General features: G+C 38.4%; 1 protein-coding gene and 1 long non-coding RNA gene across 2 annotated transcripts in view; both read left to right on the plus strand.

The window, feature by feature from the left end:
- Window positions 1–6,553: 6,553 nt before the first annotated feature.
- Window positions 6,554–118,886, plus strand: IQCM (IQ motif containing M). Its single transcript, XM_063336177.1, is given in 14 exon segments — window positions 6,554–6,625; window positions 7,996–8,136; window positions 8,139–8,298; window positions 13,981–14,071; window positions 16,541–16,590; window positions 26,960–27,001; window positions 30,055–30,141; window positions 36,218–36,272; window positions 48,307–48,496; window positions 49,819–49,939; window positions 53,330–53,405; window positions 53,407–53,462; window positions 88,980–89,138; window positions 118,744–118,886. Coding segments are annotated over 14 exon segments (1,443 nt in total).
- Window positions 118,887–132,543: 13,657 nt separating this feature from the next.
- LOC134516398 (uncharacterized) overlaps window positions 132,544–144,179 on the plus strand; it is a 13,078-nt gene continuing 1,442 nt past the window's right edge. The window contains exons 1-2 of the long non-coding RNA XR_010071316.1: window positions 132,544–132,659; window positions 135,444–135,574. This is a non-coding gene — a long non-coding RNA (uncharacterized LOC134516398). The remainder of the gene's footprint in view (window positions 132,660–135,443; window positions 135,575–144,179) is intronic.

Consider the following 144,179-nt stretch of genomic DNA (forward strand, 5'->3'; position numbering starts at 1 on the left):
CTATTCCTTGCTATTTAATAACTGGTAGGAATTGGAGTAGTGAGCACAGTTAGAGTGAGTCTAATCTGGGTTAAAAAAGTAATTTGGAGGTAAAAATAGTGTGGTTAATTTATAAAGAATTGCAGATTTTCTTCTCAGAGACATCCCAGAAAAATAAGGCCCTCGTTACTGCATTTGCTCGCAGTAAAATCCTCCTTTGACTAAACTGCTACTTCAACATTGCCATTTTCAAGAATCAGGAACTCCAGGGTCATTTTGATGAAGAAGTCGTCTTTTCAATGATTAGAATTAAGAGGTTTCTCACAGAGTCTCCTGCTGCTCGACTAGTCATTGTTTCAATAACAAGAAGTTATCCTGCAGTGATGGTATCAAACTTTTCTGCTTCCTATGGTGCATTCAGAGGTCAGCTGCAATGAGAATACAGAAGTCTGTTTGACAGAATAAAAGGAAAACTGCAACCTTATAAATCATCACGAAAGAGGTAAAAATTGATGTCTTAAGAAAATAGGATTACTTTTTTTGTTCAGAGAGGAGGATAAGGGAAAAGGTCATATTTCAGGACATCTTTGGGAAAAGAGAAAGGTAAAGGCTCTGCAGAATTTACAGTCATGTGAAGTAATGTTGGTTTTGGCTGGAATTGCCACAATGTGAAGGTTGAAGATGAACTTTTTTCTGCATTCCCCTTCACATATTGAAAAATTATTTTCACCTTTGCTGTAATTGTAAGATGATTTTTGACAAAAATAAGCCATGAAGCTTTAAATTCAGGGACAGGGATGTTGATCAAAGCCTTATTTTCAAATATGGTAGTCCATATTTGGGAAGAAAATGGTCGTGTCATACATCTAAATAACTTGATAATTTTTTCTCTCAGCTCTTTTGCTTCCCTCCAATTGCCTCCTATTGGCTATTTATCATGGAACCTGCTGTGATGAAAGTATTACATTTTATTTTTTACGTAATTATAGATTTGATTTTTTTTCTCTGTATATTATTTCTTTCCCTGCAGAAATTATCTACATTGCTACTCTTATTTATTGCAATAAACAATAACATGTATTTGACAAAATAACATCAGCATAATCTCACATCAGTTTAGTGTTTCATACTGTTCTCTATAAGAGATAATCTTATAAAGATACAAAAAGGTTATTTGGAAACATCACACTGAATACTTCAGGCTTTTAATAAACATTATTTAAACCTCTAAAAATGAAGCTGCTGCTGAAAACCTAACAAATTAAAAAATTTTATAGGTGATTAGTCAATGTGTGTACAGTACTTTGAAAATGAAGTGCTATATGCTTGCTTAATTATGAGTGTCCTTGGAATTACTAGATGCAGTCTGAAGAAGTATGAAAACATATGGATGTTCATTTTAATTTCTGATGCCCCTGTTACCCTTCTGAGTCTTCTTTCCCCCCCATTCCTCTTAAAAATATATTTTCAAGAAAGCTAGAAAATGCTGGGTCACCTACCCCTCTCCAGCAGATGAGGATTCATTTAGTATACGGTCTGTCTGTATAGCTGCCATTTCTCTCTGGTGCAGTTTATTTTTTCTGTTGCAGTGGGATTTAGGAATCCTTCTATTCTTCATAGTTTCAATGAATTCAAAGCTGGAAAAATAATCTAGACTGGCTTCCTGCACAACATGACTGAGGAGTTCTTGCATGATGCCATAACTTTTGAAATATATCTTTTAAGTTAACATCCAATCTTGACTTAAAGATTTCAGATTATGGAAAATCTAACACAACTCGGTGAGTTTTATCTTGCAACAGGTACCTACAGTGTAAACAAGTCTGCTTCATTTTAATTCTACATATTGGGTTTTGCTACACCTCTCTGTCTGATTAAAAAGGCAGCTACTATTTGAAATCTTTCCATGTAGGCACATGTAGACCGTGATTTGTTGCACAAACCTTCTTCTGTTATTATAGAAGATTCTTTTTGCCCTCACTGTAAATAGGGAAATGAGAAGATGATAGTTGACACAAGGTTTACTGAACCTTTGTTTGTGGGAGTAACACTGTAAGTGTTCCTGGTTTGCTAGCAAGCAAGAAATTCGATTTTTATTGATTTCTTGAGAGATATTATCTGTATTTGGTGAGGTGGTTCTAAAGAGATCATCCTATCAGCTTTCTCAGGATTTTTCTTTATTTCCAACGCAATGGTTGTTTGAAAAACAAACAAAAACTCCGAACAGCCCCCCCAACATCTGAACCCCGTTTAATGTCTCCATATACTGTTTCATCATCTTTTCAGGTCTGAATTTGGCTAATCCAGATTCCTTTGTCCCATCTTTTGGAAGAAATGGTGAAAGAAAATACGTTCCTCATAGTGTTTTCAGCTGGTGACCAAAATTGTTCCTTTTCTGCCTGGTCTGAACATGAATGGTGATAAGGCAACATCTCTTCCTTAACTCTGGTATTGTCTGTTTTCTTGATTTCCTGGAAATTAACACTTGCCAGTCTCTCATTTTAAGAGCAATGATACCCTTTATATTGAGCAGTATTAACAGAAAGCAAGGGAGAACACCTTCTGAAGGTACATAATTAAAAGCTGCTAAATAGTTTGCCATCTATCTGTATGAATTCTGTATACATAATATATACGTGTTCCTCTAAACAGATGAGAATTTAAGCTTGTTGCCTTTCACACTTTCTGATGGTTTACTCTAGCTTTGCCCAACACGAGCAAATAATTTTCTAGTATTCTCTTAATTAAACTAAGTATATAGCCTATTGACCTTCTCTGGCCTTACGGCAGATTTTTCAGTTGTCAAAAAATGCTTTAATTGACTTTTGAATATTTTCCATTTTTTAATATATTTTTAAAAATGAAAATGCCAGATTGAGCATAGTGTTCCAGCATTGGTGACATCATGTTTTGAATATGGAAATAATGAAAAGCATCCATGTCTTTTCAATATTCCTTTACTTTTCCAAGGATCAGATCAGTTCATTTAGCAACAGCTTTGCACTGGGAGTTCACGTACAGTTTCTTCCCCACCTATAGTTTCAGAATCACTTTTTTCAGTGTCTCATCCTATAAATGTGACCTGCATTCCCTGTGCCTAGATTTATGACTTTGCATTTGTCCTTATTAAAATTTATCTTGTTCAAATGAAGCCACCCAACCAATCGAGACAGATCATTCTATAGAACATTTGCCTTATTACTTGCCACTCCACCAATTTTTGCATGCTCTTCAAGTTTTACCAGTAATCGCTTTGTATTTTCTTCCAGATCATTGAAAACGATACTTAGGACTTAAGACTTAGATACTGGCTATCCGATATTAGAAATACTGTCATTACACAGTCCGTTCCTCCTTTGTAGCTGAAGAGGAATGTAGAATATATTTATAGCAGCTCTAGATAATAGCTAATTAATAATTTTAAAAATAAGCTTCAATCATTTAAATACCATTTAAGTTATTGTATTTAAAACTGTCTACCCCTCACTCCAAGAAGTCTGCAAGAATGTGGAAGCTCAGAATGTGGAAATAAGCCAGGTGCTTTACAGTCATCTAAGTACAGTATATTAACCAATTTTCTTCTCTCAAGAAAAACTCTAAAGCTTGCAGCCAGAGCGCTCAAGGTACAATCCTCCATTTCCATAAAATCAATTAAACTTTTGGGGAAGATAAGACAGCCACATTTCACAATCCTTTTTTCTAATAGTAGGATATAGTCTCCAAAATGTTATTTAAATTTTAACACAGCAGTTCATTCTAAACTTGCAGAAGGTTACTGCATTATGATGTCCCTGCTGGACCACGAAGAATGAAATCTGAAGCTAGCAAATGGTGTCAGGTGTTTTGGTTATGGGGATGGTGGCACCTCTGTCTTCTTGTTGGTCTGTTCCAATTGAAGGAGCTCCAAAACAGAGTAAGCTGATCTAAGTTGGAGCTGCTGTAGTCCTTTTTCCCTCCCACTGCACAGAGCTGCGTGTTTTGTATCAATATCAGCGTTCACCTGGATTTGTGGTCAGCAGGCGTGATTTGTGGTCAGCAGGTCATCTGATTAAGCAGTTTATAGGTGCCGTGGGCCACATAACTATCTGTCTATACAGAATACCTCAAGCTGTAACAAGAAGGCAAGTCTCCCTTCAGTAATTTCCACTGCTCCCTCTCTTTAGAAATCTAAATTAACTGGCTCTGCAAACAGAAGTATTTACTTCATTTCTGTAACTACATCTCGAGCCACTTCTAGTCAGCTTTCTGTCTCAACACTTTCCTGAAAGTCCTCTCAGCGAGCCAAATCTTGGAACTGCTTGGAATGTCTTCCACTCTTTTCTCTCACTTATTTTGTTTATGGCACTGACATTTTCAGTTCAATCTTTCCTTTGAAAATAGTATCTTTTGCAGGGTTTGGTGAAACATTCCTCTAATTTTATGCCCATCTTTCTGCTTAATTCTATACCATCTCTTTCAGTTTCTTGTTTTTCATACTGTGAGTGTGCCAGGGGCTTTCTCTCTGTCCACCAGGGATTTCCCTCTGCACTGCGTCCACTACCATTTTTATACTGGTGACTTATTTCTGACCCATCTCCTGCAACTACCAATCTTGGTTCTTAGCTGTTAGTCCTCCGGTCTCCAGCTTTGCTATCCCCAGACTGTGTAACTCTCCAGATCATCTATATTGCCCATCATACCCTTTCAATCCTTTTACTGTCTCCTTCCTTCTTGCTAAATTACATTGTTTCTATTCCTCATGGCCAAGAAGGCCAATGGCATCCTGGGGTGCATCAAGAAGAGCGTGGCCAGCAGGTCAAGGGAGGTCATCCTCCCTCTCTACTCTGCCTTGGTGAGGCCGCACCTGGAGTACTGTGTCCAGTTCTGGGCTCCCCGTTCAAGAAGGACAGGGAACTGCTGGAGAGGATGCAGCAAAGGGCTACCAAGATGATGAGGGGACTGGAACACCTCTCTTATGAAGAAAGCCTGAGGGATTTGGGTCTCTTCAGTCTGGAAAAAAGACGTCTGAGGGGTGACCTTATCAACACTTACAAATACTTAAAGGGTGGGTGTCAGGAGGATGGGGCGAGGCTCTTTTCAGTGGTGCCCAGTGACAGGACAAGAGGTAATGGGCACAAACTTGAGCATAGGAAGTTCCACCTAAACATGAGAAGGAACTTCTTTACCTTGAGGGTGGCAGAGCACTGGAACAGGCTGCCCAGAGAGGTGGTGGAGTCTCCATCTCTGGAGACATTCAAAACAAACTTGCCTGGATGCGTTCCTGTGCAACCTGCTCTAAGGTGACTCTGCTCTGGCAGGGGGGTTGGACTAGGTGATCTCCAGAGGTCCCTTCCAACCCTATGATTCTATGATTATCTTCGAGTTTCTTCCACAGCTTTAGTTTTGTCCTATGTATCTTTACCTCTCCTACATCATCCGCGCTCACTGAGCCTCTCTAATGAAAACAAATTTGATGAGTGCTATATTTGTGCCTTTCCTGTGCCTGAGAAGATCATATCCTTCTTGAGACAAGCTATATAGGAAACTGCTCCCTTTTGCGCATCCCTTCTAAAGCTGGTGTCAAATTAAATGTCTCATGAAAATAATTAATTCATAATGTTCAGGGAAAAGGCAGTTGAGGATAGCTGTATTTTCTTCCTTTTCCCTCTCATTTAATGTTGCTTGTCGTTGATTGTAAGTGCTTTGAATTTGTGATTGCATCTGTACGCAAGTTTGGAAAGTGACTAGCCCAGGATGCAGGTAATAGTTTTTTAAAAAGATTCTCTTGACTTGTGAAGAACAAACCCCATCATCATTGTAAAATATTTAAAATATTACTACTTGCTGTCTTTAGCACATACAGCCAAATAACTTTTGGCTGCCTTCTCCAAACAGTGCATTGTTACGGTGATTTTTATTAAAATACTTGAAAATCACATGATTCTCTTGATTTAGAATCCAAACAGGCATCATTAAGCCAACAAGCTCTTAAAGTGTAAATATTACCCAGCACCTCTAAATTACCAAGGTTGGTGTTACAGAGGGTTGGTGGGGGAGGAAGTGACAAACTTCAAGGAGCCTACAGCAAATTCAGATTAAGGATAAACCTCTTGAGTAAGGTCTCAGATGATACAGCTTGTCATAGAACTGGTTAGAAGTTACCTCCCCTGCTTACGTTACCTTCTGTCACTCATGACTATTGAATAATTAACATACATTCAGATGGAGAGGGGCAGTCCAGGCATAGTTTGAGCACATTAGCCTACTGTATTTGTGACATGGAAAAATGTGGTCAACTTGCTTGTAGCAGCTTGGAGAAGCGTGTGCCACCATACACAGAAGCACAAAAATGGCTTTTGTTGGGTTGCAGCACAGGCCAGCAGCTGCCAAAGGAAAGGAACCAGGAGCTCGCTGTGGGACCACCAGCAGGTCCCATCCTTCCACCCCAGTGAGAGGAGGGGACAGCCCAGGGCTGCCATCACCAGGCAGGGACACAGGGATGGGTTGCACCCAGGGCTTGGCCAGGAAGCCATGCTGTGAGGGTGTCCTTCCTCAGGATTGCGCTTGGGGTACTTGTTTGTGAGGTGGTGTGGCCATGGCAGGAGCATATATGTTATCTGCTGGATTGACAGGGGCCAAGGAAGTTGTTGCAGGGCTATCTCAGAAAGTACAGTGGGGAGAACTTAACATGGATGGATGGGATGTTGGGCCCGTTTTGTCAAGGACACTTTATTTTTAGGGGAGTGAGAGAAAAGGGACCATTTTGCTGTCATTTGATTGGAAAGCAGGAACTTGCGTGCATAACCAAAGCTAGAAAATCAACACTGAATGCACTGATACACATTACCCTTTTCTTTTTGATTCTGTTTTACAAACCTCCCTCCCTTTGTTTTTTTTCTGCTCAGCTGCTACCCTTCTCAAGTCTGGTCTGCACTGTCTGTTCCAGCACATACTGGTTCTCTCTACAGCCCCTTCCTACTGTTCCAATAGGAACTGGCTTAGTTATAAAAGACCTCTTAGGATATTTTCACCTACTGATAAGAGTAGTTCAGGCCTTGTGAATCCTTGTGAATGCACCTCTCTTTTTGTGGTGTCACAACCTATGGCAAAAACAGGCTCAGAATTTAGATGGAAGGACTCTCTAAAATACTGTGTAATTACTACAGTAATTCACCTCTGCTGAGCTACCTATAGATATATGTGGAAAGAGATCGTCAATTAAAGTTTTCTTCATTACAGCTCTAGTGATTTTACCTACATGAGCATTATAAAATGCACCAATATAGGGATCCTTGTTAGAACAGGGACCTACACTGTATGTTCTCTAGATAAAACAGGGATCTCTGTTCTTCGTATCTGTGAGCTACCAACCATGCTGTGGGTGTGATAGAATACTAAATTGCAGTAACATATTTAAAATATAATTACAAGTATTTGAATACATTTATCCATGGCATAATGGGGCAGCTGTATTATTAGGCTGTCCTTAGGAAATTGAATTACTCTAATAAATGGAAATGACTGTTATTTAAATGGAAGACTATTTGCATAAAATAGGCCAATGCTAAGTGACCAGCTGTTAAATAGGTGTAAAATCTGATCTCAGAGTTCTGGGTCAAGGATGGATGGGTTCTTGCCAAAGATTTTCATGTTTGGGCACTTAGCCTACATATAAAAGTTTTGCAGTCAGAAGAAACTTGTGGTGTTTCTGATCTAAAAGATCTGAAAAACACATCTCAATTTATTCATTTTCCTCTTTCGTACTTTTTTATTTAAGAAAAAGCTAATGATTGTCATTCAACAAAATCAACGATTTATCTTAAATGAAAATAAAGAATAAAAAATCAGATAATGCAGCTTCATTTCATAAGGGAAATGAAGGGAAAAGCCACTGCTGGACTTGTGGCATTTCCGAGGTAACCAAATATTTATTTTACTGTTTTCTTATTTGAGACCAGGGGCTTGGAGGTAATTCAATGCAAAATAAATAATTAAAAACTATCATCAGCTTAACATATATATTCACTATATCAACAGAAATGCAATGGGTCCGTATCTTCCCAGCAAGTTTCTGTACCTTATTGCAGTTGGGGCTCAACTCAGACTCCTGTGAGTGTTCCTTCTCTTTTGGAAAATAATGCCAACTCTTATGACACCAAAGCTTTTGGAAAGGTAAACTAGAAAGGAATTTTTCGCAAGATTTTTGGTTAGAAAAAAGGTTGTACAGGTTACCTGAAAGACCACTTTCTGTAATGTTCAGCCCTACATTCCCTGAGAAGGCTGTCCAAAGTTATAAGACTTACATCTACCTATTGCCATAGTACGCTCTGGAGCAAGAAGGTGAGTTTTCCTTTCATGTGTAGTTTTTTAAACAGGAGGAAATTCAGCACTTCACTGTCTGCCCACTGCTGCCTTTTTTGTCATGAGGCCACGTTTGGTACTTTGCCATGTCCATTAATAGATTTATGCAGCTGATGAGCTACATTATAATTTTCTTGGTCTGTAAGCATAATGTAGCTTGGTTTATGAATAACAAACACTAGCAAAACTGCACAGTGAAAAAAATCTCGAACAGAGCACAATCTTGGAAAGGTTTATTTTGTTTGTTTGTTTCCTGTTTTTCACAAGTAACTTTTTCTGCCGAGAGCAGGTAATTTGTATATAAAATATTAATTTGTTAAAAGTTCCGGTTTCTATCCAAACAGTACCTTTTCAGCCAACATTTTTTTGTATTGAATATGACCCTTTTTTTTTTTTTCTCACAATGACTCTCTGAGTCACTCTGATGTGGAAGAAAACGAAGGAAGATGTTATGTGAATCATGTGACTGTTCTGTGGCATTCATGTGATGCCATGTGGTTGGTCCTGGTTTGGACTCGATTTATTTATTCCATGATGTGGAAGGGAACTTCACTTTTTGTGAAGTTAAAGAATTTTTTTCACTGAAGACCCTGAACTCTGTGTGTCAGAAGGCAACTTACTCTCTACACATCTCTCTGTTGATTTTGCTTTGAGGATTGGAATTTAATACTCTCTTAAACGTAAACGTCCTGGCTTTGTGTGTTCCCCTGCTATCTGCTACAAAAGAAAACTACTGTAATAATAGACATCACAGAAATATTTCCAGTGTTTTTAGACCTGGCCAGCTGATATTTTTAACAACTTTCGCTAGTTCTACCTGAGGTAAAAAAAAACTCATAAAGGGTTACATAGGGCTGCTGGATGCATACCTCTGAAAGGAAATATCTGTGACTCTGATTTTTCCTTTTCTGAAAAGCAAATTCTCCCAAGTAACAAGTGATGGGTCAAGAAGAAATGGCCTCAAATTGCGACAGGGGGTGGGGATGGGGTGCATTAGATCGGATATTAGGAAAATTTTTTTCACCCAAAGGGTTATCATGCATTGGAACAGACTGCCCAGGGAAGTGGTTGAGTTGCCACCCCTGGAGGTATCTAAAAGATGTGTAGATGTGGTGCTTGGGGACATGGTTTAGTGGTGGACTTGGCAGTGCTAGGTAAACAGTTGGACTTTATGATCTCAGAGGTCCTTTCCAACATAAACAAGTCTATGATTCTAAATGTTCAAGCCCTACAATATTGAGAAAACTGCATTTTCGGGGAAATGCCTTCAAGCTTTACTCCTCTGGCCTTGTTAAATATTTATTTAGAGATAAAGGAATGAAACCACTAAATATTGGAAGATACAAGCCAAATCCAGCTTCCTGTTGTCTTTAACCTGTAGACTTTTATTTGTATTCTGTACAGGTGGCCCAAGTCCCACAGCACTATGAAATTTGGCAAGTTCTGACAGGGGAAAAAAAAAGATCTTTGCAATTTAATAAGAATGTTGAGAAAGTCTATCTGGCAATTCTGAAACCCCAAAGATCCACTTTTACATTTAGATTTGATACATTTTTTTTTTCCCATCAAAAAAAAGCGTACCTATCTTTGGTGGATTGCACTTCATTTCAAATACAGCTTCTCCACAAGTATCCATCCATATATTTAGATAGGTAACTAAAACTAACTGTATTTATCTAAATTTAGATATCTAAATATCTAGAGTCAAACCACAGCAAATGGGAATAAGTAGAGGAGACTGATGCTGTGATATGTAGGTGTAAGTGACTACACTGCAAAAGGTGACACGGAGGTTGCACTGGTTCATTTCATTAGCTAAGTTTGGGCCCAGCAAGGAGATGTTGACTGATACCTGCTATCTTATTGAAGTATGCGCAGTTAAGTAGTTCTCTTCGGGCACAAGAGAAAATGAGAGTGTTTCTGGAGAGAAAGTGTCTAGGGCAAAGTTGTTTCTACAAAGAGAATCCATAAACAACATAGAAAAGTGAAGAAAAGGCTCTCTGAACAACAACAAAAAAGGGGAAAAAAATTCTGAAATTTCTATTATGATAAACTCACACTTTTCTTCCAGTTTTGATACCTCATTCCTTGAGTTAATAATGCAGCGATAGCTTAAATTATCGCTTTTTCTGTGTGTCTTTATCCTTGTACTGGTAAAAGTGCAAAATTGACAATACTAGCTCTTCTCTGCCTCAGTTAAAATGCCAGTTCTCTAGGAGATAATGAGCCAAGATGGCTCTCAGAGATTTTACTTACTCCCCTAAAGAAAGCTTTCTGAAACCTTGAATTATACGTGCCAAAGTGAGCAGAGTTATTGGGTTGCATCTGTTTTAACATTTTCTTAATTTGGGAGCCCTTTCTTCTGGAACAGAAGGGTAAGATAGCTACAGAAAGGACAGCATACTAAAGTGAACTCTGAAAAGGTTCAGGGACTTCTAAAAAAAATAAGACCTCCTGACTGTGTTCACTCACCTAACTGAATATTTCAGTAGATTCAATGCAATTATTAATCAGAGCAGGACTGGCATAAAATGTGTGAGTAGTCCCACTCCTTTGCTATGTTTATAAAACTGCCCAAATTCCATTAAATAGGCATTTCTCTCAAACAATCAGTTTCATAACTTCCTGTAACCTTCAGCACTAACCTTTTTTAGATACTTGTGAAATTTGATCTCCTGAGCCTTCCATGATATCATCAAAAATGTGTAATGCATTAACATCGTATTTGTTTAATCACATAAATTGATTTATGCATTTTAGCCTTTGGTAACGACAGTCTTTCAGAGTACTTGCCTTCCCATTAAGTTTTTCTAAAGACACTGCTGTTTTTTTTTTCTAAATGTGAGTGGCAAAGAAAAGTGTCCCGGGCATGTAATTTTAGTAGTGTCTTCTTCCCTTATGACTCATTACTGCTGAAATCAACACAACTTGGGATGTGCTCAGGAACTTCAGTACCTCTTTAATGTTTTCAAATAGTAACATCTGTGCATGTTTATGACTTCATGCTCTGCCTTAGCGTTAGTCTTGGCCAATGTTTCGGGCTGTTAAATGGTTGTACTTTTAAAGAGTAAGGTCCCTGCACATTGCAAGAAGTAGGAGAATTACCATTATCGAATATTTCATTGAGCAGAACAGCATCAATGCTGCAGGAACAGACCTACTTTTGTCAGAACCGCATAAGTTTGTTTAGAACTTGCCGTGTACATTCAAAGGTAACTGAGACACGTTCCCCCCCTGCCCCAAGTCATGACCAAACACGTCCTTTCTCTTTCGACCTTCATTTAGAGGCAATAATGCTTCTGGATTCGAACACCTCTGGATCTTCTTGCAGGCCCATTTATTTCAGCTTGCTATCTACCACGATGGATGGCTGAGAGGAGAAGAGGCACAGAGGGGGAGAAGAGACAGAGGAGAAGAAAAGGCTGGCTTAAAGATAGAGAGAGAGAAGATGAGAGAGCAGATCTCGGGGAACAGTTGTGACCTAAATCACCCCTCCTTTAGGAAATGCCTGAAAAGGAATCTAGCAGTGCAAGCCTGCAACCATTCTTGCGTGTACTTACGCAAATGTGTATTTGTATAGAGGTTATGTAAGAGAAAAATCTTAAAAGAACAATTACACAGACGCTTGATGGAACTTTTGTGACCACCTGACGATCTGTCTTGTGTATTAATATCAGAATGGCTGATCTTTGAACAAATAATACAATGTGCAAATTGTCGAAAATGAACCTGCAGTCTGACAGGAGTCCTGGTTTTGCTACTCCGGACAAAGGGCAATTGTACTAGATCGATTTCTGGAATGCCTTCAGGATAATTATCTGTGTCTGACTGTACTCCATCACTATCTTGCTCTACATCCTTATATAATGTATTCAAAGTTTTGTGGCATCTAGATATAGCAAATAAATGAGCTATCTTTCAAAGCTCAAAGTGCTAATAAAACTGAGAAGTATGAAATGAAAGTGCCAAAATGTGAGAGATGTTGCAAATTTGCATGCAAAGAGGAAAGACAATATCAGATGGAAAAACCATGGGATTAATGCTAATATTAAGTCTTCTCATATAAGATGTGTACCTGGCATTCGGAACAGTAGCGTACGGCATGCTGGGGGAGTTACAGTTGTCCTGTAAAGCTTTTCCGTGCACTTGATGATACATAAAGAACTCTTGAAAGGTTTATGCCAAAGAGAGAATTTTTCTGCTTGGTTTCTACATTTGAAGTTCGTATTCTCCAAGGGAGATTCTCTCTGTTGATTGAGGAGCTAATGACAAGTTAATAATCATAAGAACAAAGGGACTGAAAGTTGTACAACTCAGAGGAGAATGGGTTTAGGGTCATTCTGTTTAAAACAGAGTTTGGAAAAACGCTTAAATGTATTGAACATAAAACTGAGGAAATATCCAAAATAGAGAAGACCAAAAATACGCAGCCTGCCTAGCTCCTTCTGTGGAGTATGTGAATTTATTTATGGCACTGAAACAAAAAACTTTTACCTGTGTTAAATCAACCTGTATGCATTTTAAATGCAAAAGAGGGATGATCTGTGATTTCAAAGCGATATAGTATAAAGTACAATATAAATCAGGGGGAACTTTATATTCCTAAGCAGGCACAAATCAAGACATCAGCACTGCTACTCTGGGTTTGACACTCTATCTACTAGAGATACATGCTTTTGTGGTATTTTTTTTCCTGTCTGATACTTGAGTGTGGTAAAACTATATGGGCATATTGCCAGGTTAATGGGAATGAGCTGTTTCTGGGTGAAAGTTGCATGTGCTACATTGCATCTGCTGCAGCGAGGTGAGAGAGTTCACAGGATGAGTTAGAATTGACAGATTTCTGAATCACCCTATATTCTTTACTTTCAAATGACAGTTCACACTTGTATTCTGCTTTGTTCTACTGAAATTAAGTGACTTCATTTGTTTTCTTCCCAGTGTTTTCTTTCTTTCTGAAAAGTATGAGCATTTGCAAGAGAGAGACTTAAATAATGAGTGTGTTGAACTGGCCTGGTGGGGCCTGGGGGGATGAGCATCTTCAGTTCTACCTTGCCCATAGTGTACCGTTGTATGATTACATGGGTACTAAAAGAAACATAAAGCTTCCAAATTCATCTTTGTGTGTGAACACAGTACAAAATGTAAAACATTTTAAAAAAATTAGAATATGTGAATTTAGGGAAGTAAATGTAAAATAAATACAGAGGGGATATTTTTATTGTTTAAGGAAAGCTTCTATAGAAAGCACAGGGAAAGAAACAGTATTTATAATGTTTGAAGGCTATTGAATGTTTTTACTATCTTTGGTACTTTTGAAACAATTGCTGTATGTGAACATTCCTCATAAGATCTTTTCTAAAGCAATTTTTAATGCTTAAAAGTGGTTTAGTTTTCTCCGTGCCTGTGAATATAAAACAGAGCTATGTGGAGTGTGTGGTCCACTTGCATAAGGGTTTGGAGTCCAAAATTAATTGCAGAGTGACATTGGAGAAGTTGTCTGTTTGCAGTATGTGCATATGTTTGTAGTTTTCCTGAGAAATTTCTCATACTCTTCTAGAAAAACATGATGACTTGGTGTCTCTCTTGAGCTGGCTGTGTGTATACGTGTAGAAATAAATATATTTTAAATCTTTGTTATATCACTTGTCTTTTTCATAGAGAGAATAAGTATGATTGGGTTGTTGTCCAGGATTGACACTGTGAGTAGAGCTTTGGAGGATGAGAAAAAGGAGAACTTCTCATCTCTCAGGTAAGACCTGTGATAATTGACTTGACTATTAATTGTTTTTCCTCTCAAAGCCAAGTAAGAAGTTGACTCAGCCTTTTTACTGGTTATATGTTATATTTACTGTTAATTGCTTACTGAAAATCCTTTGAGAAATTATGAAGTTCTACAAAATCTAGGAATAAAACGTTCTGTTTGATGGCTTGTTTACATTTATTTTTGTGGAGTTCAGCATTGCCTCTTCAATGTATAGAGTATTCCCAAGATCTCACTGAAAAATGCAGGATGAGCTATCTTTCCAATGACATCCTTTTAAAGACTTTAGTTCTTACAGTAAGAAGAACTAAACCTTCCTCCCTATATGTGTAATCTCACTAGTCTAAACAACTTTTTAATTGATTTTAGTGGTCAAACTCATATTTACATCCTGTGATCCCTGGTCAGTCCCTATACCTAAACTAAAACAGTACTGAAATGTAAATTTTAAAAAAGAAACAAAACAAAACACAAAAACCTCAAAATGCACTTAACATAATTTTTAGAGTACCTACTTTGACTTTTAAAATCATCAGTTATGCAATAACCTACCATATCTACAAAAAGAACAAGATCTTTGGTTGCCTTGACCTACACAAGGTAGTGATCATTTATAGCAGCTGAAGATCTGACCCAGTTCTGCTACCAAAAATCAGCTTTTGCCTTTGTTCTGTTCCAATCAGTGAGGCATAAACATTCTGTGGCACATTTCTCCCTTGTAGTAGCACCATCTCTTGTACCTCTTGTAAATCTGCATAGACTTGGGCTGCACAGCTGTGAACTGTTTTGGTAAGCATTTACTCACGTCTGCAGCCCATGTGCTCTGATGAGACTATGTGTATGTATGCCCACCCACCAACATGAGTAATGGAGCACACTCTAACCCATTATGGATATTTATTTGCAATCTTGGCTGGTATTTTGTGAATTGAATCTTCCCAAAAGTTGCTTTATGCTTTCGATAATGTTAAAGATTTCTCAAACGTCCTTATTATCATTTCAAACAGCTTTCTAATAATGCCTCAAAACTGTTGACAATAACTGCCCTTTGTAATCTGAGTTCTAGCACTTTACGGAACATTCTTAGTGGAACATTTTCAATTTCAATTTGAGATTAAAAAATTGGTAGGAGAATATGGAGATCTAAGTGTGTAGTTTTAGAGATTTACCATTTTATCTGTTTGGCAGGGTAATTATATTTCCTTTGCATGAGCACGATGATATAGCTGCTCGCAGAAAATGATTTAGCTGCATGAGTGAACTTTGGCTGGTTCTTTCCACGTATCCTCCACATTTCTTTTGATAAAATTGGGAACCTTGTGACCATTGTTGCACAGCAGGTGTGGAAAAAAGTGCTCATGTTTTAAAAGCACTTTGTGTTACTGTTGACTGTGGCAATTCTTGACAGCCTTATTTCCAAGCCAGAGCTGAAACTGGGCTGTGCGTATCCCACGGAGGCTCCTGTGGCTCTTAGTTATTTCACAAAAGGTCTAGAAATGGCCATGGGAGCAAACTTGTTCCCTGGGATGAGTGTGTTTTAAGCGTCCAGCATTATGCAAAATTAACCATAGTTAAGCAGCTAGGCTAAAACACGTTAAACTTATTTATGTCAATACGATGTATTTATATATTTAATGGAGCCCAAAAGCACAGTCTCCATGACTGAATTAAAATTCATCAAATATGTGACTGGTACTCATGAACAGTGAGTAGTTTTCAGTAATTGATTTTTCAAATAGATTATACTTTTTTATTTCTGAAAATCATCCACCATGACAGCTACACCCCACATTGCTTTAATGGTAAATAAATGAAACAGCTGGAATTGACGGAATTACCCCACAGGGCAGCCCATGAACAGATGAGCATGACTATGAAGAAGCAAAAGCCAGACCAGCCTGCTCCTACCCATCCAAAAGAGAATGAAGCTTCTCAGAAGTCATTCTCCTTGTCTCACTGGCACCTATTAATCACATAGCAGCTACCACACGTCTCTAGGGAATGCCACTTGCCCAGTCTTCTCTACCAGTATGGAAAAATTTGTGTTTTGCAGTGCTACCATAGAAAATATTTGTTAGCTTTCATTCTTTGACTTCCATACCCACAATACCAACATGAGTGGCAGCTAATTACAGTCACAATGATAGAAAGTCATTCTGTGAAGAACTAGAATGAAGCCATCAATTTATTTCCTATTATCACAAAGCAGTTTTTAGATTGTAATGACTTTAAGCACATCTAATAAGAGCAGCTAATTTAGAAAGTAAAGACTCTAGCATTAAAAAGTCCCCAACTCAAAAGCTAGTGTTTATTCAAATGGTTAATTTTGATTTTTAAGTGTTTAAAAACGTATTTTGAAGTGATATTTTACACAGTATGAGACTCTAGCTTACAATGTAAGCTTGTAGAGATACAGAAAAGATAAAATTTCTCTTTGTTTTTATTTTTTTAATGCAGATCCTTGGATTTACCCTGTGCTTCTCCTGGCTTTCAGATCACACACAAAGGTAAAGAGGAGTAAATTCTGTTCTGATACAGAGAGTAGATATAATCTGATTAATATATACTGAGTATTAGAGAAGAAAAGTTACCTTGAGTTTTTGGAGGGGGACGTAGTTTTAAAATATTCCTCATATTGAGTATATTCTTTCTAACGTTCTGCAAAACTTCAAAGGGTTTACAATGTTGATGGTAGACAAATTCAGATTTTTGGTTTTAAACTTCCAGACTTTTTTGTAAATCCATGTATCTCAGGAAAAAGACTCCACATTTATCTCCTAATCCCCTCCTACTGAATAGGCTTTGCTAGCTTATTTGAAACCTTTATGCTCTGTCCTTCAAACCCAAAATGAAAGGTGTCTGTTTTCCTGTGAGCTATTACGCATATTTCTTTGCATACATGAGCACATACCAAGAACTTGGCTGACTGACAAACGGTACTGCTGTCAAGTCCTGTTGTGCCTCCTCCTGCCTTGAGCAGTTCTAGCATACACCAAACCCCTTCCGAACCTCACTTGGATACTTGGGCACCTAATCACTGCCAGTCCAAACAGCAATCAAGTGGCCTGGCCACAGTCTGTCCCCCAGGGATTTCGAGACTGGTTTGAAAGCTTGGCTGATGATTTTCCCATCAGCCAGGTTTCCCCATCAGGCACTTGGGCGTAGCTCTGGTCTGTGTTCTTGAGACCCAACACCTGTTTCTATCTGCTCCAGCTTTGCTTCTTGATCCTGACTCCTGGATATGTATCCCTCTGTCCTGCCTTCTGTCCCAGCTTGTTCCTGCTGCCAAACAGACACCCTGATTCTGCTTCAGCCTTCTTTGTTTGAAACCCCCATCCTGCAGGATGGATCTCGTAACCCTCAGCTGAGTCTTCCCTTTGCCAGCATTGACTGACTTGAGCTTGTGTTAGCTTTTCACTGGCCTAAGCTGGTGTAGCGTAAGGGCCAGCTGAGAGCCTGAACTCCCATTCCTCCGTGGAAACTCGCTAAAAATAATGTGACTGAAAAGAGGTCTGCAGTAAAAGCTCCTGATGCAAAATTGGAGACTTAATGCTTTTGAGACCTAAGGAACTTACTTACTTCCATCTCTTTCAGTCAAAGGGCTCGGAGAAATAGATGAAAAGATCTGACTCTTGTGAAAACAAGAAACCTGACCTGAGTTTTCCTTGAGAAACAGAAACAATAACAATAACAAAAATGTGTTTGCCATAAATGCTTCATAGGGCTTTCACAGACTTAACTGGGTTCTGAATCATGATAGTAACTAAGCATTTTCTTAATCCACTGCACTTAAAAGTCCCCAGGTAGGCTGTTGCTAGCAGCAAAATGATCTGTCTGCTCTGATCTTCCCTTTTTCTCTGCACTCTACAGTCTTGGTATAAGGAAATGTAAGACGATGAAAAGCCAATGGATTGTGAAACAATCAGGTATTCAAAATGAGTTAACATCCGTTCTGTCTTCCAATGCCTTCTGTTTAGGTCTTTTACACATTTCAAAATCTAAATTTTCATGCAGGCAGACAAAAAAGAACTGATTTAAGCTACTATCAATAGGATACTGCTGTCTCAATGGACGGGAATGTTTAGACTATATCCACAATATGGTTTTGCAAATATTGCTTAAAAAGGCAAAGAAAGGCTCTGAAAGCCTTTATTTGATTGTTCTTTAGGATTAAATTGGAGCATGACAACTTGCCTTAAACTGACTGAGTGGCAGCCTATAGTTGTCCACCCCCAGATCACATCAGGCAGGGAGCTAGCTCTCAATTACAGTTTGTGCTTTGGTCCTCCATTCATTACAAGGAGGAAGCAATCTGTTACAGTCTTACTTTTCCTTCCTAGTTGGTTCAGATCTGCTGGCCCACAAGGCTGGATATCTTGCTCTCACCACTCATGCTGTGCACATCGCTCCATGAACCCTCCGTGGAGTCACTGAGAGAGTTGTGATGCTATTCAATGTGAATAAATGTGAGACAATCTTGCAAAAAATTGTAACTGTCATTTTAAAGGACGTAGTTGTTTTTACTTTGTGATTGTCTCCTATTTGGGACTATTAGTCGGAACCATATACTTCTCTGAGCTGATATATGTGAGCAAGCCCTAGATGTGTGCAAATTTCCCTATGTGAATGCTGGCAAATTAGGTTGCAGTGCTGGGGTCATGAATGAAAAGAGGGAGGAACATAATTTGTCAGTGTACTTTAAAACAAAATAATGGATTTTTTTATAGGTACTGCCTGTACATTTGTACTATAAGCAGAAAAAGTTGAAGCTGAGCATCAGCTCAGCTATGAGGTGATGTTTGTTACATATCTTGATAAAAAAGCCTCGTAAGTGTATCCTCGCAATATCTGCAAAAATGTTGATTCGAATTAAAAGTTTTTTAAAAATCTGCTATTTAATGCTTTTAAAGCTTTTAAGTCCCTGTGTTTCTAAAAATATGATTATTTTTAAAAATATACAAAAAGAACACAATCTGCAGTTTCTCCTTTTTGAGGTAAAAGTGATTTTTTCCTTGGGCTTACTGGTTTTTATCATTAGGAGCTAGGAACTGAGAAATAGTGGTGAAAATGGCTAGGATTATGCAAGAAAAATATGTTTCCTAATAATTTATTGAATTACTAGTGCCAATATTCCTTAAACTGTATTCAAGCAACTGTCAAAATAGCTGAATACCTAAATCTTTGGTAAAAACCAGTAAATTATTTGATTAAAAATGTCAGAATTAATTCTGAAATGTTTTTAGCAAATTACATTAGTCCAGCTGTCTTGTAAAGTAAGAGGACCGGAGCTTTTCCCATATCTCCTGGGAACAAAACATGACTAATTCTGTAAATGGTTGTACAGATTTAGTTGCATTCCTTTGAGTCTAAACAGCATATTAAATTATGAATAGTGTCATTGCTTTTGTAGGAGAGGCTTGATACACTGTTAAAAAAGTTCAATAATTCATTCACTTAAAAATATGAGGCAAGAGCTTTAAGGCTATAGGCAAACATCAATTCTTGTAGGTTAACATCAGTGTTTGTGTGTATACCACTAAGCATACGCAAAAATACGTATGAACTCCTAAGATCTGCTAATCCACTTTGCTTACAGTTACAGCAAAGTGGACACAGCTACTTCATTGATAGTGCAGAATGGATATCATCTGCTTATTTGTTAATGAGAAACAATTAGCAACTTGTCTTTTTTAAAACATTAAGAATAATTATCACTAAGTTCTGTGAGCTTATTAACATAGCTCCTTACAGTATTTCCGTGACCTTCTTAAGGTTTGTACTACCACCTTGCATGATGGAGAGGCAACACATATTTTTGTCAGTGTGTCTTGCTGGCGGTCTTTGTCCAGGACCCTGCAGAGGCATTCCACAAGAGCAGAAGGGTTCAAGGGAGGAGACACTGAGGGAAGAGGAGTAGAAGTGCTTCTTTTGCTGTCTTCTACCCGCCTTTGTTGAATAAAGTTCATATGAGTAATAGGATGTGGAGGAACTAGATGATTTTAACTTAGTGTAAATGGTGGAGTAGCCCCGATGCTTTTCTTCTGGTAGTCCACTGTGACCTCCAAGAACCTAACGGGCTTTTCATTCTTCCTGCTCTCAGCAATTGTGAAATCTTTTGAACAGAACTTTGAGACAGTTTTTTTTCTCTTTATTTGCTGCTGTGAGTTATGCCTCATATAAAAGCAATAGAATGCAGAATATTTCCTCTTTCAATGAGCTAGATAGCTAAAGATGTGAGTTAAATCAAGGGTCTAGCATATCTCTATCAGCCAAAATCAATCCAGCCAAAGGAGCTGATGACAAATATGTGAGAAATCAAACATATTTGATGATAAGGAAATAATGCCAGAAACCTTGCATTGACTTGGTTCATCCTTATTCATGAACAGAGATGAGTCACGATCAGGCACTGGCTTGAACTTAGTTCAGCTTTTTCATTCTGTTGCCCACCTCTATTTCTGTCCTATGGAATACTGATTTTCTAGCATAATACAAGGAGGCAAGTTGGAATTCAGTTTTTGTCTACTAGGCTGTTTTGGTGGTGGGTTGGGTTTTTTTTGTTTGTTTTGTTTAAAGCTGCATATGCTCAGCAAAGAAAACTTCAGCTTCAATAGCTGAAGTTCCTGTAAGTAGCTGAAAACAGCATCATAATGGAAAAGCATTGACCAATTTTGATGGGAAGGGCTTGTAAGAACACTCATGTTACCCATTCATGCAAAAGCGTGGTTGAAAAAAGGCTCACTGAACGTGTTAGCAGCACTCTCAATGTTGCATGAGGCACTCCAAATAAGCCATCTGATTTATACTTCGCAAAAATAATGCTATGATTGAAACATTGCAAGACCACCCATCTTTTATCATTGTACTTACTCAATAAGGTAATACTGTTCTCTCCAGAATGGCTCATCCTGGCCAACAAAGCCTGATTCAGATTCTTCACCTTTCTTTTAATGTGCTGAAATAGTGTGCTTTTTCCATGTCACTCTTAGTGTATATATTTTCATATTTAGACTATGACAGATCTGGTCCTGGAAAGAAAAAAGAATCCCAGAAGCCCTATATCTATAAATATTTGCCAAATCTATGTTTTCTACAGATAGGTCCTATGTGAAAAAATATATTAATATTAGCACTTCTGAATGCCGTGATGAAAATTAACTGTTACAATGAAAGTCAGTTTTCCTTCCCTGACTTAAAAGATGATGGTAATAAGAAATCTGTTTTCTGAATGTTTTCAATAGAGGCCAGAAACCAAAAGGCCAAGTGTTGGATAGTACTGCTTTAACTATGATGCCTGAACAGTTTTGAAAAATCTGATCTTTCAGAGCTGAAGGACTGCCAAAACCTGGAGATCTTAGTACGTTGCTCGGGCTCACTACTAAATAGGGGTTGTAGAATCACACTCTCTCTTGAGTTCACTCAGCGTGCAAACATCTGCACCCCCTTTATACTCTCTAAAGGGACATTGGCTAGTTGCTGAGTTTCAGCAGAAACATAAGTTTAGCTCTAATTCCCTTTTGTGTCACCACTTTAGGTGATCTGTAGTCAGTCACACCTGGGTAGAATGGAAAAAAATCAAGGCTGGGGTTCAATTTGAGTCCTCAATATAAATGGGTTTTTAAGAAACAATCAAATTACTCCTGTCTGCCTCAGGCACGTTTAACTAATTTTTTCATATTGTGTAAGAGAAATGGCCAATTTTTCTGTCAAAAATATAAAAATAGTGTCAGATGGAGAGATGTTGTCCTTTTTAGATTTCAGTGTTACTGGTTTTCAATTACGTGCTCCTAAAATGGTGGGGCTATTGGTAATTAACATTATACCAAGTATAATTCCAAACCATCTAGCACAATTTGTGGGGCTTATGTTTTATGATGGCTCACTTCCATCTTACAACAGGAAACTCTGGAACAGATTATTTTTCTTGCTTGATTCGTCACAGCTCGTGGTCATGCATCTATCAGAAGAAAACATACTTGTTTAATAACATGAAGATACACAACTTATGGGGCTTCTTCATGGTAAAGCATGTAAAATGTTTCATTTCATAAAGGACAGTGTTAGCTGGAAATAAGTTTTTCAGGAAAGAGAGAAGAAAGAGCTATAGCACTACAAATGAACGGTGCATTTTCAAATACAGCTTGAATCATAAAATAAAAAAGGTGAGGAGATTTCACCTTCTAAGACAGGAAAACAATTTGACCTTTATGAAAGGTATTCACACGACGTATTGCTCAGCCCCTTTGATGCTTCACTGATAAAATCAAAAGCTGTTTAGTGCGAATTAGAGTTAGCTTGATTTTGAAGCAATTGAAAAAGCGAGAACAGTTTGCAGGAGTGATAAAACAGACTTTTGCTCTCCCAACCAAGGCCATAGTTGCTTGAACTAGTCTTTATTCTTTCCTCTGTTTCTTCTGACCCAGTATTATTTCTTCTTCGTCTTGTATTTTTGCATTACAGCGTACCAGAAAAGCCTCGCTGAATGGAACAGGGTTTGTTTGGGACTCCAGCTTTGTATGTACTTCTAAAGGGATTTGTAGGCAATCTTTATGAGTGCTGCTATATTTTTAGTAGTCCTCTCACTTGCCTATTAAATACAGGGCTGAACAATAGTAATTACTGCACAAATACCAAGGTCCCAAAGTAGTACCGTTCACTTAAATGAAGAGCTGCTGTGAAAGCACATTTGAAAAATAACCCATGGTGACGAGATGGGGAAGAAGGGAAAGAAACTGCAGTTCAAAGGGCTTTTTCTAAGGGAGCATAATTCATTCATGTGTATACAAGATTCTTTCCCCCGTTGTTTGCATTTTCACTACAATAAAATAGGCCCATGGAAGTGCCTTGTGGGCAGAAAGTGAGTTCTTTAATGGAAAGGTTTATATGACTGAAGTAAAGAAAGGCCGTGAAATAGGGTGTCACTGGGAGGCTGGAAATGAGCTGGATCAGCTAGGAAAGGATCAGCTATACAAGGGGTTGAAGGGAGAAGATTAACTGTGGCATCAGACTTAGAGAGTTGCAGGGGGCAACAAAAGACCTGCAAGGCGTAGCAGGAGAGATGTCAAGGAGTGTCAGTGAATTCTGAACTGGAAATTTTAGGGCCGTCTTTCATCAATGTCCCTGTGCCAGTGAGGGACCCCCAAGGTATTCATGTACATGCTGGTTTAACTTCTGTTTTGTTTGTAAATTCAGTATTGCTTTGGTGATGGTACGTCGTTGTAGTGGCATAATATTTTCATTATTTGCAAGCACTAGTTGTACACTGCAGTGGAAAACTCCATATTAATTTGTTTTTTCAGGTTATGTTTCTGCTCTTTCAAGACTGCTGCAAACTAAAAACTGTTGATTTCATTAAGCTTTTCCCTTCTTAGAAATGAAAGTTTTCTTGAGAAAGTATCACTAGTTTAAGGATATCTGTTGTTTTGGCCAAAAATTATATTTTTCTTATTCCCTTAATTTTTTCCTATGCTTATGGAGCTTACAATCTTTTTCCTTTAGATTATAAAAGGAATTAGTGAAGAAAGTAAGAAAAGAGAAAAAGACATGTTTCCCTTCGTCCCAAAATTTTAAGAATATGGAAGACAGGACATTTGGCATCGTTTTCACTTATTCTGGCATTTCACATTTTGTCTTTCTTTCATACGTTATGTACTCCAGATCTCAAACAAACATTTGTGTACATGCTGATACATACCAGTACTGTCTTGAGGGAGGTCCACTGCTTGGTTCAGTAGACCATGTCATCATTGCATTCTGGCATTAAGGAAAAAAAAAAATAATTCAGTGGCTTTAGTGGCTTTGCTCACGTTTCCTTTTAAACAGGATAGCTTTCTACATCTGCCTCACCCCATCACCCCATGTTTAACCAGTGAAGGAAAAGTCATCATAAAAAAAAACCCAACCCAAACCCCAAAAACCCCAGGCTTGTCGAAAATGCTCTCTGCAAAAGCTATATAGGAACCCTATTTACAACAAGGTTTCTGCCATTCAGGTTGAAGATTCCATTCTCTTCCCTGGTGAGGTGTGGGTGTGCTAACCAAGCAGCTGAACTGGGTGAGTGATACTCTGATATTACAGGCATTTGGAAGAGATTTCAAGATTTCTAATGCACAAAAATAAAGCTGACGAGACCATCATGACATAAACACATAATGTTTTTCTTAACACAAGCAGGAAATGAGACCAAATTTCAGATGTATTCCTTGAATTACTGTGGTTTTCTAGGTGCCCTTGAAATGTGTTGCATGTAAACAAACCTACCCTCTGGGCTGGATAACCGGACTAACACATGCATTCTTGATTCTTCAAAGTGATTGCTTTACTTGCCAATATAAAATTCAGTTCTAAAGCCTAGGAAAAGTTTAAGGACATACAATTTCAACATAACTTCTGCTTTTTTTTTTTTCTGACTGAGATGTAAAACGCATTCTAAATTGTTTATGATTTGAAATGTGAAAAAACACACAACATTAGTCGAGGATAACTTTATTATAAATCTAGTATGGCCTGCTCAGATTCACTATATACCACAAGACATTTTATCAGAGTTTGTGCTAAGCAGCGAGCACCATAATAGAAAGTTCAGTTTACAGAAAGCATGTTTATTTCAAGTATTTAATGCATCTAGATGTTTTCAACATGAGCTGGCAAAAGCACTTTACATAAAATGTGCAACAATGCCACTACCTTTTCTAAACAAAACAAGGTTGTTCTGTTTGCTTGTTAAGTCAGCTTTAGCAGTTCTTAGAAATGTCATTTATTAAATGTCAAGCTAATTACTTGTAATACCAACCCTGAAAAGCAAACCTTTGTGGGTGCACTTTCAGAAGCCTTGTTCTTCTCTATTCACAGTCTGTCTGGTACATTTCTAGTAAACAAATGGATGTTTTTCCAAAGATACTAAACTATTTGCTAAATATGTATCTTTGTTTAGAATATAGAAGGATGTTTCATAATACTTTAATGAAAGAAAATGCAGAGTATATTTTAATTGTAAATAACCAGGTTTTTAAACATGGCTGTGATGCACAACAAATGAATTCTAGCAAATATCCCATGTCTGGCAGGGACCAGTTCCAATTCTGTGGGGTAGCGGGGACTGGTTTTGTTCTTGCTGCTGAACCTGACACCAAAATTACAATTAGTGCCAATTCAATAGCTGTTTCTATACCATGAATCGTTACATCTTACATTGGCTACTTGGCACTGGAAGTGTGCTACCAGCAGTAACTGCACTAATAGGAAGAGTAACAGACCTCCTTTTGTTGAGAAAAAGAGGTTAGTAGAAAGAAAACAAATTTCAGTGGTACAAGTGCTTTGTCTGCAATGACATGTACATCAGTAAAAATTAAATGAAAGTTGTGAATCAGTAGAAATAGAAGAAATGGACTGAGAATTTCTATACTGTTTGGAGTACAAAACCAGAATTCTTGCATTTAAAAACTCTTAACAAGCTCTGAAGTAGCCTAAGTATGTATCTGCAAGGGAAAATGAAGATAAGCGTTGTCATGGTGTGTTAGTTACATCTAGTTTACCTAGGTAACCATAAAGTAAAATTGCAGCAGTCCAAGGGAGCTAGCGTAGGGTGAAAGTTCAGAGTAGAAGTGACAAAGGTTGAAGCTTGGAGATGAAACAGTATTTTTTTGCATTGGTAGCTGCTGTACCTGCACGTGGGCACAGCTAGTTTCTGTTCTGGAAAGTTTGCATTCTGCATATCAAAAAAGGCAAGTAAAATTAATGCATTCACGAAACAGATGAAAGCTGAGGCTAACAAGTCAGACTTTGCATGTCAAAATGCAGCCTAAGCACTGGATATTTTAGGAAAACCCACCAGGTTTTAATTGTTTTATTGATCCATATGGGACTTAAGGTCTTAGATTGCTCAAAATTCCTTTAGGCAGAGAGCTAAGTTTTTGTATACTTTTAAAGCTTCCCCCCAAAACATCATGTGTCAAGGAAAAAAGTTAATCAAAGGTAATCAGCAAATATTTTCAGATGAAGTTTTGAAAACAAAAATAGTTTGTAACAAAGGAATTCATTAGCATGATATTATCTCTTTACATGTTATGAGTTTATAATGAGATCTTAAAGTACCTGAGAATTGCAAAGACATAACAACATTACGTTCATTCAGAAATATTTTAGTACTTTCTTGGTGCACTGAAGTTGTACTTTTAAGTCTTATATATTTACTATACACACGCATAAATATACATAAAACACATAACTTTATATAATGTTGCATAGAAGTATCCTAATTCTATTACAGCCTCAGCCACTGGAGACATACAGAAAATACTTATTTCTTGTTATGCAACTTTATTTAAAATATATGTAATGGAAGTTGCAATGTAGACAGGGAGCACAATCTCCTGTTTTGGTGCTCTGATGAGCCACAATCTTGCTGAAGCTATGCTGGCAATGTAAAAGACGTCAAAGTGGATACAAACTTCAACCTCACGTGTTCTATGACTGCTTTATATTTCTAGATCCTGGCCACTATTTTTCCTGTTTGCTCTTTCAAAGCACTCATAGACTGACTTTATAGATAAAATGGAAATGCTTTGAATTAATTCTCTAACATGAAGTTATTAAACTAGCCCCCCCTCCCCCCTTAAATCATACATATAAACTATGAACTGCTAATTCTATATTCTAGCTAATAATTGCTTGTAAGTACTATAGATTAAAAATAAGTGTCCTATTTAAAAGGCATTAGCTAGCTGTGAATGTTCATCAGCTTCCTCCTCTTCCCTCCACGCGTTCATTTTTGGGGTGAAATGGTAACTGGGAAAAAGAGTGCTTTTGTGAGAAGCTTGTCTTAAACTCTGGCTTTTCTCAACTATTCATTGGATCACATAGATGTATCTTTCACAGGATTCCTGCAACAACCTTTGATTTTAAAAAGAGTCCATGAAGGTTAAAAGCACTCCTGGCTGACCTTACAGAAATGTTCTTTATGGGAACGGGCTAGATGAAAATGCCTGACATCAAAGTGGAGCACAATGGGAGTTCAGAAGAGAAGTTAATTTGGGACTTGATGAAGTTCAGTAAGTGTCAGAGAACTTGGGAACGTATAAAGAGTGTTAGTTTGTTTATTTCTTTTTTAAACTGCATTTTGACTCACTGGCCTTGGAATTGCAAAGGGATGTAAACTCATTGGTTTTTTCCTCACCAATCTTTTTTTCATATTGCTAATATTTATTAAGTTCTCAGGCTCTAAGGTAAATGTGGTTGTGCATAGCAGAAAAGCATATTGCCAAGGTGTGGGAATAAACAATCAAAGCAGAGAGCCCCAATGTGCTGTGATCTCTGAATGTCTCTTCATCAAGATATTTGCCTGTGATCATTACGTGACTCCTTTATCTTTCATACCTAGGTGTCTCAGGCATTTTTCAATTTGATTTCTCTTCATAGAGGAGGGATTAATGCAAATACAGACAATAGACAACATTCTGAAGTATTTCCTAAATGGTTGAGGTTTTCAGAAGTGACTCAAATAACTGAACCTTGCAGTAAATTCTGTTAGGCATTCACAGAGAGAGTTAGAAGTTGTAAAATCCATCCCACTAAACAGAAACGTGCTTAACCAAACAAATGAAAGCTGCAAAAGAAATTGATGTATCTTTAAATCCTGTACTTTCTTGCATATAGAGGCTTAATTCAACATCATTTATCTGCATGTTTCCTAATAATATGCTGTCCCTGCTCTATCAAATATAGAGCAGAATTTGCTGTGGGTTTTTTTAAATATAGATTAAGAGGTCATCCAGTCCTAAGTAACTGAGTAGTTAGGAAACTCATCTCTCCTGGTAGCATCCATGAGACTACCATCAGTTCCCTTCAGGAATTAAAATTATGTTATATTAGAGAGAATTCTGGATCTAGCTGGCAGCAATGGTAACTCCTAGGCTGGCAGAGGTTGCAGAAGGTACCTGACAGAATAGGAAAATAGATGAGCATGTCCTGAGTCTTAAGCACTGTATCAGAGCATTCTTTACATGGTCGTCTTTCCCTAGTGATTTTCTTCTTTTATCATTGGTGAATCCCCGATAGAATTTTTGTTGGTTTTGGGTAGAAGGCTAAGCTCTTATGTGCTATTAAGTGTAAGTGTTGTGACCAGTAGAATAAAAGAAAGTGCATTATGTTGTTAAGGGTTAATATGGCAAATGCAGAAAGAATAATAAAGTTTCTTCAAAAATCACTGATGCAGCCTCATCTGAAATACAGTGTGCAGTCCTGGTCACAGCGCTCCAAAAAGCATGTGGCAGAAGCAGGATGGCCCTTTTACAGTTCAAGGCCTTGACAAAATTTACCTGGAAAAAACTTCAGAAGAGAGGACTATACTACAAAAAAGGACATTTAAATGGGTACATATGTCTCAGGCATGCTGAATAGTAAAGAAAAGATGGATCAGGATATTCCATCTTCATGTACTCCCTTGTTCCTAATGGAAAAACAAAAAGGATTTTTAAAAGAGAAAGTAAACCCCCATACTTTTCACAAAACTGCAGTTACTTTTTGAGGTCGTTTTTAAATTAAATTATTGATACCAAAATGTGAAAGTATCAATAATAGCTAGAGACACTATTAATTATAACATTAAATGTACTAGTGACATTAAACTTCATGACTGAAGACCAGCCAATCTAGAGAGGAGAAGGAGCTCGGTTCGTTGTAGATTTCTCTACACGGTTTGCCATTAAAATTTTCTTCAAAGTGTTCAGTGTGTGCTATTTTTGAAGACTGAGTCCTGGCCAAGAAGGACTGTTGACCTCTTTCAGTAAGGCAGCTTCTATTGCTGTGTATGTCGTGGGCAAAACGGGCACGATTAGGATTTTCATTTCATTAGCCAGATTTGATTCTGTTTTCTGAAATGGTCACGTCTACTGCAAGAGGTATCAAGCTCCTTTGATCTCCCTGCTGTTGCAGTGCAGGCACTGAAGTCAAGGTTCTGTTTTCTTTTTAAAATCAGGAACAGAAAATTCTTTCTCTCATCAGTATCAAAACTATTGCAGTATGCGTTAAGCGTGTTACCATTTCAAATTTATGTTATTATATACAGCACATAACAATCACTACCATTTGATGGAATAACTGCATGCAGTCATTCATGTGTACAAAAACATTAGATGATCTAACTGGTTTGGAGAACTTTATTGTTAAGTACTTTGTCTTACAATGCAAGCTGGCAATTCATGATTTTAAGCAATGCATACCTTTTCATTCAATAAGGTTGTATAGGAACCAGGAATTCAGTGCAGTTGAAGCTGATAGGGAAAGTTTTTCTTAGAAAATAATGTAGTGTATGTGTATTTTACCATTCCGAATATTTTGAAGATAGAGTATATTATCACGTTAGAGCAAGAACTAAGTTGTGACTTGGCACAAGGCACTCAAACTGTACAGACTGTGGTGGAATTATAGTTTGGTAAGAAATCAGACTGGCTCTTTAAAGTACCTTCAAAAGCAGCCCTGTTACTGGTTTCAGCCCTGATCTCAAAAAAGGTATATTAGTTAGGTAATTTTCAGGAGATGAAAGAACAGTGAGTCTTGCAGCCAACATGCTTGAAGAGAAGAACAGGAAACTAGGCTAATTCTTTCCACGGTAATGTGGATGGAAGAATGCAGAGCTGCTTTTATGCCTTTCTGTGGAGGATATCTGGATAAAAAAATAGGGGTTTTATTTTTTCCTTTGAAAATACTTGTGGGACTCTATTAAAAGCTATGCAATGAGATGCAGACTTTGAGATTTTACTAGTTTTGTTGTCAATGATCTAGACAATGAGTTTGAGAATATTTGAAGTGATTTATGGAAACTGCTGACTGACCCAGTAGGAAGCAGATGTCAGCTCCACTTCTGGGAACTGAAGCTACTAATTCAATAGCTTGAGTACAAATAAGTAACGTGAAGTAATTTGGATAAATGACTTTTTTTTTTTTTTTCAAAAAAACACTGATCTTCCCAACAGGTGAAGCATACCAGGACTGGCATGATTGCACCAAATCCTGCAAAGGAGTACAGCCAAGCAAGGCAAAAAATCCTGAAGGGCCAGGAGGTATGTAAAATGACCAAGTATTGGTCAGGACGGATCAGCTCTGTGTACATTAGAAGTTCTTGCATTTTAGTAATGAACTTTGCTTTCTACATCAGTGGCGTATAATATAAACAATGTTGTTATCAAAACAGGGGAACAAAGTTTATAGTTGGAGCAGTAGCCGAAATTTGGGGTCCACAAAATACCCTCACATTATTATGGGTACTGTGCTCCACCCATTACTATGGACGAAGCAGTGCTTCAGTATTGGTGCATTACCATGAACAGAACTTCCATGAATGTAAGTCTATTGCATTATGTACACACATATGACATATTACATACAGACCATCATATAATGGATAGATTCCTATTTTAAACTAAACCAAACAGTACGTCTAGATTTCTGGAGCACGCAGACTTTTAAATGCTGATAGTCACCACATGTTAGATAACACAAGCTATTGTCTAAATTGAAACAACTTTATCTAGATATACCCTTTCTTTAAGAAGAGGGACAGGAAGACTGATATTTGATTTCCAGTATTTGCATTTTTATGGCATGGCTATCTCATTGTTTCACCAACTTGATTTTTACAACACCCTATCCAGAAATGTAAGCTTTTTTTCCCAGTGGGCTAATAAAGCTGAAATTATTTGACTTAGCCTCATGTAATGTAAGGCAGAAACTGGACAATTTAAATTACCATATCTTCATAGCAATTTTAATAAGTATTTTATGAAAAATACCAAAAACTGCAAAGATTACAGATTCTAAAATCCATATAGTTAAAATGAGGTAAAGCTCAGAAAGCAATAGAAACATTTAAAAAAAACTTTACACATTCTATACACAAGATTGAGAAACTATGTGGTTTTGAAGTACAAAGATTATATGTTAAAAGTAGTTTAAGGTAGCAAGCAGCTGTTGGAGGTGACTTCCCTACTTAAAGTTTTCTGTTTGACTTTAGAAGTGAGTAGATCCTACTATTTAATAAAATAATTTAAAACATATTTTAGCCTGTTGGAAAACACTTGTGAAGACCTAAAAGCTTGCAAGAAAGAAAAGTGGAATTTTTCTTTTTTCTTAAAATATTTATTTTGTTCTTAGAAAGGAGCCTCTATCTGTGAATAAAGCAGAATATAAAAGAAGAGAGAAGGTTTCATAGCTTAAATTGAGTTGGACAGGATTCTGGATAGTGGCAGCTGAAATTCTAGTACCTCTTCAATTGAGAGATGTTATCGCTAAAAGCATCTTATAGGGGTAGTTACTTTTAAATGACTCATCCTCAGATAGATACAGTCAGATAATTGTTCTCGGTTTTCTTCGGAAAACACTGTGAACCTAGCCTTTGTATAAACAAGGCTTCTTCTTTTTGTACTGTAATTCAGTTCTCTTTGTGAATTGTCCTAACAGTCAGTTAATTCACAAAGAGAGTGACTTTCACTTAATGAATCCAGGACCTTACTGTAGGTGACTGTGCCATTTAGATCTTTATTAAGCACTAGTTTTCACCTAGTTTATTTATTTATTTATTTCTCCCACTACTTCCATGGAAAAACAGCTCTGTCTCCTTTGGTGGTCAGAAACTTTCTGTTCCTAAATTTAGACAAGGCTAGTTTGTACTTGCTCTTTATTTTGTCAACATTGCCGTTTGGTTTTACAGCTCTTCTCCCTCCTTGACTTTTTACACCTACTCCTGCCTGAATCAGTTGTGTCCACTGTCAGACTTTGCCTCTCTGGGCTGAAACCAGTGAAACTACTTTTTTCGTCTTGTATGAGACACTCTTCATTGTTCTGATGGTCCTAACAGCCATTTGTCTGCTCTTTAACCAGTGAGAATTCACCTTACTGGAATGCTGAGAGACCACAGTGATACAATTCATGAAGCAGCATTAAGCTTTTTCCTTGTCTGATATTTCTAATTTCTAGGATCTAGATTTACTTCTCAGCTATAGCTTATTGTCATGCTGGAAATTGCTGAGACATCCAGGTCTTCCTCTTCCACCATTATCTCTAAGTAAAAACCTTGTATAGAATTTCTTCTCATTAATCAATTTATAAACTTGCACTTTTACTGTCCCTCTGTTTCTATAACTCCAGTCTACAATACAATCCAGGTCTTCTTTTCCTATATCATGCTTTGATTTTACAGGATTATTGGTGCTGTACTTGAAGCATGTGTCACTTCAGTGGTACACTCTTATTCTATGCTGAATGCTAATAGAAGTATTATTGTGTTCACTAGTGACACAGATTTTGGAGGAAGTCCTGCTAGCCCATAATTGCTTGTTCAGATCAATGCACCACTTTCTCTCCTTTACTCAGCTCCTTATTCACCTTACAAACAATGAGAAACCACAGCTAGGAACTAAATCAGAGATAGAATTGGTTTAATGTAAAAAATTCCATAGCTAAGAAATTAATTTTTATTGTATTTGAAAAAAATAGGTTTGAAAGGGTAAATAACTGTGTGGCTATGCATACTAAGCTACTTGTTCTCCATCTTAAAATTTGTATTTTACAAGTGGCCTCTCGGAAATTATCTGCAAATTGGTGACTTGTATTGTTGTTTCTGATTTGAAAACTACTAGAAAGTGTGAAAGTCTAAAGATCTCTTGGATAACATTCATCAGTTAAGACACTGAGTCTAAAATTAAGTTTACAGTATGGAATAGGCTTATTGAAGATAAGATTGTTTTGGTAATATTTCATTAAATGTTTTGTTAAATAGCACTGATCAGTCAAAATGATTCAAGATGACAGGGCCAGTGGCAGCATGTCTCTAGAGATAGTTCAATGACACTGTTCCTAAGTGTCTTGTCAATATTAATGGCATGCCCAAAGATGTCATATTTAGTCTCTGCCACAAGCTTAGACTGATGGTGACTAAAGGCAAAATTTAACATTCAGCCTTAAGAGTATTCTAACTATTGCAATATTTTAGGAATTTATGTTAAGATCATTTAAGCTGCAATAAAGGTGTTAACTGAAGAATCCTGTAGATGTATGAAATGGCAGAGTGAATTAACCCTTGCTAGCTGATGATGTGCAAACCTTTCTTAGGAAGCCTTCCTGAGGAAGAGTGAAAAGTCCACAAACTATACCTTTAAAAAATAACATGGAAAAAAATAGAAAAAAGAGAAGTGGGATGGGGTGGAATGAATGTCCTTGTCCAGCTTCAGATCAAGTATAATGTTCAGAAGAAGAAGTATTGCTGAATGCAGTGAATTTTCAGCTTAGATAGTATGGAAGAGTCTTGGGGAGTCGAGATAAAACAGGTTGCCTCTTGCCTGGAGAGGCACCTGATCAGTAAGTCTAAATTAAAATTGCATTTTATATTTATTTGTAGTGTGTTGTTTCTAATCTTGCATCAAAATATCTGACCTTATCTTTCATTAAATAAAGAGTTTATTATTAGGTTTGCTTGGTGTTAAGGATGAAAGAAGCATGGAATGCTACTTCAATGGAAGGAGTGAAAAGAAGGACTAAGTGTCATGAGCTGACATTGCTGAGAAACTATGTCCCAGGATGAGTTTATGGAATTTGGGGAGTCAGAGTGTCTCCTGCTACACTGCAAACACTCGTGTTAGGAGCAGGGGCTGACTTTAGTGTGTAGCATTTGTTGAAAAGTGCTTTTTTTCAGCAAGGATAAGTCAGCATTTCCTCTACAAGGAACAAATGACTGAGAAATACACCCTGAGTTTAGGCAAATCCTGAAGCTCTACCACTGAAATGTTTTCTCCCCAGAGATGAGTTTCAGTGGCATTTTTGTCAGGAAGAATTTCTCAGGCCTAGAATATCTGCCATGGGGAGGGAAAGAGGAAAGCAGAAATTCTAACCCTCTCATGAAATCAAGCGTGCAGAGGGGGTTTTGGGTAGGCCGTGAAAATGTGAAGTTGAAATAACTTTGCTCATTCATTCAGGGCATTTCGTTCAATATGAGTTTCCAGCATCACAAGAGAATGCCTTAGCCACCGTGTAGAATCTCTTGATTTTGGTCAGCACCAAAACAAAACTGAACTTAAAAAATCTTGACGTGTCATGTGAAGTTATGAGTGAGCCTGTAGTGAACAAATTCTCCAAAGACAGGACAGTACTCTTTATTTGTATAGATGAATATAGCTAAACTACCTTCTCGAAAGAGGCTGGGGTGATAGGCCTGTATTGCCAATGCAGTTATGTTGTTTTCACACCTGAATCCAGGGTGCATCATTTCAATTGTTTGCAACATCGACTCAGCTTTCTATGTGCAATACCCATGTTCTTGGTAAATTAGTTACCATGTAAAAGTACGCACTTGCTTCATGGCATTTTTATTTGATTAAAGCCAGCTACGATGTCTAATCTACCAAGCAGAAAAGCTGACTTGGATTAAAAAGTAGCAAGCATGTCATGCACAAACACAACTTTGTTACTGAACGTTTCGTGTCAAACAAAATCACCTTGCAGAGTATTTCCATGTTGGATTGTGTTTTCTTTAATGAGAAAAGGCAAAAGAGATCACTGTAGCTTATGAATCTGGATAAAACAGAGGGTGTGCTCAGAAAGTGCCAAAGTGCCTGTAGCTTTGCTTGCATCTACACACAAGGGGTATTTTTATTTCAGAATGTCTTTTATGTGTTCTCTGAAAAATTAACAGAAGCAAAATAGTGAGAGTGGTTCATTAAACTTTAAAATATGCTTAATAAAATCTTTCTTCAAAAGACACATGAAGAAGAATGGGTTATAGGCAAGGTGTTACGTTACCAGAATGCCATTATTTTGAATTATTGATTTATTTTTTTTGAGAGGAGATAGAATATATCTGTGGTGTTTTAAGAGCTGAGATAGTTTGGTTTGCTTGTAATTTGCACTTTAGTGGGGTTTTGCACTTGACCTAAAATAGGAGACAGTTATTTAAATCGAAAGCTCTTTCAAAGCTGGCTGTGAATTACCCATTTCTGCGTTATGATTCAAGGCTGATAGAGGGTTCTACTGTTTATCATGCAAAGTGTTTCCATGGTTCAAATTCACCAGTTTAGACAGAATACCATAATAATCTGAATTGAACAAAATATGAAACATCCTTTTCCACTCTATCATCTCTGATTCACAATAGAATGATCAGCTTCTATTCTTCCCATTGGTGAATGATGCCGGTTTCAATGTTCCAGCATGCAACTGTAGATGTTTTTCCTGTGTTACCTTGTAGGCTTGTAGGCCCAAAAAAACCTCTTTAGTGCACTTTACGTTCGTTCTTAAGATTAACCTTTACTGCACTGTTTGTTCTAAAGTAACAACCATTAAGCTCCTGATGTATTGTGACAGCTCTCTGACATGCCAATCAAAATCACTTCATTGTTTCCTTGTGTTACTTCATCTATCCGTATTCCTCTGTTGCCTCTTGATTTTTACTGCAATTGTCAATTATCTGAGATAGTAATTGTTCTATACTTACTGTATTTAAGCAGTGTCCAGCATTATGGGGCACTGGGGCCAAGACTACAGTTTTAAGTTTCTGTGGTGTGGTACCACTAACTATAATAGATGAGCTGAATTTTTTCTCTGGTTGCAACCTTGTCGCTTCTTCCGTTCTTTCATATGACACTCTTAGTCCTATTTCTTCTGGGCTGCAGTCATCTGTGGTCTTATGGCAAAAGAATTTTTTTTATTGTTTTTTAGCTTTGTGACAGAAGTGTTTTGAGTCATCAGAGTCCTGCATTACAGCTTTACCCCCGTTTCAGAAATGCTGGAATGTTACTTTCAGAAATTTCTGGAAGTTTTAAAATTATATTTTGAATAATTTTTCGTTCTTTTTGTAGATTAATGTAATTATTATATCCATATATATCCTGTCCTAGTAAGAAAATTTTAGTAATTCACAAATAGATGTTGGGCCCTGTACAAAAGAGGAGGCAGACTAGCAGAGCTAGGATGGAATAAATTAGTTTGCTACCCCTGATTCTGGAGTAGCTTTCCATGCAGACATTATTCTTAAATAAAACTTACTCTTATTCCAGAATAATTATTCTGCTCACAAAGCAGCACCGGCTCTGAGACAAAGCTGAGACTTCTAACACTTTGTAAGTTTATTTCTGAATTCCTGCTGTGCAGATGGCACAGTGGGCTGGGGAGCAGCAGGACTGGGAAGCAATAGAGGAGTTGGCAGGTTGGTGAAGAAGATAACAGGTGGCTTGTGAAGTGGAAGCAAGGTCTTTATTGCAGGCCACCCTTGTCTCAGGCAGAATAAAACTTTGAATTCAAAGCGGGGAGGTAGCTTCACATGAAAGCATATGCAACCTACTGGACCACATACTGGAGACTTGAAAGGTAGTTTGGGAAGTAAAGGAAAAGAATTATGAGCTTTTGGATGGCCCTAGGTAAAAATTGGAAATCTAGAGGGAGGAATGGCTGTTCGAAGGGTAGCTACACACTGAGATGGTGGACCAGCACAAATAGAGGGCTGTGGAAGAAAAATACTGTATGAGGTCTTCAGATTAGATAGTCTGGGTTTTTTTGCAGGTTGTGTTTTTTTTTTTCTCTCACCAACCTTATCAGAGTACAGATTGCTGTAACAGCCAATTAAATTCCTTTTGCAAGTGGGAGGCAGGAGACTGAACTCAATTGGCAAGTGGTTTATCATTGTGTGAAGTGGGAACAGCTCATTCCGAGTCAAACACATGCTTCACTGCACTTTTTTATATGGAAGATTTTAAGAAGATAAAGCCATTTGACTCCTTTGTTATAGCAGTGTATCAAATAGCCTGGTGAGTGCAAATTTTAAAGAACCTTTGCGTGTATTTCTCACCTCCCACTTTTCAGGGGTTGATGATATGATTTTCCTTATTGTTAAAAAGGAATATTCTTCAAGTTATGTGGTCAACTTTCTTTAAGAAAGTAAGATAAAATATACCTTGCTTAAGAAAGAATACTTAATGTTTTAGAAAGTAAGGTGAAAAATAGTTTTCACTCGGCTGTACTAAGCCTTATGGGTAGCAGCCTGCTGATCAAAAGTTTATCTTCTCAAAATGTTCATTTTTGGAATGAACAATACTTGTAGGTGTTTGAAACTTGATTCATGAATATCAGAGATATTCAGAGATCTGGTTCTGGCACAAACTGATCACATGCATAGTTTCTATTATCAACTCATAATCGGAATCACATACTGATAAGCACAGCTGGAGGACATAAGAGTCCCTGGAACGATGTTTTAGTAGCATTTGGGAAATCTCATGTGAATTACTAAGATACATTTGAAGTAATTTAGAAAGTTATCAAGTGTTATCTTGCTCTGAATTCATACATTTATACCCAGACATGTGCAAAGTCACTTACTGTAGCGTTGGATGTTTGCCCAGAAATTCATTTTTGGAGAATGACTCTTGAGGTCCTATGCAGATAGTATGCTTATTGCACCTTTATGTCCACTCTTTTCTCATGTTTTCTCTCAGACAGCTGGTGTTAACATCCAGGCTGCATTAAAATAACTAGTCACATCTCAATTGCACAAGTGTAATTTCATCTTCATATTAAATCGTAGATGGTGACTTTATTAGGCATTGGCTTAGCTTTAGACCACATGAACTAAAATGTAGATTGCCTTTCAGCATATGTGTTACATGCCTGACAGGGTTTCCAAACGGATGAATGTGGTTGATAAAATAATGGCTTTAGCCACTCTAGTTCTAGGAGGAGCAACTTCAGGACGCAAATCCCTAGATCAAAACCAGAAGCTGAGACCAAAATATAGCAAAATAGTATAAAAACCAACCAAACTGGACAAGGCCACTCTGTGGTGACATAGAAATTAATAAATAAATGACCAAAGAATTATACATCTATAAAATGAGGTACTAAATAAGACTATTCCTGAGCATGTGCATGCATTTTATCTCTCCCACCATGATAACACTGTTAAGTACACTGGTGGCTGATGATCCTAAATATACAAGGGTGTGCAGAGCCACGTCTTCTATTTGCAAGAGTAATTGCTTGAAGAGCAGCCTCCTAAGAATTTTTTTCCCTAACAGTTGTCTAACTCACCTCACTGCTTGAAATCTGCAATACAAGTCAGTGCACTGACTTGCAGCTTTTAAAACCTGCATTCTTTGGTTTAAAAATTATAATCAGTGTCTAGCGTTCAGACTCTATGGGTAGACTTGCTAAATGTAATGCTTGAAAGAGTGGATTAGTTGTACCTAATGCATTGCTGACAGTAATGTAGCATGTACCACAACTGATTTTTCAAACAAACTCATGTTTTGTTATTTGTTCATCAAAACATTCTAGTAATTGAAACAGTAATGACAAAGTTTGATGGAGGGAATCACTCTGTACATGTACACCTGAACGAGCTCCGAATTTGGCATTTTCACACAGGCAGGAACCTAGAATCATTGTGGTTAGTTGTCTGAAATTGCTAACCAAAGGGAGTACAAAACACAGTAGGAGGTTTTGTATGGAAAGGGAAAGAACTTAGGGCTGAACAGAAAACATCACCGTGTCTGTGTACCTTGAGGCAGATAGCAGTGTGGAGAGAAGTTACAGTTAGGAGTTATCAACAGAAGATAAGCACATCAGGTCAGAAGAAGAATCAGTGGAAGTGCTGGGAGAACGGCGTAGCTGGGAACTGGGCTGAAGAATCAGGAAGTCCATAGAGCGTGGTAGGGTCTAAGGTGGTAGATAATAGGCAAGGCTAGTGTACAGTTAAATATGAGACTCTGGCTTGAGTAAATGAGACTAGGGAGCAGGATCTGAAGCATGAGGTAGCCAAAAATGTGTGGAAACATGCAACCAATAGGACTCAGTTTTTCATGAGGTGGATAGGAACAAATCACCTGTCAGGCATGCAGTCTTTCCTTCAGCTGATTGGATGTGTCAGGTCCTTTCTGACAGGAAGACTCCCAAGACAAGCTGTAGCACTTAAAAGCTAATTAGAATTTATGAAGAATATCAAAGTACCTGTGTAGCTGCCTGCTCATCGGGCTAGAGCTCTTACTACATCCATAGTACACCCATATTTAAATACCAGGTGTCAGTCATACTGTCCTAAAAAGAAAAGGAATTTAGAAGGTAGTGTATGGGATTGCCAGAGGTGAGGAAGAGTTTCTGTCATAAAACAGACTAAATAAGCTGGGAATCATCAGGTGGGAAAATATTTCATGCTGTATTTACCGATAATATACCATTTTACCATCCGTTGATTCAATATCATAAAATCTAGGTAATATATCAGGAATAAAAATCTTGAAAGTAGGGGAAATACTAATAAAGAATAATGTAGTTTAGCTCAAGAACTACAGGGGCCTGATGAAATCATCGAGTAGCAAATTTAGAACAAAAAATACAATTTTTTTTCCATATAATGCATAATTCAATTGTGGATCTGGCAGCCACAGGTGTAGCAAAGTCTGAAAATAGAAGAGGGATCAGAAAGGGATTAGACGATTTGATATCTGAATGGTTATTCAGTGGCTATTAAACATAAGGGTATAGATGCTGCCTCTACCTCAGTCACTAAACTGCTGATAATCTGAAGTCTATAACGGAGGCAAATCACCCTTGAAAGTGCCATGTTTCTTATGCCTGCCTATACTCCTTTGTTAGGAAGAGCATATTCAGATGGGTGGTATTTTGGTGTGATGTCAGATGTCTGTTCTTTAACATGCTTTTGTCTATCACTGTGTTTCAGGAACACAAGAATTAAAATGGCAAGGACGTCTGAGGGGGTTATAGTTACATGCTTCAGTTATACACTGGCTTGTTTGTTTTTCTTTTTTCTTTTTTTTCTTTTCTCTGAGTCTTTTACAGATCATAGTATCCTTTCTAAGAGGTAGCCAGATCAGAAATGCATCACAACAAAAGCCAAAGAACCTGATTTGTTCAAGTGATAGCAAATGTTTGTTGGCTTTATGTTTTCATAATTCATTAAATGAAAACACTGTTGGAATTCTAAGGTAGAAGGGCAGGGAGTATTCATTGAGGGGATGGAAAGCAGAAAGCAATATTTACCTATTTTGAACCTGTACATGTGAATTTAAAGCAAAGTATTGCTAGATTAACCCCTGACATTCGCTGTTACTTAGTAGGTTAGGTTTATTTCTTTCAACTTTTTAGTTTTGGTCAATAAAGTAGTAAGCCATATCTAAATTTCATAGAATCATAGAATGGTTTGGGTTGGAAGGGACCTTCAAGATCATCTAGTTCCAGCCCTCCTGCCATGGTCAGGGACACTCTCCATTAGACCAGGTTGCTCAAAGCCCCATTCAGCCTGGCCTTGACCACTTCCAGGGATGGGGCATCCACAGCATCTCTGGGCAACCTGTTCCAGTGTCTCACCACCCTCACAGTAAAGAATTCCTTCCTAATATCTAATCTAAATCCACTCTCTTACAATTTAAAACGGTTACCCCTCGTCCTACTACTGCGCTCCCTCCCCATCTCTCCTGTAGGCCCCCTTTAGGTACTGGAAGGCTGCTATAATGTCTCCCCGGAGCCTTCTCTTCTCCAGACTAAACAACCCCAGCCTGTCCTCTCTCAGCCTGTCCTCATAGGAGAGGTGCTCCAGCCCTCTGATCATCTTCGTGCCCCTCCTCTGGACTCACTTTTACGTTGGGGGCCCCAGAGCTGGACACAGTACTCCAGGTGGGTCTAGGTAGATGATGTCAGTTGCTCTTCCCTTACCCACCAATGCCGTAACGCTGTCATAGAAGGCCACCAAATTTGTCAGACACAATTTGCTTTTAGTGAAGTCATGTTGGCTGTCACTGATCACCTTCTTGTTTTCCATGTGCCTTAGCAGAGTTTCCAGGAGGATCTGCTCCATGATCTTGCCAGGCACAGAGGTGAGACTGACGGGTCCGTAGTTCCCTCTGTCTTCCTTTTTTCCCTTTTTAAAAATGGGGGTGTTGTTTCCCCTTTTCCACTCAGTGGGAACTTCAGCAGACTGCCATGACTTTTCAAATGTGACGGATAGTGGCTTAGCAACTTCGTCCACCACTTCCCTCGGGACCTGCGGATGTATCTCATCAGGTCCCATGAATTTGTACGTCTTCAGGTTCCTTAGATGGTCTTGAACCTGATCTTCTCCTACAGTGGACAGTTGTTCGTTCTCCCAGTCCCTGCCTTTACCTTCTGTGGCTTGGGTGGTGTGGCTAGAGCACTTGCTGGTGAAGACTGAGGCAAAAAAGCCATTGAGTTCCTCAGCCTTGCCCATATCCCAGGTAACCAAGTCTCCCATTTCCTTCTGGAGAGGGTCTACATTTCCCCTTTTATCACTGACATACCTGTAGAAGCTTTTCTTGTTGCCATTGGCATCCCTGGCCAGATTTAACTCTAGGCTTTAACTTTTCCTAACCTGATCCCTGGCTACTCAGACAATTTCTCTGTATTTCTCCCAGGCTACCTGTCCTTGCTTCCACTCTTTGTGTGCTTGCTTTTTCTGTTTGAGTTTGTCAGGAGCTCCTTGTTTGTCCATGCAGGCCTCCTGGCATTTTTGCCTGGCTTGCTCTTTGTTGCAATGCATTGCTCCTGAGCTTGGAGGACGTGGTCCTTGAATATTGACCAGCTTTCTTGTCCCCTCTTCCTTCCAGGGCTTTATCTCACGGTACTCTGCCAAGCAGATCCCTGAAGAGGCCAAAGTCTGCTCTCTTGAAGTCCAGATAGGGAGCTTGCTCTGTACTCTCCTTGCTGCCCTAAGGATCTTGAACTCCACCATTTCATGGTCACTGCAGCCAAGGCTGCCCTTGAGCTTCACATTCCCCACCAGCCCCTCCTTGTTGGTGAGAACAAGGTCCAGCATAGCACCTCTCCTCATTGGCTTTTCTATCACTTGGAGAAGAAAGTTATCATCAACGTATTCCAGGACCCTCCTGGATTGGTTATGCCCTGCTGTGTTGTCCCTCCAACAGATATTGGGGTGGTTGAAGTCCCCCACGAGGACCAAGGCTTGCGAACATGAGGCTGCTCCTATTTGTCTATAGAGGGCCTCATCCACTTGATCTTCCCAGTCAGGTGGCCTATAGCATACCCCCACTGTAATGTCACCTGTCCATGCCCTCCCTTTAATCCTGACCCATAAGCTCTCAGTGAGCTCCTCATCCATCCGCAGGTGGTGCTCTGCACACTCCAGCTGGTCATTGACATAGAGGGCGATACCCCTTCCTCGTCTCCCCTGCCCGTCCTTCCTAAAGTGCTTGTATCCTTCCATTCCAACACTCCAGTCATAGGAGTCATCCCATCACGTCTCTGTGATGCTATTAAAATCAGCCCTGCAGGCGTGTGCACGTCTCTAACTTCTTTTGTTTATTCACCATGCTGTGTGTGTTTGCATAGAGACATTTCAATTGGGTCCCCGATGAAGCTGATTTACTGGCTGAAGTGGCTGGAATGTAAAATCTTTTAAAATGAAAACCCTTTTAAATTTAAAACCTTTTAAAGTATATGTCCAGTTCTTGAAATATATGACAGTTATAAACTATCTTAGATTTTACCTAATTGACTAGGTCTTCTGTCTTTCCAGATTATGGTAGACTTCCAAGCCAACAAAAAGAAGAGCGTTGCATCAGGCGCTAAGTCAGAAAAGAGGTACTTTTTTCCTATTCATCTTTTGTAAAAATGACAGCAGATGAAACCGTTTTACTTTTTTCCAAACTTATTTTTCAGCGTTTTTCTTTTTGAAATTAATACTGAAAACTGGGAAAGACATTAGAAAGCATGAATGAGTCTTAGTCATACATTTACACTATTTCTAAGTAATTGATAGATTCTCAATCTCGTTATGTTGCAAAACCTCAGGATGGTGATTCTGGGTTCTTCTGTGTGGTTAGGGAGATCTGTGTATCTGATCTGCCATTAACATAATTGCAGCCTCAGGAAATTAGGCAAATTTTACTGTCAGGCCCTGAGACCAACTAAACTGGGCCCACTAAAATTGAAAACTGTGTCTTCACTGGAGGTGGAAGCTGTTGTTGTGCCTGTCCTTATAGCTTGCCTTTATTCCTCCGGGTTGTTTGACTGTCATATTTTGTTTTCTGTGTACATCCTGAGTGAATATTTTGGGATGTAACTTTGAGTTTAAGCAGTGTTTCATCATCTTCTTAATTCATGTCTGCATGAATTGTAATTAGATGGTCATCAAAATTCTACTCAGCCATACATTGATTATGTATATGCATATCTTCAGATTTTATTTGTAAAGTGATAATTTCTGGATTGAGAACATACTGACACTCATGAGTAATCACTGGGCTCCAGTTCAGCACTCCATCTGTATTCAGCAAAACACTTAAGCATATGCTTAATTTTAACTTTAGCTCAGGTAAGCATGCAGTTGCCTCCATCCGAATTCAGCACAGCATTTTAAGTATATGCCTAAGTTTAAGCATATCCTTAAATCCTACTAAAGCTAAAATCAAACACATCCTTAAGTGTCTTCATGAATATGGATAACTACTGAATGTAGTTTGATGAAATGAACTCTGTTGGCCATTAAATAGTAAGAAATGCCTGGTCATGATTTCATTAATGTCCTACAGGCAGGGAAAATACAACAGAGAAATAAAGCAATCTGTTTCTTGAAATTCTAAAAGCTAAACTGTGTGCTGTTGAAAAACCGGGGGGGCGTCTTTCTACCCCTTAAAGAAAACTGTATCAGTAGGAAATCAAGACTTCATTCTCGGTGTTCCATTAACTTCAGAACGTTCAATAAAATTGTTTCATTCTCTAAAAAAGACATTTCAGATAATGTATCTAAATCTGTTTAAAATTACAAGTGATAACGAGAGCACAACTGGTCACAGAAACTTACAAAGAAAATGAGTATACTGCATGCAGGTGGTAAGGATGTTACAGCTTATAGCACGTTCTCTATGATTTTATTTTATTTTCAGTGCTGAAGTGTTTGATTCACATCACCGTTCTTAGTTTCAGTCCATTTTCACTTTTGCTGCTTCAACCTCTACAATCTTTCTGCACTATTTATGTGAAAAGCGCTCTGCATTTTTTATTTCAGATCCTCTCCTATTGCAGTTCATGAAGTCTTTCAACAGTAGGCTGTTAATCCTTTGCAGATTAATATGATTTCAGTGATAATCCTTTCATTTGTTGAATTTTTAAGACATATAATCATTAAAGAAAGTACTTGACAGATTTTCCATTAAAGTAGTACAAAGCAGGTGGCATGTCTTTAATGTATGTCGGTAGCACTTTATGGTGCTCATTTATAAAATTAAATTTGTAGATGAAGCAAATAAGTCTAGGGTTAGTTATTAGTCTTTTCCCTTTGGTATTACAGTTCAAATCCAGTCAAGGAAAAAAAGAATTATTCAGGGGTTTGCAGACAAACCAGGGTTAGAATATCTGTTGGAATACTCTTTTCACAATTCCATTGCTACGTTTTACCTAGAGTAAGGGTGAGCTTGGGTTCTGTCCTGATACTGTAAAGCACCAAGTTAAGTATATGGAGAAACAGCAAGGTATAATTTAATACGTGAGATTTGCCTTCAGGTAGGCCATAGGATGTACATGGTATACAGGAGTTATTAAATCCCTCTGTACGAGGCTAATTCTTGTCGTCTTATTTAAGTTAAACATATGACTGAAATACTCTTCCCCAGATGGAACTGAAGTCTGTAATTATCTCGCAATAATGGCACACATAAATCTCTTGCCGTTAGGGTTTTTGGTTTGCCGTTGATTCCCAGCTCACTCTCCATGACTGTCCTTTTCATTCAAATTCTTTACCCTCTTTTCTGTCTTCTTTTTCCTCTGGTATTTCCCATATTGACTTCTTTTCCCATTTTCCTGTTCTTTAATGCACAGTGTTGAAAGAATAGACAGAAAGAGAAGGCACAGGTGTTAAAATGCAGCGATACTGGGTACTTTTGTAAGCCACGTTTTAGCTAAGATCTCAGAAGCAATGCTTCAGAGTTAATATACAAAGAGAAGAAATGCTTTTTCGCTGGAGATCTGAAAAACATTCTGAATTTATTAAAACCTCTGTTTAAACAAATAGATAGTAAGTGTGGCCTGTCATAGTATGCTGATTTTTTTTTGCTTTTGTATACTGAAAACTCATAGATACTTTAGGCAGGAGGGAAAGGAAGCAGACACCACAACTCTTTAGGAAAATCAGGTCCTGAACTTGGCAAACCTTTAGCTGATTTTGTCACATATTTGCAGCTTTAAAATGATTTGGCCTTTGCAACAGCCAAAATAAGTGTCCTTTAATCACTTCCAACCTATTAACAGATGGGCAAACAGCTTTTATAAATGGGGCATACAAAATACTCCAATATCAGCCAAAACTAATTAGTAGCATTATCTGAACTGAGTTTTTTAAGTGACGGAATATATATTAATGCAGATAAACTGTTGGTTTGATAGAAATTCCTTTTCAAACTACACGCTTGGTATTTGTTCTGTTCCAGTATGTTCTAAACGCTTATTAAATAAACTCTACTTTTTTCTGGTTAACTATTTTCTTCTATTAAAACAATGAAATTTCCTCTAAAAGTTATAATTAGACATAGTGTAACTGAGAGAAATCACATTAAGCAAGAGGTAGTTTAGTATGCATTTTTTTGTGAAATATAAGAGAAAGAACAGTGTAACCCAAACACAACCTTAAAATAAATGAATCTTTAAGAACAGCACAAAATACTGATATAAGACATTATTTATACAGCAGTGCCAGAGCATATTAAATATATCTTTACACAGCACTATTAATCAGAATATGTAAATTGCATGAAATTAAATTGTGAGATTATAAAAAAATTGCCACATGTATAATTCAGTAGGAAGAGCCATTTAATGCATTGCCATCAGAACTGCAGCATGAATTTGATTTTACAAAGACATCTGTAGTGCAGACAGCTGCTGTACCTAAGTGAGGATTTGATTGTACACTCAATCTTTCAAACAGCCACTTGTCCAGATCTTTCATATATTTTTTATAATCATGGATCTAGAAAAGAATGTAATGGTTACAAAATCAGAATTTTTCTGAAATAAAATTTTCACTAAAAAATATTAAAATTTGTTGATTTTAGGAAGACTTTGTCTCTTTCTGTCCAAGTGCCCTGCCTTCCCCCAATAACCTACCTCTACCTCAACTTACATAGTGATTTGAGGGTCTTGCTTGAAAAATCAACCTATATCTAGAAACTGAAATAAATCTCAAGACAACGTTAAGAAAATATTTCAAACTTTTTTTTCCTGTAAGATAGTACGATGGGACCTGCCCTCCCAACAGAGATAATTGCCTCTGATAAACCTTTTCACAAAATTTGGAAAAAAATAATCTATAGAAATACTGTGTATATTCTATATAGCCATGTATCTGAAAAGTTAGGTAGTTCCTTTCCTGGCCGTCTGGCATAATGTTGTTCCTTTGTCTTCAAAGACAGTGGATTTGAGCAGCGCAATGATGTAGTCTTTTGCATGTTCTCATGTCTCAGAGTAGATAGGCATCACCTGCAAACTGGCTAGACCCGTCTAGAAACTTTTGTGGTGATGAGTCCACTCATTCCCTGCGTAACCTCTGAAACTGCAATTTCTTTGAAACTCTACAAGCAAATTAAAATGCTGCTGTTCTTGGATAGAATCACTGGGGAAAATAATACAGAGCCCTTGCTGGTAGAGGGTTCAATTCTTTGTTTAGTGGAAAAGGTTAGAGTGTGTACCAGAATACAGGTGAAATTGTGGTCCTGTACTGTGAGGTTGTATGAAATACCTGGGTGATTTTTTAGCCAGTAGAGAGATCAAGATTGATGGAACAGATTTGTCTTTGTGGCATAGAGTGGCATGATGAATAAGTGCAAATTATATTTTTTTAATTATAAGAAGATGGTTCGATGAGAAATCCTGCAGGCTCTTGGCTAGAGGGAGAAAGTGCTACAGAATACCAGAAAATAACCAGTTTGAAATTCATCATCTAAGTTATTTTGTTTAAAAAAAATAAAATATATTATAACCTCATAAAAAAAAAACAAAGAAAAAAACCCAGCAAAAGACAAGATTTTGAGAAATACTCAGATCTCAGTTTCTCAAGCATCTTATCTGACCAGCACCTTACTTAATTAAGACCAGACATTGAAAAATATTTTCCTCTCAATTCAATGATATTTCAAGCAGATTGGTTTAGTCTTCGCACAATCTGGATGTAGTAAGTAAAATTACAACTGACTTTACAGCACACAGCTACTTATGACCTTAACTATAAAATGACTATTTCTATTCACAATTTTTCCATCAGGAAAAAAGAAAGCTCTAAATGTGGTCAATGCAAAAACCTCATCTACGTTTTGGTTTACACTTCTGCCGGTTACACTGCTTGAAATGCAAAATCTAGCGCTTTGATTATTCATCATATGTATTTGGATCGTTTCCTCAGTTGGGACATAGTCAAATAATCACACAGGAGGACTGTAGTGATGAAACTTTGGAGAGTTCCTTTCAAGACAAAGTTGAGAGCTTTCAGCAAAGTTTTAAAATTACTTTTTAGTAATTTTACGGTAGCAAATACATGTACAATTGAGGTTATTGAATATCTTGGGTTTTCTGGTGTTTCTGCTATCTTGTTTTGACAGGAAAATCTCCAATACAGCCTTTCCTGGTGTGTTCTTATGAAAAGGATTGGTTTTGTTACTTTTCTATGTTCTTCTGAAATCTTTCTTTGCGGGGAACATTTCCTGGCAACTTAGACGCTTAAAGGTTTCAATGTGTCTATCTGTTATAGTTCATATAGCAGTTAAATCCTAAGAGCTGGTAGGTAAGTTATTTTTGTAGTCTTACTCAAATTTATTTTTTTGAAATAGTGTATTTTCACACAAAATAAGACTTTTTGTGGTCTCCACTTTGTAAAAAAATGTACATCTCGATAGGAATTTAAAATGTTAACAAACTTTAAAATAATAACTTAATCCTTATAGTTTACAAAGCCATTGGCATTGTGCAGATCTACGCAGCTGCAGCAGAACAGTTGGCAAGCAGATTTGGATGCTAATTCTGTGATTGTAGATGGTAAGTGACCAACAGTTCCTTTTAAATCTTTTCAAGCTATTCATGTAAATAAAAGGATTGTATGTGATTCTGTAATTATTTTAGGTGCACATTACAATTTGTCTTCTAGAATTTTAATTCATAGTTCAAGCATTTGTCCACTAAACTGAACAAATCTTCTGTGCTTTAATTGCTAGTGGCAAATGCTTTGACCTTCAAACTCAGAAGAAGGTGAAGAAAAATGTGACTCATCTGGAAGTCTTTGAAGCTCCTCGTAATATTAGAAAGTATTGTAGCAGTAGAGAAGTACTTAAAGCAGTCATTTGCATTCAATGATATGTGAGAGGGTGGCTTGAACACAGGGCATTCAAGAGAGTAAAGATTAAGGTAATGTCTTGATTCTTTAATCCATGTGCCACTTACATTCCAGTAATGTAAGAATTCTTGATTATTACTATTTTGCTATGAAAAAACCCCTGTGCTCAGCTAGTCTGTCTGTCGTGGCTGTTTCGTGATAGGGGGTGCTCTGCTGGGACCCATTTTCCATCACTTGATCTCAAGAAGGCTCTCTGTTAGCTTTTTTACTAAAATAATCTGTGTGACATTTGATCCCTCTGCCTTCAGAGAGTCTTGGTGTACACGCATATTGTACTGTTAATTCTGGGGCTTGCAGTTTTTCAGGTAGAGAAACAGGCCGTAACTAACAGGTTGTTTATTTCACTCTTCTTCTCCCACTCTGTTTTAAGTTTCAATTACTTAAAAAAAATTCTATAGCATAATTACTGTTTTTCATGTTTGTCATCTAATATTGCTAATGAAATGCCAGTTCCTGAGAAATGACATACTAGAATGCCGCAATATGCACTTTTGCCTTCCATCTCAGAGTTTATTTTCAAGTTGAAAGGGCTCATGTACATTGCGTGCTGAGTGCTGGTGGAGGCTGCATAACTTCAGTTAAGATACCATTTTTCTGGTGATGTCTAAGCCTCTTATCTAAGAAGTATATCATAAGAAAACTTGTACCTAATTCAAATAAGTGGGTTAAGGAGGAACTAAGTAATCCATTAAACAATCTATTTTATTAGTCTTCCAGAATCCTAAAATAGGGTAATATAAATCAGGTCATATTATTTGGTAATCATCAACCTTTAAACATATTCCTTCACTTTATATACTCGAGGAGAGGGAGTTTTTTTGCCGTTGATATAATTAGTAAGGAGGTGAGACAGCATTTCTAGACATCTACTCCTGTGCTGTAGAAAACAAATATGTATTTTTCCTCCCACGATATACTTTTAATCAAAAAACTGAACGTTGAACACAGTTTCTTACCTTGCCAAGCTTCACTCTTCCACTTTTCCTCTGCTGAGATAGAGAAACTTCTATTTTCCCCAAGACTCTGATTATGTGCAGATAGTATTTCACGTAATTCCTGAACTACTTATGTAATTTGGGATAAAACGTGTTTATCCCAAAATAGTTTTATCCAATCACCTTTGGAAAGGATCATCCCTTATCAGCACTATGGAGTTATTGCTTTTACGTATCTGTCCATATGAGTTTACAGAAATGGAATTTGTTCTTGCTTTCTTTTGAGATTTTCTTATACACTGCACACAGTTCCACATCCTCATATGTTTCTTTAGTCACCCTTCACTTATTTCTTAGAGTAGTAAAAGTGAAACATATATGTAATTAAATTCTACAAGTCCTGGGCCATCCCTACCAGCAGTTGTATGGTAGCCCTCATTAAATGTTGACCTGGTGTTTTGGATCTTTGTACACCACTTCGGTATTTTGAATTAGAGGAGTGCATAGACAAAAGAAAATGTAAGTCATCCCATTTTTAATAGAGTTATTTTTTATTTTAATTTCAATGGTTTGTCCATTGTTAAGGAGTATTCTATGTCTGCAACACAATTATTTTAAAGTGATTTTTGGTGCAAGGAAGATTTCAGTTCATACGCACAGCTGCATTTCTAAAATGTCATTCTGGCACTGCAGAACTGCAGGGTTTAGCTTGAATGAAGAGATTCTCCTGGTCACTTGATGAAGAGATTAATTATTAACTCATAATTAATTATCATTAAATATTTTAATCTCTTGCATGCTGCACTTGCAATGACAATGTAATTACATTTGTAATAACACAATGACACTGTAAGTGTGTCATTGTGTTGTGGTTCTTAGGCTGTAACTATGTTAACTGTTAAATGATGGGCAGTGTCACAAACTGTCAGGAAGGATGGTTTGTAATAAGTTAGTAGGTGAAAAAGTGCAAAACTGAGTATCATCACAATTTTCTTAACACTTTATCCTTTTTATCCATTCTTGCCAAGATTTTTTTCCCCTAGTATTATTGCCTATTCTATTTTTAAGGGATTGTGTGGAAACTGAATAGCACTTAAACATCTCCCATAAGGAAATAACTTGTACGATTAGAGAGCCTGTTTAAAGAAGATCCCTTTGCAGATTTTTTTGAGCAATCCATGTATTATATATTTTATTCATGGAACTAGTTTTTATACCTGCTTTTGTTTCCCCTGTTTCTTCATTAGTTTGATGGCTCACTCACTGTACAGTCAAGAAAGTGTGGTAGAGAAGACAGATGTTGTTCTTCTGTATGGTAGAACATTCATGGGCAAACACAATAGAATAAACAGCAATGGTCAGGAGAAGCATAAATGACAATAGCTTGAAGGTGTAATCAAGAAGGCACAGACATAAGGGCTGCTTCTCCTGATACATAAGCAGAGAAGTGTTGAAAAGGAGGAAATAGTTGACTAATACCAAAACTGCATGTTCTTAGCTCCACATGCTCTGTTGACTGCCTTCTGCATTCTTCTGAATGTTTCTATTTGTGTAGTCCTTATCACCCCAAGGGTTATAGGAAGATATTAAGGAATATAAAAAGCAGTTTAGACTGCAAAATTTAATCTAAACTTCCTTTTTGTCTGATCCATTGCCCTTCAAATTCCTCTTCCAGAGTAAGAGGAGGCTGCCCCATCACAGAGAATATTTAAGATTAGATGAGTATGTACACTAGAAAATAGCTTTCCTGATGGGAAAAAGCTGAGAAAAAGAGAATTAGTATGCAATACTGTAAGTTGGACTTAGGTGACCATTTTCATACCTAAGGGTTAGAAATGTACTGCTTTTTGCTTTTTCTTTTTCCCCTTCTCTCCTTTAAATAGGCATTAGCATTCCAGAGAAATAAAAATATTCCGCCCATTAAATACTGGAATTAGGTTCTAATTGATTCTTACCCCTTGATATGTATTAATTGTTTATATCTCTATTCGTTTCCATTCAGTCCTTTAATTCTGCATTCATAAAGCTTTATATTTCAGTATAAAGTAGGAGGATTGTAATACTTAATTTGAACATATTCAGTGGGTATACTTTGAGTTCTCTCCAAATGCCTTATTGATGCAAATCATGTAATCTGAAGATTCATGGCATAGTCTCAATTTTGATTTCTAAATTCCATATTCAGGTTTTATATTCCTAATATCACATAGGAAAAACATATAAAAATGAAATGTGTTTGTATATATATATAAAAATTTGATTTTCCCCATATGTTAGAAAAAATATCAATAAAACTGATTAATTCCTAAAACATAACCCATATCCTCCTAAAAATTTATATTCTTATCAGAGGCTGCATAACTCATAACATACTGTCTAACGCTGGCTGACTAAAAAGTTTGTACTACTCTTCGTGTTGTAATGAAATGCTGGTTGATAGTTGAGTCACTGATGCTTTAATAGGAATTCTTAAATTTATACCTTCAAAGCTTCTTTGTTTGTAGGTGTGATAAGATGTTGCAGCCCAATGTATTGTCTTTTTTGGGTTTTTTGTCTTTATGGTCTTCAAAGATTAGAGTGCAAGCTCTGCCTAAAAAGACAGACGCTCTTTTTCTGAATGTTAAATTGGCATTAATTTGCTCTGCTTTGATGAAGACAGAAAGAGACGTGTTATAGATGCTCATGCATAACATAGAGTGTTATATGATCTATTGCTGTTAACCCTTACAGGAAAACCGGTGGTTTGTTAATTAGTAGTAAATCAGCTAGACTGGTATCCTCTGTCTCTCAGGGAAGAAGATTTGCAGAATTGCACCAATTCTGCAAAAATATGTGAGCTAGGTAGATCAACTGTAATGTTCTGTGGACAGGAAAATATAGGAGACTGAAGTTTTTTATTTTTAATTTGTACCTTTTCTTTCCTGAGCAGTTCAAAATAAGTCAGACAACACCTATCTCTGAATTAGTCTCTCTGACTGAAGCTATATTATTTAATATATTAAATTTATCAAGGAAATAATTGACTGTTAGCCTGCAGATATAAGTCCTCCTTGTTCTTTTTTTAAATACCTGCAACAAGGTATCTACGGGCATTTCCAGTATGATAACACTGGGGACACTCTGAGTTTTCCCGTTGCCTTTTACTCTTGGGGGAGCAGTTTAATATACTGCTGTTGGTAGGACTGAGCTTATCTGCTAAGTAAAAAAGAGTATTAACCACTATAATTATCTACTTACTTCGACCTCTTTCTACCAGCCTAGTTCTGCAGAGTCCGTCACTTTTCCATATTAAGAAATTCTAATATGGGCAAGAGATGTTTTTCAGCCTAACTGTTCCCCTTTGCATTCGATAAGGACTCACTTTAGTGCAAAGAGTAACTCAGCAGCAAACTACCCCATCATATGACCTCTGCATAGGCCTAAGTTTTCGTACAGAGTTTATCAAGCATATTAACTTCATAGTATCACAGAATCATAGAATACCAGGTTGGAAGGGACATCAGGGATCATCTGATACAACCTTTCTTGGCAAAAGCATGGTCTAGACAGGATGGTCCAGCACCCTGTCCACTGAATCTTAGAAGTGTCCAGTGTTGGGGAATCCACCACTTCCCTGGGGAGATTGTTCCAATGGCTGATTGTTCTCATTGTGCAAAATTTTCCTCTTGTGTCCAATCGGAGTCTCCCCAGGAGTAACTTGTACCCGTTACCCCTCATCTTTTCCATGTGACTCCTTGTAAAATGGGAGTCTCCATCTTCTTTGTAGCCACCCTTTAAATACTGGAACTTGATTCTGAAGAAAATATTTCTAAAAGAGATGAGAAAATTCTGAAGAAAATACTTCTAATAAGAAGTGGTGGCTAATAACTTATTGTAAATATATATCTGATAAAAGCCTCTGTTCTTCAGTTTATGAAAGAATGTTTTCCAAGAGAGAGTTTGACAAAAAGATGGACAGAAATGATCTGCCTGAATTTTTGAGAAACTGGATATTCCATACCTGCTAATGGCATGCAGCATGTCTTCCAGGTGGTTTGTCCAGGTAAGTGGTTTCTTATAAATGCTCTGCAATGGTACAAAATTCCAATTGCAGATGCTGCAGGCTTTGAGGTTTTTGTTTGGTTGTTTTTTGACTTGCATGGGTAAAGAAGCTACTGTTAAAAGCATAGTCAGCACAAACCCTTCCTGATCTTGATGATCTTTTTCAAAATGGAGCATTTTATCATTATACTTGAAATAAAGTACATTTTCTAGAATTCCACTGTGTCTAGAAATGCTGGAATGTAATCCCATACTATGTTGGAATATACTTAAGAGGGTGTAGAGCAATTTTGTGGCAGGTCTGCACTTGCAGATGCCTCGAGGCAAAACATTTGCCCCCTTTGAAAAGTCAGTGGTGGTTGCCCTCCAACATCCTTGAACAACTCAGCCCAACAAATTTTTTATAAACATTCATCTGTGAACGTTTGTAAATAAAATAGGATGTCGCAAGGCAAGAATCAAGATATCCTCTACTGTAAATAGGAGGGAGATCATTACCTTTTAAAAAGAGAAAAAAACCTGCAACCGATTAAGCCCCTCGAGTAAATCTAAAGTCTAATCTTCCTTCTGGCTTTTCTTTTTCCCAGGGCCATCAGTGGAGGAGCCTGCAATTCTCTGCTCTTAGTGTAGAGCAGCAGCAGCGGCTCCTGGGTGAGACTTACCGAGGCAGCCTCTTTGGGCACCTCACAGGTTGAGGTGGGAAATGCCACTTCTAATTTCTCCTCTCACACACTTTTGTAGCACACTTTTGATTTGTACTGACATATGTAGGTGCTGTGAACCAAAGCTGGTCTAAACATGAATTTATATTACCTTTGTGTCTTCCTAAGTTTGACGGTCATCACAACTGGGAGATTCTTGTGGACAGTCATCTTCTTTGGAGGTTATGGTTGGTTTTAAGTATCAGGAATTCCAAAGAATGCTTTTAAAGTAAAACTTTATTTAGTGAGAGAAACCGATGTTTAATTGATGCTTTTGATTTGTTAATGACCTACATCTTTTCATCCTAATTTTTTGTATGCTTTCTTTCAGCCAGCTGCACGTTCAAGCTGATGCAGTTCAAGCTGCATCTTTGAGAACGTGGTATCTTTGAGTGTCTGACCACACGACATACTTGCACATTATCTGCTTCTCAGTGTTGGCTCCTAGTAAATGCAATTAATTTCTCATGGAAAATCATGTATTACATGTCATTTAGGTCGCATTCCTAAGACAGTGTGAATAAGACCAGGTATTTTTAGTTGTTTGCTCAGTCTCCATCACTATGGTAACAGGAGATTTTGTGACTGTGAGACAGATTTCTGTCTTATATCCTAGATTTGGGAGACTGTTGCTACTTTTCACTGTGTTCACAGACAGACTAGGAGAGGTTCATGCTTCCCTACCCATTATTTAATTTATTTGGAGTCTCTTAGCTATGAAATGTTATCAAGGCTCGTTCAGCCATTTGAGGCTGTGTCTAGGTTTCTTACTCATTCGGAGTTCAAAACTCTCCCAAATTATGAATGCGTAAATGAGGAATAATTGCTGAAACATGGAGATGTGCCTGTGTCTAAAGGGCACCCATAAAATGATTGCTAACATGCAAGCATTATGAATAAATGGCACTTATCTGTAAAGTCCTCTCTCTTGTTCAATTTTGTAATACAAATGTCATTATTTCTGAAGATAAGTTATTAACAGAGTATAACCTTGCTAAATTGCCTGGGAAAGACACTGCAAGTGGTTGAATGTTTTGAATTGCTGAATACTGATTTGATGCAACCGTCTTCTGTGCAGAGCATCTCATACTATCAGGCTGCCTATTCAGGGATAGAAAGATAAAGGGGAGGGGGTGGTGTGTGTGTCTGGGCAGAATGGTGGAGAGATCTACTGATAATTACTATACTAGCTTTTTTGGGTGAACATTGCATCCTGTACGGCCACGTGACCAATCCATGGAAGGCTAAAACAAGAAAAGGGACCTTGTCCTTATGGCTATTTAGTGTGAGCACAGAGGAAAGAAAAAAAAAAAAACATTCACATTTTCTCGTGAAAACTTTTCCATCTCATTTTACTCTTAGTGTTGGTTTTTTTTTTCTTTCTTAACCAATCTAAACATTGCTGAAAAAACAGGGTGTGTGAAAATAAGTGCCCGGATGTTAAATGTCCTGTCACTTTTCCATCTCCTGTAATGAAAGGATGAGTACTGTCTTTGGCTAACAATAATTTAGGCAGGAAAAGCTTGAAGACTTTTTATTTTACAGGTTGAGAGTTTTAATTAAATCAGTCATACATAACTACAAATCTGATTTGTATGGGATCTGCTTATTTGGTGTAAATGTTAGACAATGAAGATAAAATAGTAAAATTATCAGAATAAAACAAGAATATTTGTAGCAAAATAGCTAATATTCATCATTATATAACAAAGAGCTTGCTATCAAAATGGGAAAGAAGACCATTTGTTATACCTGCAAAATGTGAATTAGAAATAATAGGTGGAATAGAAAAATCATGGAATATATGGAAGGCTATTAGACATACTGTTTTGAGTCTCTGAGTTTATACAAGCAAAGCTAATACAATAATTCGGCCAAACAATACTATAGTAATGACATTGTTGGGTACCTGGAGTGGATTTATGGGTTCTGAATGGAGGCTTGTACAAAAAGAACTGTTTGTGATTTCCTCTTGAAATCTGCTTTTTAACTTCTAGTGAGCAAAGTGAGCTTCCTTTAGGTCAGCGGAATTTAACCGCAGGTGATTCTCATAGGTACACATCTTGTTCCTCACAGTGTGAGGAAAAATAAGTGAGTGTGTTACTAGCTAATGGATTGCTCACTGAGGGGTTAGGAACTGACTAGAAATAATTGAATGGTTTTCTATCAGTGGTGAGGTTTAGCTGCCGGTTTCAAGAAAAAGCCAATTAAAATTAAGGTCATAGTGCAGTGATTTTTAGATTTCATAAACAAGTAATGACGCTATTTCATCATATTTCAAACCAATTTGTGTTGCTACTTCATTCTGCTATTGAAAAGCAGAATGCCACGCGCTATGCAGTGGGGAGAAAACCTCAGTGCAATGCTGCTGGTACTCTGTTTGAATAGAATAGGAAAAATAGAGGTAATGAACCGATTAATTTTGGCCATGTGCTTCGAAGTATCCTCTGAAATTATACCTAACTGTTATGAAAAATATGCCTTTAAATATTTTTCAGAAAGCAGTATTGTAGCCAATGTTTAAATATACTTTTTTTTTTCTCTGATCGATTCAAAGTGCTACATGTTCTATTCAGGTAAATATTTACATTGAGTTCAGAGGCTCTATGAGTGCATGTAGGTTAGATACTGGGACTGCTAGTTATTTTGCTTCTAGATTTGCTGAAGAATCCAACAGTAATATCTTGTTATTTAATGTATTCTGCAGTCACTGGACTTACTACTATTAAGTTGAGACGGGGTTAGGTAAACAGTTGTGAGCTGCTCCTGGTATCTGTTGTTAAGGCAAACTGTTCACAGTTGCAGCATCCTGATATTTGGAGTATTTTCAAATAAAATGTAAACACAGTAAGGATTTTCTCTGCAATTGGGCCTTCTGAAATGCCCCTACTGAAAACCAGATTTTTCCACCTTCCTATTTGCAATCTTGATAACTAGTCCTGTATTTATACAAAATATCCAGCGTTTAGGCTAAGGATACAAAGTATCACCTATTCTACTTGAATTTGAATCTTTGCCTAGAAGCCATCTCAATTTATATCACCCTTTGCCTCATTACTGATTGTTCTACATTTGCAGGGAGGTAGTAAATCATCTCTTAATTTAAGTACAGAAGTGTCCAGAATTTTCATATATTTAAATTTTCACATATTAGTGGAAGGTAAGGTTTTTTACAGGAGCTCTTAGGTTGCAGACTGTTCTGGCTTGATTCGAAACAACAAATGGTAGCGCAAACCAATGAACTCTACCAGACAAGTCAAAGCGATGTGTCTTCATTAAAGTCAATGCCAATTCCCTTTCAAGCTGCAGACAGGGAGGGGAGGTGCAGGAGGTCCCCAGGGAATGCTTCCTTGCATGAAGCTAATAGAGGGTAGTAGAGCAGTCCCACAGTGCCCTTGTCACGATCGGTGGTTCAGAGCTTGACTCATGCTGAGCCTTCATCATTTTTCAGTCCCACTGGGCTGTTCCATGATAAGTGGTGCCTGTTACTGGGGCTTTTGGAAAGCTCTCATGTTTTTGGAGGTTCAGCTCAGAAATGGCACTGACTGAAGCTTTCCCCCATGCACCCTGCAGTTATTTTCTCTCTCAATTCTTCCTTACCGTGGTTCATATTTTTAACATCTTATGTGTAATTTGTTAAATATAAACAACACCTAATAGCAATTTCTGTTGCAATCATGCCAGAAAAGCCTTATTTATAGAGCAGGACCCTTCTGTGTTGAGTACCGTGCACATTCTGAAGAAAAATATGCTTCCTTTATCACTGATGGGAAATTGCCTCCTAAAACTGTTTATTTTTCATTAAACAAAATCTTACAGGACAAGCAACAGGAAGCTGTGAATACTGTAATAGGAACAAAGGTGTAATAGCTCTCATGCATCTGGCAGAACACAATACTCGGGAGTTTCTTTCATTGTACTGTTGTTTAATAATGTTCTCCACACCTATGTGCTAATGAGCTCTGAGGCAGGTGTAGGCTATCATTATGACCATTGAAGCCAAATATAACATCAAGAAATTTAAATTCCACCGTGGAGGAACTCTACAAGTGAGTTAGTGATAATGAATAGATGCACTAATAAAATGTCTTAATAGAGCTATTGCAAAGCTTTGCATTTCCTACATTGTTGTTGCTGGATTGAGGCTAAATACAAATCTGATCTAATGATCCCTTCAGATCTTAAAGAGGGTAGGTCATTCACTATTCACTATCAACTGCAGCAAAAGGAAATAAAATATGTGTAGTATACCCTTCTGCTTGTCTGCTGATTCTTTCCCGAAGGAATTACAGATTAATATGAGTTTAAAAGGTTAAAGAATTCCCACAACATCTGGAGTGTTTATCAACAAGCATGCAAGGAACCCTGGTGGATCCAAATGCTATCTAGTCAATGTTTGTCCACAATCATCCTTTCTAAACTACCACATATATACAAACATAAGCCTCTGTTACTCTTTTTGGTTTTTTCCTTTTAAAGGAAGGTAAATTTCATGCTTAAGAACTTAACTTGCTTGAGTGCTTTTCTGTTAGCATATCATCAATGTGCTCCTCCTGGGGCTGGCAAATCAGCACAGGAAATTCAATTTGGATTACCCACACATCCTAGGGTACCCTAGGCCAGCCACCAACCTTGTTTTAACATGATTAAAATGTTATTTCTTTTTGACAATGATAATAGTCCAAAACATCATTATGGATTTATTAAGATGTTTTATGATAAAGTTGAGACCGAAACAAAACTAATGACCTACTTAGATGATGAAGAGATTTTTTACAAGTCTGTTCATGTTTTGCATCATACTTAGAATTACTCTAAAGACCTACTTTCGAACAACAATGCAACTATCTGAGAAGTAAATTTTCTCCTTAAAATTCTCCTTTGCTACAATGTCTACAGAATAGTTGACAACAGTTGAACAAGTAGTATGCTGACACTGCTGCCTGTCATCCAGACTGATGCGGTCTTATTTATATTCTTCTGTCTTGTCTCTTCCTCTTATACCTAAACTGTAAAATCTTGGACTGGCTTTTTGTTCCATATGTGTTAGAATCTGGCACTGAGGGTCTTGTTCTGTGCCTAGGGCTCTTGAGAACTATCCTAATGCTAACAGATTGTACAAATAATGATGCATTGTCAAATCTGCTTTAAAGAAAGTTGGGGAATTTTTAAATTTAAATGATGGAACTTCTCTACACCCATATAAGCAGAGTAGAAGTCCTTATATTTGACTTATTTTCTATGCCAGCTGTGTCTCTCTACCCCCCAATATAGGAAAGATGATACCTATCACAGTGGATCTGGTGGCAGGTGATGAGTGGGAAGCATGACAGGATTGCAGTACTTATTCATCCATGTATGGCCAGTGGTGGAACACTGAGTAGTGTCTTTGCTGGTTTCACCATCTGGCTGAAGATTCGGGAGAAAGGACCTTCCTTGGGCCAGCATTTTTCATTGCAAGTGCTCATCACAAATAACCTCTTGACTGAAGGGTCAAGTTAGGTATAACCTCTTAATCTTAGGATGTTTTTTCCCTGCTCCCTCTAATGGCACCATTTACTGTCACTGCAATAGAGTGGCTTGATCAAATTGCTTGTCTTCTCTCTCAGGTGCTTTGGCCTGTCTTGGCCCAGAAGGACGATTTCATCAGATCACATCCCTTTTCACCTGGGAGTCTGTGTTTTCATTAGTGTCACTACAGGGAATTTATATTTTTATATAAATATCAGTGGCTCAGTTTGTTAATAAATTTCATGCAATAATATCAAGTGCAATTAATTCCCTTGATAAAATGGCAAACACATTTTAAAACTGTTTTAAAGGTGTAAATAAATTAGCATGTGTGCCACACTGAAATGGTTAATAAATAACCATAATGCTGCTTTGTCTATTTTGCATTTGTGGACTCTTATCTAGGAGACTTTCCAAATCACCAACTGGTACGTATAGGCAGTCCTCGTTTCATTATTGTGGACAAACATGGAAGTATTGCAGCAGCGTGCATCCACTGACTTGTTTCCAGCTCACCCTCATCTGTCTCTGGCCTCACATTTTCCCTTTGCTCTGGCTAGATCCTGTCCACCTGTTGAAATCTCTGACCGTTGGTGTGTTAGTATCCACATGAAGTAAAAAATGAAGTGCCTTCCATTAAGAGAACTCATCAAGTTCACTAATGTCTTAATTAGCTTTCAAAACTTTTGTTTCATGTAGAATTTGACTTTAGTTCGTTAATTGGATGAACTGCTCTTGAAGGCCTGCCAATGCTGATGGAGCAGGTTCATTGCCTCTTATGCCTGAATGGCAGCGTATTTGTTAAAACATCTCAGGATGACATTCGCGCTTTTTGCAATTGTGTTGTTAACTGCCATTCTGTTTGGTGTCCGCTATAGCACAAGTCTTTGCTGCTGCCTAGACAGTTTCCCCCATTTTTGAGCATTTGATTATTACTTTCCGAGTTTACTACTTTGCATTTGTCTTTATTGAATTTTATCTTATTGACTTTGAGCCATTTCTTCAATTTATCAAGATAATTTTGAGTTTGATTGCTCTCCTGTGAGCATGGTGTCACCTACAAGTTTTATAAGTGTCTTCTCTATTCCATTATCTTAGTAGTCATTAATGGAAATATTGAATAGAACCGGACTCAGGACAGACCTCTCTGAGACCTCACTTTATACTTCATCTCAGATTTGACAGGAAAGTATTTATCTACCCTTTGAGTGGGGTATTTTGATCCCTAACAAGAAAAAAATGAGTCAGCGGAAAATATTAGCTTAAAGATTAGGTAGCTATTAAGAGATTCACAAATTCTAGCATAGAATAGCAGTATGTGGGAGAGAAATTAAATGTTCACCATTTATTGCTACAAATATGTCTTTTACATGATTTAATAAGGTTTATTCTCCAATAATACATGAAAAGATTTATCATTACAGTATTCTTTGTCAGAAAGGTGTATATTAGGTTTTAAAAGTTCGAAGAACTTCTTGCTGTCTGTGGGGAGATGGACAATATAAATTGACTTAACTATCACCCCTATTAAAATATATATTATAATATTTATAATATATTTTTAGTATATGCACAGCACAATGCACCTATACAGATATATGGATATGTATGTATAGTGCATATAGAATATATAAAAATAAAGTTGAAGACTTGCATAAAATATCTTGAAATAAAAACTATCTATATCCAGTGAACAGAAATCACTTGTTAAACAGGAGGAAATGTGAATAATTGCTGCGCCCATACTCCAAGGTAGCTTGGCAGGGCAATGAAGGTAGAGTTTAAACATCTTATTTGATAACTATGCAAGCAGAATCGTTCTAATAGCTAGTTTATGCATTAGTTGACTAATTATGGTAGAGTTTCATCTTTTTTTGCCATTTTTATCATACTGCTCTGCTGTAGATAAGTATATATTATTCACATTTCTTGGAGAAATAAAGAAAAGAGTTTAAATTACTTGTCTCTGATCATATACCGAATTGGTGTTAGAAATTTGGCCTGAATTGTTTAAAATTGGCTTAGAACTGGTTCTTATGCCCGTGGTCATCAAGCAGGTGATTTCTAAGCAGCAGCTTATTTTTTTGTCTGTCTTTCATGTGTGTGTGCACATACACACTCATACTTTGTCCTCTCCCCCAGGCACATACTTGACACTCAGATTCAGCTACTTCTTGTTGCTTGTTGAGACAGGTACTACCATGAAAAAAATGATTCTTGAATTCTTTCTGTCAGTAGTGAATGTGTGCGGGAGACTGAGTAGGATGCAAGGTTTTAAAATAAAAATAAAACTTGCTTTTCTGATGAAAAATTGTTGTCAAAGTAGACAAACTGCTCAATTTGTTTAATAGAACCCTAAAATCTTAAATTTTCTTTCTCTTTTTTTTTTTACCTGTTAGGTTTTGACAACTTGGTGCTTTTTAGGCAAATTCCAATCTACCAGTAAAAACAATATTCAGCTTTTACAAAAGTAGGAGCATAGGGGCTTTGCCCCGTTAAAATTATTTTGCTGGTTAATTTGACGTTATTATGCAGGATCCTTTTCCAGTTGAAAGTGGTGACAAAAAAACCTTGTAAATGGAACAAATAAGATCTATAGCAGAATGGTTTTAAGCATAACATTGGTCTATACAACTTTATATTAAAAATAACAGAATTGTTCTATGCGGTCATCTGCTTGGCACTTTATTTACAGTATTTTCTTAAATTTTTCCTTACTTCAGCAAAGCTAATCTTTGCTTTCTACTGCTAAGTAAATTACTTGAGTAACAACGTTTTGTTATTTAAAATGTCCCGTCACATGTACCTGTAATCCATTGTTGCATTTAAAGCTCTCTCAGGTTAGATGGCATAAACTTAACTATTTGATTGACATACACATGCTTCCTATTTTGAAGAACAGCCCTCTATAAAACAACTTCAAATGTAAAGCAAAAAAAGAATTCTATAGCAAATTATATTGTGCAGTATGATCACATCAACCATTTGTGGTATCGACAATTGACGTTGATATAAACCGTTTCTGTTAAGTTCATATCCAGACAAGTATCTTGAGTTTATACATTAAGATTCTGCCCCTTTCACACCTGCTTTAAAAATGACACAGCTACAAGAAGTGTAATTAAAGAACTTTAGTTAGGTGAATTCTATCATTTAGGCATTCTGTGTATCAAGACTTATCAAGACCTTTGTTTCATTTCGGATTATGATCTTTTTGCACTGTTTTTGTAGTAACTCTATATGAAGCAGTATTTCTTTATCTAGTTAGTAATTATTTTTTTCCCCCTCTAATTTATCCTTTGCATTTGGTTCAGTAGAAGGATTAAATACTTGTCTGGTTATCAGCTGTTATATCTGCTCGATCGAAACCAACAGAAAACATCCTCTTTAACTATGTAACTCTCCTAGAGAGTCCTTCTACCAGCATGTGATTTGGCTGTCAATGTTTGTGTTTCTCCTAAAGAAAACAGACTTGGTTGTCGGTTTTGATGATGAGCAGCTTCTTGGTTTTCTGTTATGTGGCTTCCTGGATTACGTTGGTCTCAGTTCTGCTACTCTATCTAAAATGGAATTTTAGTGTAGTGTTGTAATATTGTCTGTCACCCAGCAAGAAGCTGTTTCTGAACTGGGGACATCTATCGTCGTGACCATCATTGTTGGAGTTTTCCCCTCTTCTTCATGAATTATTATTTTAATTTCTTTAAGTTGTGCTGAAAGCTGCATGCTTGCGGTAATTTCTTTTTAATCCATTGTTTGAAGCTGCACCCCTTGTGTTGGATGCCTTTTATATAATGCAATAGCCATCCAACTTCCTGAAAGGAAGTCTCTAGAACATATGTGGAAGGTAAGGTCCAAGATGTCTCTCTGTTGTAGTTCAAGACAGCATCTAATAAATCTTTGTGCAGTAGATGACTGAATACTTTAGGATACCCATCAAAAGACTACATTTTCTTAAAGAAAGTCATCAACACTGTCAGCTAAAAACTGCACTTAGTATACTTTTGCCACTTTGAAAATTATAAAAAATGTTATTCTGCATTACTATATTAATAATTTTTTTCTTTAAATGGAACATTTTAAAAAAATTAATAAAATAATACTTATATCTAGATTTCCTAATTTCTTATCCAAGAACATGCAGTCATGGTATATGTAGTTTAATACAATGATAGATAAAATATCTGTAACTGTTTTTTTAGAAAGCATTCCGGACTAAATGATTCAGTCTCAAGTAGCTCTTGCAAAGTGTATTGTCTTCTAAATATGAAGACAGGCTCTCACTTTTAGCATTTAGTAGCATTTAGTAGCATTTAATCTAGAGGCCAGTTACATCAATAGAAAAACTGACTCAAATTAAGTTTGTCACTCCAAATAATTGCTCTTGACCGTACGTTCAAAGACATATGGGCAACTCTCATTTAAGTATTGGCATAATACTGTCACACTGAGTTAAATAGTTGAGAAAAAGTAATTAAATAATGACTTAAGTCACTTATATCCCTTTTAAAAACAGTTTGTGATATCAGATTAAATCTCTGTAAAACATAAGTTGAAAGTTTATGCTAGTATAATGAATACAGGTAATAAATCTGCTTTTGCTATTTTGTTTTTCCATTTCTGAAAGGCTATTTGAATGTAACAGAAAAGGTCTTGGTAAAACCCTAAGAATTAAAAATTAAGATTTTTATTAATGTCTTTATCCTGGGAATAAAAAAAGAGCATGTGTGTTACCCAGCTTTACTTATGGTCCATTCCATTAGATTCTGTAGAAACAATTGCAGCAAAATCCCTAGAAAATGCTGATATTTTATGAAGATTTAACAATTTCATCAATATTTCTAGGTCAAGGAGAAAATTGGCAATCTATTCTGAGAAAGTACTTTGACAATATTCTATTTTATTGATGGTTTCAGGACTGCTTTTTACCAGAACTTTCTTCCAATAAGGAGTCAGAAAAGAATCTCACTGTAGAGGAATTAGTGGGAACCACCCTGTTGGATGGATTTAACAGGGTTAATGGCATGTTTTGTGCTAAAGACATGTAAACATTTGAGATTGCTTTTTTATTAATTTTGCTGTCTGTTACAGCATAAAGTCTTTGCCATTTTAAAATACAGTTGCACCTGGGGAATAATTAAAAGTAATTTAGACTTTCACAGCTTGATCCTATGCTTTCTGCAGTTGAAAACAAGTCGTCTGCTGTCAGTAATGATACAGGAAAAGAAATTTTTTACTTTCAGAAATGACCAGGAAGCCATTGCTATGTGTAACCTTGTATTTCTTAATACAATCCACTGCTTTTATATTGCCAAGTTCCTATGGAACATCAGTACACGGAAGAAGTGGGATTTTCAAAAGCTCATAGAGCTATGTTTAGACTGTGTGACAGATTGTGGTTTGGTACCCTTCAAAACTGTGGACCCTTGATCAACCAGGGCAGAATAGTCCACTAGGAAAAAAAGTGCTTATTACACTGGTTTTTCCTTTCCCTAGCATACGGAGTAGTTCAAGCAATATCTCATGCAGAGGAGATCTACATGTGCATTTTCTGTTATTAAAGACATTGTCAGTGATACCTTAACATAATAGCTCATGAAATGTACTGGCCACAGATATAATTATAGAAATGACAGGGAGAGGGAAGAATGTAGAAAATAGAGATAACTACCCAAATTTTTCTGAATATGAATCCTAATGGGTAAATCGACTTTTTGCTACAAAAAGAACAAAAGTTCAATTTGGAACAATATGAAATTCTTTTATTCTTCTGAATTCTGCCAATACATAATTAAAATTTCACAAGAACTATCACCTGCGTGAAATTTCAGCTGAATAGTGAAAAATTTGGCATAGTATCTTATATTCTGCCACTTTTAAAGGTAGACATTTCATTAACTTTTAGAGGATCATTGTTTATAACCTTGGTGCTGTCAAATGCAAACATGTTCCTAAGTCATCTTCAGACTTCATCCATGGCCTAAACAAATTTGAAGTCATATAATTATCTGTTCACCCCAAGACTACCTACCGATAGCGTTTGTTTGTATACCCCAATTAGGAGGTAGTAAAGCACACGGAATTTTCATACTTTTTTTTCTAGCTGGTGTAACTCCTCCATCCCTTTAAATTAACATAAAATTGAGGTAGATCTTTTCTCAAATGTTGACAAGAAGTAATGGGCCATGATACTTTGTGGAAAACCTTAGATGGAATAATGTGCAATAACCGTTTCCCCAACACAGCCTTTGTCTGTTGCCTTAGGAGATGTGGCTCATCTAGGTTTTCTATATACCCCTTTTCCAAAGCAAGATATCTCCTATAAAGAATAAATTTCAGCTTGCACAGCTTTCATAATACTGTATACTGCATGAAATATAAATATGTTGGGCTGGCTTAATTACTGAAAGCTGTTAAACCTTTCAGGCTATCAAAATGCCCTTTATAGAATATGAAGAGCTTTGGATGCTTTTACAGAACATTAAATACAAAATCATATTTTAATATATAAGCCAGGGCCAGCATTAGGGCTTGCTCTCTTCAAAAGCAGTGGCAAAGTTCTCATGAATTGTCATGGTGAATGATTGGGGGATAAGATAGGAGACTCAGAGTTAACTCCCATATGCTTTCTACATGTTCCCCACCACCTTGCTGTCCTCAGTTAATTTTCATCAAGATGGGAGATGAGGTTATTTTATATGAAGAAACAGGTGAAACTTTGAAATTCTAGTGCCTTTTTTTGGGTTCGTGTCACAACCTGAGTGTTATTTAAACATCAATTTTTTTGATATTTAATACTGGATAATACTCTAGAGGCCTCTTTGAAACAGCTAATGTTCCCTTTGGCACTGAAATCCACTTACCTTAACTGACTTCTGTTATACTTCAACCTGATTCTCAGAGTCACAATGGTAATATTCATTTTAATGTCCCAATAGGCTCTTAGTATTCATCAAATATTTGATTTACATTTCTAATAAGGCTTATGGAATGCAGAAACATGAAGCCCATACTCTGCCATGATTCTAACTACTGTCTCTTTCATTAACTCTGTGAATTATTTCTCCAAAATAATTAAAAACTGTAATTGAATATACTAGAATAATTTTGGAAAATTAGTTTAATTATTCCAGTGCTTCTATTTGGAAAGATCACATAATTTATAATAACAAAATAGGCAAATATGGATTTACTCTCCCAGAGTCCTTTTGTTTATAGTGACCTTTTAAGAACACATATATACTTGAAATGCATATGCTTGTTAAGCAACACAATTACAATGTAGACTCCATTTGTACTCCAGAATTCTACCAGAAAAAAAACCAACTCAGAATTATTTCAACAATTTATAGGTGTGTTCTGCCCTTTAGGAATTTTTTTTTTGTGTGTATGTAGTGTATGTAGTAAATGTAGCATATAGTGCAGTTCTACTGTAATGTAGAAAGTATTCTTTACCTGAGCTAACTGTTGTATATTTAGCCACAGTAAAACTGAATACGTAAATGAAGCATGTACACTAGATGAAGAATTACTTATACAGAAGAAATCACTACGCCGTGTGTACAAAAACAAAAGTGCAACTGAAATAACTAGGAGATTAATTGAAAGGGTTAAAAATTCCTGGCATATCCACAGTTTTGGAAGTATACTGCTGCTGTATAGGCAACTGCAAAGTCTTGCTAGGATTCATCAGTGGCTTCCTGTGCAAGGAACTAAAGAGGTTCGTGATTCATGAGAGGCATGACCAGAAGGTCTGAAAACTGGCCATAAACCTCTGAACAGCATTTTGCAGCTGTTACTGCAGCATATTGAGTTGTGGGACTGAATGGCATTTTGACCATTATAAAAGGAAGTGGGAAGTGTATTGAAGAGCACAGAAAAACTAAGCTAAGAGAAAATCTGGACTGGAAAATTTGTAGGAAAGAGAACTGGAGTAAAGGAACAGGATGGGAGATCAGCACAATAATAAAAAGACGGATATCTTAGGAACTTGAAATTTAAAAAAAAATAAATCTTCAAATTGTGGGGCTTCAACTGCCCCAGGGATTCCAGTCAGTTCTTCAGCGTGATGCCAAATGGTACCAGCTAGGGACCTGCCCCCAGCAGTGGTTATATCTAAATTCTCTGAGTTATTGGACTGATGCGGCATGGGTGAGCGTAGGGCACACGCAGCTATACCAGTGCCTTGCTCACATGTCTAATTCTAGTTATACAGGGGGCTCGCAGGTGAATGGCTTCCAGGCTGGCAATACTGCTGTGCCTAGAGACAAGTGCCTCATAAGTTCCTGGTTCCTGTTGGGGTAATCCTTGTATGGCCCATTTCTCTTGTGACACACCCAGCACCTCTCATGCACAACCTGCACTGATTCCTGTATTTTTTTTTTTTCATATGGTTTGCAGTCTTAGTTTGAACTTGTAAAATTTTAAATGTCTTATGTGTGTTTTACTTCAGGGTTTGCTTTTGCTGCATGATGGAGTATAGTTTATAGCACTGTAGGGCTAGCTCTTGAACAAGGACAATACCACCGTGCCAGCACACGTGTGGCACCTGGACTAATTAGCCTGGCTGAGAGGCATGGCTCATTAGTCCAGGCTTAAAACAAATCTCAACATGCTTCTGGGAGCTGAGCTGGTGTTGCTGCGTGGTATCTCAGCCTGCTAATTCATTCAGGGCCCACTGCAGGATCTCTGAGTGGACTGGGTCATCAGCTTCTCCCTCAGGTGGCTCTTTTTTTGGGAGACCATATGTCACAGAAGCCTTTAGGCTCTCACCACGTTTAACCTCGAGGAACTGACAAAGGCATCCAAGATGTCTTCCTTACTCTAAATTTTGTTTCCATACTCAGTCTGCCAACATTTTCTGTTCTTCGGTTCATGTCAGGGGCTTCTTTACTCATCCAGGCTCCTGAGCTTTCCATTCCTCTCTGTCTCACTGGCTCCAGCAGGTGGATATTCAGTGGCAGAGTCCCCTTTCCAGCCCTGACAGGGCCACAGGCTCTGTGCAGGGTGCAGGGGATACTGTTCATTAGTGCTCCCCGCTTTCGTGTTTTGGCTTGGTCATTGTGAAACAGCTGAGTGATGAGAGGCTGAGCAATGCAGAGGGTCAACTGCTGGATCAGGCACCCGCCATGGATGTTCTTTACAATATCCTTCCCAAACCCAGTATCAGGAAAAGTGGGATCAGATTTTTTTGTCTGAAGACAGCTATTTTCTGTAGTACTGATATGAGAGCAAAGGGACAGAATCTTTTATTCTACCTCATTTCGGTCTGTTTCAAATCACTAGCTGGTATTTTGTCACCTAACCTTGCTCAGTTTTGTATTTGGCTCCTGCAGACTGTATGAAAATGTTGCAGACTGCAGCATAGGAAGGACAAACAAAAGCCACGTGAGGGGAAGATGTGCGTAGTAGGAAAGGAATATTAGGCTACTTACCTGTGTTCTTCCCTCCAGGCAAACAATGTTAAGTGGTTGAATTGCTTAGAGAATATTACTCTTTACATCTGCTCTTATTCGATACATTTTACCAAACTGAATAGTAATTATTAATAACAAGTGAGATTTTAATAGGTCTTGTAAAAATACTGTTCCATGTAAAGATTGCTGATTTAGCCCCAAAAGAGCTATTACAACAGCTGCATATAATAATTTTTTTTCTGAAAGAAATACTAGAGTTCGGACAGCTGGGGCTGTGTGTGTGCACTGGGGGCAGAAAATAGCTTTTATTGTTGTCCTATTATTTCAAGAAAGGATATTATTGAGTAACCTAAGAATTCTTGGAGCTGTTTAGCACTTTCCCCGTTCGTGCCAGAGAGAATCACACATTTACTGCTAATGAGCAGAATGCAGCTTTATGACTTTGTCTGAATATTTTGCCTGAGATGACTTCCTTTGCTACTAAAATCATTGGCAGAACCCCTCCTGTTGGTTTTAACGAGGAAGGATTGGACCTTTAATAAGCATCACAGTCACGTAAGCTTGGGGTTTGTTTTTTTAGCATCGTGCTTTTTAAGTGTTTTTAGTTACTGCCTGCAGTGTATACAGCTGTGAACTTGGATAATAAATAAGGATTATTTCTATGAAGAAACCTTTGGCAGCAATTTTTGCTTTGCTGAGGTAAGCTGTTAGTCATCTGCCACCAAAGGGTAATCAGCTAGATTTTAAATATTGCTGTGTCTTTCTACTTTTACTGTATTTTTGATTAGTCAATAAATACATGTTCAGTCTATTTCCAAAGCCCAGCAATCAGTATAGAGGCAAGATACATTGCTGCAAAGAAACAAACCAACAACAGCTAGTTGAGAAGCTTTTGCTTGTTCTAAGAAAAGGTTGGGCTCCCTTGGAAATTAGTGGAAGGTGGTAAAGCTTCATTATAAAAACATCACAACCAAAAAATTGTGTTGACAGGTGGTAAAGTACATTCTCAAGACTGAATATTCACTGATAGTAAAAGTGAAGCCAGAGAAACTGCGCTCCCTGATACTCAGGGTGAATTTGAGCTTGGGTACCCTGCAGGCGAACACAATTCAAATTCGAAAGCCTAAATTTAGACTTCTAAATCCGTATTTAGGAACCTGCCTGATTTTCAGAAGTGCTTAGTACCAAGTCAAGAAGAGCGTCTTGTGTAATAAATATAGAGATAAGAGAGGAATCATAATTTTCTGTTCTTGCTTGTTACGAAATAATTGGGAGCCAAAAATCCTTACCATCCTAACTCTTCCTCCTCTATCCCCAAACAAAAAGTGCTGGAAAAGTCTAAGAAAAAGTCGTAACAAAATGTACTGTGTAAATGGAATTTTTTGGCATATTGAGTGTATAAAAATGGCAATGACCTGACATGGTTAAAACCCAATAGATATATCCTGGCTTACAACTAGAGAGTTAGGAAGTTAGCTGTTTGGCTTCTTACTTACCCAGCCAAAAAAGAGACAGAGTTACTATTTGCATTACAGGAAAACTGGGCATGTGTTATATTAAGTCATTGGATATCCTGCAACAATACACCAAATAAAAAGTAATGGTTTAGCCATATCTAAAGACACTCTTCTGGTAAATAAGGAACATGGTGTATGATCAGGTATTTTTCTGTACCTCTGCTATTTTTTGTCCATGGTATGGGTGCAGAGAAGGACATGCGCACAAGATGACTTTTGTTTCAAATCTGGTTTGAATAAAACTCTACTTGGTATTTTAACTTGTAAAGCCTTCAGCTGATAGCAAAAGATTGAGATGCATAATATCGCTTCACCTCAATAAAGCAGTCCTTGCTTAAAAAGACTTCATTCCTTGGAATCATCAAGATCATATCTGTTATCTGTAGCAAAATCTTTCTCTTTTCCACCCAGGTCAGTAAGAGGATTTTTCATTTAGAAAAAAAAAGTAAATAGATAAAATAAAAATTGCCATTGCACAAAATAGTCAGATTTGATTATACAGTTATAACCGATATGAAACTGGGAGCACTTTAAGGCCCATGGATAAAACCTTCAAGAGAGACTGCTTAAATGTTCCACTTCCAGGAAGTCCGTCAAGTTTGGAATGTAAGTGTGGATGCTTGCAGATGTTTGGCTTTTGATTTTCCACCTCTGTATCTTCAACAGTGCATCAACATGTATGTCATATGAATAGACATACAGGATAGAATTTAAGGTTTCCATTAGATGACAACTTTTACTTTATGCCACTTATTTCAGACTACGCCAGTTTTTAGGAGAAAGCTGTCCTTCAGCTCTTTGGGCTCTATTCAGTCATTGTCTATATTTCAACAATACATCAAACGAATTGGGCAATCTGAGCATAGAAGATGAATTTATTAAAAGAGTATGCACCACATTTTTCATTTTGCATATCACCACTTGTTCTCAGTCTTTGGAATGTAGTAGTGCCTTAGAGGACATCATCAGATAATGGTAGGCCAACCTGTGAATTTGAAAACTTACAGTATTGCAAAAAAAGAACAGTCCTAAAATTAAGAAGCACAGTAGAGAATCTAGTAACATAAGTAATTCTGACACACAGCGATAGTCTGAGGAAAATTGAAGTACCTACAAAGCTGGAAAATGTATTGCAGTCAGCCAATGCTTAGCTGCCATGGATGGCAAAAGAACATACAAAAGGATTAGTTTACTGTCAGGTCTGGGAAGCAGGGCACAAAAACAGAACTGCAGAAGCTTGGGAATTGTGCCCAGTTCTGCTACAGTCTTACTGGGCAACCTGAATAGTTGTTTCATCTTTTTGTTTCTTCCCAACACTGAGAGTTTTGACTATTCCTGGCCTGGTGTTAGCACATGGCTGTTGATGGGAAATCAGGGTTCAGACTGTAAATTCCCCTGGGCAGAGCACCATCCTGTGTGCTTGTACAGTGCCTGGCACAATGGGGCTGGTATCTCTGTGGGGGACTGACGGCATTACTGTAATAGAAGTATCAATATTTTAATCATCTGCCTTATTTTATCTGTTATCTCACAATTGTTTAGAGTAATTTGGACATTTGTTTCCTTTGCACATTTAAAATGGTCCCAGGGAGACTTCAGTGGATTGAGGTTCATGGATTGCGTGGACCTGATTATTCAAATTCCCTGCACCTGCGGGGGTTTCTTTTGATATCGCATGTTTCAAACTGAATGTTCACTAAATACAATGAATTTAAAATATGGAAAAAATGAATTAAATGAAAACATTAGAACTGCATCTAAGTTTATAATCAGCATGATGTGGGGGATGGAAATGAATGTGGAACCCAGCTGAACAGTGTGTTGGCATAAGAACTCTTGACTTACAGCTGTTCCTTTGTTCTTTTTTGTTAGTTTTACAGCATTTTTTTTCTAGAAAACCTTACTTTGCATGAAAGACAAATTCATACTAGAAGATTGTTTAGCTTTGTGCATCATAATTTAAACAGACTGAATTGAAATCTGTTAAAGTTGCACAGCATTCTGATGGAGTGGGCAGTTTAGCCCAATAGGTCACTTCTGTCCAAAATTAAAAATTAGTCTTTTCTGAAATGTAAAAATCAGCTTAGAGAGAAATAGTCTTACTGTCTAGTAAGGCAAACATGCCTTTAATACTGGAATTACTGAGATAAAAGAAGAAAATAAAAATCCATTACAAGAACTATATGTGCAAATTGCCTGTAAATGGCTTCTCTAGACATTATGAAAGAATGAGATAGATGAGTAAGAGTGGAGGACTCTGTCTGGTAGGCATTCCTGGTCTGCTGCAGGTAGTTGTGAGGTCCCCCTAAGACATGGTTTCAACTGTTGCTTTTTCCACAGAGTAACTGGTGAGGAATACCACCACCCGGTTTTCCTGTGAAAGCATAGATTAGTTCAGGTTGGAACCTCAGGAAGTCTCTGGTTCCACCTTCTGCTGAAAGAACGCTTAACTATGAGGTCGCACCAGGTTGCTCAGCATTTAATCCAGTATGATCTTGAAAACCTGCAGGAATGGAAACTGCACGACCTTCCTGGTCAGGCTGTTTCCCTCCTTGACTGCCTTTGTGGTGAATAAGTGTTTCTTTTATATTGAGTCAATATACTTTGGGTTTTTTTGACTGGGACATAGTTCCAGTGCTTTACCTAACCTGAAAAGATTCAAATCTGTATTTCCAGCCTCTTGGGTTAATCTCATAATTGTTGTGATATAGGCTGATTGGGTGCGTTGGACTGTATTATCTGTTGAAATTGTTCTGCTGGGCAGAATGAACGGCTAGACTAGAGAAACAGATCTAGGGGCAGCAGGAGTCAGGTCTCGCGGCTAGGGGAGAAGGGGACTAGGAAGAAGAGGCATTTGGTTTCTGGTCCATTCTGTAATAATTGTTATCATGCATTTCATGTTAAATGGTCACCGGATAAAGTACATAAACAGAAACATGACGCAGGTTTCTTTCCACCCCACAGGAGCATCCTGTTTACTGCATTAAAAAGCTATGCCATGGTTCTGGGATTTGCTCTCTTCCAGTTTCATCTAATGAAGCTTGAATATGTTTTGCTGAGGTTGTCCAGCTTAAACAGGAAAGGTATCATATCCTGAATAGCCAGGCAATTCAGGTGAGAGATCTATTCAAACAGATGGACTTTGAGCCTCCTTCCCCTAAGGTGGTTTAGCCAATCAATGCTTTAGCATCAGTGCTTTGATCGTTTGCCTGTTACAGAACAGACAGCACTTTCACTAACCCCACTCCTGAACATGTTAGTGAAAGTGCCATGTTCACCACTCAGTGCTTAGCTCCTTTCTGTAGCTATGTGTCAGCCCGTGCTCACAGAAAAGCCACTGGCTGGCCCCATCATGAGGCAGGTTTATTACCTGCCAGGTTTGTGAATTAGGTTCAGGTTTAGGTATTTAAATGAGCCTTTATTAGCTTTAATGGCAACGGTATTAGATGAACAGTAGAAGTGTCTTTCCCACCAACATCTACCACCAGGTTCTCCAATTTGCAAGGAAATTAGAAAACACGATGACAAAAATATCTCTAATTTCTTGGGTTGTTATTATTTTTCTTTCTTCCTTCCCACCCTTTTTTGATTGCCTGTTCATTTGTTGCAGAAATTGTAGTGTGCAAGGTGTAGAACTGTTATAGGGAAGGGTTAGTCTCACAGTTCAGGTGACCGAGTGCCACCGTGGGGCACTCCTACTTTCACCACCATGTTCTAATGGGATCTTCAGCAGATTTCTTCAGTCAGAGTTTTTGCAGATTTTCTACAGATATTTTCTGTTTCTGCACATGCTAAAAGCTCATGTGTAAAGTACAAGTTAATAGGGGCTGTATTTTAAATGCCTGCACTGCTACCTAAATTACAACTTCCCCCCTCCCAAGAACACTTAATTGTATCAAAGCAGGCACCCAAATTGGTGAATAGTTAGCAAGGTGGCCTTCATCTCTCTGTGCTTCAATTATATGATTTCTTAGAGGTGTTGGGAGGATACATTAATTATAGTGAGAGCTGAGAGCACCACAAAAAAGCTGAGAAAATCACAAAAAAGCCTATGAAGAAATTGGTAATTTTGTATTCAGTGCAGGGTTTTGATGATGTGTACTAAATAAGGTCTGGAACCAAACACAGAAGGATGAAGATAAAAAGAAAAACTGAATAGCTCCCCATTCACTTAGTGTCCGTCTTATACACTGAATAAGTCCTGTAAGGGGGAAAAAAAGCAACACTAGTTCTCATATTTTATAACTTTTGAGTTCTTGAATCTGTAAATTTAATATTTGTGTGGCATAAGATTAGAGAAAATAGCAGAAATAGCACAAAAGAGTGTTCCTCCATGAGGACATCTCACAGTTTTCATTCAAGCAAGATATAAGAGCTTGTGCAAATTTTTATGCACAAAGAGCTTTTGTTACTGTTGTTGTTAGTGCCGGAAATGAAGCTGTTTGTTATCAGTAAACTTCTCAGCAGCTGCCTGGCCAACAGGCTGCCAGGTTTCCTTGTCCAGCTACACGGTGCTGTGTACAGCAAGTACGTCTGGGGGTAGTAAATAAACTCGGAAGAGATCTAATATTCCTGAGCTGACATCCCGGGCCTGCCTTTTTGTGAAAAGGAATTGAAGTGTGGGATTCAGATACATGGGAGCTTAATTTTTAAGCTTTATGATTAGAGGTACAGTCTTTACTGCCCTCACCTGTACTCTAACTAGTTAAGTCTCCTGTGTGAATCGCAGCCCTCTCTGGAATCAAAAGACAAAGGAAGCCTCGGTTTTTAATTTTTGCCTGTCAGTCACTCGAGCAGAATTGATGACCCGTTCACAGGGATTACGAAAGCTACACAGGCAGGAACACATTTGACAGGTAAAGGAAAACTCCCTTTTTGTTTGGTACCTTCATGGCTGTAATTAACATTTCTGTTTTGTTCTAATTATAGTTTTTGTATCTTAGCCATTATGCTAATGGTGTTGTTCAGTAGTATGTGAGATTGCATTCATTATCACTGGTGAATTAAACCTTTATTAAAGAAAAATTCCCCCAGGCCTCATTCTTAAGTTAAGTAATTATTCATTTGGTTTTATCCTGGCAATTAGCTTATATACTGTAGCACTCATGATTGAGTTTCTATACCTCCCCAGATGAGATTAACCCACCATGGTAAATAAATGCCTAACAGCTCCCAACGTGTTGTTTTAAGCGCATTAATATATAGCAAAAAAAAAAAAAAAAAAAGACTCATCATTTAGTAAAACAGCTTTTGAGTTCCTAGCAGACAGTACAGCAGAAGGAGATTGTGCTGGACATTTGGGGCTCAGTGGAGCAACAGTAATAACAAACGAGTTTATGAAGCCCTCCAACAGAGCAGTTAATTCTTTCTTCAACTGCAACGACTTCCTTGGTCAATATGCTTCATAACTGAGGTATGCACTATACTCAGCCGCACTCACGTTGTAAATCAAGCCTTCTGAGAGCTTCCAGACATAAAGAAATTTCCTGGATGATGTAGCCTAGCTCTCAGTCATCAGAGGGGAAAAAAATATCGAGGAAAATCTTATCCAGCCCCCTCTACGTATTAATAGTTCGTGAATGCCTCACAACCACTATTGAATTCAACAATACTTCCCTGAAGAGAGATGAATTTTTATGCCGATTTTACCACCAGAACATGGAGGCATGGAGAAATTAGGGATTTACCAACAGTCACACAAGAAATCATCAATAGAAACAGATTCTGACCGTGGTCCCTCTGTGGCCTAATCAGATGTTTTACTTGTGTTAACAGTTTTCTCTCTCACATATCTTTCAAGCACACATTCAGTTTAGAAACCTCTTACAAAACTGTGAGTCAAATAAGTCTCTTTTTACTGATCCAGTTCATCTTATGTTGCTGTATGGGGAGAGGCAGCCATTGTCCCCCCTTTAATTACAGCTACAGTTTTTAAAAGTATTTTTAAATGGAAGCACCTTAATGGCATTAAAATGAATCCATCAAGCATCTTTGATTCCATACAAGATTTCAGTGATGGCTCATATAAAATCATTGCATGAAGTGAAACCTAACGTGGTACCACAGCCAAAACATTAACCTGAGAGCTCTGCCCCAAGAGGTAACTTAGGATTTGACCTTGAATTGGGGTAGCCAGTAGAGGCATTACCTCTACTGTGTTGTGAACCCAGCAAATTTACACAGATAGGAAAAACTAGTATACATTGATTTTTGATAAGCATCATTTAATCTCTTGTATATTCCGATCGTATCTACCATATACCCACAGGATCTAGGATCCACCTTAAACATCTCCACTTTCAATTCCAAATGCGAGCTGCATGTCATTAACCTTGCCTCAATATCAAACATGTGAAGCACAGCAGACATAAAATAAATAAATGAAAAATAATTTTGGAAACTGCCACATAATTTTCCCATTGGGAAAAAAACAGAGAAAAAGCAAGAGGGAAGCACAATGCTGTTTCTGTCCTTTAATGCATGTCATGAAAGTATTTCACTTCACATTCGCAGAGGTTGTCAGTGGAAGTTGCATGCCTAAATACATTTGAGTTGCGGGCTTCAGCTCCATGCAGCTGAAGGTAGGATGAAAATCTGAATAGAATTCAAGGTCATTAGCAAATCTTATTAAATTATGTATTATGCGTGGAGTTATAGATCATATAACACAATATTGCTTACCGTAGGTATTATTGCACCTCTTGGGTTACTAAAGAGGTTGCTTGATTAATATGCATAAGGTGTTTTAAAATAATAAAGTGATATATGTGACAAATATTATTGTACTGTACTATATCTATTACTCTAGTAGGTTTGAATTGTGTACTGTAAGACTTCCACACAGAAGCCATTCTCCTCCAAATGTGCTTTACAGACCACTGCATCCATTGAGGGCTCAGTGGCAGTATGGTACAATGATCCAGGAGGTTCAACTTCCAGGCTTCACTCTTAACCACTTTGTGGCGTAGCAATTACATCACTATGGAAAGAAAGAGCTCATCAATAAAAAAGGAATTGCAGATAGGACCACCTGATCAGTCCAAAAGGAGTGCTAACTGCTATTCAGGAGGAAAGGGAGGAGTAAACTTGTGTGTCAGCTGAAAAATCATCTTGTCAGATTGCATTAAAAAGGCTTCTGTGTTTAACCATGTTAGTTATTTTGCAGAAAACCTTTACTTCTTATCAGTATATCTGTTTTTGATTTCCTCAACAGCAAAGGAAATCAGGCTTGGTTTTTATCCCTCCTGCATTATTAGAAATCATGCTGTCATGGTAATGAAAATCCTGAAGACGAAGTTCTTTTTTCACTGGTATCTATTCAAGTGAAATGCTGCCTGTGCCCTTACCAACCAGTGTTGGGATGCCAGTAGATAATGCCACACCTCAGGACATCCATTGCAGTTGTGCAAAAAGGAAGTAGGTTTCATCCATATAGAAGTTATCCACATTATGACAGTCCTTTCGATCATCATCCCTCAAAGTTCTGCAAACAATAAAGTAGAAAAGAAAAGACAGGGGAAAACTAAAACTCCAGAAATTTCCACTGTCAAAGTTGTCTTCTGTTGATCTTACTGTGAATTTTTGTACATGCAAGAATGGGAAACCAAAATGTGCATTCTTAATTGAAGAGAGACATTTTTTAAAACAATTGTTAATGACACAAGTGATATTCCGCTATCCTTTGATGATGGGACATCAGACCAGCTGAGGTAGGCAGTGAGCTGTTAGGTAGAGCCTGCCAACACGTTGATTCTCTTTCCAGAGTCTTTTGCCTCTACCAAGAAATCTGTTAGCTGCTGTGCATGCTTCTACTATAGCAGATTAAGTTTTACAAGTGTATTTATTTAGCAAGACTGATTATTTTTCTCTTTTGTGTAGGGAAAAAAGCACTCCTGTTTATTCTTTCAACAGTTGCTTTCTTATTGAAATGCTGAATTGCCATTAATTTTGTCCTAACTGTACTCAGTGTAAACAGGAAACATTTGCACTTTGAATCAGGCTATCATATAAAAGTAGAATTGGAGATGTGTGTTTGAATGCCCTGCTGGTTTACGATGGTAGCATGGAGAAGACACTAGGAGGTTGTGACAGGGGTGAAGGGGGTTTGCTTTGAGCAGTTTATTGCCTCTGGTAGACACTCCAACAGTGAAACCCGTACAAAGTATTTGAAATTGTTGTTATAATTGAAGAACTGTAAAAACGATATCCAATTGGAGACAAAAGGACATTAAAGACATTCAAAGCTAGCTGATTTAATTAGTTGGTGAGCAGCATATTTCTCTCAGAGGGCCTTGAATATTAAAGTATTCAAATATATCAACTTTACATTAGAGCAATATCTAATGAAGTTGGAAAACAGTGGAACTCTAGCTTGTTTGTTGCTTTACATCACTGTCTTCAGTGGCGATCATAACAATGTATACAATCATAGCAACTGTCTTTAATTTTAAATTAGTAGAAAAAAAATCTTGCTAGAAGGAGATATTGTTGATTTTCTGTTAGGCTCCATGTCCTTAAAGTAGCAAACTGTGAAATGCTGACCATAGAGGTTGATTAGGAAAACAGGTCTTTGTAGGCACAGGTCGCCAGTGCTGTTGCCTTAATTAAATCTGATGATCTTGAGGAAAGCTTCCAGATATTCCAGTAAAAAAGTGATAAAAAAATGTTATTTATTAACAGCCCTTAGAAAAATGTTAGCTTCACATTTTATGTGCTGTTGCTTCATTCGCATCTGAGTCACACCGATTCTCTGAAATGTTCAGAAAATAAATGTTAGTCCATTAGTTATTTTCATAATTCCTTATATTTACTAGATATGAAATTCCTAAAATTTTAAATTCTTGATTCAGACTGCTCTTCAGCTGTAATATACAGCAGTTTTAAAAGGAAAAAATAGAAAAACTATCCATTTCAAAAGAGTATTCCAGAATTTACCTACAACAGGGAAGTCCAGGACTCCAGTTTCTTTTTGGTTTTAGAATCCTTTTAGGAAGATGGTCCTTAACCATGGTAATCTTGAAAATATTGGTGGCCACTTGAAGTCAGGGATCTTAATTCTGCAGGATACCTAACTTGCTATCTACAGTTAGGGTATCGGTAATATTAGTCAAGTTTTCCCCTGAAATTTCATTTGTGAATAGAGTGAAAGTCAAGATATACATAGATTCTGCTGTCATACTCTTGACAGATGTTGGCTTTATTAGTCACCATTATAATACGCTTTTGAAAACCTGCAAATTTGTTTCACCTACATTTGGCTCTGTCTCTTAAGGTTCTAGGTGTACATCCATGCATTTACTCCCACTGCAAATGTGAAGAGAGTATTAGGAAAGTTTTAGTAAATTATCAACACTACTTTTTATAAAATTTGACGGGTGCTTCAGATTTCTGCTGACACATGATGAGAGCTAATCTGCAAGTAAAGAGATCACAGCATGCTGTGCATATGAGCAGAAGGACCTGTTTTTATTCCTGGCTGATACCTGTTCTTTTTTGGATTCCCTTAAAAGGAACTGGGCAGAAATGATACCATTCTTGAGTCTTACTGAAGCACGTTTGGGTTCCATTGTAATAACGACCAAATTAAGCTTCTATTTATTAAGGCCGGGAATGGATTTCCTGAAGAAACAGAGATAAAAATAGTTTCAAATCAGAACAAGCTTTTGCTTACTCTTTCCACGGTCAGGTGAAAAAAGACCTTAGAAGGTTCAGAACCAGGAATGGAAAATCTGCAAATGACTTTGACACAGACAAATGTTTAGTAATGTTAAAATATTTTTAAAAACTATTTTGTTATATTATTTTAGGAGGTTGCAGGGTCAAAAATAGAATTTTCAGCAGGTCGAAATATCAAAGGCATATTTTTTAAATCACTTTGACATATCGTTGTTTTTATTGCACATAGCACGGTAATGGCTTGCTGCCAGTCAGACACATTCTGCTTGCTTTTTTTACACATTGAGGTCAATGAGATTCCAAAGCAGGATTACTCATTTGTCCCTAACAAATTTAGATTTGCCAGCAAAATGACCTATGTTGTCAGCAGGATTGTCTTAAACCAAAGATCCTCGGTCCATGCTACATGAGTTGAAGGGGTTACTAGTATAGTGGTGGTAATAACATCTTTGGTAGACCTACACTCTTCAGTTTGTTTAAAAAGTACCGGTTATTACAACAATATGATATTATAACAGTGATATTGCTAACAGCATGTAATGTTGTTATTGGCATTTTAATGACCTCCTTTCCATTTCTGGAGCCCTGACTCATGGTTATGAATGGTCAAGCATCTTGCATTGCCTGACTCTGGTGCCAAGCCGAAAGCTCGGAGTGACTTTGAATCCTTTGGTGATTCTTGTTTGTTTGTCTTTTCTACATTGGGTAACCTTTGTTCCAAGATTAGTCAACACACAGTAGGAAATACAAATTTTAGATCACTTTTATAATTCTCAAGCTGGGGTTTTGTACTTCCTTAACACCTGGGTTAGGTGTGCATTAGAACGTGCATTTATGCAGTTTCCGTCTGCTTACCATAAATGTTAAGTTTTTAAATGTTTTCTGTTTACTTATGGAAGGTATATTGCTTCCCTTTCAGTGCTGGGTTACCATAAAATGTATATTAGCCTGAAAGACATAAATTACTTAATGTAATTTCATAGCTACAGTCTTTGTCATACTCAGAGGCTTGTTATTTACCCATCCAATTGTATAACCAATTGCTCCCATAATCCTCAGCGTTTAAGAATAAGGTTTCCATGGTAATCTTAGATTTTGTAAATGCTTATCGTTTCTCTAAATGGATAGCTTAAATAAATAAGCGATCAGCTATCTTGTAACTAGAATATACTTTATGGGTATAAAAAGCAGAAATATACTTCTGTTATAAAAATAGACTAGTTTCTTCAGCCATAATAAGTTCACAATCTGCAGAATCATGACCCTACTGATAGTGTTAACAAAAGCTTGCTCCTTAATTATCTGCATTGCATTCAGCTGCTGTTTCTCTCCTAAACTCAATTATAATTCTAATAGCAGCTGTGCTGCCATTGTTTGTTGCAATTCATTTTAAAGAAGTTTGATTGGATGTCATTGGTCTTTTTGACTAAATGTGCAAGGTTCAAAGTATCCACTGCCACTAATAGCCCTCATCTCAACTCAAGATTATACTAATTATTTACATAATTATATATTATACATTATAGAGCTATCATGTATTATTTCTAAATGATAGTTCTCCATCAAAGATGTTGAACAAAAGAATATATATAGTTTTATTGTCCTTACACATATTTCAGTGTTGGTGAAGATATGCTTATGATTACTCTCTGTTTCTGTGTTAGCCAACAATTGAAGTATCCTTCCAGTACACTGGAAATTTATTAGAGCATCAGGAGTCTCTATTACTTTCAATTATGACCCTTCATTTATTATTTCTTCTCTACATCTATGTCTGCAATGGATGTGATAAGCAAACACTTTGAGAGGAACAAAAATGTCCTCCGATGTCCTTCAAGTTTTGTTACCCTATTATATGACAGATCTTAGTTTGATGATTTAATGTAATAATTAAAACAGCTAGCAAAAATACACTTCATAATTACCACTTATATAGTTGTAAAAAGCCAGCTCATCTCTAGTGTAATATAAGAGTTTATATGATGGAACATTTCAGGTAATTTATGCAAGAGTAGCCAAAAATAAATGAAGAAATTGCTCCGGGTCTTGGATTTTGGATTGGATTCCATGTGTGGAGCTAGATCTATTGACTTTATATCACTAATACTAATATAACTTTATTTCAGGATAACTCGTATATGTCAAAGAAAGTAAAGCAGTAAAAAAAAATAATCTTTGATTATCTTAAGAAAAGTCTGTTTAGATACAGAACTGCATTTCTTTGATGTTTATAGGTGAAATGAAGTGACTTGAAGTGCAGTTTTATTCTGAGGACTGTGGAAGCCTGGAGTTTGATTTGGGCACATTTAACACAAAGGCAAGGCCATGAATTCTGCCTTCGTATTATGGAAATTATGATAGTGGTCGCTGCCTGAATGTGGGGCATCAAAAGGCTTGGTGGCTGTTGAAAACTTTGGAGTGTCAGTGCATTAAATCATGAGGGCAGTCTTGCACATTTTTTCTGTTTGTTCTTTCTAATATCTTAAATGTTACCAAAAAAACCAACCCCAAGAACTCTACAAAGCATTAAAAGAACCCTGTTGGAGTTTCAAAGGCAAGTGATTTATACTTTGCACATCAGCTGCACTGCATATGCAAATTGGCCTCTACGTATATACATAGCGTAATGGTCTTCAGTTGCACAATCATGTACATATTTGTGAGAAATTGCTGTCCCATTCAGTACAAGAGATTCAGAGTTTCTGGGGAAAGAGATTGCAGCCAAGACTCCTCCATTTTTTACAGAAGTTAGAAGCTATGTAAGAAATGATGATGAGAATTGCAGGGAGAGAATGGTTACATAGTTAGACTGTTTAAAAATTGCCCACAGCAGTTCCACAGTTTCTTTTTGCTGATAGTTCATTTATGTAAAAGTGTTTGCAGAGGTGTTCAGTATTTTTGGATGCCTGACTTGGGATCTTGATGACTGATATGCAGAAATGCTGAGGATTCAGAGCTACAACTGATGTTTAGATTTGTGCCGCAGCTTGAAGCTTGTGTTTAAAGCATATAAAATGTTAGTAGAATGCCAAATACTCTGAAGATGAGATCCAAGATGACTGAGAGTGGGAACCCACAATTCATGCATACCTTCATCCTTAATCTGTTTTGGTCAGATTTAAAAAATGTATTTGCATGGCTAGTGATGGGCATAGTCTCATAGAAGAAATTTCAAAAGCACCCGTGTACTGGAAATTAACTGTTTTAGCACTTTGGGGAAAACTATTAGGCTCCTTCATGCGTTTTTGGGTACCTATTTAACTGTGAAAAATCTGATCCTATGTGCCTTAGTTCCTAAGCAGTAAAATGGCCATAATAAAACCCATCCTTCCCTTAGGTTGTTCCAAAGGTAAATTTGTTAATGTCTCCGAACATCTGATACTCCCATGATGAGTCCCATGAAGAAGCTCATGAGGAAATTACTAATTCCATCTTCAGCTCAGAGCATGAGTACTGTATGGTAATTGAGTCCTGGGATAACAAACTGAAAAAGGAGAAAACAAAATACCAAGTAGCTGCTAATAAGGTGAACGCCGTCAGCTTGGTGCAGTGAAAGAGACAAGGCTCATGTGGATGGTGAAATTAAGGACCTTATCATGATGCACATGCAAAAAGGATTCCTAATGCTTGAGCAGTACTTGACTTTGCAACCTTAGTAATTACATCAGAACACAGTTCTTTTATATGTAATATTCTATAAAGCTTTTGGTTGGCAGTCGTTTGGGAAAATACATATATCTAACTTATAGCTCTGCCACCTGTTATTAATACAGTCTTCCTAAACCGGAGGCAATACAAGCTTTATTGCACCTCAGGCTGTCATATATCTATATTAGGGGAGTGAGGAATGCACTTTTTCTTTTTTCAGAGTTGGCTACCAAATAGTTACAATTGAAATCCTCTGGAAAACAAATATGAATCTGGGTAATGAGACAAGTCTGCCATGTTGATGAAAATAAATGTAAAGTTTATTCTGACAGAGCTTCGGAAGCATAATCCATTAAGAGTATTGTATATCTGTTCCAGCGATCTCATTGTATGGGATATGAAAATGTATTTTAGAGTTATGCATGGAATTTCACACTGAATCCAAACTTTAATCATGGTTTAAGATTTAAAGGGTAATTTCATAAAAAAAAAAGAAATCCACATTTTTATTGCGAAATCTGGACTGCTCCCCTACCCCCCCTTTATTTTTTTATTGTGTTCTTGGTATCTCTGCATATATGGAGCTCTGGTCTGGACTTGGCAAATTCTGTGGATTTCCTTAGGTGTATGTTCCAATACTATCAGGTAACTATTTTTTGGGGTCCTTCATCCTGTAAATGTATTTCTAAATACTTACAGAAGGCAAGCAATATGGGGATTCATGGTAACTTTAGTGTTATTTCTGATGCTGCTTTTTTGCCCAGTGAACAAGGAAGAGGTAGCAGTTGTGCCATGCTACTCCACTTTGAAGCAAAAGCTTTTAAAGGTCTTATTTTTGTCCCATACATGAACGTTTTAAAATAATTTAAAATTAACTAAGGACTCTGTCTGATTCCACAGATTGTTTACATTTTGACTTGAAAAACTGAAGGAAAAAAAATAAAATCCCAGGGTACAGCATGATAGGATGAGAATAACTATAAAAGTAAAAAAACCCCAAGGAACAATTGATACATTTTTACAAATATGTCACTGTATAGTTTTCGAAAGAGATGCAGCACTAACGGTAAGAAAACCAAACATGCGTTCTTATGTTTATTGTATTATTGGTCATTCTAATCAGCTCTAAACATTCTAGTCTATTATTTTCTCTTACATTAAAAAGGATTATTATTATTATTATTATTATTATTATTATTATTATTATTATTATTATTATTATTTTGTATTAAAATAAGTGATAAGCATAAATATCTCTGCACTTTTTAGATATTCGCAGTGAATAAGGATAGCTAACAGAAGTGAAGTCTTCAAAATGATTATAACAACCAGAAGATTTCTGAATAGCACTAAGAAATAATGTAAGTAAAACATGATTCTGTGACTGTTGTTGTCAGGTGATACAGACCCAATTCCAGCAGTAGAAAGCATTTCTAGTTGATGGAATTACAGAGCAAAGGATCTAGCCCTTGCAAGGAGAACACTCGCTCGCTGCTTGCGAAATGGGGTAAAAGATGTTAACAGCAGCATAAGTCTGCCTAGTTGTATTAGCACTTCTTCATAGTTTAGTAAGGTGTCTGTTCCTTTGGGTTTGCGGCCTTGCTTATGCCTGAGATTATCTGCCTCGCTTTTAAGAAGTACAAGATTTTTGCTCTGACACTTAGCAAAAGGTGCTCCCTATATGCTTCATTCCACCGTATATGTCGGCACAGCAAGAGTTAGGATCTGAGTCCCTAGTCCAGATTGAGTGCCTACATATAGAATTCACTTGTGGCATACACAGAAAGCTATGACGTGCCAGAAAATAGGCTGTTGGTAATGAAGAAGTGAAAGTCAAATGCTTTGTCCTGTTGTTCATAAAATGGCATGTATGTTCATGTAAAGAAGGAGCTTTAAAAATGAAGACAGTTCAACTGTTGAATTTTTTTGAAAGAGGTATGTGTGTGTGTATATATATATATGTTTGTTAAAATGGAAAAAAATATTTATTTTCTGGAACTTTGTGATGTATTCTGGAAAAGATGCACTCACTATTTATCCAAGTACTTTAGGGCTAAATTAAACAGGGAGTCAGGTTTTTTTTGGTGTGTTTCCTGATGAACCTGGCTGTTCTAAGTGTTTTCGTGTTTGCTGGTTTCTAGTTCCCGTGTCCTGTGGGAACAAAGAGGAATCTATTTTTATTGTTTGGTCTTCAACATGAGAAGCTTCTTGTAACTGGCAGGGAAATGACCTTCCTAAAATGCTGCAAATCAAAACCTGGCGATTGGTCCTTAAACTGTTTTTGTGACTAATGAGGTTGTAGACCTAATCCATATATAGGAATATTCCAATAGGAGTGTACTAGATCTGTGTTCTGTCTTGTGTTACATGTTGCAAGTCTTTTTAGTGTATTCAGCATGCAGTTTAAAGCCTACTATTTGACAAATGCAAGGTGGTCTAATGTCGTGAAATCTTTGACTGGTATAAAGGGATATTACCAAAATAAAGTTTTTCTGCTCAAGTACTGGGAAACGATGAGGAAATAGCCCAGTAGATTGTTCCTCCTGAAGTCGGATAAAAGGTGGCTATTGTACTTGCTGGCACATGTGAAAGTGTCTTAAGGCAGACTGACTGTACTAAGGGGCTGAGTGACAGCAATAGCACCGAGCAGGAGGCCCTTATTCAATAATATTTATATCATAGACATGTTTTGTCTTTGCCAATTCCTGTTTCTATTTATCACCCACCTTTCAGCATGCTTTCGTAGCAGGTTGCAGACTGACTGCCTTGCTAGGTAATTCGGCAATTCAAATTTTAATTCTCTGTTCTGTAAATCCTTCAGTAGGTTGTCTGTTTTTTATTTTTTTCTATTCAAAATAGGTGGTATGGTTTGTCATTTCCCAGCTCTGGGACCTTGGCTCTTCTCCATTAGTTCTGAAGAATAATAGCCAGTGGCTCCAACACTATTTCTGCAAGTTCCATTAGCTTGCTGGGATGAATTCCATGTGATTTCTGTGAATTTTCTTTTGTTGCAATAAACATATTGTATATTAAAAGATCAGTTATTGCATTACTTAAGAAAGCCTGAACAAATCTGTTCCACCAGATTTTTTAGAAAGAAGGCTAGGAATGTGTGTATTAGTTTCTGGATGGCAAGTGAGAGCTGGATTTGCAAAGGATGACTGAACTGCTGCAGTGATTCTGGGGGACAGAAGTGTAGCATATCGCAATGCCAGTGGTGCACTTGAGGATGTTGCACACAAATGAATTGTCTTTATAAATAATCACTATTAACCATTACTCTTATTTAAAATTGGAATAGTGGCAAACCCCCCCTACTTTAAATTTTTTTTATTAAAATGAAAGTGCTTCTTGTTTATAAACCTGACCCTTCCCTACTACATCTGCTTGATTAGTCCTGCATCTTAGGTTCCAAGTCAAGTTTTAATGAACTTTGTTGTCCTTTCTCCTTGTCATGTATTGTGTACATTAATTATGATATCGGAGATCAATGATTTTTACATTTATTTTCCTAGACTGTATCACTCGATGACATGATCCTGAAATGCATTTTTAGCAGTTTTGCCCTTCAGCTGTAAATTGTGATTCTGTACTTCTTCATTAATTATCTTGGAGTGCTTACCTAACTACTTAAGAGAAAATATTAAATGTAAGATGGTTCCATTAATTTAAGAGCAGGGACATTCTATTTAGACTCCCCTTTCCTTGCTCAAGGAGTACACCATTTTTCATTTTGATAAATGATTTGCCTTGTTATAACTTTTTTAACTAATGGGTATAGAAAAAAACCTGTTAAGTAAAAATGGTATGACAAAAAAGTGTGACATTCACTTTATTTTATACAGAAACAAATGAATGTAACACAATGTGATTTTATTGAACTGTAACAACAAAACGTTGGAAGCTGAGCGCTGAATTGGCCTTGAAATTTATTCCTTGTGTAATAAAGATCCCTTCGCCTCTAGATGTAGGTTCAGGTATAACCCAAATGGTTAAAGACCAAGACTGTTAGCAATGCAGTGATAAAAGGCATTTGGCTCATTTCCCTTTCCTACAGGATGCAACAGGTGTTCTTACCCTCAGCGTCAGTATCAGCATCCTGGACGTGGGTTGCATTTGGAAGTTAATCAGAAGGGAAAACTGTGCCCCCCTACCCTCACCCCCGACATGCTTCTAGAGAGGTTATTCTAATTGTTGCTACAAGAAGGTCATATCCAGAAATCTGCATTGCTTTAACTCTTCCTGCAGTCAGGAACAAGCCTGTAGTCTCCAAGTAAGTGAGCCCTCCATAGCTGAGTGCCAAAGCTCCTTGGTCTACTGCACTCATGCTTCCTGAGTGCAGTAGAAGTACATGCATGAGGTACGTTTTTCGGATCAGGCTCCTTTATGGACTCCTTTTTCATGTTGGAGTTGGTCCATTTTAAAAAATAAGTTATAATCAGCTGCTGTTGAAGATCAGTGTATAAAGTGTGGTGAGAGTAGCTCCTTAAAATTTTAACTCTTTCTTTTTTTAATAGGGTACTATTAACAAATATTTTGTTTAACCTCGTAATTTCATGGTCTAACTTCAGGTGTGCTACAGTTTGTGACTGATAAACAGTAAGTATCAAGCTTGGTATTTTCAAAGGGGCTGAGGAATAATTACACATTCATCTCCCATTAAGTTTTGAGTGCCTTTGAAAATTTTAGTCATGCCTATCACTGGACTCTACTCAGAAAAGATTGAACAGTGTTATTTTGTGAGTGTCATCATAGAACATATCTGCATATTGAACTAGCTGAAGTATTACAACAGTCATCAATTAAATCTTTCCAAACTGGACGCCTTTGTCCAGTTTTTTAATCACATCCAGCAGCTCTACATCTTATAAGCCTGCATACGTCTCAACCTTTTAACTTGCAGAAGTTCCAAGTTTGATCCTAATGTGTTTCATTTCAGTAATAAAAGGAAATCTATCTGTACAGGTTATTACTGTGAATGTCAATTGCATTTATATATGTATATCTCAGAGGAAGGATGTTGGTCATTATACTTTTTTTTTCTTTTCTTTAGCTTCCACTGCTGCTGTAAGAAGCATTAAAAAGCGTCAAGCAGTTGAAATGGCTTTCACATTATTTCCTCCTCTTGGTGCATAAGTGAGGAACCTAATTACAGTGCTGCCACCCTGGGTGCACCCTCTCATGGATGGAAAATATGGATCCGAGAAATCAGGTAAAAATTTCAATCCCTAAGAAGGATATGAATGCAATGAGTGGCATGAAGGTGTTGCACCTTCCACATTGTCTATTAGAACCTGTATATGTGGTATATACATCTCCACAAACAAATTTGCGACCACCTTCCCCCCTTGCTGCTGAAGAACAGATGTGTACTTTCCAAAAAATGAGTTAGTGTACCTATTGGCTTTCTGTAGGATGAGATAAAATCCTTAGTTTTCAGGAGTTTCCAACACAAAACCTACTAACTCAGCAGCTGACCCTCATACTTAACCTGTAATGGTTTTTCTGTATGTGTTAATATTAAGAAGGGCATGTTCAGTTGTCATCTCTTTGAAGGTTCAAATTCAGGGACAGAGCTGTTTTTCTGCCGCTTTTGCCTCAGAATCATTCGGCAGAGGAACTCCACATTTACATGCAAATGAACCTGGATGTGCAGAAAGAATCCGCAGTGTGTGTGCTGAAGAGAAAAGGTGAAAAGGACAGCGGAGAGAAGGATGCCTCTCTGGGTTGTGCTAGCACTGAGGGTACAGCGCTACTGCAAAGCCTAAGCTGATACACTTAGCGTGTCTCAGGGCATGATTCCACTGAGAAAGGGAAAATGACTAAAGTCAGGGATTGTGTGAGCAGGAGATAGGTGAAAATAGAAGGACAAAAAATCAATTACAAACCTCCACAAAACTACGAAGCATGTAGCAGGCTGGGGTTTTGGCTCCTCAATGTCAGAATAAAAACAGTTTTCCTTGTAACGATCTTGGAGTCAGAGAAAACATCAGACTAAAGCCTGTATGGGATGTGGTCCGTGATGTGCACTTCTTACACCCTTTCCCCTTACTTTGCCAGGTAATAGCAGCCAAGCTGAGTGTTAGAAACTCAAGGCCAAAATCTTGTTAGTTACTCCAACACCTTCATGGGAATTTTTTGCAGTTCATTTAGGCTCTAAACCTATTTCTAGGATGTTGGCCCAAAGACAAACTCTGTAGGTTGCACAAAAATGTGGAATTTAAGGACACAAAGGCAAACATCCATTTCCGCAAGCATAAATTATTTTCAACTGTGTATGTAAACCAGAAGATAGGTGGAAAGAAGGAATAAGTGGCAGAGGAGAGTGGGAGCCACCCCTTGTCCAGACAGCATTCAGTGTTCTTGTGTTGCATTCAGATGAAAAGAGCAGTGGATTAAAATTAAGACAGTTGTGCTAATCCTTGATGGGTTAACAAGACAGTCTCCTTCTCCTGTCACTTTTCACTAGTGTCTTTGCGACAGCTGCTGTGCTGAAGAAATTATTATTCAAAAAATAACTCTCTAGCTCACTCAAACTTTAAGTTGCAGGATCCGTTTTTTTACTATTTTTTCATTACTATATTTTCGTAAGTAATAATTCATGACTGACTGAAAATGAAATGTAGAACAATTTTTTTTTTTAACCTGCAGACTTTTAAGGCAAACATACAAAAACTTTTCCCTCTTTTTGATGTACCATTTGCACTATCTGTAACTGTGCTTGAAATGGTACTATGATATACTGAATTATACTCTGATCCTTGTCTGCTGGAAATAGTCATAAATTCATTATTTTAATGCATCAAGGCTCATATACAACACTTGTAAACAGGTGCCAGTTTTGTGAGATTATTGAAGTCTGCCAAAACCTGAACTATTTAAACGCTCTCCTCATGCTAGTCAATATTCTAGGTAATGACTTTTCATTTAAAATGCTTATTCAGATCTTTGATAGCATATCGGTCTGTCAAATTTTGATTATAATGTAGACAAGAATAGTGGAGGAGACAAAAATAGATCTTCAAATGAGATTATGATGTATATGGTAAGATCTGCCTCTGGAGGGCTTTCAGGCTTTTTGCTCAGTGACCAGAGTATTGCATCTTCTTGAGTTACAGCAGTTATTAAACTGGTTGACAAGAGAGATGCAGTAGTTGCCTTGAAAAGAGATTAGGCTATTGAAGTAGGACTTTCTGTAGCTCAGAGACTCCTCTTCCATTAAGCTTTTTAGCTCTGGGTAGCCCTGAAAATTTATTGTGTGTTCCACCATTAATACTCATAAACACTACAAGATTCATACAGCCCTTTTTTTGCTTACTGTGTCTGTTTCTGTGGCTTCTGAGATACATTGAGCTTTCAATGGATAACTGTGAAGCAGTGAACACCCACTTACCAACTCATCGTAGGCAGGACTTTTTCTATTTGGTAAAGATATAAGCCAAGATAAATAATCCTTCAACTGTGATTGCATTCAATTCAAAAGTGGAAGTTCCCATAAGCATATATTTACATCATGTATGTGAATTATGGATTCTGGTGCAGTGTACTGTTAATTTCTAATATAAGTATAAAAATTCTACATGTGTCTAAATAAGTAGAAATTAAGCTTTTAAACTTTTTGAAATAAAATAGTGTTTTTTCATGTCATTGATATACAAAGCATTTTTTCATAACACTTCTGCACTTACGTCAACTCCTACATTATCAGTAAGTAGCGTGCTATCATCTCTTTTAAGGATGAGTAATCCTCATTGTATTTTTTTTAACTGGAAAATAGAAGAGAATATTAATTTCCCCTTGGAAAAATTGCTATATGAAAATGCATCTTCCTACTCAATTTATTTGCCAGCTCTTGTATTCAGATTGCTTTACCAATTAAAGAATCAGGACGTCAAGGTTTAATTCACATTGAATTTTGTCACTGTGGTAAGTTTTGCAAATATTTCAACTTTCCATATAACCCAGTTTTGATATTTGAAAATAAGAAAGTATTTAAAATTTACTTTTAGGAAGTGCTTTTAGGTGAAAGAAGGCATGGTTTCCTTATTTAAATAATGGCATCGCTGGTTGATCAATACTTTTATTGTGCTGTGTGAGCAATTTAAAATAAATACTAAGCTGTGTAACACTATCAATAATGACACAGAGTCAGCTTTTCTCTATTAAGCTTGTGGTACAATATTTCCTTTGATAGTTAAAGGAAGGACATGATTTTTTACTTTATCTGTTACGAAAGTCTGGTTCCTGTATGGAACCAGGACATGGGTTCTTTTTTTGCAGTAAAATAAGACTTTTTTTCAATGTTTTACTGCAACGAAGAAACAATACCACAAAAATTTAATGTTATTGTGCTTTCTGGAAAGATATATATATACCTTGAAATCATCAGTCTTGATAGTAGAGCAATGGGCTTAGTGTGGTTAATTCAAATGGAGATAAGGTTGCAAGAGGTTTTTGAAGAGAAGCCTTTCCTTGAGAAACTAATTTAGAGACCCACTGTTTACTACCAGAGCCTCTAGAAGTCAATGGAAATGTTCGGTGGTGATTTAGACCAGTCCCTTATGACATGCTGGTGTGTGCCCACAGCAGTCTGTTTACTCATTGCTAGCTATCTCACAGGCATAAAGAATCTCTGCCGGGGATGGTTTCCTGGCAATATTCAGAACAGACAGAATTCCATCGACCTTTCCTTTCACTGCTAGACTAAACTATGATAAGAAGGCCCTGAAAGTACCGTGTCCTACCAATTAGGAGAACTGTAATATTGTTCGGTCTTATCGTGTATGTGAGAAGAAGCTTTGTAAACATGGACTCAGCAATTCCGTGGGGAAAGAAAGAAGCAGAGAAGGAGCAATGCAAAATGGAAGGCTGAAGCACTCGTACTTCAAGGGGTAGAGTGATTATTCTACTACCTGAGCAAGAAAGGGTATGGCAGGTGTTTAAATGTCTGTATGTAGTGCATATTAGTTCTTTCTTTTAGCTTTGATGTGATTTTCCCAGTTTAATTTACATGGTATAGCTTCAAAAATAAAAAGAGAAGATATTGAAGAGCTATCATGGCAAGCTTTTCATATGGTGTCAGTTTGGGATAAAGGAATAAAAAGTTCTAATAATATCTTTCAAGCATTAATCTCTGCAAGATGTCGCGAAGACCAGAATTAGAGCAATATGTGGTCTTTGCCATCTTTGACTGTTGTGACTCAAAGACACTTTTGATCACTTAAAAAGAAAATTCAACACTTAAAAAGCACACAAACCAGCAGAATTTCCACAACAATCCAATTCCCCATTTACATCCCAACAGGGTCAATTTTCAATGCATTTCACATAAGAAAAAATATACTGTTCTCACGATTGTTTGTATGTGTAGCTCTCCATACCCCATGCTGTAAATATACCCCACAGTGTCAGATCCATGCTGTGACCAACAATATATGCCCAGTGGGCTAGGCTAGCAATGTCTACTGTATGTTTATATTTTTTCTTTTACATTTTTGCAAAGCTGCTTCTTCCTCTGTCTTAGTCTGTCAATATGGGTTGCTATAGTTTGGGGGATTGTAAAGCTGTCTCTAAAAAGTGTATTGGAGTGCAGCATTTGGACTTGCAAATGAAAGCTCAAGCTCTCTACTGCAAGGCCTTTATTTTCTAAATGTTTGCAGGGTATGCAGCGGGACAGAAAAGCTGCACATCAACACGAGTGTTTACAGAAGTTCCATATAATGCAGTGTCATCTTAAGGTGAGAACTGTGGCTCTTTTACTATGTGACATTTCACATTAGAGCACACCTTGGCTTCCTGAGCTGTGTTGGATATCAAAGGAATCCGAAGGAAAATTCAGCCTAAAAGTCCTTTTAAAATATTGGGAATGACAGCTTGACTGCTCAGAAAGGAAGAACTTTATTTCACGAAAAGTGATAAATAGTGTTTGAAATTTCTTTAGAAGTCACATGCCTTCTAGTCCTGTTTTCATGTGATTCTGTGAATGTGGCACTTGGGTCGGTAATGATTTAGCAATGAAATATATCCAATAATTTGAGAAAAGTCAACACTTGTCTAATTTTGTGTTTAAGAGATTCTTGGAGTGGCTGCAGTTTTCTAAAATTTCATCCATCACATTGCAAAGTTGAGTTTGAAATCTGACCTGTATGCATGTTTGTGACTAGTCAATTAAATCTCACAGATCTATTTCTGTTTCCTGATTTGATTAACTGAGCCCACTGAAACACAAGTAATGGAGCGTGAAGACTTTATATTGACTTTCAAATTGGCTTTGCATTACTCAAGCCTGTTCATCTGAAAGTTTGCTCAAAAGATGCAGAGACACGCCCAAGGTAGAATTATGGAAAAATGCCGCTAAGAGCTCAAATTATTCTGGGTGTGTATTCACCGTGCCAAACCTGAACCATTTTGAAGTGTTCTCAGATACGTAGAATCCTAGAAATGCAGATTTAAGATCATTTCTAAACCATTCTACATCAGATTAAATTACAGATTGTTCTACAGATTAAACTGATATTTCTTAAATTTAAATCATAATTAATTGCAATTTATGGGGACTGGTATTAGTGTAGCATTTATTTTTCAGTTTTTGAAAACAAACACAACATAATGCATCTGCTAAGAACAACCTTAAAGACTTTAATAATGATAAATAATGAATTGTGTATATATATGCACATACATAGATGCATTTATGTATATATACACAATATATACACATTATACATATATAATTATTATTTATTTTATCATATCAAGTTGTTTAAGGAAAGTGCAGGTACTGAGTTTTAAAATATTTTATTTTTTGACTGAAGTAATTGGCATCCTTTTTTCTTGTATCCTCTGAGTGAAAGATGTCAGTATTCTTCAGTGATACTTTTTTGTTTAAAAATCTCCTTCAACGTATTTGTAATACAATTTTCAAACCCTTCAAAATAAAAGAGAAAATTTTTAATCAAGCTGTCACTTTTTTAAAGTTCTACTTACCTGAAGTATCATTATTTCATTGTGAACAAAGACAAATTTTAAAAATACCAAAGATACCATCCAAAAATATTTGTAGGTTCTTTTCTTAACTGCTGTTTATTACCGAATTGTCTTTTGCTGCTTATCATGAAGCAAGATATAATCCTTTCTAAGGAACGATAATCAAATAGTATCATAAGGAGATTTTTTTTTTTATTTGCAATTACATGTCTCAATGGAGTTACTTATCAAACTAGTGGGGCAAGAACATGAATCCTAATTGAAATCCAGAGTCAAGTTAGCCTTTGTTAGAGATTTTATAAAATCAAGATATTTTATAGGTCTGCAAGGAGCTTACAAAGGGATCATAAGGGATTCCAGCATGAATCTTGGTGGAATTCTGCCCTTGAATTAGGGATTTAAAGTTCTGAGAAACGTGGTGGATGAATTCATGTCAGAACAAGAAATCTTTGGCTTACTCTGCAAATACTCTGGAGGTAGTTTGTGTCCCAACAGCCACATGCAGAAATCGGTGCTATAAAAAAAATAATGAGTATGAGTGAAAATCATTTTTGCTTGCAAATTAACCAGAATGATGGAAAGTTAGTTTAATCTAAAAAATTCTGCTTTTAGTTACAAGAATATAGAATTAAATTAATCTCCTGAACAGGAAAGATCATGAAATTTTCCCATTTATTAACTATATTACTAGTCCATTCATTAGAAATACTAGCAAAATATGTGGGTTTTCTTATAGTTCTTGCCTACCGTTTGAGAGCTCCCTTGAATAAGGATTTCATCATTCATATGAAATAGTAAAATGCATGCAGTTCTTTATGAAGAACTGGTAGAGTAGGAAAACCATGTTATCTTTTAGTCCCTATATTAAAACATTACATACAAAAGGAAAATTTACATTTCATCTTTTGTGGTTTCTGGCATAGGTATGCAATCAGTAAATCAAATGATTTGCTAACATTTTTCTCAGTTCAGGGTAGATAGCAGAAGAAAATTCTAAAAGACGTTCAGGTTTTACTCTGGTGGTTGCAACAAAGCATTGACTTCAGAGGACCATAAGTGCCTCAAAGAAATCACTGCACTGTATTATATCTGTAGCAAATATAAAAAGACATACAATTTTAATAACTTAAAAGCTTTGGAATTACACAGCAAGGAGAGCTGTATTTCAAAATTCTGTTGAAAATGATACATGTGTAACCCTGAAATCAGATTCATTAAAAACCAAATTTGCAATATTACAATTAAAGAACATGATACTCAGAAGGATGAAGCTGTAAGCAAGATAGGGTTTCAAAATAACAATTGTTTTTTTTAACATCACAATTACCACCTACCCTTCCCAGATAGTTATCTGGAGATAGCTTCCTATGTTCCTGATAATTTTAAGAAAAGCAAGGCTAGTGTGCAGCGGGGTTTGGGGAGAAAGGTAATTGTATTAGAGAGGTGCGCCTTTTTGTTTTGTTTTGTTTTTTTTAAACTTATTCAATTAACAAAACACAAATACAGCTTCATGTGTACATTCGAGAAATTTGGTATTTTCAAATCCGTGATTCATGCTTGCAGTCCTTGAGAATGTGAAATCCATTGGCAAGAGTGATTTCTAAAACCCTGAGTGAGTTATATTTTATGAAACTAGAAATTCTTTAAATTCTCCTTTCCTAGCTCTTGAAACATATTTACTGTTTATTATCATACATCTGTTTATATTCTTTTTGCCTGATCTAACCAGTTAGTGTGCTGGTTTTCACAAATATGTTTATGTTGTTTTTCTAGAATATTTAAAAATTAAATTGTTTTAAAATATGCAAAATATTTAGTGAATGAATTATCTGTCTTTGAAATCAATGTAAACTACATGCTTTGTAACCCTGCGCAAATGCCTGCTTGCATTTGCTTCGGGTACTATAGGCAAAACATTGCTTTCATCTATTTCAATTGATGCCAATGGAAATTTTTAAAGTAACAGGAATCAGATTGCTGAATATCTTCTAGGGCCCAGGCATTCCACTTTCTAGTATTTATAACTGCTCTCAGGGTTTAAATCACAAGGAGAAATGCTGAAGCTGTTGCTTAGCAAACTCCTTCCTTTAACAGCAGGAAAGACTTTTCAGAAGATAAAATTCAAATTAAGAAATTCGAACTAATGATTTTAGTGATCTGATTGTTTGAGTTCCTGATGACATCTTAATACTGGCTGGTGAGCTTGATAAATTATCCACAGAGACAGAAGAAGCTGCATACCTCCAGTTATTTTCATTGCTCCATCACATAAAACCAGGCTCTGGGATTAATAGACTCATAAATCAATAAAACATTGGCCACGTTATAAGGAAGTGCTAAGCATCAATGAGAAGACAGTTTCTAGTCAAAGTACTAGGCAAATAGGAATCCCTTTCTTTCAGGGCATTTTTTTTGTCCCCCCCAGAGTCATTGTTACTGGCCTTATTCCTGTATCTGATTTTTTCTCTTGAATAGTCTCCAGCAGGTGCCATATTTAATAAAAATGCTTCCAGTCCTGAGTAACGTACTGGAGTTAATAATGTAGTGGCAAAGTTTTAATATTCGCTAATCTGTTTTCAGTTGGTTATCCTGAAAATAATGTCTGCTTGCCCTATTGGCAACTCCAAAGACTATAGCGAACAGGTGGGGCGTTTTCTTTCCAGGAAATGTCAGTTTGATGTCTGGAAGCAGATGTAGTTTTCCCCGACTCAGTGCGGGTCTATCTTCTAACTTAATAGGAGCTCTAAATAGCTGACAGGTGATAATACATCTAGTCAGCTCAAAGCATGTTCTGACTATACCGCCAGCTAGGAAATGGGAAACTTTCACTTCTGCAATGGTGATCTTAAAGCGATCACCTTTTAGAGCGAGAAATAATGTTTAAAAAACTTACTGATCAGAAAATCAAGTCATTCACCTTCGTAGATCTACGTAATTGATATGGGTATGTGTATAGAAACAGTATTTTGTAAAACAGCTGATGTTTTACTTATCTGATATTAACAATAATTTTCAGGGAAGAAGACATTATTTAAATTTCCATTGTGAGCACCCCTTAAATGATGGAGGATACAGAAGTCTATATCTAATCTGACCTCTGATGTCAGCTCCAGAGCGAGGATCTAAGCCTAAACCGGTAAGTAATTATTTTCTTCCAGAAACCCATTTTGAGTTACTGAGCATTTTGAGTAGATCCAGTGTGGCTCTGTGAGTGCAGTTCTCATGGGCTCTGGTACTCTTTTGGTGACTTCTGTAGTCATACTAGTTATTCCAAACTTGCAGTATATAGTCCTTCTGAGAAGAGGGGAGGAGAGGAAGATGGGGGAAAGTGAGTTCAAATATTAGGTTTTTTCACTTGCACTCAATCCTACTGTCTCCCTTCAGTCTTCCCTGAGAAGACTTCTCTTCTCAGAGAATTCTGAGAGAAAACAATCTCTCACCGTCCAATTTTTCCCAGCAGTTGGTCCAGCATTTAGAAAGCAATGTTTTCTTCTAGATATAATAATTTGTTCTCTGAGAGCTGCACTGATGAGGATGCTCAGCTAATACTCAACTTTCATTCCTGCTCCGGCTAGTTCTTGATGTATATTATTGCAAACTGTGTATCCTGAAGTGAATATTTGATATCACACTGAGATGGCATCTAACTCCAGGTTACGGTCAATTCCTGGTTTGGATCACATCCCGCTTAGAATGTGGAAAAGCCATTTTAGGGTTACCAATGCAGCACATGGAAGCAAAGAAGATTTAAATCTGAGGCAGCTGTTCTAGCACCATTAATATGTAAAAGCAACAGTGTAGTGATCAGATTTATGAAACAGAAAAGTTCTTCACATTCCAACTGCATGCAAGGCAGATGGGCTGTTTGGGTTAGCTAAAGAAAATCCTGTGGGAACATAGGGTGTAGAAGGTGTGAGAGCTGAGCTGTATTGTAGATGTTCTGACATTCTTCAAAGATGGTAATCAGGCAGCCACAATCACAGATGATCCCCTGTCTCTGAGGCCAAAGCAGTTCTAATGTGAAAAGAGGAAGATGGAATATTTATGTCTATAGAGATGGTGCCCAGGCATGGTGCACACGGTGCACCAAAGCCTCAGTCTCCTGGGGGCTGCCCGCAAGACCATTCTCAAAAGGAACTGAGTAGTGGCCAAGATGATCTATGAGAAATGATACTTGCAGAGTTTAGGGATCCACAGATCCTACATTTCCTCCTGAAATGCAATAGCTTTCACTCTTTTTTTCACTTAGCAAAAAAGATGGGACCTGTATTCCTTTTTCCTTCCTTGATGTAACCTGACAATCTGAATTATGAGGATTTGGTCCTTCATACATTGGCAGTTGTACAAAACGTAAACTTGGTTTTCATGAACTTCCACTGGTATGTTATCATCTCCAATGATGATGTTATCATTCCAATGAATGTGGTAAAATTGCTTAATATGTAATAAGATACTAAATCAAAAGAAAAAGGATACACTCAGTTTGTGTTACCTTGCTATACATCCATTCTGGGTGAGAAAGATCTTGGAGATTTAGTACATGCAAAGAACCACAAGCCATAAGAAGCAAATATTTAAACCTCAGTCCTGCAAATATTCAATTAGATTCTTTTTGTCCTCAGGAAATCCAAATTAATTTGACTGTATGGTGGGTAAGTAATTTGCCAAACCCTACGTTTTAAAACAACAGTAATTTTGAGCTGTATAAAGTGATATTCTGAATAAGTCACCATACGGACAACTCTGTCAGCCGACATTGTGTACTGCAGGAAGGTAGATTATGTGTGTAGATAATAAACAGACAGACAGACTGACTGACCAACCAACTGACCAAATTTATTTGCTAAGCCTGAGATTCAAGGAAGAAAAATTACTGGCAAGTTAAAAACTCCTGAAAAACAAGATTTAAAATAGAAAGGATGACACAACTCTAACAATAGCATTGTGAATGGCGACGTTGTCATTCTGAATGGAGATCTGCTTGAATCAAATTCAATAACAATGCTCTTTTTCTTCATTAAGGCCATTAAAATCTGTAAGGCTATGGGACCTGGATAGACATAAAGGTTTTAAAAAGCAATGAGGAGAGACTACTGCTCATTGTTGTGTACTTACTTGAAGAGCCCAATTAAGTAAAAGTTTGTGCTAATTTGTGCTCTCTGAAAAATCTAAGCAGAAAAGCCTCTATTTTGCTATTGCATTGGTTCAGGAAAAAACCCTACAATTTTTTTTCAGTATCACCATATAAATACTACGAATTCTTTTTGGAGCACAAAATTATTTTTACTATTGTAACTGGAGATAAATGTTATTTGTGCATAACATCAAAATATAAGAATTCACCAAGATTCTTTTTGTGCCTCGCTATGCTGTTTCAATGGAGTGTCTCTGTTTCTGTTGTTTTTTGGAAGTGCTAATATTAGCATGAAATGTGATAAGAATTATTTAAGAACCTAATTGCATGCTCTCTATTTGGCATTTGAATTTTGGATCTTTGGAATTCGTCTTTTCAGAATGCTTTATTTAGTTTCTATTAATACCCTGTAATTTAATAATTGTAGTGGGAGGCTAAGGAGTATATGGAACAAGGAAAGATTTACATATTTCTTTGAAACAGTGGTTTGTGATAGGCTCTGACCTGTTTTTTTAGACTGATCTTAAAAAGCAGTTTTACCAAAGCTGGCGTGAATACCACAGAGCATGGAGACCAGATAGGGAGACTCTTCATCCCTGATTCCATTAATTTGTCATATGACTAAGGGAAGGCTGAATCAATCAATCAAAGCTCTGCAAAACAGTATTAAGCAATGTAATTCTTGATTAAATCTTGCTTTCAATGTAGAGATCAGCCTGAAGAAAAGATCTTTTAAACTAAATCTTACCATGGAAGCAAAAAAAAAATAATTGCTTTTTCTGTTGCCCTAAGACTATGCTGAAAAGCACATCTGAAAAAAATTGTGGCTGTGACTTCATGTTTGAGTTTTTGCCTGTTAAAACATATTACTACAGGCCTCTGTTTTTTGCACTTGTAACCCGAGTAAGAAAATGGCACGCAAGAAAGAAATCTTCTGGAAAGATTGGCTAATGGCTGTGTAAACAGCAAATGCTTGCCACATATGGGCATTAGGCGTTTTTATTGCAAAGGCTCAGTGACTACTGTGAACAGGGTAGAGCTCTGAAATGTGGTAGCAAGGCAGATCTTTCAGGCGAGGCTTGGAAGTAGTTTGGCAGTGTCCTCACCAAAGGCTTTGGGACTTTTTACTCAGGGCCTATGTAAAAAAAGTACTTCAGCAGCTAAGAGACAAGATTGTACTGTGCTGCTTGGGTCTTCTGCAAGGGCCTGGGGTGACGCGAATGAAGGGAACACATAATCAAGAAAACAGGGCTTAAGCAGAGTCACCTTGAGCATTTGCATGTAAGCAAGGAAGTGCCAGCGAGGCACCAATATGGGGAACGCCCTCCCTGCCCCTCCCCAGGAGGCCTGCATGGATGAGCAAGGCGCCAAACTCAAACACAAAAAGGAAGTAAAGAGAAGGTGGAAGCAGGGATGGGTAACAAGGGAGGAATACAGAGACACTGTCCGAGTATGCAGGGGCACAGTGAGGAAAGTCAAAGGCCACCTGGAGCTCGATCTGGTGAGGGATGTCAAAGGCAACATGAAGGGGTTCTACAAGTACATAAGTAGGAAAAGGATGAGGGAAAACATGGGCCCACTGCTAGAGGTAGACCAGATAACATAGGACATGGAAAAGGCTGTGTGTTCTTTGCCTCCATCTTTACTAGCAAGAATGGCCTTCAGACATGCAAGGCCCTGTTGATCAGGGGGAAAGTCTGGAGCAAGGAAGACATACTTTTGGTAGAAGAGAATCAGGTATGTGAACACTTAAGCAAACTGGGCATATGCCAGTCTATGGCCCCTGATAGGGTGCACCCATAAGTGCTGAGGGAGTGTCTGATGTCATTGCAAGACCACTCTCAATTATCTTCAAATGATCATGGCAATTGGAAGAGGTTCCTGGGGGCTGGAGGGCTTGCCCTGTTGTCAAAAAGGGCAAGAAGGAGAACCCAGGGAACTACAGGCTGGCAAGCCTTACCTTGGTTCCTGGGAAGGTGATAGAATAAGAGGCAATGGGCCTAAACAGAAACACAGCAGGTTCTATCTGAACATCCAGAAACACTTCTTTGCTGTGAGGGTGACTGAGCACTGGCACAGGCTTCCCCGAGAGGTTGTGGAGTCTGCATCCTTGGAGATATTCAGAAGTCATCTGGACAGGGTCCTGGGCAACCTGCTGTAGGTGGCCCTGCTTGAGCAGGGGGGCTGGACAAGATGACCTGCAAAGGTCCTTTCCAACCTCAACCATTCTGTGATTCTGTGAGGTGACAAGAAAATAAAAAAAGAAAGGCTTCAAAATATTGTGATGTTCCTGAAAGAAGCGGGCTCCCTGCTGCGCCTTTGGCAAGGATGAAGTAAAGGTTTCAGGAGGCTTCCTCAATAATGATGAGTGGAAAAACTCCATTTCTACTCTCTCTACTTTTTGAGGGTTGGAGAATGTGCCCAGGGTACTGCAAACATTGGGGCATGACAGTGGGAAAAAATACACTCGCTCATGAAAGTGGGCATCTGAGTAACTGTCCAATTTGCATGTCCAGTGACTGTCCCCTTTCCTCAAATACCATTGCCTTCTGTTTTTCCTGTTAATAGGAAGGATCCTAAATTTCTCTACAGATTTTGTATAGAAATTATTTTAACTACCTTGTTTACAGGGCTAAATACAGACCATAAATGGAACGGTATTTGAGGTCATCTCAAACAAAGAGAGTGCATCAAGAGGAGAGAGTTACCGTGATTTAACAAGGAAACCCAGTCTAATATATTTTTAGTTGTTTGCATTACATCCGTGCATGGCTTATAATGTAATTCTGAAGGCAGCTTTCCATCAACTAGTAATAACAGCACAGAAAAAAAAGGAGGCTTTGTACCGTGCTGCCATTTTTTTACTTGCTCTGGAAAGATCAGGAAAGGTAGAGGTAATTGCCACAAGTCTCTGCAGTTTGCACAGGAGTTTCCCATTTTCTGACAGTGGATGTCTGATGTCTGTCATGAACGTACGTGTCATAGTGTTTAATCTTCACAGCTTCTCAAAGCAGAATTATTCTAGATAAAATTTTGTTTCTATGAGAACTGAAAATACAGAGAATAATGAAATTTAGAAGCCCACAAAATGTAAAATATTTTTATTTATAGGTCAGTAAATTATGACAGAAGACTTAGTGTTGTTTTCCCAAGATTCACCCATTGATAAAATACTAAAACCTTATAGGACAGAAGATGTGTTCGTTGCTAATTATGTAATAGCTTTCAGTGGATGAGGAGTTTTTTGCTCCCAGAGATAAACATTATTGAAAAATACGTCCTGGCGAAATGGAAAAAAATGCAAAGGGATTTAATTGAGTAGTACGCATTATCTCTTAAACTCTTGATTTGGCATTTTTATTTCAGCATTTCTATTTCGTCACCTGACTCCCCGGCCACTTTCTCTGAGAGAAAATGTTGACTTTTCAGGAAATTATGAGCTTTGTTGAACGGTTGGAATTTGACTAAAAGCTGAGTAAGGCTTACTTGCATGAGAGAGATTTTATAGCAACAGCTTCCCAGATGTGTGGGTATGTTTGCATGTTTCAGGAGTGTTGTATGAGGACATGATCTAGTATTCTGTTGTGAAATCCTAATTTTCTCAGTTTCTCAGAGTTCAAAGAATTCTTACTTCAAATGCAGCAGTAGAAATATTGTTCTTTAGCAAACAGTCTTGGACAGATTGCAGAAATCTGTTAAATATTAATTCCATTAAGGCTAAATATTCAACTAAAACCAATTGCAATGCTGTGTAAAAATAATTTCATGCATTTATTTTAAAAGGGATGCAAAGAAATGTACGGAAACTTTTAAGTAGTATTTTAAATAATACAGTGAAGCTTATAATAATGCAATTGTATATTTGAGGGTAGTATAGGTGTAAACTTGAGAAGAAAAGATCGTGTGTATATATATATACTTATGTATATGCATATATGTGTGTGTATGTGTGTATGTTACACACACACACATATGTAAACATGACTGGTGAACCAGGAAATAAAGCAGAAAATAAACAGGTCTTGGACAGCCAGCCTACAGATATCCTATCCGTGCTTGTCCAGATTACTGGTCTTCTGAATTCCTGCATCCATGTGCATGACCCTGGTCGCACCTCCATTTCCTGGTATGTGGGTTTTAGCAGCACGGATTATGACTGGAAATGTGCTGATCCAGACTGATGCCTGATCTGGACATTTGGGGAAGCTGGTTACTGGAGCATGGTGTAGCATCGTAAATTAGCAAGGGATGCAGTGGCTGTGCCCTCACTGAGTATGACTGGAGACGGCAAAGAATTTATAATATTAGGAAAGAATTATGATACCTGTTCTCCATTTTCTGCACAGTTTTCTAAGGGAAATAAACCTTTTCAATTTTTTTTTCTTGCTCAATATTTCTCTCTGTCCTTTCTCATGTGGCCCATCAGCCATGTGGATATTTTGCGGAAAGAATAAAGACAGATATATGAGTAGGAAGGGAGAGAGAACTCAGTATAACTACTTTTTTCTTTCATATATGTCTTTTTGTGTGGTATATTTCCCCTCAAGAACATTCACAGGGTGAAAACAACATAAGGGCTACTGAAAATATGTAGCAGTGTACTGCATGCTTCTTACCCTCATTAATTCAAGACAGATAGCATTTGAATGTAGATTATCCCTCAATATCATTACAACATAATGCTATTATCGCCTTTAGTGATGCTAAAAGGCTCCAAGCCCCCACTGGTCCGACAGGCTGCTGCTTACAGATACGAGCCTTGATCCTATGGTTTCGGATGTCAGGGACAGGTTCCATTAAGTTTGGTGGGTTTATGAAAAAAATGTCTTCTATTCCATGCTGTATCGAGTGTTTTTTCAAATGAAGATTTGGGTACCTGACTGTCCAGTCTCAGACATTTTATTGAAAGATTGGCTCAGAACTTTCTTCCCATGCTTCCTGTTCTTTTTTCTAGGAAGAGCAGTTGCTATGATCAAAATCAATCACCATTTCAAGATTCCTGGCACACACATGTAAAGACAAATCCCTTTCTGTCATGCTTTTATTATTGCAATTATGTGATGAAAAGGACGATACAATCCAAAATACAGAATCCCCAAATCTTCAACTGCAAATGCCCTTGCAAATGAACCCTCTACCCACATGGAGAGAAAAGATCCAGGCTTAGATTCACTATATGTAGCCTAGCTCTGATACTATGTATGAGAAGGCTTACTGTAAAACCAAAATCAAATTATCTCTGTGTTCAGAAGATAGGTACCATTAAATTCATCTCTGCATTGTCTAAGTTAATTTTCAGATTTTTGCATAGCTTATCTTAGCTAATGAAGAATGTTGACATAGCTGATCCTGTTGCACGGAGAGGAATTCAACTTTAGTGGCTTTAAAATGTCTGTATTCAAAACAGTTCTGGGCAGAATGACACGAATGGAATCATAAACCAGATTTCTAGCTGCAAATCCATATTAGAAAGCTTTATGTTAGTGTTAGGGTATCAGGGTTGCATTGTCAAAGAAGGGCAAAGATGCTAAGAGCAAGAGAAAAGCTTTATTTTGTGAATATTTAATTCCTAATGAAAGAAAAGTAGCATAAAAAAGGAAGTGATTCTTTTTCATCATTTCAGACTGCATGTTAATGTCAGTATATCCAAGTGCATTTACAATGTGGCTTATTCTAAAAGTACCAATTTATTTGTACTACAGCATTATTTCAGTAGTTCTCTTTCAGGCTGCTGTTTTTACGTCAGGGAATCCTGGCAAATTAGGAACCTTGTGAAGTCCGAGACGTTTCTAGTACTTTACACAAGATTTTCTTTTTCTAATGTTTTTCTGTGCAACCTTCACTCTGATGTACCCGCCATTAAGTGGTCACCTTTGCACAAAACTCAGGACCTTCTATTCTCTCCCACTGAAATCTCAGCTCTCCAGCAATCTGACATTTTGGTACTTTGCATCTGATAAATTTCTTCTTGGAAAACTAAATTCAGGGTCACATACTTGGAGATTATTCAGCCTTTCCAAATGAAGTCAATCATCTCCCACGTGTTAACTAGATGATCTAGAGGCTAGTCCACAATTAATTTTACCCTGGAAACAATAGAGATGAATATTCTCTTCAGAAAAATCCGAGGAGTTTGACTTTAGTGTGGTTGTGAGGAATGGCTGGTACAGGGAGAATGTGAATTTGTATTCATTATATTACATGTATATTATATTACAGGGAATGTATTCCAACAGCAGTGTTATTGTACAGCATTATACAGTAGGAAATGTGAGCAATAGCACTTTCAGGACCTATAAGAAAACTGAAGATAATGCCTTCCCATGCTTCTACCAATGTTTATTAGTCCCACACCGACAAGACCACCCTTTATTGGCAAATGTAGTTATCTCACTTGGCATCTGAGAAGCTTAAATACTAACCAGTCTGTGGCTTTTTCTTCTCTCCTTAATACACAGAGGATTACCCTTGTAAAGGACTACATAAATAGAAAATGTGATGGCTTTGCTTTAACTACACTAAGTCTGTCTCTTTTTTTCCTGGCAACAGTTTTAAGCACCAGTGTTGCATCCATATTAAGTGTGAATTCCCTTGTGTAAATCCCATTAAGGTTAATAGAATTTTAGTTTTAATGCTTAATAAATTTCAAAGTGGATTAACTTTTCAGAAATACATAACCAGTCATAATGCACAGAACACAATCCTGTATCAGCAGACATACAGTAGTTAAGATATGGGAAGTGCTAATGGAGACATGATGAAGCAGCTTTGTATTATATGTAAGGAACAGAGAATAGAATATTTTCAAGTTTGTAGTAGCTGATATTTCAGTATTGTTTGTCTTCTATTGTTTGTTGCTTTCTTTTGCCGCTTCTACTCATTTTGAAATTACATTCTTCCAGCTTTTGTGCTTCTGGATTTAAAATAATAATGAATGATTTTCCAAGATATTAGATCAAAATACATAGTAATCACGGGACCCAGTGGGGGAGCTGGACTGTGAGAGAGCTTGTACTCAACTGCATGTGTTTTAAGATAATCATAGAATCATATTTTAAGAGGATCCCGTGACTTTACATCACGTACATAACACTGTACGTATTCAAACTTTGTGAATTTGAAATTGGTTTATAGTATTAAGTATAGGCTTCCTCTAAAATTACCATATTTGTCTCTCAGAAGCTTTCAGAGACTCAGGTCACTCCAGTTGCCTTTCTCCAGGTGCTTTTACATTGGATTTGCCAACTTTAAAAGACATGCTTAAGGTAGAGGAACCTTTTTTCTCTGGAGGCAGGTAACACTCCTGAACTTTTGCTCGTTGGTGCTGCTCTGAAGTCAAGGTGACGCTGTGTCTCCATGGGCTGGCAACCTTTCCCTGACACACTGTGGGACACTGCCATTCCTCATGGGTGAGGGCTAGCCCTCTCTTCTCAACCCCAAATTTAGCTAACAAAAGTAGACAAAAACGTCTAAGCTTTCTAATGCTCACCCATCTCTGCATTTTTGCTAGAATTCTTTGCTTTTTTCCCATTGTTCACATCCCTCTGTACATCTCACTTTTTATTTGTGTTGCTGGTGCGGTGAGTTGGGAAATCTGCCCATGTGTAACTGTAAATTGTAGCCAAGGTTGTGAAACAGCAGACTATCTGATTATTAGTTATATTCAGGAGACCGACCGAAAATGTCATTATAGGTTTATATATTTATTATCTCAGAGAATTCCATATCCAATAAGAATGTGATTTTTTTTCTTTACATGCCTGCCCTGTAACTCTGCCTGTGATCTGAAAGTCAAGCTGTCATCTTTGCTTTTACTGAATTTTTTGCAACAGAAACTTAACGTTACAATATTGCTGCTAAGTTGAGGCAGCATAGGGCTGAGGCTGTTTTTGTAGCTCCATTGCTTCTGCAAAGAGCTGAAGTGAAAAACGAAAGATGTAAAAACCAACCAACCAAACAAAAACCAAAAAAACCCCAAAAAATCAAACCAAAATATTCTTTTTGTTATGAAAATAACTAGTTTTTATTCTAAGTAGTTACAGGAACATCAGTGGTTCAAAAATGAAATGGCATGTCTTCATGTCTTCATAGTCCTTTTTAATGACAATAATTGTACTTTGAATGTCTAATGGCAGTAAACAGATGCAATAGTGTCCATCAAAACAGGGAAGGTGACTTACACTTCTCTAATGCACATAGTACCTTAAAATTGACAGGCAGCTTAAATATGCATTCATGCTATCAAGAATTAGGTAGGAAGCTCAAGAGAGGTATCACTCAGGATTTCAGCCTTTAACTTCCTTCTCATGGAAGAATCAAAACGGACCCTGTTTGCTTTACCTTCCAGTGTTCAGGTCATGCTTGATTTCATCTTCAATTTCAGCAGTTTTCAGTGGCCAGCTAGGGAAAATCTGAATACTTGTATTTGTGATAGTACCTAAAAATGCTTTCCCTTAAGAATCATTTATAGTTCTTCATCTTTCCTCTGTGACTAGAACTTGAAGTTAGATTTGCAGCCAACCGTGTGACAAAGTCGTACAATTCTGCCTTTATTCAGTTCGGGGTAACTTTGTCCAGGATGAGTTAGGCTGCTGTACCTCTGATGCTGACCAACGTAACATGTATATTCGCCACTGCACTTTTAATGCCAAGTGGTACATAATTTTTCTATATCTTTTTAAAAAATAGTAAATAATGGTTGCAAAAGAGTTCAGTATTATCCTAACTTTCAAGATGGGGAAACTGAGGCAATCTGTTACAGTGCACTACCACAGCCACAAAGTATGTTAGAGGCATTGATCGAAAGCAACGAATAGTTGCAGCAGTGGACATGTCAAAACCAATTCACTTAAATGATCTGGTTTAGACTTTCCTAATTTTTTTGCCCACAGGAAAAATACTCAGTATCAGTATCTTATTGCAATGTCATTAAGAAGTTGTAAAGTGTTCACCTCTGCTATGCAGTGTTCCTGTGTGAACACTACAAGTTAATTTTTAGGTAGCATGGATGTATCTTGGAGAGCTTGCTTATGGCAGCCTTTTGTTTATCTGCTCTGTAAGTATCTTGAGGAGTAATTGTGAAGGATACTTTGCATGGTCAGTTTTTTGTTGGTTTAACAACATGCTGGTTCTTGGTTTGTTTTTTGGTTTTTTTTTATTTAATGAAGTACTTCTGGCATTGTTTCCTGTACTTCCCACTACCCACTTCTGGCACATCTCAGTGCTGATGAGACTTTGAGAAGCCACAAGTACTCTATCCAACAAGGAGAGTGTGGTGAGACAGTCTCCATGTGCAAAACCTGAAGAGACCAAATGCGCTATGCAGAGGAAGAAATTAATTTCCCTTGACCCTTATTTGGACTGTTGTCTAAAGTATTAAAGGTCCGTTTGTTTTCTTTATTTGAGCAGAATAGGTAATAGCAAAGGTTAAATATGTGTATTATTTAAATCTTTATTTGGTAATGGATTATTTTGTACAGTTCAGCTCTATGGATATGGGTCTATTTTCCACAGATCCTGCCAAGAGAGTTTCCATTCTGGGGCTTCCTGCTTATTTCTTCCAGCTGCTTCTCTTTCTTATCCCTTCTGTTGTTATTCTCCTCCTGTCTCCTTGTTTTCACTGCTGATGGAGGAGAGGCTTCATTAGACTTTGAAATCATAATATAAATGTTCTTGGCAATTGTTTCTTTCTATACTCTTTATAATTATTCTCCAACGATTCCAATTGTATTTTCCAGTTGGAGACCATCACTGAGGACTGCATTGCTCAGTCAGAATGCTAAAGGTGCAAATAATCTTTTGAGAGGATTCATAAGGAATATGTTCGACATCAAGACACAGCAGGAGTAACACAGTGGCCAAAATGGTGTTGGCTGTGTTGACCAGATTGATGCAGGAAGGAAAAAAATAGGTCTTCATTTCCTGCCTAGTCCCTAACCTACCCCACAAAGTCTGTCTGCAACACAAAGCCTCCTGCCAATCTCACCCTGTAAGTTCACCAGCAGCAATAATGGGATCTGTGGGACCTGTTGACCCAACCATCTTCAATGGTGTGGTTCTGGTTAAATGCGTGAAATGGGGGTCTGCGTGCATGTGTCGATGTGCATCACTTGAATCCTCTAATGTATTAATGACAGATAGATAGTTTTAAAAGAAAAAATAGCAAGTTAGTTTATGCCTTTGGAAGTTATTTGACTACCTGTTACTTTGATGGCATTGTTCCTAGTCTTGTCAGAAGTGCATCGGTCGCCCTTCCTGCAAAAATAACAACTGGCGTGGAGGCAGCAAAGTGCTGTTTTCTCACATGTGCAAGTATTTGCGGAACGAAGTCCTTTGTTTGTTTGTTTGTTTGTCTCTGTGTGTGTGTGTTTGTTTTCTCTCCTTTTGGAACATATTAGAAAGCATCCTGCTCTTGTTATTTCTTTTGAATAGTCTATTTTCTGTAGAAAGTAATATCCACATGGTAAACTCCTATTCATCAAAACTGTGCCAAATATGTGCCACTTTAAAGCTAAATATATGTTATTTTATTTTACTTTAAAGCAAGCCAAAATACATACCAAGAACATAGCTCTGGATGGTGTTGGTCCTATTTTCAAATGCGTATTTACTGTGTGAGGCACTTCTGTGCAACAAGCTGAGTTGGTAAGGGGCTGCGTTATGAATGCAGCACAGCAAGCAGTATTTCTTCCTCTTCCTACTGCAAACATACCTTTTAATTGTAAAAATATGTGGTTTTCTATTCTTAGCGAAGCATGTGAACCATGACCTTGTGTGCCTCATGCAATCACACCTGGCGGCCTAGCACTCCCCTTTCACTTGCGTTTTAGGAGAGTTTCTCCAGGGGCATACAGATGACGAGAAGGTGTTCCATTTGGGTGAAGCGTCAGTACTTAGGAGCTTCTGTGGCAACTTTTATATCCTTCTGTAGGTATGACTAGCTGACGTACAGGAGTCTGGGTTTGGTCCTATTTTTCTCCCCTCTGGACGGGTGCTAATAAGTCTTTCCTCTTGTCATGTGCTGGTGATATTTTTCTTCCTTGGCTTGGTCAGGATGAGAAAAATTTCTTAAACAAGCTCTCCCATTCCTCTACTATGCACCAAAACAGGGCCCTGGTTCAGGCCAGAAAAAATAAAATAGGGAGATTTCTGGAGTTACAGGACCACATGGTAAATATCCTCCTTTTCCATTATTTTGCTTTATTAAATGTTAAAAATTGCTCTTTCTCTTTTTGTAAGGATTGCATTTTACATGTCTGCCTCAGCTTTTCCTTTTCTTAAAAAAAAAAAAATGTTACTGAGCAACTGTGTTAGCAAATGCAGAAACTAAAAAACTATATGTTATAGCGTGGCCAAATTAAGGATGTGTTATGAGATTTATAAATTAAAAAAGTTTTATAAAGAATTGAGAGTAATGCAAAACAGTGGTAATTTCTCTTTGATCACATGGAGAACAGTTCTACATGGCCTGCAAACGTACTGACTTAGGGGAATCCAGTAACTGATTCTAGGAATGAAACTAGGAATAATTTAGTGATTTCACATCTTACTTGGACACACGAACTGAGCTTTCCTTGCAAACACAACATGGTTTTGTAAACAGAGTCAGGTCAAGTCACTCTGGCTAATAATTTGTTTATTTAGAATATGAGCTTGGTCCCGCTGAAGCAGTCTGAAAATTCATCCTAGGTTTTCTGAATAATCTCATCTGGGAAAAGGCATTTACCAGTCTTCTCCTAAGAATGTAGAATATGTGGCGTTTAGTGTTGAAATGCTATTGACCTCTGCTGTCAAACTTCTAATTATTAAACATTTATTAATTACAAGTATATCAACTTGTAATTAATAAATGTTTACTTTTTACTGCAGCATCTTCCCTTCGAAAGTCAAAGAAAGATGATTTTCAAGTGTCAGCTGCATTAGCAACTTCTTCAATGAGAGAATGGAAAAGCATATCACCTCTCTGGTCAGGATTTCTGGTGCCCCTTCGCCCCTAGCTGGTGACGTCTTTAGAAATCAAGTTCCAGTGCAGAGACATTGTTTTGTAAGGAAACAATATTACATCTGAGAGTAAGCAGGACACAGGACTCCTTCATGTTGAAGACCTCCTTAATGAGGACATAAAAAGAAGCGTAAAAATCCAGCAGGTTACATAATTTTAGACCATTTTTTAAAACATATGTATCAATTTGCATACGATAGGGTGAATCAGCGTGCAATGTGAATAATGGATTCAAAGTTCAAAACACTATGACACAGGCAATTGATAGGAAAAATGTAAAATTGTACCAACCAGCAGCCTTCCTCGGCCAACACATAAGCAGCGGGTTTCTTTTTTTTAGGTCTTTTTTCTTTAACCTGCATAAGGGACAAATATTTATTCTGACAGTCTTCCTGTAAATGGAGAGGCAACATTCTTCAGTAAATCTTCAGCAAATATTTCAGAAGTTGGGGTCAGAAAGGGTAAATGGCACCTCTAATTTTTCTCAATGGGTGCAGTGGTACCTCTGTCCCTGAAACTAGTATAAATTAGTTGTGCAACGTGGAGGCAGGTATTGAGGACTGCAGGCAGGGCTTGTTTCTTTCGTGCTGTAAGCACAGCTGTCAACTGATGGAGGAAAATGGCTAAGGGATATTATTTTCACAGAGTCTTCTTCCCCATTGCTGCACAGGCACACCAGCAGCTGGTTCAGCATCCAGCCCACCTGGAGGTGAGAGGCAATGGGGACTCTCTAAAATAGATGTGCTGCTTAGGGAGAAGTGTCTATCCACTGCCAGCTGATGCCCTTTAGGAGTTTCCAACTGTCCGTCCCCAGCTGTTCATGCCCCTTCTGCCAAAAAAAAAGGTGCTTAAGCATCTGGCAGAAGGAAGATGATCGATTATCATTTCTGAGATTAAAAATGACCAACCAGTTTACCGGTCGGCCACCCTCCTGCTGATGAGTTTGAAGGCATAAGCATGTTACATACAAACAACTGATGCTGCAGCTTTGAGGGTAACCCCCTCAAAGTTCGTCTGAGGGTGCAGATGAAAATTTGGAGAAGAGTTGAAGAGTTTGCTCCTGCTGCTGCATGGAGTCTGGCTGCTTTCTCTCAGTGAAAATAGTAGGGTAATTGGAAGGCTACTTCTCTCCTTTCCTTCATCCTTTTAAATATAAACGTAAACAATAATCTTCTGAATAGATGCTATGCGGGACATATACTCTGGCTCCATCCAGCTACTAGAAGGAGGGTATGTGTGTTCCCATTTCCCTGTTTTAGTCTTTTCCAGTATTTTAATTATTGTTATTTTCTGTTATTTCTTTTTTTTCCCTATTATTTTTATTATGAACTGAAATTTTCTATTTTTATATTTCTGTAATTTTCTAAAAATTCTTCTGCCATGCTCTTGACCTTGTAAATGATGCTTTCCAATAACAAACCCCCTAAGTAAAGTAACTGACATTAACCTGAGTGGTTTACTTTCCCTCATCCTCTCCAAGACAGCGGGTGCGTGTCTACCATCTCTTACCACTGCCAGACCTTTGGGCAGGGTTCACCACTGGTTCCTCCACTCCGCCACTCGCCATAGCACCTAAGTCCAAAACTGTATCAAGGACTGAACCCTGTGTTGCACTTGCCCGAGCCAGCTGCAGCCCCCGGCAGGCTGGTCACCTCCCTCTGCCTTGTCAAGCTGTATTTGTTCCAGCTGTCAATGCATTAGCATCCCCTGGTAGGAGTGGCATCCAGGGTACCCTCGGCAGGCGAGTACCCTCTCTCCCTTATCCTTCCAGTCCCAGAGGAGAGTGTGGCTGTTCGTCCAGCTGTGCTCAAGGGAGCAGCAGCCCCCACACCTCTGTGTTGCCTGGCCCGGGTCCTGGGGGTCAGCCTCCTCCTCCTCCCCAAATCCAAACCTCGCTGCTGCTTTAGAGTAGATGCGGTGACTTGTACTACCAACGAATGCGGCCAGGGTGTTTTTCTATGAAACTCGTGGTTGTTTAGATGTTTCTCCATACCAGCTTGCTCTACATGCCTCTTTGGAGGAATGAACTTGCGTTTGGTAGAATGGCAGTGCGTCACTCCAGATCTGCAAAAGACAGTGTAAGGTCAGTGAAGAGAAGCCTTCACTTTCCAATAGTCGGTTTCTATGTATAAATTGGCACTTGATGCTCATCAAAGAACAAGAAATATTGGATATGCTTTAAACGTCCATTGTATTTTTCAGCCAACTACCTGATGGAAGTCATCACTTATATGTAAATGAACTGTCAATGGCTTGCCTCTGTTGGCAGTCGCTGGACTGTGAAGGGTATGTCTTAATAAGAACCAAAGCTCTTCACAGACTTTGATTTACTGGAAATAAAATAGAAAAGTCCTCTGAGACTACAAAGGACACTTGTTTCAGATAAAATGTCTAGACAGTAGCAATATATTTGGGGCTTTTATTATAGCAAAACTGCAAATTAGAATAGAGTGCTGAGAAAGTTCCTATGACCCAGCTGAGTTCAAAAACACTGTTTCAGACTGATCCTTGAAACACTTACGCTCAAATTAAGTTCATGAGCATTCAAAAAGTGAAAGAAAAGATGTGCAAGGTCAACGTTCAGGTTTGCTAGAACTCTAGAGCTGCCCAGACTTTGCATTCTCTCTGACAAGGAGGGATTTGCAATTCAGCTGTGATTTAAATTAGTTACAGAAAACACAAATCACACATTGTGTTTCACTGCATTAGATAACAGTCTGCTTTACAGTCCATTCCTGTATGATGACTTTTTTCTTTGATTATTGAAAATAAAACACAAAAGAGAGATTAATTCTGTGAAATGTTACATTGTGGGGAAGAAACAATCAAAATGAAACTGAAGCATGCTTTGGCTAAAACATGTCTATCTCTTGTTTTAAGGAAGGTAAATCATACAGCATTTCTGATAAAGAAATTTCAGAACATCCAGTTTACTGGATGTTACTAAAACTATTATTGTTACTAAAATTGTTATTTTATTATTATCATCATTGGCAGTTTTTTACTGTGCAGAATTTTGGGAAGCTTTACTGAACCTAAGAAAATTTATTAGGGTGAACCCATGCCTTTTATCACAGTCCGTGTAACCAGGGCTCTGTATTTTTGCCCAAGAGAACTTACACGCCAAATATAAATACCGTATGTGAGAGCTTGGGTACTTAAATTAGAACCTTGCTTGCCTGTATGGCTAATGGAGAATCCAGAAGGCAATGATGTGAAACATCAATTTCCTGCACCAGAGTGCTCTGAATCATCTTCCGTGTGATTTATCCCAGCTTTTCAGGAATCATCCTGCATTCCTTGTGATCACCTCCTTTCCATCTGTACAGAGATCAAGTGGAGACACATGGTGGTGCACCCTACCAGCATTTCTTCCCAGTTGCCATCTTTGGTATCGGAAACTCTGGCTTTGGAAGAAACACATTGGTCACTAATTTTCAGAGAATTAATGCATTCATAGTCACATTTCCACATACATAGAATCACAGAATGTGTTGGGTTGGAAGGGACCTCTAAAGGTCATCTAGTCCAACCCCCCTGCCGTAAGCAGGGACACCTTCAACTAGATCAGGTTGCTCAGAGCCTCATCACGCCTGGCCTGGAATGTCTCCAGGGATGGGGCCTCCCCCACTCTCTGGGCAACCTGTTCCAGTGTCTCACCACCCTCATTGTAAAGAACTTCTTCCTAATGTCTGATGTAAACCTACCCTGCTCTAGTTTAAAACCATTGCCCCTCGTCCTATTGCTACATGCCCTTGCAAACAGCCCCTCCCCAGCTTTCTTACAGGCCCCCTTCAGGTACTGGAAGGCTGCTGTAAGGTCTCCCTGGAGCCTTCTCTTCTCCAGCCCTGCCCCCCCCGCCGAACAACCCCAACTCTCTCAGCCTGTCTTCACAGGAGAGGTGCTCCAGCCCTCTGATCATCTTCGTGGCCCTCCTCTGGACCAGCTCCAACAGGTCCATGTCCTTCTTGTGCTGAAACAACAGCTCTAGGAGGTGTGAACTTTCTGGGAATCTATGTCACACATTGCATCAGATAATTAAAAAAAAAATCAATTTTGTTAGCTTTCATTTTTTTCACAACGCAGGTTTATGATGCTTGGTTGAGTGTAACTCGTCTGTGATGCGTGTCTCAGAGCAGAGATTTGTATGGAGCTCTCAGCCTTTGAGTGCTGGTTTTGAAGTGGAAGGTCAAGGTGGGATTCAGACAGAAGGCTGAATAATTCTTGCTGACCTGAATGAGATAATCCATTTGCCATAGCCGTCCAAATATAAAACCAGAAATAGTTTAAGAGGATCAGGCTGAGTCTGCAAGCAATCTGAAATCTTATCTCTGAGAGACACAAAAGGCCCCTTCCAATTCAATAGGCTACTAACCCTGAAAGACGAACAGTAGCAATTCAGCATCCTTTTGAGTGCACAGAAATCTAGATTCAGCTCAATGCTTGTGTACCTAGGTAGTCTATTAAATGATCGTGGGCTATGTTTTTAGTTCCACTGTAAAATTAATATAAGCCCTAAGGTTAAATGGTACACATTGTCAGCATGATGACTGCATTAGCTGTAGCTATTCCAAAAATAAAATTTATTTGATAATAACTGAATTTCTACATAGTCCAACAGATGAGTCATCAGATAATGTCCACAGAGATCAATTTTATTTATACTTTCAGAAGATTAATATTCACTGTTTTCTAAATCTAAGGGTATGCATAACAACAGACTGAATTAAATCTAAGAAATGTAAATGGATAATCAGAATGTCTTTTGGGGCTTCCTACTGATTCAATATTTGATACTCTGATCATAGCCACAGTGTACCATGTTATCTTTTATCCTGTCATACGGCTGGTAAATACCATTACAAATACAAAATTAACGAACTCAATCCCATACAAGTATAATTTGATGCAAATCATAGTAGATTGTTTACACACTCCTCAAGAAGGCTTTGTACCCTATCTATCCTGGCATGCAGTCCTTCAAATATTTGACGAGTCACTGTTGTCAGAGAGTACAAAGCATGAAAAAAAATCATGCAATATTCGAAAATCAAGGCCAAAAAGCAGAAAGAAATCATATTTAGAACATTATCTTTAAATGAGCAAAGGGCAATATTCCTACCTGTGTTTTCCTTCTTTTGAAGTATGTGATTCAAACGTTACCCATCATCACAGAAATCGTGAAAAGGTCTGTTTTCCCCAATTCCCTGACATTATACCTATGAACACTTTAGTGTTGTAGTAGTTTCACTGCCTGAAGTATTATCTGGAACATCTATTTTGTGTTCAAGTGAGTGCTATATTTAGAACCTATTTTTATTCTGCCTAAAGTATACAGTACGCTAGACCTTAATGTACCCTCTAACATGGGCACAGAAGATGTAGTCTAAAAATAGTTATTACTCTAGAAGCAATAATTCGTTTGAAAGACATCACCTGAATTCCCAAGCAGCAGTGAGTGATTAGGACTCGCTTGTCTTCTCTGCCGGAGAGAAACCTCCTCAGCAGGTCCTCTTTTGCAGTAGGCAAATTTGAAATTTGTACAAAAATAGTAACAGAAAAAGTTAGAAAAATTTCAGCACGCATTAAGTCCTGCAAGAGGACGAAGTACTATTTGTGAATTCCTCTCAGCAATAGTTACTTTTCAGTGCTTTGTTTTCTCCATTGGGAATAAGGTAATTATCAGTAGGAGTAGCAGTGAGGAAGAAAAATAAATTTGTTTATTATTGGACCAATTGAGCCCAGCGAGATGAAGGCCAAATTGTTTTTTGCTTGTCTGAGTTTGATTTTTAGTCAGTCTGGATGTGTTTTTTGTTTAGCAGAGAACTTCAGTGAGGAGTATGTTATTTTATGACTGAGGCCAATAGAAAGTCATTGGCATAATAAAACTGCAGATTTTACAATTTCAGCGCAGCTGCTCCGTGACTTTTAAGCAACTGTGAAATCACATTGTTTAAACTGTGTTTATAAGGACTGATGCCTGGATCCATCTTTTTTCTTCCCTTTTTGTGGAGAAGTCAACAGATATCCCTCAGATCAACAACTGGTATTGCAGCCTAACCATTTTGGTGAGTGTTCCTAAACCTCCATTTAGAAATAACCACCTGGTCACCCTGTGTTATACTCATGTATGAAAATGAACACCATGTTACCAGTATCATCAACGAATTTGCTAATACTAATTCACCAGTGAAAATTCCGTTCGTTTAATGACAAACGTTTAATGACAAGCTTGTTTGGATGACACACGGATTACGTGCGATGCCCTCAGCAAACTAGCATTTCAGTTGTTTTTACAACTCTTTTATGACTTCTTAAACTGCAGCAGTTGGTAGTATTTGGACATATTGTTATACTATATTATCAACAGTATATATAGCCCATTTATAAGAAGTATTGCTTGCTTCTCCAGGACCAAATTCTTTGCAGTGAGAGGTGAATTCTGGACTTCGGCTGCAGTTGGGACCTACGCCTTCCTACCCTGAGCCTGTGATCCCATAAACATCCCATAAACATCCACAGATGTGAGTATTTATGCAAGTGATATCTAAAAGTGGATTGTTTTGGGTTTTTTTGTGAAAGACCAGCACTTAAGTAAACTTAGTTGTTTAGCAGATTAGGACTTACAGCTAGATTTTAGGTCTGCAACCCAAACCATGATATGTCAAAGCTGAATCCCCCCCTTATTGACGACAGAGTGTCCATCTCTGGCAGCTCTCAATGAATGGAGTCTGGAGGGTGCAGCCTGCCACCTGGCCTCTGCAGATGTGTCAGGCCCTGATCCTGCAGCTGTGGGTGAAGCTGGGGAAAGATGGGCATTTGCGATAAAAAGGGGCTAGTGATGTGGGGAGCAGAGATGTGAAGCCAGCAGGTTTTGTGCGCTTGCCAAAGGAATGGTGACAAGGAATAGCTTGTCTACAGTGTGGGTCACTGTTAAGTTACAGGGTAGGAGATAATTCTTGTGGTGCTTGACCCTTAAGATTGGGAAGACCAATAGGTCAAGAGTCCTGTAGAAAAATGGAAATCTAGTTCAAAGGTTTCTGTGTATTTTGTTTGGCTTTTGAGCTTTGCTGAGAGCCTCAAAGAAGGAAAAATGTGACAGAGCATTTGAATTGTAGACAGCAAGTTTGTGATATATTTGAAAAAAGGCATAGACTTCAGAGGAACCTAGAAAAAAGACCTTTATCGGTATTTTCTGCCGTAAAAATATTGAGGATATCATCAGGATGGTGTACATAAATCATATGATCAACACAAGGTGTGAACCTGGAAACTCTGAGAGCTCAAATGAAGGGATTGTATAACATTTTGACTGTTTCTTATGACTTAAAAATTAGTACCAAGGAATAAAATTATCCTTTTAGCTTCACTAGATTAACTCAGTTTATCATATCTGATTCCAAGGGTCAAATCTTTTTACTTACACAAGTTTTACTCAAGGGTGATTTGTATGTGTCGGAGAATTTATTCTAACTCTTACAGATATGGAGGAAAATGGAAGTTTGTCCCTAACAGGCGTTTTGGTTTTTCGTGTTACAGCCCATGTGGTGTATAAGACAAAAGTACAGTCCCGTGTTTTCAGGCAGGTCAGTAGCCGCACTGAAATAACTGTGCATCACGGGACCAGCTCTCAAGATTGCATCCACCCTAAAGAGAGCCAAAAGGGTTTTACATGCTCATCAGCCTCACGTGTAGGCGTTGCACATGGTAGCCTAATGCCTCGACAGACAGAAAGGATGTGTACTCCCAAGGCGTTATTCCTTTGCAATACAGAATATTTCCAGAGTATGTGGGGGGAAATCAATAAAGTAAGGCACGTTTTAGATTTAAGTCATGTATGCACAGACGTTCCTCTGGGTGTAGGAAAGCTTTTGGATCTGTAGAGCCTTGGCTTTTATTAATAACACCGTCTCTCTCTGGTGTTAATATGGTCATCAGTAGTGGTTAGCTATCCCTATACTTAGATTTGAATGATGCACACTGAGGAGGGATGAGGGAAATTGTTGCCATTTCCCCTGCATACAGTGCTCCTGCAGAACTGAAGGAAGACATCATTTAGCCTGCAGTGCATAAAAGGAGCGGGTTAATGCATGAAATGTACTGGGTAGATAAAACCTCGACTCAAGTCTGATATCTTTTTTAATATGCATACAAGAATAATAACTCGGGGATTCAGCTTCTATTTTGTTTTTCCACTGCACAGAGAAAACAAAAGTACATCTGTTGCTAGTCTTTATCACTCATTTCATTGCCATCTCAAATTAAGATTAATTGCTTATGCTTGTCCCTTGAACAATGACACCGCTCAAATATATAAACTGGAATCTCCTTCTGACAAGTTTTAATTGTGGGATGAGTCAAGCTGGCATTTACCTAGGAAGTTCACACATGCAAAGACTCCAGTGGCAGACGCTGTCTATGCTGCATTATAAAACCGGGAAGCTGAATTTCACAAATGTAGTGAAGAAAAGGTGTGGCACTTGCAGTGAGCCTGGAAAATCAAGCACCATTCAAAAACTTTCCAGCAATGCATGTGACAAGAGCATATTAGGTTCCCTTGCAAGGAAGGGAAGAGAAGGCTGTATCCAACTGGCACGTTGGGAACAATCCCCTGGGTCGTGTAACAGTAGGAGAGCAAAGAGGAGGTGGATGGGAACAAAGAATCCAATAAATTCACAAACTGGAAAGAGCAGAGAGCCCTGTTGCTGCCTGAAAAGAGAGTCTGTTTGAAGTGGGTGTTTTTCCAGAGGTTTCAGCAGAATTTGGGAAATTATATATGTACAGTTCTAAAACCAGGAGCATGGTTAGTGTTTAGCATGTTTTTAATATGTGGGAGTGTATTCTTTTGTAGCTGTAGAACGAACAAAGGAATGAATGATTGTGGTAATGAATGTCTACTCCTGCGGACAGAATTCATCTCTGTTTGTTAATACATACTTACACATGGTTCAAAAATATGAAACCAAAATTATTCAAGAACTCCTACGTCTCCATTCATGTCTTTCAAGGCTGCCACATTGCTACAACATAGGCATCACACAGCAAAACATCTGGGCAGCCCCAGAGCTGGGGTCAAGAGAAAAGTACAGAAGGGCATACCTATAGTATACCTGAAACTTGAGACGAGGGGTCAGAGTAGTGTGTTCTGGTCCTTTCTGGTCTTGATGGAAGACCTGTGTCTCTCTGACTTTCTTGCAATCTCAAATGTATTGTATACACAATGTGATGCTTGATCTGTCAATTGTTTGAAAGCCCAAAAGCTTTGACGTAGCGGCATAAATAACTGTAGTTACTGGCAGAGAGAGTTTCTCCAAAATTATAGTGGAAATGTAGAACTCACCCACTTAATGCTTACCTGGGACACAAGCAAGGAGTTTGTACCTTCTGCTCAAGTCTAACCTACTGGCTGAAAACGTACCTCAAATTAAACACATTTAAAGTGTATTGGGTTCTTGCAAAGGTAGGAAAATTTATTCTGGACTTGACTTTGATGCCACGAAATACAGGTTTTTGCAATAACTTGATATTATGTAACTGACACACAGCACAGCACACACAACAAAGCAAATATCAAGTTCACTGTCCCTACAAAAAGACACTTGAGAGAGCCACAGAGACATCAGCATGGTGGGTTAGGATGGGGCTGCACAGCAGGGACTTGTTTCTGAGTGGGTGAGGAGCACCTTTAAACCTACCCGCTAAACCGAGAATGGATTGCTATTCCTCTCCTTCCTGTTCCGCAGAAACAGAGCAAAGTCAGTAAGTAGGAAGTTCTGAGACTGCACGGTTATAAAAAGCAAGAGCCTTAACTTTCCAGTAGAAATGAGGATGTGGTAACATTTATATACTTTGCTCTGAGGTTGCAGAACATGACATGCATGTTACTCTCCACAAAAGGAAGAGAAGGTGGTGCTTTACTGAAGGGAATTGAGCTGCTTTTGTTTCTTCCTGGCTTCATCACTTGCTTGCTTCTTTTTCAAATATTTGGTGCGAGAATTGAGAGAGCAGGAGAACAGCACTGATGTAATTGTAAAATATACATTTCAGACAACAATAAAAGCAAATATATTTTAAAAAGCAGGGGAATAGTTGATAGCCTACATATTTATAATTGAAAGCTGTTCAGAAAGGAATTACTTTTTTGTTCACTCTAAATTGTTCTAATCCCAAGACAAAAATCTTCCTGGATTCCAGGAACTAATAAATCCATCAATCAGCAACTAAAGGATAAAAATACCTGAAATTGCCAATAGGAAATAAAAGATAATAACACGAACCCCCTGTTGAAAATAAGTGTTTGTCAAATGTAGAAAGTATTGGTATCACAGAAAGAAGCGTCCAAAATATCTCTCTCTCTTTTTTTTCTTTTTCTTTTTTTAACTAAAGCAGGACACAGCGTCCTCTTTAGCCGTGGATTTCTGAGCTCTGATTGTTTTGTGTAATGTCTTAACAATCCTTTAATGAAGTTTTGATGGGTTCATTTAAAAAAATTATCCCCACAGTTTGGTCGGATTTTAGTCCATGAATTTAAACCGGTCTGATTTTGCAGCAAAACTATCTGAAAGTGGATACAGTGTAATTCTTTCATTGATAACCGCATTAGCTTTTGGAGCTAATCCAGGCTCGCTGGAGGTTTACATGCAAACCTGACTCACTATGGGTCTTCCATTCATATCTGATCTGCTTCCAGATCTGATGTCAATGGAAGCACTGTATACTCTATGCTGCCGCTCTCCAGCTTGGCCTCCCTCCAGAAACTTAATGTTTTTCTTCAGTTGCATCAGTGCCTCTGAGCAAAAAGAGAATGACATCCATATGTTTTAAGATTAAAAGCCGAGTCAACATTTCAAGTGCAAAAAGTGTATGCATTCGTAGACCTGCAGTGATATGGTGAAAGGGTAAATTTCTTGAAATAACAGTTTTGGTCTCAGAGCTGCGGAGGCCATGGTGTGTGTCACATTTTCTTGATGGAGATCGGCAGAAAGATACATGGAGACTTCCATGGTTTTCTTCTGGCAGCTAAATTTTGAACCGTATAATTTACTGTATTTTTTTAAATCAAAGAGGAGAATTTGGCAATAAATATGTCGATAAACTTCCATTGAAGTGAAAGAGCAGTTAACTCAGAAAGCTGATGAAGAGAGTTAGGAACCTATTGCTGCATGTGAACGTGGCTCAAAGGTGTTTTCTGAGGAGAAATTTGTATTATTATTGCATTTGCATAATACAAGAAATGCAAATAGCTCCCAAACAATACAAGTCACTAGCACGCACAGTGAGACCGAACTGGCATTTTAAAGTCACTTATTGAGGAATTCTTCAAACTCTTCCACAAACTTTCGTGTTAAACGTACCGCTCCAAGGGGTTTTATTTTACCTACGCATGCTCCTTCAAGGCAGTGCTGCACTAGCAGTGTCTGGGCGTCTCTGCCACAGGGCGTCACATAAGCCAACGTTCCCTCCAGCACACAGAGGGGAATATATATAATATAATTTTGGGGAATCAGTGCTCCCTCCACCATGTAAAAACATCACGGACAGAGAGAAAGTAGTTATAAATGCATTGTGGAGAGGGTACTTTAGCTCGTAAACTATCTGGTAGGACCACATACTCATACCTTACTCTAGGCTAAGCAGGACCTTACTGGAGACACAGTGATGGTAAGATATCTCGTATGCATACAAAACAACTTTAGGAATCAGCACTCAATTCATTTTGTCTTAAATCTTGTGTACTGGTAGTATTCTTCCAAAAGCATGATGCCCTCCAAATGTATTTTGTAATAAGTCATGAAGGAGCTGAAAGGCTAAAAAGGACTGTGTAGGGTCACTCCAAGAGGCTTTTAAAAAAAAAAAAAATCCTTTTTTTTTCTACTTTTTTTTTTTTCCAATGCGAGTGAGATGAGAAATGATTGGTCCTCGCTAGATTTCTTTATTTGTTAAAAACAATTTCTGAAGCTGTTTCCACGTATTAGCAGGTAAAGTGAGCTAAATTCTTGTCTCTCTATGAGATCAAATTGACTTCAGCTCCTGTTTGCTATGGAAACTTAACAGACAGGTCTAAGCACCACCTAGTTAGATAAACATGACCCTGATTTTAGCTCATTTATGTCCCTTGACCAAAAACCTCATTACATTTGTTCGAACTGTTTATTAGTTTCCCTGAGTCTTTATTCATGAAATTACCACCAAACACCGTACCCAGAGAGTCTGTAATATACCAAACTGCTTTGCAATGGGTAATATGGAGTAAAAAGTGCGGCGCTCCGTGAGGGCGAACACTTTGGGAGCAGTTCAGGATAGGCGCCTATATGCTTCTTCACCCCAACACCTGGAGAAAGGGTTGAGGGAGTGAAGGAAATGCAGAGTGTGCCGGCATTTGCCTCATCTTCTCCATGGTGGGAAGGGGAAGAGCCATGGTGTGCTGAGCTGGGAAAACACAAGAAAATGGCAGCTGCCACCCCGCTACAGTGCGCCTCTGCCTTCTGGTCTGTCTGCAGGCATGTTCGGCTGCACTTCGCAGATATTTTTCATAGCTTTCTACAGCATTTTCTTACACTGCTGTGCAGAAAAGCCACACATGAGAGATCTTTTTTTTATTAAACCTAAACATAAAAAGAAAATTTCACAAATCTGTTGGTCTGGCTGTTTCCCAGTCATATGTCATCTGAATTACATTACCACAATATTCCAGACATTAAATTAAAGACAGTAGGAACAAGTATAGTTGACATCTGTGCAAAATTTAAAACTAAGGAACTTCCAGTGGTTTCTTTAATCCCAGCCAAATTATGGCTTTTACCACACTCTTCCTTCTATAATGCCAAATTTTTTTCCTCTCTCTCTCAAACACATTCACAAGATCACAACCATGCAGCTGCAAAGCATCCTGTGCTGTTCCTGTGTGGGCTGGCCATGCCAGCAGATGCACCGGGGAAAGGGTGCCGGCTCATCTCTGAGGGGTTGCTGCCCTGGCTTCCTCGCTTTTTGGTATCACCAGGAGTGTGCATTGCCTGGAAAAGGTAATCTCTGGTGTGCCAGGCTTAGCTTTCATACCTTTTTTTGCCCAACATAGGGAAGAAATCAGTAAGAGTTAAATTTCCTTGCTAGGAGGAGTGTGCAGCGCGGTATCCAGGGAGACTGTGAAACCTGCGTCCTTGGGGGTTTTCAAGACTTGACTTGGCACAGCCATGGCTGACCTGAGCTAGGGCTACAGGCAGGGGCTTGGACTACATCACCTCCAATGTTCCCCTCCAGCCAACATTTTTAATAGTCACTGCTCTGTCACTGGGGAAACGGGCAATGGCCGTTGCTAGTGGCAGAGCAATGATTGCTTAATCGCTACTATGACTTGTGACTATCTATCAGATACCTACCTATCCACAGTGAGCTGGAGGAGTTTTGCTTTTTCTCCTCTTCGTAGGCTGAAAGATGGTAATGGCTTCTAGCAAACATGTCTACCGAGCAGTCAAAGATGTGACTGAAGTGAATGAGCAACCTTTGGTTCAGGGCAAATAAGTGCCCTGGTGTGTAGTGGTAGTGCAGAAAGCCACAGCTCAAGGCAAAGCCTGCTGCGGTCAGACTAATTAGAAGCTAAATCACATGCACACACTTATATGGGGGAGAGAGAGAGAAACAACACAGCTACTTGGCTGAGGCTGGCACGCTCCTGCCCTACATCAGTGGGGCAGGCAGAGGCTGCCCACTGTGGTGCTGCAGATTCCCCCCAACTCTTGCCCTTCAGTGCCCACCACCATCCCCAGGGCTCCTTTCCGCAGTGTTCCCATGCCATGGTCTGGCCCGCACGGGAGTGAATCAGGATGCCTTGTGATTCCCTGCATCCACTTGTTTTCCTACGTGTTTGTTCAGCTGTGAGTATATTTGGAAACACATTGCTGGTGGATGGGTTGCTTTGGCATTGCAGAAGGAAGAATGTGGTAAAGGCACTGTGTATCTGATTGATACCATTCTTCTTTCCTCTTAATAGAAAAAATCCACCATGGCTTTGAGATTGCCTTAACCACACAGGCCGGAAAAAAAAAATATGGAAAAATGTTCCATTTTGGCTTGGTATACCTAAACATAAATAGTATTTCCTGTGGAGTTGATCAGGCAAAGGTAAATACAATGTTGTGTATTGCCTCAGAAGAAACATTATTCGTCTACCATTAATATTTCCATCCAGAAGTCGTTTGGTGTGGAAAAGCTGGGATTTTGCATGTCCTTTTCCCAAGGGGGAGAGAAGTGAAATAACTTGAGAAAACATTGATGCTTTCTACCACAATTAAATTAATATTTTGCATAGAAAAATATCTGAATGGTAGTAGAAATGAACTTTTCATTTTCCACTCTAAATATCAGTTCGATATACTTCACTTTTTTGTTGTATTTGGAGACTCGGAGGAACAGAAATGGAAGCTGGGAGTATACTTTCTTGATTTTAAAATGTGAAGCCATGTTCTGCTGTGTGGGCTTATAAGAGACGGCTCACAAAAACAGCACATTGTAATGAGAGCAAGGGGGACCATGTCTTAATCTTGTTTTTACAGAGCACCAGTGACCCCTTGGTGTATCCCTCTGTGTTGTCCCTGTGAGTTCAATGTCGTTAAGATTGTACAATAATGCATAATTGTGGGGAAAAGTAGGACCTTCTCATGCTTCTGGGAAGAGTTCTTTTTCCTGTGGGTTTGTTACCCCTCAGGCGCAAAAATTGAATTGGGAACTCTCTTTTTCAGGTTGCGAGGTAGGGTGGTTGGATATGGTCCCTGGGACAGGGAGGTGACAGCCACTCATGGAGGCCAAGCAGACCATGAGGAGGACCCTGGCACATGGTAGCTGAAGTACCAGCCTCGATTCTTCCCCACGTGCCCAGCCCACACATTTGTAAGTGAAACCAGGATGAGATACTGGTGATCTGGCAACTACCACATTGACAGAGCGGTGTATATTGCACTTTTTTTGTCGGGCAGAATGTACCCATTGATCTTCTTGCTCTTAGCTTGGGAAGGAAAGCATCAGACCTTCCCTCTCCTGGGCTTCAAGTTAAAAGCGGAAATTAAAGCGTGTAAAATCCTCCACTCTGTGTATTATTTGTTTGTTAGGTGCTGGCAACCTGCTTACAGCACTGCAAGGCAGAAGTGTGAATTACGACCATTTCCTGTAACGTCTTCACTTTACGATCCAGACCTCGACTTGAGTATCTGCACAGGCCAAGCCAGTTTTAATGAAGCCTTTGGGGAATCTCCTGTGAGTAAGTCTGTGCATATTGTTCTCTCTGAGGGATCAGAGGGGAGGGAATGATACGCGAGGTTTTATTTCTGTTTCCTTGTTCTTTTTCATTTGCTTGCTGTTCAATTATGATTTTTAAACGGCTACAAACAATGAGATTCAAATGCAAAGTCTGACTGTTTTTAACATTAGCCAGATATCTGATATCTTCTTGGCAATCTGGGATCCAGAAATCAATGAATAAATTGCCATCATCCAGTGAATAAAACAGTCATCTGAATAAGTACTGCACAGATGTGCCCTTTCACTTCACTAGCACATACTGTATGCAGAATACCTTAAACATGATGCAATTTCATGTTTCATAATACACGCTTTTTTGTGAAACAACATATGTCTTCAGTTGTGATTGTTTGAAGGTACTGCTATAAACTTGATGGCTATTATTATGTCTGTTGCAGTTGGCCAGTCATTCTAGAAACCATTTTTTCCCTGCTAGTAGGAAAGACCACTTTAATATAAATTAGCTCAATGAAAATATTTATTAAAACAACAGTCAACAATCTGCTCCTCCTAGCACGTATCTTGTACGGTATTAGAGTGAAAGTGCATATTATCATGTTACTAAAAAGAAAAATACTGAAAAATAAAAAGATTTATAAAAGAATAGCAGTAAACAATCTGCTCAATTAGGCATCCTAACTACTTAGGTGTGTAATTATAGAAATGACACAATGTTTATGCAAGTGTCTTAAGGATAACAATAAAGTGCCATGTGTATTCTACCAAGGAAGATTTACTTAAATGAATATGCTATAAGCACAGCAGGGCTACTCACATGACAACAGAGGAGTAAACAGGGAGAGGCATTCCCTAATGCACAGTCAAAAGGGCACAAAGGCAAGGCTACAGAATATGAGGTTTCATCGGTGTCTGAAAGGTTAGTGCTCCGTCTCGTTTTTCTTTTGCTGTGTTCCAAGTATTTGTGCAGAAGGGGTGGGCAGCGTAAACAGAGCTTAAAGCTGTGACACTCAAGGCTCTCCACTGTGCCAGGTGGATAAGAACTTGAAAAGCTGGGTGGATGTCTGTTTGCATTTAATACTCGCGTGTCTCGCTTTGTCACCATCTCTGTTCCGCTTTTTATATCTCCTTTCCTCCTGGTCCAAGAAAGTAATCTAACCTCTATGTCTTACTTCTAGATATCTCTTCTAATCACTCAACTTACAGAGAAAATTCATGCTTTTTGCATCAAATTCTTACTCTTTATAGCCCTCTTTCATCTCTAATCTTCCCACTGTGACAGGAAAATGTGCCCTGCAGCAGTGCCTTATGATGTCAGAATCAGCGGCTTCTGGCTGGATGAGCAAAAGAGTATTTAGAAGGCAATTTTAAATGCACGAGTTCTGACCGCATAGTCGTCGTTGGCCTCACAAAAGAAGGGGAAGGCCTCTCTGTAGCTTGACCTGCAGTTTCCCTTCTGCAGCCTCTAAAATAATACAGAGTAGAAAATACGGCTGGTCTGAGGGGTGGCCTTCTGTACCTATTTTGTGCAAGAGTTCATGATAGCAGAGCGTCTGTCTGTGGAGTGTTGGGTCCTCACCGTTTGTGACCAGCCTGTTTTCTGCCGCATTTTGGCAGATCTGAAACTGGCCAACTGCTTTAATATAACAGTCAAAATAATTTGCCGTCATATTTAGGTCACATTAGTGGCCTCCTCCCAGTCCAGTTACTCCCCTGCAGTTCTATGGCCTGTTTAACCCTCCTGTCTGAAGTGGTGTCTGTGGCGTTTTCACAGCTGAAGAACCACTCTCCAAAGATGCTGGTCAGCAGGATGCAGGAGAAACAGCACATTCTTCCAAGGCTTTAGCTGCATCCCACTCATAACTGGCTCTACTTACTGGTAGATGTTACCTTACACCCTTATCCCGGGATGGCCCAAGGTGACTGCCTAGCGGTGCTACTAAAACTGAATTGGGTTGCCTCAAGGATGCACAAAGTTTTTGGCCACTTTTGACATAGGTGGAAGTGGAAGATGGGATCTAGGGTGAGTAATCTGGAGTAAAAGCTCTGAAGACTTGGGTTCAATGCATCTTCTACAGTGGCATGATAAGACAAATGGGCAGCAGCAATTGCTGCTATGGGGAATGGTGTTTCTCTTCTTATGTAGCCCGTTAGTCCCTTCCAGGTACTTCTCAAGCTTGACCCATAGCGTTCTGCAGATCACAACCATTTTGAGGTTTTCCAGACAGGATTTTGGTTTTCCTTTTTCAATACAGAAGTTATGGTGGCAGCTATGTATGAATATTTATGGTCCTGGCTTGAAGAATTTCCTGGCTCTGGTAGATCCTCTAACCCCTAAGGAGCCTGGAAAGTAACTCTGGTTCAAAGGAAGAGTGTGGGAAGCTTAGTGTTATAACGCTGATTTTGAAAACTAAGGTTATTGTCATTTTTCTTTAGTTATCCTTAAATCATTGCCTTTTCTCCTTAAATAAACCTGATTTATTCCCATTTTTTGTAGTTTCCCTAAAGCTTCCAAAGGAAATCCTGGAAACATCAGCATAGTGTTTGCTTTAAGTTATACGCGGAATTTAACACACTTAGAAGTAATCCAGGCTTGAACAAAGGTGCCAAGAATGACTAGAAATATTTTTAAGTCCATGCGGATCAGGGTCACTGGGGCGCTTGGTGTGAGCAACCAAAAGTTCTGCGCCCTCTGCTCACGGAGCTCGGGAGGGAAAGAGGACACCAAACAGCTACTGACCAAAGGAGAGCTACAAATCTGTAAGTGCAAATCCATATCGTGAAGGACAAGCTTAGCAGCTAAGGGTGGGCACTGTTTCAATAACTAGTAACGAATCGAGGCATTCCTGTGCAGGGACGGGGCTGGGTGTGCATCAAAAATTAACGAGATCCACAAAATCAGCTGCTGATTTGACATTCTTAGACAGTCCCCCTACTAGCAAAGTCTCCCCACTTGCTGCGGGGCCATGATTTTCTCCAAAGCAGGCTTGACACGGGTTGCTGATCCCCTGATCCTCAGGCTTCGACCAGGGGAGAAAGGCTTTCAATGCCAGCTATGTTTGCATGCAGGAGCTGGAGAAGAGCAGTGCAGAGGTCTGCATGAAGGTGCTAATCCAGCTGGGGTGCCCAGTTACGACCGTGCAGCGCTGGGACAGCCAGCCAGTGCCAGCTCACCCTGCGCTGAGGTGCTCTGGGAGGCCCTGGGTCCTCCACCTCCATCGGGTCAAGCTGTGAGTCCTCCCAAGTGGACTGTGGGAAAGTTAAATGACTTTTGGGGCACTTAAGGGGACTGTGGAAAAATGTTGGAGGGCTGTCAGCACTTGCATGATTTAGCCTAAATCCTCTCCGCAGAGCGAATGTTCACAGTCTGAGGGGAAATCTCGCCTGTAGCTGTGTGCAAGCCAACTAACTTAGTCTGAAAGGACCAAATTAACCTTGGATAAGAGGTTTTTGTGCATGGATGGTTAGTGGATTAAAGGCGATGTCTAAGTGAAAGCCCAAGCCAAGCGAGGGGAAGGAGCAGCCCTGGCCGTGCATCTGTTCAGCCTGGCCCCGCTCCCCTCCCGCCCCACACTGCTGGCCTTGGGGCCACAGGTGGCCTCGGGGCCACCCAGTCTCCCCTTCTTGCATGCTTTCCAGCGCTGCTGGCAAAGCTCCACACAAAACTTGGGCCCATGGTTTAAAATGTATTTACAGAGAGCCAGTAACTGCTTTTTGGTTTGGTTTTTTTTTTAGATCCACCCACCCTCACTCGACAGGCAAATAAGGGACCTCCTGCCATTCCCTGGCACGTGGCCACCTCGGCTGCACCCTGCCAGGTGCCCGCTGTGGGCTCAAATGCCCACCTGCATTTGGAGAGCAGAGATCAAGTTGAGGAAAAAAGGGTGGCACTGCATCCACGGCACACGGTTGGTATGAGAAGTGGGTCTGGCGTGTGATCATCCTATCATGCCTCGTTTTAGAAGTCATTGTACCTTGGAAAGCAAAAACTGCCTGTTACTTCTGGTAGGGAGAAAAAATACATCTTTAATTTGGTCTCTTTTTAATGGTTTCAGTTGCTGATCCCTTATGTGGGTACTGGCTGTCCATTTCACATCAGCAAGTTGTGCATTGTCAAGCTGAGTACAAGCAATTATTTCACCTTTTTCAGAGCGAAAAACTTCCATCCATCAGTCCCCAACTCCAGCAGGGATGGCGGCACTGGGAGTTCACGAGCGCAGTAACCCTTTTTGGACGTCATCTGCTTTCAACGAGCAGCAGGACTATCCCGGGACCCACATCGCTTTCTATAGCCTGGGTGGTATGTTCCACCTGTACCACACGCGCTGCAGGGAGAACAAAGGTGGCTTACGGCAGCTGGCGGCATTTGCAGGACGTAGAGCATCTGCTGCGTATCGGCTCCACGTTGATACAGGGTCAGCCATTGCCTGACAGGTTGAGATAAGACCATTCCTTGTCGAGATGCTTCCAGGCTACTGAGAATGTAAAATCATGGTTGTCTTGAAATACTGCTCAGCTCTGTTAGTGTCTTGGAAAACACCACGGACTGAAAAAGGACAACAGCCAGCCTGCGTATTCAGTACAGGAATTACTGGCAGGACAGGTAGGTCTTTAGGACTCAAAATAACCTTGAAGCTGCCTTAAACCATTTCTTTCAGGGTTCCTTTTGTGTACCTAGGAAAAAGAGGGAGTAGCTGACTTGCTGCTTTACTGCGTGCTCTCCTGCGGTGCCAGAATGGTCTTCTCGCAGTCAAAGTCATGCAGTAACTGCCTCGGATGTCTTTTAAGTTGAAATTTGGGTCCAGCCTGCTGTGTAATGAGCAAAGATCAGGGAATCACAAAGATGCTTATGGCCATTTTTGATTCTCTGTATTTGACTGGAGACTAAATGGATTAGACCAGGATCTCCGGTCTGCCCTGATTATTACACTAAAAATACTTTACTGTAACTTTGCAGATGGCAAGCTTGACATAATATCCAACCCATTGTATTTAAGTTTTAAGTTATCCTTATAAGCAAACCTTTTATTTGCCATACTATAGAACTAAAGCAATGGAACGACATTTACAGCAATTGCATTGATCTTATATGTCAAGCAGCAACATGAAATGAATATAAAAATACATATATTTATGTTCTTTAACCAGCAGCTGTAGTTAATAATAACTGAAGTTTGGAATTAATTATAACTGAAGCTGAGGCTATTCATTTTTATGTTTAGGACAAACCCCCTGAGGTTTCTGTGACCGGCATTTTATAGCCAGAGACAAGAAATTTCACCACTGCTGGAAACATTTCTATCAAGTCAGTTAGAGAAGAAAAATAATCACCTTGCAGGAACATGCCCAGATAAACCCGAAAGGTAAGATTAGGTTAGTCATGGTAGAACTTCTCTCTCCTCACTCCTATATATCACAGATAGTAGGAATCCCTGGGAAGACTTTAAATGTTCAGAGGGAGAGAGCAAATGCAAAATCAACGGTTACAATGCCTCTGTTTTTCAATACCTGTCTAGAGTTACCAATAGCATCAAGCAGATCCAGCAAATGGATGAACTAATTCCTGAGAGTTGGAATTTCACTGGCCTGGGTTTGAGCTGGCTACGAAACAGCTTTCCCATCCCAGTGGCTCTGCTGACGTTTTCCACTTCTCAGGTGGGAGAAACTCTGTAGTCAGACTCTTCCACTCTCCCTTTGGCAAAAATTACACGCTGGACAAGAGAGATTGTACAGGTTAAAGTTCAGTGGAAAATACTCTTGTTAAGCATTTTGATTTTGATGAAAAAAAGTGTTTTCTTTTCCTTCATAAAAGGAAAACATGACCCCCACCCTATAATAGCTCTATTTTGCATGCAAGCTAACACAGTTCCCCCCAACAATAGCTCTATTTTGCATGCAAGCGTACACACGTTTCCCTTTGTTATTGTTTGTGGAGTACTTTGAATAGGAAATTGTATTTGGTGCTAAGCATTAGTGCATCTTGGCAGCAGCTTGTTCGCCTGGTACCCTGTGTGCCCCACCAGAACCTGAGACACTGTGCGCTCCCGTGAAGAAGCACCCCTCTCTGTTCCCTCCATGCCTCCTGGTTTTCGGTGTGTGCAATAACGATTGTAAACTATGTTTTAATCTGCATTTTTAAGCAGACATGGTCTCAGCCATCCTGTGTGACAAGAACAATTAGTCTGACCTGCTATATGAAACTGTCCCTGCCTCTTCAGCTGCCATTGCTGAAGGCATTTTGCATCTTAGATAGAGGAAGGACAAAAGCCAAGCATCGAAAATGAAATGATTATGTTAATATGTGTGAACAAATGACATGAATACACTTCTGAAGCCCAGATACTCTGGCTTTTTCATTATTTCCGCTGTCAGAAAGAGATCCCTCACAAATGTTTGTCACTGGAAAGGGTGCACAGGAAGGAGGGATGCAGATAGGTGTCTAGGTAGGTAGACTGACAGACAGCTACCTAAAGGAAAGCACCGATGAGGCGAATGTGGAAAGCCTTTGTTGGAACTGCACTGAAAATTATTTCCTGGAGACTTCCACAGTGGAGTCAAAAGACCTTGTGTCTAGCAGGTAATTGTAGTCTGCCAAGGTTTGATGGTGGAGAAGCAAACAAAAACATAATTCATAAAACATGTCCACAGTACATGCACTGTAACCAACTGGGTCAGCTGGCAGGGTAGGAAGAGCCAGCGGACAAGACCTGGGAAGTCAGAGCAGCTGTGCTCTAACCCCGATTACTATTTATTATTTATTCACTTTTTTTCTGCTAAAGCTGGGACATGCAGACCAACACAAATTTGCTTTGCCTTTTAAGAGTATGTTTGACCCGACAAAATGGGTGTCTGTCAGTGGGTTTACCTCATGTGAGAGCGCTTACCATGATTAACAAGGGGGTGTGTGGCAGGGCAGGACTTGCAGCATTGGCTAAATTCGGAGCCATCTAAAGCATGGGCTCACATGAAAGGGCGTGTAGCCCCGGGTCCTACAAAGCATGGGGCATATTGCAAATGTGTTGGTGTTGCTTGCCTACAGCCATCCCTGAGGGTAAGTCCCCTGAAGCCAGCCCTGCTGAAACTGTAACAGAATAACCCACATCAGCAATAGGACTTACTTTGCTTATCGATTGCCATCGTAAGATTTCTGACTGCATAAAGACAGATTTCTTTTCAGGCTGCCAGCTAACACTGCTTTTTTGCAGGAAATCGTGATTTTTTTTTTTTTTTTTCCCCTGTCTGTCTGTCCTGCAAGTGGCATGATGTGAGCCTTCTCTGAAGAAAAAAGCACATAGCTGCAGTTAGCTTGGGAATAAATATGCTCTGAAGTACAAAAGCCTGGTCTCTGCACTAACCGCAGCAACATGGCTTCTGTTTCGGAGCTGTCTCACATCTGTCCGAAGAGAAGCACAGGCAGCTGGAGTTCACATCTGCCTGGAAAACAGCAAGTAGACATACCCATATGTATGCTGGCAAGTCTTTCAAGCACAGACAAAGCCTATGAGAAATAAAAGGGAACACATCTCGTGCTAACTTTGGCTAGAGAAGTTTGCTGTTAATCTTTTACCTAGCTATGAAGCTCAGGATTTAGGTCTGTCACCTTGCTCAGGAATGGGAGTTTGATGCTGAAAGACAGATATAAATGGTGCATTCAGAATATTATTTTTTTTTAATGTGTTGGTCAAACCGTATGTCTAAAGGAGGGAAGAAATGCTGTTTTCTTTAATTGGCCATCATGGTGTATGTCTATTTCTCAAGTTAAGGCAGGTTTGGGTTGGATTCCCAGGTCTGGGATAGAGTAACTTTTGATTTATTCAGCACTTTTTTTCCAAATTAGTTTACTTAAATGTCAGTGCCGGACTAGCAGCTCTGTGGTAGAGGGAGAGCTGACCCAGGGAGTCTGAGAAAGCTTCCTGAAGGTCTGTATCTTAACCAGCCATGCAAGTTATGTCTTCACAACTGCAATTTGCGGCGAAACCCAACACTGCTGAGGATCGATGACGCAGTGACGGTTTCACTGCAGGCTGAGTGGCCCAATAGTATGGCCTCAGCATCAGCCAGGAAGAATTTCTTTCAGGTCTCTTGCCTGAACTTCCGTTTCTTCTATTTATGCTTAAGTTTCCATCTCTCTTTTTTTTTTTTGTGAGTGAGCTGTGAAGCAGAAGCCCTAGCGTGGGAAGGAGATCCTGCAAGTATCTCAGCCATGAATTACTGCCATTTTACTGCTGGGCCTCATTTTTTTGTGCAGCTTCAATTTGGTGGTGTTGTCCCTGACGAAGTAAGTGATGATACTAAGCAATGTCTTTTCAATTTTGTCTGCTTCTAAATGAATTCTAGTTTTATTTCTCAGCGTAATGCAGGCCCTATATCTAGTTTACTTATGATTTATATTCTGTTCAAAGATATGAGCCTTCATGAAGCCTACTAACTAATAATTAATAAAGCTCATTTTAAGTCATTAATCTATTGTTCTGCATGATCTTTCCAGAACACATTTAAGATGTCTGATGCAATGTTTATTCTCAGCCCTTTTAATGCAAGTCTTCTCTATAACTGCCTGACTTTATTTTCCATTTGCATCACCTGCAAATGATTGTCTATACAAGCCTAATGGCTTACAGTAACCCTTTAAAAATTGGATACTTGAGGTGAACCCATTTAAGATAATTTTTTACAAAAGTCTAATATTCCACCCAAGCACTGTAGCATAATTTCTGAACAGAAAGCCAAGTGCACTAAATGTATCAGCATTACGATAGCCCAAACCCATTTACTGTGGTATTGAGGACTGACACACAAATGACCCTGGGTTTCAGTACATGGAAATTACTTGTAATTATTCTATGTTTTCCAGCCCTCAACCTGTTCATCTTATAACTCTTTGGTAGAGACTCCTTTGAGCTGGGTCTAGCATATCAGGGGAAATTCTGAGATCTCTGTTGGAGCTCTCCAATTTGCAGCTGACTAGCTGACCCATTTTTGTTTAGGGCAATGTGTCTTTGGTTATAAAATCATCAGTCTTTATAAGCCTCTTGCAGAGGGACAAATGGATGTATTTTTTACTCTCTGTGACATTTTTAAACTGATAGACAGACACTATTTGCCCAGCGTTTTTTAATCTCCATTTCATGAAAAATGAAGGTCTTTGGCCTAGAATTTCAATTTGATTTATATTCACAATTTCTCTTAACGTGTTTCAGACTAGCTGATATCAAAACATGAACATCAGCTTTAATCATTACCAAAGGTTTCCCTGTGATTTAATAGTGAGAGAGGTTTTCGTTTTCCTCATCTTTTTTTAATTTCTCATAAACCAAAAATCAAATTCACTAACTTTCATCCAGAATCAATTACTTTGAAAACCTGTAGGAAAGGAGACCTTGAAAGAATATCCTACCATAATTTCTGTCACTCTACCCAATCTTGGTGCTGTCTCTTGTTATTTGGAATCATTACTATACCTTAAAAGAAGCAACTTTGTGCAGTAAAATGGCACCGCACTGCTCAACCTATCTGCTAGGTAGGAGTCCTCTGAACTTTTTCTGCGTATTCTACTGCAGTTTTTTTTTTGTTTGTTTATTAACACTAAAGTGAGTCAATAGAGCTGTGAAAGTCTGAATATTTCTCTATTCCAAGTCATCAGAAAATAATGCTTTTTCTCTTCTGAGGCCAGGATCTTTAAGAGTGGACAGAATGTTAATCAGAAGTGAAAAGGATTTGATTCCCACTTGCCAAGGGGAGGTTCCCATCTGTTCTCACTGAAGTGTATGGGGATTTTTGCTATTGGCTCTCTTGAGAAAGGGGTCAGACCTTAATTTGAGGGAGGAGAGAGCATTTAGCTGTTTTGTATTGTTATCTAAAATACAAATGCTTCAGCTAAATAGGCTGGTGACCATCTGAAGAAGCTGCTTATTAATAAAAAAAAATCTTGGTTTTGTAAAGGTGTAAACCCCTAGAAATTAGGTGGTCTTGCCGACCATAGCAGCAAATCTACGCAGGTTAAGGAGGTGCTTCCATATCTCTCATACCCCATGGAAGCCAAATCTAATTCATCAAGGCCCTTTCTATTGAATATACATCTTGCTAAGAAAAGAATATTCAAGACTTTTACAGGTCATCAAGGTTGTGCCTGTTCCTACCACCAGACTGAGGAATCTCCTGGCAAAGAGCCAACCAAACATAACCTCACCTTCATCTTTTGCGACCAGTCTATGTGAACAATGTGTGCTTCATACAGAGACTACGTTCTCATCTGACCACTTGGACGCTATTTTTTCCAGCAGTTTCTCCAGTTCAATCAGTCTGAATAGTCACATATTTATGCTGAAGTGTTCCTTTTGTTACCTTCAGGACAGAACCGGGGACTCTGACTCTAATTCAGGGTGGGGTGGGCTACGCAATAGACCAATTTTCCAGATTTTTACAGCTGCTGATACGGAATTGATACTGGTTGCTCTCCAGCTTGCTCCCTGAGCAAGGTAATTGCAATATTTATTTTCAATGTGCAGTTTGTTACTTTCGCCTTCAAGTTGGTCTAGACCCTCTGATTACCTTTTTTTTTTTTTTCCTTCACAGTGGATAACATATGTAATGCGAAGGCTGTGTTTAACACCAGACTTTTACTCTTCAGGGAAATGAGCATTGGGCTCAATGTATAAAACAAAAACCTAAAGTAGCCCTAATAAATTAGTTTATGAATAATGGAAATGAAGAAATATTGCAAGAGGAGATAAAAAAGAAGAAGAAACCTTTTAAAGCATTATGAAACATAGGCTGTATTCGTAACATCCAACTCAGTCTAAGATAAGAGCTCACAAAGGAACTTTTCTAGTTGATAGATAAATGTGTGTGCACAGAGTTCCCTATTCTGCCTAGTTCCAACAAACCTTCTCAAGAGTATCTATAGCTGTCTTGTGAAAGTTGAGAGTCCTGTCTGGAAGTATGCTGGTATGAGAAATCATCAGCTGGTATTAGAGCAGCCATGGACTTCAATGACTAACGAGACTTGCAGAGGACATCTCATGTGATTCTCATACATATCTTTGGTTTCAGAGCCTCTGCTGGTCAGGACACACCAAAATGTTCATATAACACACATGTACATTTTTAACAGCCAGCCTTTTTTAGAAGACTGTCCCTGATCAAATTGCTCAACATCTTCTAAGAACTTGAAGTTCTAGTTCTCAGTAAACGTGTCAGGTTGGTCATACAATGTAACTTGCAGCTCAGCTGCTGGTAGGGGACGTAAAGCTTCATGAAATCTGTCTTTATCACTATAGGAAGATTTGTGGAGTTACTGCCTTGACTTTTTAAAGAGCGGATAGTTTTCTCTAGCTTTGGTCACTACTTTCTGAGATAAAGTATTGAAATTCAATGGAGTTGTGCCAGTTGAACCAGCTAAGGATGCTGCCTTCTATTTGCTCTTACAGCTTACAGGATGTGTGGTTCAAATTCCGTTGGGATTGCTCTTTTATCTTTGCAGTCAAAAATGCCTCTATTTTTTCTTCTACTTTTCCCAGAGCAACATAAGAGCTGTGTGCTAATGTGTGCTGCAAAAATGTGTTTCAAAAACGTAGATCGTAACTATCCATTTGAATAACTTTGATTTATTTCAGCTACAGTTCCAACATCTTTAATTGTATTTTCCAATAATGTTCGTAGGAGCTCGTTTGCAAAAAAAAGTAAGCTGGTATTGCAAACTGTCTCGTAAAACCTAAAGTTTCTTGCATATTCTTACAAAAGCAAGCCAAATAACTAACAAGTTCTGAAGCAATAGCTATGGGGCAAAAGCTATAGTATGTTAAATCATAGAGCAAGAACAGCAAATTGCCACAGTGAATTGTCCCACATATATACAGCTTGTAGATCGATCAGAAAAAGAACATATCTACACAAATACAGTTTGTAATCAATTAAAGATATGAGGAGTTGTATCTGTAAAGGACTCATTTGCTGTAATACAGAGGCAGCTGGAGCAGAGACACTGGATGGAATAGATCTGTCTTAAACACCTTGTCTCTGAGTGGTTACTGAGCACCACATGGTACCAAGAATAAAAATAGCCTAAGTAAAGGAATGGAAAACTTAAAATCTCTATCAGAGCCAAAACTCTCCATAAATGTGGAAGACAACTGAAGGAAACTCGGACGGCACTTTGCTCTGTGTTTGTAAGCAAGCAGTGCCAGAAGAAATGAAGACGTTCAGAAGGTAGCCTTGGTTTTGACAGCGGCTAGTTCTGAAAAGCTCGTTGCAGCTAATAATTTTCTGTTAAGTGGAGCAGAGGCTGACTGTGAAGTGGTAGTACAGAAATGTGAGGAACCCTGAATTCCATGTAAAAATGAAACATATGTGTGAGATTGGCTCAGAGTAAGCGGAGTCTTGCAATTTTGAGGGCTAACTAAAAGGAGACTGGGTCCTAATGAGAGCTGGGAAGAAAATTCAGAGAAACTACTGGAAAATCCAGAGTGAGGCTGAAAAAAGCTCTTACAAGGTGCTGGTTAATGCATGTTGGTGAGAAGGAAGTCACGTGGCACAGTCTACATAGTGAACGCCCCAGTTCTTTGACACTGCAGGCCTGATTTGGTATACAAAAATGTCACCAAACCCCCCAACTCCTTAAGGTAAAAAAGGTTGCAGAGCTCTATCTTGGATCAAAACAAGAACAACATAGCAGCTTGCATACTTTGGACAACCACCACTTAAAAAAATGGTGTCCAGAAAAAGAAATATATATCCAAAAAGGCAATGGGTTGCACCATGTTTTTAATTGATGGCAGACATGCCCAGAGTGTGGCCAGCTCGGGCAAAGCATGCCAAGTGTGCCTCTAGCTCAGATGAACTCCACACAGCAGCAACAAATAGTACTCTGCCAAAACATGAAGGCTGTCAACCTGAAAGTAAATATGACAGCTATTATTTCAAAGCTGCACGTTGACACGTAAACCACTGTTCCCAGAAACTCTATTAAAAGAGCTTAAAGGAAAGCCTCAAAAATACAAAATAAACTGAAGAGTGTTATTTACACATCAGCTGAAGAATATTTGAGGTAGAGCCACAGTTAAACAGCAACAAGGGTATGAACGCTACTTCTTGAGTTAGAAGGATGCCAGGTCTTTTATCTTATCCAGGGGTATGATCCTGAAGTGACAGAAGCCAAAACAAACAAGGATATCTTTAGAACATCTCAGAGGGGAGCACTTTTGCTCCTGCTGGACTACTACAGAGCTGACAGTGCCCTCCCACTTCTATAGCAGCGTTGTGTGCGTTATCCTGCTGCACTTCGACACTGTCGCACCAGAGAGATGCATGTGGTACAAAATGGCACTATCAAAACAAATGACCTGCTGCTTCTTCATGTTAGCCTCCCTGTATCAGAGGAGACGTACAAGTTCAGGTGCCAGTAACATCAGGGACTAACTGGACGTCGTTGTTAAGACAGGTTTGCAGACACACTGGAAGTTCCTGAGATCCCGTATTATGTGAACACTGCTCACTTGTCATTCACAGGCTGCTCTGGGGAATAACTACGTGGCATCTGGGCTGTTCAGAGACATGTGCTCAGCTCTGCCTGGACAGTACCTCGTGCACAGTGGAAACAGGGAACAAAACAGTCATGGCCAAGGTCCTTGCTGCACAGTGGTCAATGAACAGTGCAGGGAGCTTAAAGTCATACAATTAACTGTTTCTATTCTTCTACAATCATGGAATCATAGAATGGTTTGGATTGGAAGGGACCTTAAAGATCATCTAGTTCCAACACCCCTGCCCTGGGCAGGAACACCTCCCACTAGACCAGGCTGCACAAAGCCGCATCCAGCCTGGTCTTGAACAACACTTCCAGGGATGGGGCATCCACAACTTCTCTAGGCAACCTGTTCCAGTGCCTCACCACCCCCACAGTAAATAATTTCTTCCTAATATCTAATCTAAATCTACCCTCTTTCAGTTTAAAATCATTACCCCTCATCCCATTACTACACTCCCTGATAAAGAGTCCCTCCCCATCTTTCCTGTAGGCCACACACTCAGTATTTTCCTGTAACCGGAGTTGGGATTATAGAAAGAACATCTCTTACACAATAAAGCAGAGCAGTGACTAAAGTTCCTCTGCCTGACTTGGACAGTAAAGCTAGCTGGAAGAAGTCCACCTTTTTCTTTTTGTCTCCAGTATGAAATACTGTAGTGAAAATACATCGGAGATTTTCTGTCTTCATCAACAACTGGGAAGTAGAAGGCCAACTTTCTTTTTTCAGTTGTGAGTTTTGGTTTTCCACCCTTTTGAAAAAGACAGTTCTTTTTGGATACAAAAAGAATTGCAAGAGAAATCATTAGCAGAGTTTTCCACCTAGCTCAAATGTCATTCTTCAAGCAGCTCTACCCTTTTCAGCTTTCTTCTGATGGTGGTGTTAGACTAGGCAATTTGTAAAATTTGGTAGCCGTTACTGTTTGTCATAGGAATTGCACTGAGACATTGTATTTGTCCAACAAATCCATTTCCTCTTTTAATTAGGACTGATGTACAAGTTGCACCCTGGTGTTGAATCAGTCTCCAGCCGGCCCTGAACTTTTCGCGGTTGATTGCAATGATTGCAATTCTTTGGCCGGGTCCTCCAGAGTAACTTCCCTGCTTTAGGGAGTGGCAGCGGTTGGTTCGAAAAGAGCAGACAGCTGAGTGGATGTTTAGTAAAAAATTATGTCTAACGTAACAGAACTGATCAATGTCATTTTCCTATTAAAGAGAAGTTCTGTGGAAGGTGTTGTTCAGCAGAGCACAGCTGATACAATGCTCTGGATGGCATAAAGGACTTTAAGAAATGGCTGGAAACAGCATGCACATGCATGGGGTAGCTTTCAGTTACATCGAAGCACAGCCTCTCTGTTCATAGCCACAAAAATAAAAAAAGCCACAAATAGCTTTCAGGGCTTAATTTCACATCACTACCAAATGTGCAGGGTAGGATGTGTTGAGCTTGTTGGGCTATATGTTACCTGGGACCTTACTAAACCTGTTTTCTGTCAGACGCTACTCCTGCTGGTTGGTTTCCAGAACAACGTGAAGATGTTTTGATGAGTAAGAGGCAAATGACCTGTGATGTACATGTCTGAGAAGGCCTCTCTCAGTTAATGATAAACTGAATGCAGTTGCACAGTGAAGGAACTGATGTCCCATCATTATAAGAGGGAAGAGGTAGCTGTCAGGTTGCTCGCACTTGGGACCTGTTTTTTTTTAAAAAGACTTCTCTTCCCTAGATTGGTAATAGCCTCATGTCTTTAGCTTTCCCTTTGAAGGCCCACCTAATTTTGCCACTGAGAGGATAAAGGTGCGATATGGTGTATGTAGGCACTGAGGAAGGTCAGGAGACTGACTAGCACCAAATACAGTGGCCACTGTGCCCAGATATTGATTTTGCCTTCAGAAGAAGTGTGAATAAAACCAATTATTGTATATTGCTAGCCATTTTTCCTGCATAAAACAGAGGTCATACTTGACTCTAAAAGGCAAAGATTTGGGCATAATAATTTAGTAACATAACTGAATGTTAGGATCAGGTATTTAATCACATAGGAATAACTGCATACCTCATTGACTATGAAAAGGCTCCCTGCATACTTTTTGGAGGGAGCAAAAACATATTGCAAAGCATATATTATCCTGTAAATATTAATGGTAAGTAATTTAAGATCACTAGTTGCCTTCTTTTCAGAACAACTCAGATGTGATGGTTATGTTTCTGCCTTGTTGGACTTGCTCTTTTGGGGCCATTTAGTCAATCCTGGCTTGCTAGATTAGGAAACTCTTGAACAAATATAGTTCACTTTGTTCATTTTGATCTACCCTCGTAGAAGCCATTAATTGCCCAATGAGCCCAATGAACAATTAATGCTTTCTGTGGATAATACATCAAAGTGGTTATATATGAAACTTCTAAGAGAAACATAGTATAAATTTTAAAGGATACACACAGGAGTCAGGTGTTCTAATTTCTACATCCAGTTACATCCATGTAACTAATTTCTACATCCAAGTAACTGTAAGCCTTGTGACCCTGAAGCCCATATCTAGCAGAGGGCTGCAGAGCGTGCCCCCTCCTCCTGGACAATCTGAGGAGCTGTCTACAGCATGCTAGAAGGATGGATGAAGGGAAAGCCTGAAATACCAACAGTTTTGGGGACATATGTGGTTCATCTTGTACTTTATGGAGGTTTCTTGTATCCCTTGCGTTTCAAGAAGTGCAACAACTACAGCCTTGTACTTAAAGAGCTAAAGGAAATTTCTTTTGGTTGCATGAGTTAGGAGGTAGTATAAGAGCTGAGAGATAGCATCTCTTCATGTCTAATGGCCCTGCAATCCAGGATTTATGCCAACAGTGGAAGAGCCAGCTGCCAACAGGCATGTGATTCTTCCCCCCGCGCATGCCCAAACCACCAGTCTGGGTGCTGTAGACCATGCATGAACGTTTCATGGAGTGAGACTACAAAGGGGCACGTCTCTACTACGAGCTCAACACATGAATTGGAGCACTACCAAGCCGTGCTCCTCCCCTTCTTCCTTTTCAATCCTATGAATCTTAAGATATTCAGCACGGGGCATCCCGGCTTTGGTAAGAGGGCAGTGTTCCTACCCAAATGAACTTGTAGGGTGCTCTTGCAGGAAGACAATGCCAGGGCTTTGGCTTTCTCAGGCCAAGGAGGGAGCTGCAGCCAGAGCTCCTCCTTCCTCCCTGAACTTTCCAAACATCAGCAGTCAGCATTTTGGAGACAGGCAGAGGAGCCATGCCATTTTGACTATGCCATTGTCACTGCTAGGCCCACCCTGGCAACACTTTCCCATCATAGCGAATTTGTCAGGGATGTGGAGGAGGGAAGGTGTAAGCTTGTGTCTC

The sequence above is a fragment of the Chroicocephalus ridibundus genome, chromosome 5 (assembly GCF_963924245.1).
Source record: "Chroicocephalus ridibundus chromosome 5, bChrRid1.1, whole genome shotgun sequence".
Lineage (NCBI taxonomy): Eukaryota > Metazoa > Chordata > Aves > Charadriiformes > Laridae > Chroicocephalus > Chroicocephalus ridibundus.